Source organism: Phyllopteryx taeniolatus, chromosome 3, assembly GCF_024500385.1.
Source record: "Phyllopteryx taeniolatus isolate TA_2022b chromosome 3, UOR_Ptae_1.2, whole genome shotgun sequence".
NCBI classification, from domain to species: Eukaryota; Metazoa; Chordata; class Actinopteri; order Syngnathiformes; family Syngnathidae; genus Phyllopteryx; species Phyllopteryx taeniolatus.
This window is the reverse complement of record NC_084504.1, coordinates 31,416,969-31,533,317: the sequence shown is the minus strand read 5'-3', so window position 1 is coordinate 31,533,317 and position 116,349 is coordinate 31,416,969. Positions and strand designations below refer to the sequence as shown.

Sequence of the window (116,349 nt, the reverse complement as noted above, 5' to 3'; positions counted from 1 at the left end):
GCGCCAACGGGTCTCCCATGGTCTATACACCACAGATCTACATAGTTTTGAGTCATCGAAAATCAAATATATAATATCCATCCATCCATTTTCTTTACCGCTTATCCTCACGCGGGTCGCGGGCCGCTGGAGCAGACCCCAGCTATCTTCGGGCGGGAGGCCGGCCAATCGCAGGGCACATAGAAACAAACAACCATTCGCACTCACATTCACACCTACGGGCAATTTAGAGTCTTCCATCAACCTACCACGCATGTTTTTGGGATGTGGGAGGAAACCGGAGTGCCTGGAGAAAACCCACCCAGGCACGGGGAGAACATGCAAACGCCACACAGGCGGGAATATATAATATATATACAGTAAATATCAAAACTTAATCATAACCAGAAGGTGCTGTATAGCTTGATGGAAATGCGGGTAAAGTGGGCAAAAGTTTCCCACAGCCCAAGTTGGACTTTGGCTGTCCTGATGTTTAGTGTGGAGATGAAATTGAAATCTTGTGTATCAGCACAGAGGGTGTTTGTCTTGAGCGCTGCATGCACGAAGACTCTTCATCTCCAGGCTGAGGTGCGAGTAGCGGGGATTAGGATTTTGGTTATAGCCCGCGGCCTGGATCGCCTTGCAAAAATATTGCAGGTCTATTCTGGATTGTGAGTCACAAGGGCTGATTGTTAAATAATGATATTAATTCAATTATATGCACATAAGTGCACATTTCATAAGCGCTTTTTAAATCACTCTTCCCAAATGTGAAATAGGCTTCGTATGCCCTCTAAATGCAAGCAGTGATCCTTTACGTTGGCCCACCGGTATTGTGGTTGATAGAAGGATTAGACTGGAGCGCTACAACTACATTAATGTGGGAGCGTAAATCCCACAAACTGCCTTTTTATCCGAATGTTATGAATTCATCACACATTGTGGTGTATTGTGTCAACATTTTAAAACCCTTATACATACAATGTTATATTAAACGGCACATTAAGCACGTTTATATTGTAAGTGGACGTGGACATTCCAGATGGCTTTTCAGTCTTAATGGTTGATGCTTTTGACCTTTTTTTGACATACATTGTGAAAATAAACAGCTTCTTCATAGGACGCTAACCACGTAAATCAAGCCAGAGCTTGCGTTACTAGCTAGCGTTACTCCCGTTCTTTCTACCCTGGTCGGCTTCGATCTGTTTGGCATTTTCTCCTAGGAAATAATGAAATTAGAAATACAGCGGACCTCCCGCATACTCGCGGTTCTGCACCCGTGGATTCAACTACTCACATATTTTTGGTCAATTTTTTCATATATATATATTTTTCCCTTTTTTCTTTTTTTTGGGTGGAACCAATCCTGAAAACGCTTACTGGTGGTTTATCCCTGCTTATTCAATATTGTTTGGGGTTGAAAAAAAAAATGTTGAAAAAAAAGAGGTGTATATTTCCATAAGAGTACATTGCCGATGTAGAGTCAATGGATGCAGAGACTTATACGGGACATTTACAGAGATCCTTTTGTGTTTGGTCTCACATCCAGCACAAGAGTGACAATGACTCAGATGGTCCCTGTCCCTCTCCTGGTGATATTCACTATTGTCTTCTTGTTCCGCTTGTGAAAGATGAGCTCATGTGTTGTGCAGCTTCAGCCCATGCAGATGTCGCAGGTGCTCCCAAAACGGGATGCTCCGAGCTGCGGTGCATAGAAGAAAGTTTGTTTGCCTCTGTTGTGTTGGCAAGCTGTTGGTTCCAGCTGAAAGAAAAAGAACAGTCCAGATGACTTTTAGTCACACTCATGCTTGCTCATTTGGTTGCAGGCCTGTAATTAGATGACAATGGGCCCCCACATATTGACGGCTGTAGGCTTAGCATGGAATTATTGATCAAAGAAGTAGAACCAGGAAGGGGGAGTGCGGTGCACTAGCTCCGGTAGCGATGCGTGGCGTGCCAACAACAGGTGGCAGACATCATGCAGCCTCAACTGGAGCTTCTGTGAGTAATTAGACCGTAAAAGAAAAGATACCACCCAAGAAATGTGCCGTGGGCTGTTAAAGTTGCTTCGGGAGTGAATAAAATGATTTCCCCATAGAAGTGGTGGCACACAGTGAATAAAGATTACAGAAAATAGGAGGTCATTTAACAAGTAAAGCACATTCAAGAGACTTTGTCGCCAGATGGTGTCAATATGCAGTATAAACCAATCTCGTAGCCTTTAGTGAGCTGCAACTCCCACACGAGCTTTAGAAACCGCATGCTCACATGCATTCTTCCACAACGGCATTGTTGTCGTGTTATAATGACCATATATAATTATTTCTCCGTCTCTACACTCGTAGAGACTACACTCGTCAATCTATGTTCATTTTCTGTACTTATTATGGTCGCGGGTGAGCCAATATCGCAGCTGACATTGGATGAGAGGCGGGGTACATCCGCTCTCCAGCCAAATGCAGATTTAACTACTGCACATTATTTTCTAGAATTATGGCCCCAAAAAAAAAAATACAAAGACCAAAAAACAACTGAACAGCATATTGCATTTGCAAATTACAGGAAGCTGCCTCTGTAAAACCCAAATGGGATGGAACCCAAATGATCGTCCTTTAAGTCAAATGGATTGTAGTGAAAAAGGTATAGAACATGTCTACTATGCTGTGTTCAGCTTGGCTGTGGGATCCCCAGCTGACGTAAAAGAGCATAACGCCAACAGTACAGAATGTTCTTCTCTAGTGTGTGGAAGCAACTTCAACCTTTTTCAATTTGGTAAATAAAGACATTTTCTCATGTAGACACTTTTTACTGCCGTAGCATCTGGGGCCTTATTGAGAGATTGCAGTAAATTACAGAAGCTAATGAAGCCGAAACCAAGTCAAAGGTCACGACATGCTCTCTGTGACTATCAGTGTCATGTTCCCTTCTTGCAAAACATTTGTTCCAGACTTGCAAGGGCAAGGGGACAAGTGAATAGAATCGTTATTCTAAAGGTGCCCAGTGTAGTATCCGGAATTCAAGAAATAAATTGACAATTTGGGTGTTGTTTATCCAAATCTTGGAGAATGTTGTTGGTGCCTGATGGATTTTTATTATTTTTTTTAATGTATTCACAGTTCCTTCTTGTCAAGACACGTTTCAAATAACTGTTATACCCCAAAGCATCCACTTTTATTAAGTGTTTTACCATCATTAGTTGGACTTCATCAACGTGTTGCATTAAATTTGGTTTAACTGTGCGGAAAATAAAAGGTTCCATCAGCACTTAATTGATGTGTGGGTTACAGTAGTCGGTTGACTAATAGTATGACTAATCCAGTGTTGGTTGCATAGATGTGGGCGCGTCTGCAGCACACATGCCGGTGTTTTGGAAGGCGGCCTGGACCCAAATGGTGGAGCGAAGGTGATCCTGCTGGGGGTCTCATCTTCTTTAGATTTCCCTCGAATCTGGAGGTGAACGGGCAAAGTAATTTAAATTATATATTTTTGTTAACCATTCTTAACTGTCAATACAAGTATAAAAATAGTTTAAAAAAATAAAATAAAAAGAGAAACACACTATTTGTTGATTGCCGTGATGTGTTTTCAGGATTATTCCTTGGCAATTTAGCTCAGTCACACCATCTGTCAGCATGTACATGCTATTTCTGAGAGCATGGCTATACCGTTCCATATGAGTTATTTATGTATATGCTATGAAAATGCCACATGATCTAAACGCCGATATGTAATTAGCAGGCATGCTTCAATCCAGAGCCGCTGTTTCCCAACATCCCACGGAGAAAACGGTAGTCATAGTTCACATGGATATTTTGTGAGACACTTGTGATGCTGCAACAGTAATTGGTTATCTGACTCTGCACGCCTGATGCCCGCCCGTAGATGAAAGCTTGTCGGTTCTTCATCGCCTCCCGCTTTCAAGTGGGTGAACCGTGTGTGTTGAGCGTCACACATTTGTCGCTTCATGACGTCACTCATTACTACTAATGTTTAACAGATTCCTTGTGTTTCCTCCATGGTTACGCAGAATCCAGCGAAGTATGTCAAATGTCAATTGTGCATTGTCTAATGCAGCTAAAATCACTGCCGTATTGTGTATTTTTCAGTTTGTCTGCTTAAAAATGACTGAATGTGTCACGCATCCTTATCACATGATTCGTAGGGGAGTTAATAGCGGACTTCTGTTAGATCTTATTGTGAGAGTCTTATTTAGGGTCTCGTTTTTGTTGTTGGCATGAACTTTGAAAAGTACACTGCATGCTTTCTGGTTTTTGTACCGAATTGCTACCGACTGGAGAGAGAAAATAAATATTTTATATTTAACATGTGGAAGCAAAAGCAGGTAGTAGATATTTCACTCACAAGTGGACACTCGTTCATATCGATGGCTGTTGCTCTCGAACAGCTTCAGATGTGAAGCATCTGTCGGCCAACTGTTTGCTCACCACGTCAACAATAAAGCGACAACAGCACTTTTCCACCAAGCAGTACAGTTGAATTTAGCCCTCGACAGCACACTTTGGAGCAGTAAACACTGATCATTACACCAGCACAACACCAATGAATTCAACATCAAGAGGGGGGGGGGGAAAAAAAAACCATTATTCTTGTTAAGTTGCTGTTTATTACAAGAAGAAGACAAGCTTGAGAAAACATGTTTTGTGTCTTTTTTAGAAGTAGCTAGTCTCCTTCCTGAGCGCTGTCCAGGCAAACTTCAGCGACTATATATATATTATGCAATTCCAATTGCTCCCTTCTGGAATTAAAAACTTGTAGGATAAAATATTTGCTTCTCCCAAGAGGCCCAGCCGTCATTCCAGTGCTAATATCTAAGAGCATTCCTAGGAATGAAGTGGCCAAACATGCCTAATGCACCTTGCAGCGCTTGTGACACTGCAGCCTCACCTTCTTCTTCTTCTCCTCCATTGCTGCTCCCATTTTCCCCTAGCGAAAACAGGAAGAGGGAGTGTTTGGAGAAGCCGGCCACCATTCACTGAGCGTGTATGTGTGTGTGTGGGGGGGGGGGGGGGGGGGTGGATGTGCGTGCCAATGTAATTGCTTTCAGGGCACGCTGCAACCCTCGATCTGCATCACCCGCTGCATGTGGGCATTGATAGTGACATTGAGACAACATCTTGATCCTAATGTGTTTGGCGTGTTACCTGCACCGTGCTCAGGCATGTGGGCCTTGCACAAATTAATTTGCACGCGAGGTGTGAGCAGAGCTTCCGAGTGCTCACGTTTAGGTTTTTCCTTGAGCTCGTTTACCACACTATCATTTCTTGCACAGGGGGCCTTGCTCTCGTCTGCGCTGCTGCGTTTTGCAGGAATGTGCAGCAACTTTAGGCTGCTACCGGCACGGTGAGGCCCATTCTCCTCACGGCGGGCGCTGTCAAGTCGACCGTGACGTCTTGCAGCTGAGCTCGCGTCCCATTCGGGGGCCTCGGTCGGGTCACGCCGCTTGCCCGCTGCTGCAAATTGCACCCAGCTTGCGCCACAGCCGGGATACGCACATGTGATGTGACAAGCCACGCCTGTGCGACAATAGAAAGGAGGACAGCTGCAAAACGGGCACATTCTCTATGGTCACCGCTGTTGAGTCGTATTTGTCTGGCGCATTAATGAGAATCGAGATGCTCATCTTTTGGGATTCCAACAGTGGTGAGCAGTCAGGGACAGCAACTATCAAAAGCATAGTCCTACATTTACAACCCAAAGTCTAATATTTGCTCGATGAAATGATGTTACCTTCATCCCAACAGTCTATTCTATTCATTTGCTAGCGTTTCTCTGGGCTCCGCTGCTTTCAGGACGTTTGAATGCGGGATTTTTTTAAATTACATTTTTTATCCAATCAGATTTCAGCTTCTACGTGCTGTCATGTCAATCTAATCTGCCCAAGGCCTTCAGAATCAGCAGTGCTGGAGCCGCTGCTCCTCCTCCGCATCGAGAGGAGCCCGATGAGGTGGCTGGGGTATCTGATTCGGATGCCTCCCGGACGCCTGCCTGGTGAGGTGTTCCGGGCACGTCCCACCGGGAGGAGACCCCGGGGACGACCCGGGACACACCGGAGAGACTACGTCTCTCGGCTGGCCTGGGATGGCATATCTGCATGGCTGCAGATATGCCATCAAAATTGCACAAGATTCCCGTGAGGATTGGAATGTGCGTAAATCGTTTTAGCTCAGCAAATTAACTTTGTACTACTGCATTTTTTTGTGATTAAATGACCAAGCTTGCGAGCTAATCGCATGCTGTTAGGATTTTGTGTGATAAGATGTTCCTCTGTGAAAACTCAGTGGGCGTACCTCCTTTTCTGCCCCATGGTGCTTGTTAGCTGTGGAATTTGGTGGGACTGTGGGTGCAAAATGGAGGTCAGATAGAGGCTAAAATGGAATGAGAGTTATGTGGACACTTTCTAACAGGCAGTGGGCTGCTGTGGAGCTGTTTTGTACATATGATACTCCCATGAGTTATTCCTCCAACGCTGGGTACGACTGTCTCTAGTTGTAGAGACAGCTATACTGTATGGGAATATACGGCGTTGCTCTGCCGCAACAGCTGCTTGAAACTTCAGTGGCCCTCATTAATGGCAGACAACAGCTGGATGGAAGAAAGGAAATCTCAACATCTGCTTTAGTGGATGGGATCTGAAGGCACGTCTGCCTGCCGTCGCATGGTTTGAACAATACCAGCAGCAGTGGCCAAGCTATTAGCAGAACCTCCTGCACTGTGGCATACTGTAATCCTTCCTGTGAAATTTATTATGAAGACTATGAATCCTCCCAAACTGACCTCTTATTTCCCTTCTGCAGTGCAGCTGGGAAGGACACATCATTTCTTTGGTCTCTTTGTTTGATGACATTCCCCCCTCTGATGCCAAATGTGATTGCTGACACTTTTGCCACTGAATAACTCGGAGCCAAGTCGCCAGAGTTGTTTGCTGGGTTCAACTGTCAACTCACTCCCGTATTTCTCCCAATCTGTAGTTAGTTTCAGCTGTATGCAGGAGAGGAGGAAGCCAGAGATTGTTGTACAGTAAGCGGGCATTTGTACTTTTTAACAAAAAAAAAAACAGATTTCTTTTTCGGATATACGTATAGTGTATGGAACGCATATGGCAGTGTTTTCAGTAGCGTCTGTAAATGTGTGTAAACACGGATTGTACTAACAAAACTGTTGTCTGTACCTGGAAGTTTAATGAAAAAGGAAAAGTTTATCTGCCTAGATCAAACATAGCCCAGCCTTATCGCCCCAATTTATCGACATATCATTATCCCACTTCCCCCAAACTCTTTTTCATATGACTGATGTTTTGACACTTTTGACCTTTTCTGATTGGGCTCATTTAGACATTCCCTAAAAGGCGGGAGGTCACAACTAAGGAATGGAAACACAATTGTGATGGCGCCCCATTGACCCGAGCATTGTCTTCAGTCGGCCTCGGGTTCAGTAGGCTGACTCGGGCTTGAGGTGAATGTCCAGTGGTGCTCCGTGACTTTAGTGCTGCTCCGTAAAAACAGCATGCCCGGAAGCCACGCTTAAATCATCGCAATCGAGAGTCAACATCGAGCTGATAGCTATTGCCACGTTAGTAATAATACTTATTAAAGTAACTACATAAAATAATAATAATAATATACTTCCTTCATTTTACAATACAGTACACAGTACAGGCTTCATGCATGACATACATTTCCCAACACGCATGAACGAGGGAATCCAGGGCACTCAATGCAACGTTGTCGAGAAATAAACCCGGCACAGCATTACAAAAAGGTTTCAACTTGTGTTGTTACACAAATTAGTGTAACTTTTTTGTATAAAGTCAAACTCTTATACACGGATGGGCAACTTAAATGACGGTCGTCCGTGGCCACAGAGGACCGCATGCTCCCTAACCAGATGTATGACAAAAATGCCATTTTAAATATGGACAAAAACACCGTATGTGTTTTTCTATTGAACTGATACACATCACATTATCTTAAAATATTTCATGCTCAAAAGATCTCAAGCATGATCTGCTGAATAATTTGCCCAATTGTATTACATTTGTCAATGGAGAGAGGAGGACGATTTTGATGCCCGCCCCCAAACCTATTTGGAAGCCCGGGAAGCCCAACCCCCCCCCCCCCCCCACCTTTTTTTTTTTTTTTTTTTTCTCTTGCTGTCAATTACACTTGTATCTCTTCCAGTGGACCGTAGTGCTGCCCGGCATGTCGCAGCACAACGTGGTACGACACTGAAGGCGTGCAACTAAATTCGGACTTGCCTGAATACTGTAAATACCAATAAAACACGATGGCTTGAAAATCTGCAATATAACAGGGTTCGCTGTCATCGGTTTGAAAATAGCAAGCAGAATGTCCTTCTCTACACGGTAGCGCAATTTATCACCTCTGACGTTTCACTGTAAGCGAAACTTCTCTTGTCCTGAGACAAAAGTAAGATGACTATTATAGCAAGAGCAGCTTTGTTATGCAATTAGCTGTATCCTGTTTATGTCTTGATGCCCAAAACCGATACCCACTGGGGTCTTTCCATTTTTATTTTGAATGGAACATCACCGGTGCCAGCAGAAGAGCAAAGTTTAATGCTAATGTAGGTCGCGCCCTTTTTTAGCGTCCATTCACAAACAACATCCAAGCAGCACAATAAACCCAGGAGGCCGTGACATACTTTCTCAGAGGCCGTCGTCGTTCACAGTTTGGCCTTCACGTTGACACTGTTGAGTTCAGGCTCCAGACCTTGTGTGATTTCCGCCGCCCGCTCAAGGAGGATGCCTCACTACTTCCTGTTGACACTAGAGCCCAAGAAAGGTTTGGGGGGACCAAGGAGAAAGTACTCCAGCACAAAACCTCAGCAATCGGTGGGCAGTCTGTTTGTAGGCAGCGGTCATTTGGGTGCCGCGCCATTCGAGGTCGCAGGTTACCTGGTGGAGGACCATGACATGTCTGGTGAAAACCCTCTGACCTTGGTAAGGCTCAGGAGGCTCTCAGTAAAACACATTCAAAGTCAGCGTGTGAGTCTGGTCAGAGTAACAACGAACTTCAAATGTGACTACTCTGCCTTCATTGTCACTGTACACAGCTACAGTTTTCTTTTCGGGTCACAGATTGTACAGAACTTCAAGACCTGAATTCACAAATGCTAGATCTAACTTGTCTACACAAATTATGGATACAAATATTCTTCAAAACCTGTTGAAAAGACAAAAAGTCAAATCAAGGAAAGGGAGAAACGCGGCATCATATGTATGTATGTATTTGGTTCCGTCTGAATAGCACACATGAAATAAAACAAGGGAACATTATAAAGGAGAAAAGCAACAACTAACATGATGCACACTGAGATATCTTACAAGATCAACTCTACATGCAAATATTGAAAACAAAGCTTGTGGCCCACCCCAAAAAAAATATTTTTTTGTTAAAATACAATTTCAATAGAATTTAATTAGGATAGTGAAATGGTATATTGCAACACAGTTTTCTCTCCAAATGGGATTTGTAATCACTACTGCTCTATTTTATTTAGTACTATTAGATTGTATTTTATATCAGTGTAATATAGTTTTCTTTTATCATATTTAATCATAACTGCATAAATATCAAAGCTTTCTTCACTGATTGGCTGGGAGAAATCCCAGGATTCCACTGTTTGATAGTCAGGTTTGTGGTGTCCATTTTGATTATTATTACGCTACCAAAAGCGGGTTTGAGTTTGTGCAGATGTTCACATTTGCGGGGACATCCGCAAATGTTCGAACTGCTGAGGCCATGTTGTCCAGTTCAAGCGGCAGGGTGCAGACTTTGTTTCTGTGGGCAGAGAGCACAACTGAGCAATGCTCACGCCCGTGCTCCGAGGAGGTCTTGCTGATGGATGGCCTCTAATCAGCAGCAGACAGACCTGCCACAGGAAACATCTCCCCATCACGTTTACGGAAACCAGCCCTTCTCCAGAGACATGCTGATAGCCGCGGACGCTAAGGGGGAGTGGGAGCAAAAACACTTGGATTCTCGCTCTCATTTTCGACATTGAAAATCAACAAACTAAAATGTGTTGCTCGATTCACACGTAGAACATTTAACAATGCAGTAGTTGAAAGACACAAAGCAAATGTCCAAACTATATTTTGACATAGAATATGTTGAGTCCCCAATTGCGAACATTTGTTGTTGACATTTTGTAAAAGATGCAAAGATTGATAACCTTTGCACATGAAATATGATTTATGACCTTTTATTCATATGGATCATTTTAGTAACAGAGCAAGACGCTCACTTCCCACAGCAAAGGCAAACTAATCAGGCCACAATATCAATAATGAGAGCCAATACAAGAGCTGCATCAGCAAGTCTCACTAAGTCTTACTTATGACTGTATATGCGATTTTTTTATTTTTTATTTTTTTTTCCCCAACAGGAGGTACAAAATATCAAGATTTCTAGCCATTGTGTATATTTATTGTAGTTTTTCTGTATTTATGTATTTATTTCCCTCTCAACTTTGCTTCACGTCTTGGCCCCCCGTGGCTTTTTTCCCCTGACAGGTGAGGCTCCATTTCGGACCCCTCCCCCACAAATGTCAGGACGAGCGAGGCGACGCGTCGCCAGCCGCTCTGCTTCTGAACGGACGGGCCTGCCTGTCATCTTGGAATGTTGAAAGCTGTTTGCCTTTTTGGGCCCGTGAAAGCATGTCGCTCCATCGTGTGGAAGCTGGAGATTATCCCCGAAAAGAGGCGAGGTGTCATCCTTTCTTCCCCTAACATCACCGGCCCACCTTGTCAACCTTTGTGGCCTTGATCTTGCTTCTCTCGTCGTCCGCACTCTAGGTTTCATGTGTCGGTGAGAAGAGAATCAATTACTGAGGTCACATGGTGTCGTAAAACAACTCTCGTCAAATCATTTTCAGTTCACAATTTCATGACTTTCTGCAGCTTTGTGTGTTTGTGTCCGTGTGTTTTTTTTTTTTTGCGGGCTCGTGAACAGGAGGCAAGGGATCAGGTTTAGACTTGCCCCCTAAGCCCGAATGCTAAAAAGCCCTCAGGGTTATAACCACCTCAACCTTCTGTTGAGAAAGCTGTCAGTTTCCATGGTACTCAAGAAAATAAGCTCTTCCAGGTTCTGCTCAATTTACAATTGAATTTAGCTGACGTTACAAGGTATTGTGAAGGCTGAACTTTCTGGACGAACCTGCGGAGCAGGGGTCACGCGCGAGGTGGACGAAGATGTACCACCCTAAACAAAGTCTAACAAAGACAGGAAGGGCTGAGCCACTGAACCTTATACCCAGGCCAAGTCCTCCTTACCACAGTTAGCGGGTGTCAGTAATGTGTGTGATGGGCAAAGGAAGATTGTTTTTCCTGTTTGGGAATTTATTCTCGGAGGATTAGCCATGTGAAAGCGGAGGCTCCCTGAGAGTCTGCACTGCAACGTAAACAACCGGACTCAACTCTCGGGTCAAAATGGACACACACTTTAATGCTTCTTGGGTGAAGGAGGCCATTGTCCGATGTTTTACAGTTCCTGAGAGATAACTTGGGAGAAATAGTTAACATGGGAGAGGTTCACTTTTATTGATGTTTGATTGAGTGTCAGCAGCAGATCGTTTTATGTTGTCGAACACTTCAGTGCATTCGTCTCAGTGGACCTTTGTGGTCTGCAAAGAATTTCATGTTGGTGTTGAATGCAACTGCAAAAGCAACTATGGATAATCTCACTTTCTAAACTACATCATTCAGGTCAACATTCCTGACGAGAACCTTTGCAAAATTTGCACTTTGCCGGCCCGGCTAACAAGAGTAAGAGCGCATGTCAGCTTTAACAGCTATGAACATCACACATGCAGATATTTTCTCCAAGCGCTGCCGTTTCTAAAGATTATTTTACTATTCAATAAGTAAAGTTTGGTTTCTTCTACTATGCATGCAAACATGCACACATACTGTACAAAAAGTTTGAGAGTTCATTGAAAGCGCAGCGAGAATGGCTGAAGGCGGAACAGCTCAGACAGACTAAATCCGGGTCTTAGTATTCATTTCAAACCATGTGCGATTTGTTGCAGATAAAAGCAAAAGGTGGAATTGAATTGCTTGACTGGAGTGAATGTGCCTGCTCACAGATGGGATTTTGAGATCGCCTTTCAAAATAGTTCTTCCGGATAGTTTCACAGTTAACTGGCCATCTGGACGGCATATTATGAGTGAGACATGAGTCACAAGATTTCATATCCAGGGTAGCCAGAGATATAACAGTATGCCCTTTGCGCAGTGTGATACTCTTAGTGCTTCCAGTATAAATTGGAATTAGGGCATTATGTCATCCGTCCAAACATATTAGCCCAAACGAATTAGGATGCCTGACCTACAGATGAAGTGAAAATAGAAGAAAATAAGACGTTCGTCATGCAACTCCTAAGAGCTTTTGAGATGTTGCAGTGTCTTTCATCCATAAGAACATTTGTGAGGTCAGATGACCCTGATGTTAACTCGGAGACAGGGTCGGCATCTCTGTTCTGCTTGATTCCAAAGGTGTTTTCTGGGGTTCAGGTCAGGGTTCTGTGCTCGTTCTTCCACACCAAACTGAGTCATGCCGGAACCAAAAAGGAACTTTTCCAGATGATCTTGTGTTATTGGGATCCTTGCACACAATTCACTTTCCAGGTGCCTCTACTCTTGCTCCGCTTTGTGAGTCAATTTTTTTTCATGTATCATGGCGCTACATGCCTTCAGATTAGTTCTTCTCTGTCTGGTCTGGTTCATGTTTTGTTTTCTCTACTATGCTGTCTTCTTCAGCCAAATCATGTCTGGATTTGGGAATGTAGGGATTTGGCTTAATAGGAGATAGTGAAAGAAGGTCAGCACATGCTGGAGACGTCGTGCACGGCCAACAAACATCTCTGCTAGAAGTCATTCAACATCCCAGTAGCTGAAGGATTAGACTCGATGCAGAATTAGTGTGTGGTCACACTCAAGGCTTCTCATAAGGTTAAAAATGCTGTCTGTATTTATTATTGATGTAAGACTTCTTGCTAAATCCTCCAGCTGTGTTTCGAAGCCCTCAGCCCCAAAAAGAGAGAGTGCAACAACATGTGCTGAGCGCCGATGATGTGGATCAACCCATTTCAAGGGCTGAAATAGCACCGGGCTCTTTCTAAATATTTTCTCAGAGTCCCGGCTTCGTTCTGGAGGCAGTTAGCTTTCCCGAACGAGGCGCACAAGAGTGACACATGGCTTTGACGTTGACTCCGAGCCTGTTTTGGGATCGTTAAAAGCCAATTTGTCGGCATTCGCCACAAGGGAGACGGTGAGAAGTGTTTCAAGGGGCCTCGCATCTGAAACATTTTCTGTTTTAACAGGGTCCCGCTTCCTCTCTTAGAAGCCTGAAGTGCTCGTCTAATGGGAAGGCCGCGTTCCTCACCCACTTGCTCTAATTAGATCAACATGACATGACTGGGGACCTTTAGGCAATCCTACCCTGCGTGCGAGCTTCATCTTCAGAGTCACCTGGTCACATCTTTATCGTTAATATTCCCGAGTTGGAATGTCAACATCAGCTGCCTGTTGATGACCTTTAAAGGGCCACTCCTGTAAGTTGCTCAACATGAGTTGTACAGCAAGAAGACAAAAGTGACATGAGCCAAAGATCGTATGGCAGTTAATCACCGAAAGGGCAGATTGATTAGAGGAAATGGACCGCGTGGAGACTTTTTCCCGTTTTCAGTCTGGGTGATCGCAACAGCAAAACAACTGCCAAAACAATTAGAGGGAGTCAGAGGATGTTTTCGCCTCCACGCTGCACCCCCAAAACACCACACACACACACACATACATACACACACACACGCACACGTGCACACACACACGCCTTGTGATTGCACATCAAAGTTGTCAACAGAGTGTAAAAGTTGATTTTATTGTTTGCGTCCTTAAAGCAGTTGTCAGGTCCCGGCGTTCTTCGCCTCTCCTCAGACAAGTTGACAGCCTCAGAATAGTTCCACTGTTAAAATGGATGTTAAAATATGAGAAATAACCTTTTAGATTTTAGCGTGTGCAACTGTTTGCTATCTAAAAAAAAAATGATGTTACTGTTCTTGGCCATGCTGCAATCTGGCCCCATGTGTGGCAGCACCAGCGCCACTGACGCAGGTAAAAGGAAGTGGACAACACACTGTCAGGGAGAATACACAAACACACAGTTTGTTTGTTGGAGCAGGGAGAGGGCCTGTCTGGGGTCAGAGGTGACCGATTTACAGTTTGTTGGTGTCTGTCCAACAGCTGACGGATGGGAAGCAGCGCAGACTTTGACACAGCGTCGCCACTCTCAGATGCTTTCAGAAGTTGTCAGATGTTGGAGTGCGTGTTTTTGGCCATTCATCCAGTTGAACAATCTGGGTTCCAGTAAAGCCAAGCGCTTAAGGTTGGGTTCAGAGCTCTCAAATTCTTCCACACCAAACTCCTCCAAGCAAGCCTTTATGGACCTCTGCTTTGTGCACTGGGGCAATTCCTAAACTTTTCCCACAAAGTTGAAAGCATAGAATTGTCCAACAGGTCCCGGGAAGATGAAGAATTCATCTTCTGGAAGGTCTAAAACTTTTGGTTTTATTCTTGGGCTGTGATTCCTTTCCCCTGACCAGTACATTCATTAAGATACGCGTCTCCATGTTTTATCCATTCTTGACCTAAACTAGGGGATGTCAATTGGTCTCATAACGAACAGTTCACGCCACTGTCAAGAGGGTCAGGCTTTGAAGATAGGGAATTTTTCTTTTGCCAAAGTGATGGAATGTTCCATAATCCATAGATAGCATCTGAGGAAATGCTCAGATTTCACTGTTGTCTTAATCCACGATTCACAAGAGCAGAAACGGAGAAACTCACAAATTTCATCAGGCGTGGACGGAAAGTGAATTGGATTCACGGGGTTAGCGACGTTGCGTGTTGCACGGCTGACTGTCGGACGCTCTGACACTGATGGTATCATAAATAATGAAGAGGGGGTGTAGCATTGTGGTTAGTTGAACATGATTGGCTGTTTGTCATGACAGAAATGGCAGACTGTGACAAAATGGCTTTCTGATCCTATTTTGTCATCAACAGGCAAAAATCCACACTTAAAAAAAACGAAAAAAACAACCTCTGAGTGTGTTTACACTTCACCGTCTCGCCTCCCAATTGCAGCTCAAACTCAAATGTCCACCAGTAACGCTTGACGTTTGCATGTTGCCTTTCAAAACCTTTATTTTTTTCTAAATAAACACCTAATATTAGATAAGTATATAATCGTTTTAAGTTTATTTTTGACCCATGATGGATTGTTATCCAGCAGATGAGAATCACAGCCCTAGAATAAAAAAACAAGAGTCCACATCACTTCTTATCAGTGCGTGTATCTTGGGCTAATATAAATAGTCTGCAGTATTCCCGGCGGGCTCATATTGGGGGGCACAACTAATTCCTCATTTTAGCAGCTTTTTGAGAAGGGGTCTTTTTGGGTTTTCCTTGGCAGAGGTCCAAAATCCATCTGTGCTTTATAGCTTGCTGCAATATTAAAATGTCATTTGGGAGTGAAAGGTTTGCAAGTTTGCTTCAAATTCACATTTGTGGTTTGGCTCACTGATTCTTTTGTTCAGGTGTTGGCTTCTGGTGTTTCTCGCTGCCAGCTAGCCGGATGACAACGCCTCCATTCTTGCCCCGGATGAATTTTTTTTTGCATTTACAGAGGAAAGCTGCGGTTAGACGTTGTGCGAGGACTTTGGAAAGTCTGGTTTTCACGTGGCCTGCTGGTTCACCTTGACTTTTGCCTAACAGGGGACGGGTGCATTTTTTTATCAAAAGCAGAAGGAATCACACCTGGGGCACTCAGTTCTTGCTTCAATCATGAGATCCAGATGCTTTCTTTGCCAGCAGAAAAAGCATCCACCTTTACAAAATATAAAGTAGCCCGTTTTTGAGAGAATGTGATATTAAAGTTTTCAAGGAACTTGAGACCAAATTCCCCCTAATTGAGCCAGAGGTTTTTTGTTTTGTCAGGGGATTTAAGCGCAAACGGAGCCATATTCTCGCAGGTCTCCTGGGGTGGGAGCTCCCGGCCAGAGCGGAGCAGAGCCTTGAGATCCCGGCAGTCCCCGGCCTCTAATCCCTGTCATTAACTGGGCCGCCCTGGCAGCCGCTGCCCTCTCATCAACGTCACCGCTGTCCCTTTGTCCCTGTATTTCTTCCCTGACATCCTCTCTGTCATTTGACTCATCTCCCGCTTCTTTATTTGCTCCCGTGTTATTGTTTCCTGCCCCGTTTCCTTCCCGCTCTTCGCCTTGACCCCGAACATCTCCTGTGCGGCACCTCATCCAAATTGTGCCCCGCTGGTATTATTTATCTGAATGTGCAATATTATGTGTCTAGTCGGTCTACAACAACGATGAAAGAATGGGCTTCACTGTTCCAATACATATTTTAGTGGCGTGTCGCCTATACTGTGGCGCTTACTTTTATAACGTATTGAATCTCACGCGCACACACTTGAACTGAGGAAAGGATGGATGCGACGGTGGTCTGGGCCAAGGGAAACACCTTGTGACCCGCTCGCTCCTGACCGAGCTACTATGGGTGCGGAACAACAAAAGTGGGCGAGCGCTGCAGGGTTGAGCACAGGAGAGAGAGTGCTTTAAACTTTGAACTGATCAGAGTTGAAAAGTCGCAAGGGAAACAATGCGTGGATCTTTTGGCAAGTAAACATGAAAGAAACACAAGCATTGGAGAAACCGTCAAGATTTTGGTTTTGCATGGCAACAAAAACAATCAACCCGCAAACGCTGCCGTAGTTTTCATTCTGGCCAGGCCAAGTCGCGGTCTGCATGTGGATGTGACGCAGGAATTTAGCTGAGACGTTGCTCGAGATCTCGTTCAATGAAAGGGAAGTCCAATATCTCGTAATCAGTCATTGGGCGAACACAAGCGAAACTCCCAACAGTCTGCACATTCTTGTTTTTTAAATTGAGATTACTTGCAGCCTCTGTCTGGAAAGCCTTCCAGTACAGATAAAGTTCAACTCTGTAGCCCGGCACAAATAAATGGTGTGGAACATAACTCGGGAGTTAAGTTATTGAAAATTGCAATACCATGCGCACGGGATAAAGGTTTGAATGGTACTGAGCTAAGCGACTGCGATACCTTTTTCCAACGTTTAAACGACAATAAAAGCCATTTACAAAAGATACATGAATTGTGTTAAATCTTGATGATGCGTTAAAATGCGTGAGCCAATAAGTAGGAACAATGGAGCAGCCTTATCAAATCCAACATGATTCTGATTGGGTGGAGTTCTGTGTGGATGAAGGTCAAGCATTGTCAGATGTGAGGAAATATATCGTGTCCGTTGTCCTCAGAGACTCACGTGACAAAAGCCGCTCTGAGTTCTGTTACGAGATGGTGCCTAATTGTTATTTTCCCAGGCGCGTGGACACACAACAAGACAGCGAAGCGGCACGCTAATAGGCTGCCAATCAGCCAACTCCTCAGCGGGAGTTGCGCCCTCGCACATTCGGGGGTGTGCCGCTGGCTCCGCGGCACAAGCGTGTGACTTGGTCTGACACGGACGACTTGGCGCTTAGCAGGCCCGTGCGAAAGCTCTCCCATCCAAACCGAACGCACGTCAGCGAGCAGCAGGAGTTATTGTTATTTCCGTGCGATATCAAGTGTCCAGCAGGGATGACACGCTTGGTGTCCGACTTTGTTACCCGCTTGTTTCGAGTGACATCTCACCGTGACCCTGTGGAGCCCCACACAACCGTTGACCTTTGCAAATGCCGCCGCGTGATTTGTGGGGTCTCCCTGGTCACAAATCATGTAAAGGGGAGTGTGCGCCCCAGCAACAGTTTTCACTTCAAACAATCCTCGCAGCTTCGCTCATTTTATCAGCTCCTCTGATCCCGCCGGGGCTGACATGCAACTATTATAAACGATCCCCGTGCCTCCTTTTTGCTCATTAAATATTGTCGGATATCCCAAACCTTCTGCCTTTGTGTTGAAAAAGATCATAACCTTGTCAGATTCCATGCAGATGTAGGAAAGACCTTTCTTTCAAACTTTTTCATTTCGAAACCAAAGTGAGTCAATCTTCCACACTCCCACTGCCGTAAAACTGACTTGAGGATCAGCATCAGGTCTTTATCTGGCCGCCTATCAAGGCTATGATTAACACGTGAGGAGGTCTTCAGAAGATATCCAAGACAAGGCTCTCATCTGACCATCTGTTTCTTATCTTCTTGCTTTTAGTTTTGAAATCTACACGTTTGTTTGTCCAAGGGATGCAAGCGGCAGGCCGCCAATCGTCTCCCTGGGGAGGGAGGTGGAGGTGGGCCCCACCTGCTGTGAGTTTGGCTGCTCGCGACAGTTGTTGCAGGGTGGCTGAGGAGCAAGCGGAGGTGCAAACGTTCAGTTTCGCTGCGATCGCTTTCAAGAGAAAATTGTTTCGTGTATGAATGGCCAGTGTGTACAGTCATGTGGAGCGGGGAAAGACCAAATAAAAGAAGAGGATCTTGACTGCTACAAGTACAGTTCCAGTTTGTGGATCCGGGGGGCGGGGTAGTCACATCTGGATCTGCAACTCTGGTAATCACCACTAGGGGGAGCCGTTTTAATAGCTTCAATCCAAATTTTGATTCCCAAAAAATGATTTTCAAATTGCTGAAACATACAAGCTAAATTATTTGAGCTAGCTTCTTTTTTTAATGCTTGGTCAAACTAACCATTTTTGTTGGTGTTCATCGTAGATAATATTCAGATAATATTTAGTTGGTACCAGGCAGTGAAGAATCTAAGGTGGTCTCATGATTTATTTGGAACATTTTTAATCCTCAAACCACGTACAAAAATCCGATCCAAAAAATGTCTCTTTAGCTAGTGTACCTCACCTCAACATTTTTCAATGGAACGAGCAGCAGCTCAAATGAACACAAATAAAGCATTAGAATAAATACAAATCAAACAAAAGGATGTACTTGTTTTTAAATGGCATCAGCAAACACTGTGCCAATGGGAAGTTTCCTCTCGCTTTTTGTTTGAAAGCGGCGTGTTTGCGTTCTCTTTCTCATGGAAATTAATCCCCAGACTCGAGAATTCAATTCGCACATCACCTGCCGTCATTTAATCTAATCTTCAAACACTTTGACATTCAGAGTCTTCATAATTACGATGACACGACTTTATATTTCTTTGAATGGAGGTTTGGTCGATCTGGGTATTTTGGGGCGGGGGGCTACTACACATCCGGCAATGAACCCTTTTAACAAGCGTCTAATTAGACTAATTGTAATGTAAAACATGGTGACTCAAGTCAGGACGTGTCCAGCTAAGGTGCAGAATTCTCGAAAATGTCAAATAAATAAAAGTGTCCAAGGTGCCGTGTTTGCTTGAAACTCTTTCAAATGTTCTGTTCCAGATATTTTGTATCCTTCAAAAAGTGACCTATTAAACGTCTACGCACACATCCAATGAAGGTTAATTCAAATCCAGATCGCCCGTTACAGCAATTTGGGACCCAAAACAAATCCAAATCGGGTTTGACCTGCCTGAACAAGAATAACATATTCTTGAGCGGAGGGGGAGGGCTGAGAGATGTTTGTGGGAGGGGGGAGGAGAGGAGTGGGAAAGGTGGGGTCATCCTGGGGCTGGGGGTGGGGGGTGCCGAGCTTAAAAAGGCAGTCAGCCGGCAACAGTCGCTCACACACTTGGCGTCCTCCTCCTCCAGTTGCCAGCAGCAGGACGTCCGTCCGGCTCCCGTCGCCTTCGCTTCATCTCGGAGGCCTTTTGGACCCGTGCAGGACTTTTTGTTTTCCGGGAGGATTTTTGCCTGCCCCCGCCAGCATGGAGGCCACCACTGGGGAATACGCGGACAACTACGAGTACTACGACGACAACGAGACTTTGTGCGACTTCTCCGAGTGGGAGCCCTCCTACTCCCTCATCCCGGTCCTCTACATGCTCATCTTCATCCTCGGCCTGTCAGGGAACGGCGTGGTCATCTTCACCGTCTGGAGGTCCAAATCCAAGCGTCGGGCGGCGGACGTCTACATCGGCAACCTGGCGCTGGCCGACCTGACCTTCGTGGTGACCCTCCCGCTGTGGGCCGTGTACACGGCTCTGGGCTACCACTGGCCCTTCGGCGTGGCTCTGTGCAAGATCAGCAGCTACGTGGTTCTGGTCAACATGTACGCCAGCGTCTTCTGCCTCACCTGCCTCAGCTTCGACCGCTACCTGGCCATCGTGCACTCGCTGTCCAGCAGCAGGCTGAGGTCGAGGGCCACCATGCTGGCGTCGCTGGGCGCCATCTGGCTGCTGTCCGGCCTGCTGGCTCTGCCCACGCTGCTGTTCCGCACCACGGTCAGCGACCAGAACAGCAACCGGACCACTTGCGCCATGGACTTCAGCCTGGTGACCCTCAACCAGAGACACGAGTTCCTCTGGATCGCCGGGCTCAGCTTGTCCTCCTCGGCGCTGGGCTTTCTCCTTCCGTTCCTGGCCATGACCATCTTCTACTGCTTCATCGGCTGTACGGTCACGCGCCACTTCAACAACGTGCGCAAGGAGGACCAGAAGAAGAAACGGCTGCTGAAGATCATCACCACGCTGGTGGTGGTGTTCGCCATCTGCTGGACGCCCTTCCACGTCCTGAAGAGCATGGACGCCCTGTCCTACCTCAACCTGGCCCCCAGCTCCTGCGGCTTCCTGCGCTTCCTGCTTCTGGCTCACCCGTACGCGACGTGCTTGGCCTACGTCAACAGCTGCCTCAACCCCTTCCTTTACGCTTTCTTCGACCTGCGCTTTCGCTCGCAGTGCCTGTGCCTGCTCAACCTGAAGAAGGCCATGCACGGCCACATGAGCTCCATGTCGTCCACGCTGAGCGCCCAGACTCAGAAGTCGGAGATTCAGTCTCTGGCCACCAAGGTGTAGAGAGGAGGAAGGCCCAATGTGGAGCGGAGGGCGGGCTGTGGGACAGTCCCAGCTCCGACCACTGGAACACTTGTAAAAAGAAGAAGACAGACTTGACGTGTCCGTTTTGCGGCGGTAAGATGAACTTTGACGTGCTCCCGCTCATTGTTCTCCATCATTTCAAGTGGACTCGGAAGGCAGGAGCCAGCTGGCTGAGCTCCTTTGCTGCTTTGGTCCTCCTCCTTTTGTTGCAATTGTAAATCCCCCCCCCCCAAAAAAAAAAAATTTAAAACATTTAAAAAAAAAAAGAATGACACTGGATGAAACTTAAAGGTGTACAGTATTTTCATACCGTAGAGTTTTGTTTTTAGAAGCACTTGTACTGAACGTGTATATGTCCTCCTAAAAAAAAAAAAAAAAAAAAGAAAAATCAAGCTACAGCAGAGATGAGGGCACGAAAGAGGAGCAAAGGTGTCGCAGCTTAATGATATTGATTTTGCGGAGGAGACGAGCAGATGGCAGTTGACAAATGTTGTAGTTGGGGGACAGCAATCGGGTGGAGGGGTGCAGTGTGACCTCCAGGGGCTCAACATAACTGATGAATTTGTATGTTTTATTTTTGACATCACTGTAACTAACTACTGTATTAAAGATGTTCTCCGAAAGCAAAAAATGTCTGCGCTTCATTGAGTGTGAGAGCTCATTTCGCACCAACAGAAACTCGCAATGAAAAAAAAAGTTTTGCATGGGTTTCATTACACCCGCCTGCTATTTGGGTGATCAGCATAGCCAGAGGCTTGAAGCTTTGTTATGAATGCCTTCCACTTGCTTTACACCTTCAGACTAATAGATCTGTAATCTCTATTGATTCACAGTCAGTATCCAGACTGTAACCAGATTATGCAAAGTGGCGGCCGTCCTCCAAGTGTGTATTCGGTACTCACCTGTGACAGATGGGGTTCTGTCTTGTGGCGCAATACATTCAAATGCACTGAGTACTCTATGTCGTCTATGTCGTCGTATTTGCACAGCGGCCAATATGGGAAGCAGGTGCAAAAATTCCGAGCAAGTCAAATAAAACAATCTTCAATGGGGTCATTCTCGAACGATACGTTTTCTCAAGCGTGCGACTCTTCAGAGGAGTGCTTTGATTTGCTGAGACATAATGACTGTTTAGAGATGGCGGAGGGAGGAAGCGGGGCTCTAATCCTGGCAGAGGCCGAGCCGCCGAACAAGTCAATATTTGTCTGTGGCGACAAGAGATTGCAGTTAGAGCCCTTGTGGGGCTGCAGGGGTGGGGCGGGGCAAAAGAGTCTGCGGGCCAGCAAAGGAGAATTTGGGAGCAATTACAACATCACGCTTGTGTCTTTTGCAACCGTGGGATGTGCGGAAGCCAACGTCGATCTGGTCTTTGTTGCGTGACCGCTCGCACGTGACATAGTTGTGCTTTTGGTCAAAGTGGCGGTGGAGATTGAAATCTATCAGCTGAGAGAAGGCGGAGCCAACGACGCACGCGGACCCGGCCAAACTTGACGTTGTTATTGTCGAGATGAGCCGTGCTCACGATGCTGTTAGCGCCGTGACTTCAATGCAGAATAAGTCACCCGGAAGACCAGCTGACACAAGCGCTGCATAGGGAAGAGGTGGGAGGCGAGTGGGTGGGGGTCTATAGGAAATGGCCCTGCTCGGAAAAACAACAGTTGTATGCTCCAGAAAACACTCAAACGTCGTCTGTGCTCGTGTGTGGCCTGCACACGTGTGTGTGTGTGTGTGAGAGGCACAATCCCAAAAAGAGTTCATCTGGTTACGATGATTCGTTATTATCGATGTCAATGACTCCAAACAGTTCATGTGTTTGACAAATTTACATTTGGATTATCGCCTCCACCGAGGTGTTTATGTTTTCATATCTGTTTATTTGTTTTGGACTTGGCAAGATTGCCCGCGGCGCTAAACGTATTTCCGGGAGACTTTTTGCGTCGTCTGGTGTGAAATTCAAATTAAATGGATGAAGGTGCAATTTGAAGATTTAAGAAAAATCTGTTTGTTCATATTTCAAATGAGTATTTTTCACCTTTTTCCCCAATTTATCTGTGAGGCTGATCCAATTGAATAATCACATTGTTTACGCCACATCTTACTCATGTTGCTAAAGACATTCTGAGAATGACAATTCAATCTATATCATCGATTTCTGACCTGTTGACTGAAAAATGCGAAGTTAGACGAGTGCTGTATAAAGACACTTTTCCATGAAACATAAGCATACGTAAACATAATGGCATCATATGGCATGTAAATGGCAAGAAAATCTATTCCAACATGTCCTTTCGCATGCAAAAGGAAAATGAACGGCACTGTATGAACATGTCCAATGGTGCTCACGTTGACTTCATCTGTTTTTTTTGGTTTGGTTTTTTTGCAATGCAATTCAATGTAGCCGTTGTGCTGCATGCATGTCTCCCTTTGGATGAGTTGCGCCAGGAACCTTGTCACTCAAAGTCACGTGCCCGTTGTGAGCTTTCCATTTGTCGTTCACCGTTTTTGGGGAATGAGGTGGTGCCTGTTCCTGCGTGTAATCGTCATGTGAGCTGTCGCACACGCACTCACACACACACACACACACACACACACGCATGCAAATGTCCCTCTTGAACAGTGGCACCAAAACGCCAAAAGGGTTGTTTGCCGCTCCTCAGATCTGCTGCTCCATCCCACCCAAGCAGCACCAAATGCACTCTGCGCACGTGTGTGTGTGTGTGTGTGTGTGTGTGTTTAATATGCACATGGTCACCAAGATCTGACACATTCCGTAGGCTGTCAACGCTAACCCGACTTTCTCTGGAGCGTCCGTCCACCTGTTGCCAGAGCGCACATGCACACGCACGTGCACAATCAGCACCTCATTCCTATAACACGTGCGCTTCAGAATTCACACAATTAACCGCAAACAGGCATCTAATACAAGTTTCATACATACAAGTGATACAACAATTAGTTTTCTTCTCTTTTGTCACGTGAGCGCATTATAAAGGCTGTTGCTGCTCAGCGAGGGATCGGCGCCTCGTGACGAGGAACCGTCCGAGGGATTAAGGTTCACAACGGACAGTTAATAACATGAAGTGTCTGAGTTTGGGTGGGGGGCAGTGCCAGTCTAGACAGCATAGGCTCCGATGCACCAAAACACATGCTCCCATACTGACGCGGACCCAAAAGTCACCTTTTGACCTCCGTCATGTATCCGACGCCTCTCCTCTTCAGGCCTGTCACGTTTGCTCGTCTCGATTTTCTGCCTTCATCGTGTTGTATGAACATTCGATGTGTTCAGGTGCCTGCAGAGACCTTTGGAGGCGCAGGTGTTAAAAGTTAAAAGGTTCAACATGGGACAACGGTTTGAACCCCTGCACAGAAACATCTATGGTACGTTGCAATATGTACTATACTATAAACTTTATTGACTCTCAAACTGTCTTGAGTTGTAGCAGGTGATATTCAAGACGATTGTTCCACGGGACCACAATGTACCGTGTCGTTGTAATCGGCTGATCTACGATAGGCGCCACGCATCACAATTGATGTGCAATCGCGGCACGGAGAAGAATGGGAATGGGAATGGCCTCCCTCTGGCTTCAGTCTCCACTTGGCTTCCTGCTCCACAACATTTTGTGACATTTCATACCTTTTGCAGAACTACAACATAATCACGAGTTTGCTCCATGGAGCCGTTCCGCCCTTAATCATTATTCATAGTGGTAATGAGAAATAACTACATCCAAGTACTTGAATAAAAGAGCAAAACAGCCATTTCAACTCCTCTCACTGCATTTCTGTTCACGCTAGCTCTCACTGCAACTCAAACGGTGATACAAGAGTGGTTTCCCACATGAGTTTTGCATGAAAGGATGATTTCCTCACATCTGCAAACAATATTACATACTGTATGATCTGTGCTACTGGAGCTCGAATGCTCTCTTACTTTGATAGTACATGTGCAAATATTAGAATGCATTCGTCGGATTGTTGGAGGTGACGCTAATTTGAACGAGAGATGCGGGAGAGCCTCCGCATGCATAGTCATGAGCAGCGCCGCCGGTGATAATTTAAGCTGGAGATGCTGCTTCCGAAGACGCCGATGCCTTGGCCAGACCTGAATGTGCTGGCCCCGCGTCGCCTCCGGATGCGGTTTGCTCTGGGCTCATCATCCCTGGGGACACAAAGGTCCTCTTCACGCGCTTCTCTATCCAGTCCATTGTGAGGCCCTCTCGCTCCAGGCCTAAATGCAGCTTCTGTCGCTGCGGCTGGCCCCAGAGTAAGTTCAGCTGCTGGGGGCCCTCAGGTGCTCAGGTCTCCGTGCTAAAGCCGCAGCGTTGATAAGGCCGGATGAACGTTTCTGCAGCCCGAGCCTTAACGGGGTCGTCACGATGCGATGTATTTTCGGATAAACGGAGATCTGAGAGCAGCCGTATGTATGTACAATGTACAAAACGGACATTAACAGCTTCAAAATGGCACAATACGTATTTGCACAATAGGATGACCGTGTTCATGAGTTCACCGAAGTAAGAAAGCAGCAGAGATATTTTCTACATCCACGTTAAACTGTTCATGGGGAAACCTACTTGGATGGGAAGTCATGCCAGTGATCTGCTGCCACCTGTTGGTCAAGTGGCACAACTACAATAAAGTCACCCAAAAAGAAAACGGTCTTCCCCAAACTGTTCCCTCCAATGTGGAATCATAGAATTGTCCAAAGGAAGTTTGCATTTCACACGACATTTTGGACAATTGAACCATTTCTGCTCGATGTGTGGAGTCAATGGCAACCACTTCATACTGGGACTTGATACAAATGCCGGTTTCTACTCACCCTGCTATGTTTTCGACATAATTCTTCTGACCATTTTGATCGGCACCACAGAAATGGTCCGAACGATTTGGGGGCTTTTTTGCACTTTGACAGGTGTGGTTAGTTTCTTCTGGCTAAGTCCCCGAGTTTCTTATTATGATTTTCTTCATCATAATAAAAACTCCAATATAGGCTTAAAGCATTAAAGACCATTTTATAGTGGTGCCTTTGTGAATGTTGAACTTTGGGGTCCCAACATAAAAAAAAAAAAAAAAAATGTTGTTTTAGGATTTGTAGCTATATCTACAGCGCCACCACTGTTTCATTGTTGCCTCTGTCTTTTGTTTGTTTGTTGAAAGACTTTTTTCTTTTTCATTTTTCTGAAATGAAAAAGGCTGCAAAAAAAAGGATGGATCAGGTTTAATAAGCCTGCAAACACTTTCCAAAAAAATTCCCACAGGAGAAAAGGTCGATAAATGGTTTAGTTCTTGCGCTTGTCATTTCTGAAAAGGATTTCACCAAGTCACATGACAGTGCAAAGCCATTTTACATTCATTTAATTCACTTGACTTTTGATTGTCACGACAGCTCCAGCAAAATAATCTCGACATTATTATCAGCTGCAAGACCGACAGTTTCATGCTTACAAGAATAACTTTCAGCTCAATACACGGACAGTCATCCAGTATCTTCCAGTTGACTCGCTTTCCTGCTTGACAGTCTTTTTGCCCTGGTGCAACGGGGGCCAAACCGGGGGGAGGGGCCGGCGACTCCGGTGGGTTGACGAGACCCCCGGATCTCTCGGCACAACCCGCGAGTGTTCCGCCTTGGAGGAGGTCAGAGTCTGTGATTTGGCACGTGGGCCCACAATGACGGACGGGGAAGTCTTGGGAACGATGGCGGTCACGGTCCGGGTCAAGGCCCGCCCTCTCTTGGACAAGGCGGCCGGCGGAGGCTTCCGCTTCTCGTCTTGTCCTTTGCCTTGTCGTTGTTCTTTGCGAGGCGTCCTTTGAATCTTCCCCTCCAAGTCTTTCAGGGCCTGCTCAGTGTAGGCCTGCATCTCACTCCGCACCTTTGAAAGACGCTCTTCAAACTCCACCCTGAGAACCTTTTTGGTGTCCTCAAGCTTCTTCTCAAAAAGAGCACACCAGGCTTCGTCGCCCAGATCGTCTTCGCCCGTGAGCTGCTCTCCCTTCTCGCCTCGCATGCTCTGCTCCAAAGCCTGTTTGTCTTTGAGTTGGTTCACCAGCTGGGTGATGGCGCCCTTTGAGGCCTTCACGCCCACTTGCGATCTGATCTGGCTGCGCACCTGCTGGAAAACAGACCGCACCTTTGCCTGCGTCTCCGTGTCGGCGGCGTCACATTTGTCCACGCTTTCGCCGTTGAGCCGCCCCTCGTGTTCTTCGCCGCTGATCTTTATCCGCGGGTTCATCTCTGCTGATGGTTGACTCGTGTGTTGCTGCTCTTTTGTTGGCACTTTCTCTATTACGATGATGTGAGTCGCGCCGGCCGGGGAGGGGTCCGAGTGTCTCCGTTTGTCCCTGGAGAGGCTAAACACTCTGGGGTGTAAGCGCTGCAGTTTTGTCTAAAGCAGTATGAAGACAGATCAAAAAGACAATGAGTACGACCTGGGTCAGCACTTTCCTTCAATAAAATATTGTTCTTCTGCCATTAAAGAATTGATCAACATGTCATAATTGCATCTTTCATGTGTCGTGTTGCATCCCCTGACAGCAGATGGCCTCCTGGTAACAACGGGAAAAACAAAGATCCCGGGGGCGCTGAGGAAGGGAACACTGGGCTTGATGTGTGCTGCTTGTATTAGTGGTGTGGGTTTCGTCAGAGGAATCAACAACAACGCGCAAATATTGGTTTGTTCTAAATGGACATGAGTGAGGGAATGTTATGTGAAGTGAGTCAAAAACAGCGTTTAAATGCATGAGGGTGATGCAAGAGTCAGAATGGAGTTTCGTCCCATGTGATGGTCACCTTGCATAATTCAGCAGGATTTAGTCAGTCTCATAAACTTCACTGTCACATTCTACGTGCACAACATATTATCCAATCAAGTTCGTTTCCAAGAGTGTGTGACACAAACAGATTTTTGATTGTGCATTTGTGTTTCTGTGAGGGTAGTATGGAATTAAATTGGTGCCATGATGAAATTAATAGAGACCAAAAATAAAGTTGCGACACAAATCGTGGACAGATCGTGCAGTATATCGACAGGAAGTGGAGCGGCCGACACAGCCCCGAGCTGAACACGCTTGGAGACTGCAGAGCTCATCGTGGACTTCGGGCGGCATCCTTCGCCACAGCTGCCCCTCACGTTGTCCAACTGCCCCGCGTCAATTCTTGGGAATTAAAGTCTCTCGGGACCTGAAGCGGGAGACCAACATCAAGTCCGTCCTGAAAAAGGCCCAGCGGAGGATGTACCTCCTGCGGCTTGTGAGGAAGCACGGCCTGCCACCGGAGGCGGTCATCGAATCGGTCTTGTGTTCTGCCGTCACAGTCTGGTTTGGTGTTGCTACAAAAAAGGACAAACTCCGACTGCAACGGACAATCAAAACTGCTGAAAAGGTTGTCGGTTTGTAGGTAGCCCCCTACATTTCTTACAGACTCTGCACCATTTGCACAATGGTCACTGTACCAGATTATCGCTCTATGAGCTATTTCAAACTCTCTGCAGGCTGTTTTTATGTCTCAAAAGTATTTTTCTGTTGTCATACTAGAGCAGCTCCAACTACCGGAGACAAATTCCTTCCGAATCAGGTGATTGTGATTCTGATTGTGATGAGACATTAGTTCGTTGAAAGTGGGAATTTGGAGTTGTAACTGACAAAGAAAGAGCATTTTGAGGTTTGAAGTTTGAAATAGACAATTTGGATCGGGAGCACTGCGGCCTTTTCCCCTGGAGGCGTGAGCTGCCAGCCAGCCAATCAGAGCCCTGAAGGAGTGAGCCTCCTCTTGCCGCTAAACACAAACATATGGGCTTACATTTTGAGAAAACGTTTTACTATAATTTAAGCCTGTGTGCACAACCCTTTTTTTTCCCCCCCCTGTCAACTCTGCAGGCAGGCGGTTGCATGTTTGTTAGTACCTTGGGTCTTATTTATTAAATGTTAATCCGAGTTTGGAATGAAACAAGCAAAACAAGTTTTGAATTAGCTGGCATTGCCATATTTACTTGTAATAATTGTAAGAAAATGCTGAGTTGCGTCTATTTGGTAGCTAGTGTGTGTTGAACGCAGTGTTTTTGTTGACATGATTTGCATTGTCATCATTTTCTAATAAAGACAAACACATCTGCACTCTCCCTCCTCTCCTCCTCCTCCTCCTCCTCCTCCTCCTCCCTCATCTCCTCCTCCTCCTCGCCCTTTTGGGAATGGCTTTAGAACGTTCCTGTCAGCTTTTCAATTCAGAGGTTCATCCTGGCAACCAGGAGAAGTCAGCAGGGGCAACATGGTGAGTTCACTTAGATACCTCATTTCAAACAAAACAAATGTGACTTTGCAGCTTGGCTATTGTTTTTCTTTAAGAGAGAAATTTCTCTCTGTGCTTTTTTGTTTGCAGACAACATACAGTGACAAAGGCGAGAAGGTAGGAAAACGGATTTCTCTGTGCATTTCCAAGTCACCCTTGACCACTTTCTGTTTTCTTGTCTCCAGCACGAGCGAGGACAATTCCTCTCCTTCGACCACTTGACATTCTGGGTTGGGAATGCAAAACAGGTATGCTACGTTGCCGCAGCTTTTCTCCGACGGGCATGAATAACATTTAGAAGAAGCTCCGACTTCACTCAATACTTTCTTGTAAACGGGTTCCAAAGCAGTGTGTCAGGTCCAGTGTGGCCACCTTAACGAAATTACTTTATTTCAAAAGTAACTCATTTAGACTACAAGTCAATTTTTGTAGCTACTTTCAGCCGCTGCCAAGTGGCAGGACTAGCACTTTATCCACAATACAAAAAGAGAATTTGCTCAACGGTAATCTACGCCACACAAGTTACAGAATGACGTGTGTGTGTGTGTGTGTGTGTGTGTGCGTGTGTGTGTGCGTGTGTGTACGTAAACGTGAGAGAGTGGCGGTTAGATGTTGAATAGACAGGACTGCACTTAACGTTGTTTTAAAAACGTGATTACGGCCGACAGTACTCATTTTATTTGCATGATAGAGTTGTTGGTCGCTTTTCCTGATTCTGTCCCCCAACAACACACACGGACACACACACACACACACAGAAAATTGGCAAAATGCTTTTGGACAGGTGGAGTGATGCTTCTTCAAATTATCCGTCACAAATGATCACTTGGCAAGAATCAGTATTGATTCAATAGTGACTATTAGTGATTTAAGTAGTAAAGTAAAGTAGCAGGTTACAATGCCCGTTACTCAAAATGGCAGCCAGTTTTGGAGTAACGCATTACTTTGGCATCACTGATTGGATCAATACAAATACCAGTTGACACGGAAACACTTCATTTTGTGTGTCCTGGGTTTTTGGGTTTGTTTGTTTGTTTGTTTGTTTGTTTGGGGGGGGGGGGGGCATATTTTGACTATGATTATCAAAGTAAAACGCAGCAGGCACACATTGGTGCACACTCCGTTAACGTGTACGTTTATGTCGACATTGAACTGATGTGAATTCAGTTTTGAGCACGAAGTTTGCGTAACCTCAATTTGGGGGCAATTTCTCCCTCCGTTTGTGGACCGCAACACTATTGGTTGTCTTAAGGGGTGGGGACTGGGGGGCACCCGACATGTCAAGTCAAAGGTCACACTCGCTCCTTCACGTGGCCTCACCTACCACCAGCAGTTTCGAATCCGACAGCTGCCCTCGAATGATGTCTCCAAACGAAAATCCTCTTTTCTGTAGGCAGCATCGTATTACTGCAACAAACTGGGATTCGAATCGTTCGCTTACCGAGGCTTGGAGACGGGCAGTCGAGATGTCGTGTCGCATGCGGTCAAGCAAGGAAAGGTGAGGAGACGTTCGAGGCCGCATCGTCGAATGCAACGGACGACATTTGGTTCATCTTGGTTACGCTTCGACAGCATTTCTGCCATTGGTAGTTCCTCACAAGAGCTACTCATACAAAAGAATTACCAAAAAAAAAGTAATCACGTACACTATTGTTGAGTGAAGTAGGAGTTGTTTGTGCCCTGATGATTGCTTTGTTTCTCTCGCAGATTATATATGTGTTCTCATCTGCCCTCAATCCTGGAAACAAAGGTACACCAACTGGCTTTGCATTCAATCACAAAGGCAGATTTCTTTATTTCTTGACGTATTTATTTTCTAATGAAACAACTTTACAACCTCTAATATCTAATTGATTTGGTATGACATTATTGTCCGTTGCGGTTTGCGCATATCGTTTCAACGGCATATTTCCATCAAAACAAATGAAGTACTGTACACAATGAAATGATATTATTTAAAGCCTGCAACTTTAGATTTAGCAAAAGTCCATTTTCACCATGTTGACTCGAGACAAAGTTGAGGGTGTCTTTATTTTGTATTTTTTCTTTCTGTTCCTATTTCTCAGAGATGGGAGCTCATTTAGTCGAGCACGGTGACGGAGTGAAAGATGTCGCGTTTGCGGTGGAGAACTGCGACTCCTTAGTGCAGGTAGTACAAATCGTCTTCGCCGGGGTCCGACTTGACTTTCATCGGAATGAAAATCCGCCCAACAGAAAGCCAAAGAGCGAGGAGCTGCGATTGTAAAAGAGCCCTTCACCCTGGAGGACAAGCACGGCAAAGTGAGACTTGCTGTGCTGCAGACAGTAAGAGAACAACCGCTCGCGAAGCGAAATATTCCAAAGTCGCCAGCCGCCCCGATAACTTTGCTTTTTAACGCAACAGTATGGCGACACCACGCACACATTGGTGGAGAGGGCGGGATATTGTGGCCTGTTTCTGCCCGGCTTCCAGCCGCCTCTATTCAAAGACCCCTTGCTCGCCGCGTTGTGAGTGTCCCTCATTTAAGCTGCCGGTGGATGCAGAGATAAAATATTCATTCCAAAAAAAAAAAAAAGTGTGCTGAAAAGTTTCAAATGACCTCGCTTTGGACCTTTTTCGACAGGCCAGAGGGAAAACTGAACTTCATTGATCACGTTGTGGGAAACCAACCAGAGGAGGAAATGGTTCCGGTCGTGGAATGGTGATTGTTGTTTATTTGAAAGAATGCTGTGTTTCCATGTTTAGTTATGCTAGAGCAATTGTACGTTCACAATTCTGATGGTTCCAACGGTCTGTGTAAAACGTAGGCAATGGTTCCTTGTGCTGCACATCAGGGACCAGCGTGACTTTGCGGTTTTCTGTCCACATCTGGACCGCGTTTTAGACTGTGACGAGCGAGGCCGTTCTCGAGATGGAGCTTGTGATTGGTCGATTGCTTCTAGGGAGGCAAGGCGGCTGCAGATTTTCAGGCGTGAGCCTCTTTAAATGACCGCTGTCATTTTGGTCATTCACGTTGCAGCGGGGGGAATAATTCGCAGTGTACATTTGAGTTAACAGGCCAGAAAGACAAAGTCGTGCATACAATATGTTTTGCCTGACCTCCCCGTGTTCTTCTCCGCCACTGATTCAACATGCAAAAGGTACCAGAAGAACCTTCTTTTTCACCGCTTTTGGTCGGTGGATGACAAACAGATGGAGACGGACTTCAGTTCTCTGCGCTCCACGGTGGTGGCCAACTACGAAGAGACTGTAAAGATGCCCATCAATGAGCCTGCCGTGGGCAAGAGGAAGTCTCAAATCCAGGTTTGCTGTGTCATTCCAACCAGTCCAATTAATTACATCAATGCATTGTCTTCTGTAGGTTAGCCTACTTAAAAAAAAATAAATAATGTAAAATTAAAAAAAAAAAGCACACTATCTGTTGACTTACAGGAGTATGTGGAGTATTACGGAGGTCCAGGAGTGCAGCACATTGCCATGAACACGTCAGATATTATCACAGCTGTGAGTCTCTAAAAGCATAAAAGCGTGCCCTTCCACATTTGGAGGACATTTTGCTCCTGTTTTTCCTAAATATTACATAAATTGTCCTCCACTTCTGGAATGACTCAGCCCTTTTCAGCTGTTAAAAATAAAAAATAATAATCAATTGCACTGTATATGTTTGCCATATTTGCAGATTCGCAACCTAAAACAGCGCGGGACAGATTTTTTGTCAGTGCCCGACACGTACTACCAGCAACTGAGGGAGAAGTTGAAAGACTCCAAGGTGAAAATAGCAGAAGACCTGGATGTCCTGCAGGTGGGATGCAGCAACGTATTGGACAAAGTTGTCAAACTTTAACAACATGTTTTCCTTCTTTTCAGGAGCTGAAGATCCTGGTGGACTATGACGACACCGGCTACTTACTTCAGATCTTTACCAAACCGGTTCAGGACCGCCCCACGGTCTTCTTGGAAGTCATTCAGAGACATAATCACCAGGTGAGGACACTTATGGTTCTATAACTTTTATTTTCTAACCACCGTTGGCTCACATTTGTTGTCAATGTTCATTCCACAGGGATTTGGTGCAGGAAACTTCAAATCTCTTTTTGAAGCCATTGAAGCAGACCAACATGCTAGAGGAAATCTGACTGTCCTTATGCCCAACGGTGCGTCCAAGAGTTTGTGAGCGCAGCTTTACACTTGTGGGCTGTCTCAATGTTATCAATCAATGTAGTGTGCCATCAGTTTAGGGTTTTTACTTTTGAGTGTTTTGGACGGGTAAGGTGGAGAAGCTTAATAAAAACGCACGTGCATACCATAATTTCCCGTGTATAATGCGCATTTTTCCCCCCAAAATTTTTTAAAAAGTCAATAGTGCGCATTATGCATAGGGGCAAATGGAAGAAAAAAAACGTTCACATTTTAGAAATGTATGCCGCCATCTAGTGGTTATGAAAAAGCGGTCCACTTTCCTTCCAAAATGCCACCACCACCTAGTGGTTATAAAAAACATTGTAGCCTACAATTTCATTCCAATATGACATGGGTACGTACGTATGACTGCATATATGCATATACAGTTGTGCTCATGTTTACATGCCCTGACAGAATTTGTGAAATATTGTTGTTGTTTTTTGTTTTAATATGACTGATGACTGAACAACAACAATCATTAGTTTCTTTATGGTTATGTTTTGTTTAATTATAATCCTTCTCTGAAATGCTTGACCGTTTAATTTGAATCCCATTAAAATAAAATTAAATGTGTTTTGCCTGGTCCTTCATGTTTTCTTGAAAGAATTGTACACATCTTACAAATTCTGCCTGGGAAATCAAACATATGAGCACAACTCCGTGTTTTCTCATTTACTAAATAAAAGTTGGGCTGTGAATTTCAAAATAAGAGCAAGTCAATTTAAAAAAAGGATAATTCTTTGGGGAAAAAAAACTAACAAAATACAGCTAATACTTCATGTTTTGATCATATGGGTAGAAGCAAAATCATGCATTGTGAAAATGCATTATACATAGGTAAAAGGGTTTTCCAGAATTTTGAAGTCAACTTTGGGGGGGGGGGTGCGTATTATACATGAGAAACGACGGTCCTTGAATATTACTGAGTCAAGCTTAACTCAAGGAAAACACAATTGAAGTTCTCATCACCAAAAAGGTGTGTCATCATTTGCATAGTAAGGCCAAAAGATATTTCAATGTACAATAAGATGTTGATATTTGTAGGGCTGCATCAAATTTTCCAAAAAGGCTGCCGTATACTATCCATACTGTGATGTACAACCCCAGAGAACATGCCTTTTATAATGTTTTGCCAGTAAGCTTGTATGTACATTGATGAAACCAAAGCCAAGAGTCTTCTTCCTTCAATCATTTCATACTTCACACAATAGCTTACGTGCTGGTTAGGAAAGTTCGCTCGGTGCATTTTTCGGGTGATTTTTAACCTTCAGGAGAGCAGTTGCAAATGTTTGAGATGGTCTTTCAAAGGCACATCTTCTTCAGTGTCTGTTGATACAGCAGCGAAGACAACGTGGGCTCAGTTCAAAGAGCCCCGACAGCTTTCAGCTCCGCACAAACAAGGAATCTTTGCGTCCTCAATTGGAAACTTGTAGTCGTACGTGAGTTCTTCGTGGATGCCTACCGGCTGCCGCGAGTAAATCACGATCTTCTTTCGAGACTCCACCGTGATTATCTTTGCGTAGCAGTTCGGCTGGAAGACAAATGGGCACTTTGATTTTGGAATTCAGGGAGGAACGCAGCAGTAGCAAGTCGTACTCACGTTGCAGCTGTGGTTGATGAACCTGGATAAATTCCCGCATTTTGTGGCATCGATGATGGTGTTCCGATCCACTCGGAACAAATAGCTGCTTCCGATGCCCGCCTGCTCATATCTGCGCTCTCTCATGTCAGCAATGTTCTGAGGAGAACGCAGCATATCCAAATGAATTGATGGAGTGACATTAATGCCCGCGATCACTCTGAGCGCCCTTCCCTCGAGATGCTTTGGCATGCCTTCACTGCAGCCACTGCAGACTCCGGGACACCAAAATATCGCCAGGACGACGCCTCCAGACAACATGACGACCAACGGTCCTCTATAATGACGAAAGCGCTTTATCGTCCACGAATTCCAAAATATTGGGGTGATTGTTCTGATATTTTCAGAGGTGGAAGTGGGCAGTGGTAGAAACGTCCACATACATTTTGGTGACGATCGATTGCAGTTTTGGTCACATTTAGCCGCAGTATGTTCAGCTTTTTCACTATACGGTAGCGAGCGTAAAAAGAGGAGTCTCCGAAGGGTCGCCAATGAAATCGAAAATGAAATCAACCCAGCTCGTCTCCAGTCGCCAACTATTCTCCAGGCCGGCGAGACGGTGGTCTACAGTACGTGAAACGTAAGCGGTCACGAGAACACACATCGTCTTTCAAAACATGGTTATTTATAGTGAGGACATGTTTTACCTGTCTGATAATTTGGCCTACATACTCAGTCACCATCTCGTTTGTTGCTATGGCCTCCATGGCAAACAGACCCCAATCGTGGATGTGGCTTCTGCTGAAACAAATCCTCTTCTTTCGGAACTGAAGGATGAAAATATCACTTTTAGTAAATACTCCGAGTAGTAAACAAAAATGCTCAATATTTTGTTGCATCACTACTAACGGAAAAACATCTACACAAATGCAAGCTTTTTATAACATAACAAAAATATCCATCCATCCATTTTCTGTACCGCTTCCCCTCACAAGGGTCGCGGGCGTGCTGAAGCCTAGGCCAGCTATCTTCGGGCGAGAGGCGGGGTACACCCTGAACCGGTCGCCAGCCAATCGCAGGGCACATAGAAACAAACAACCGTCCCTGCACACATTCACACCTACGGGCAATTTAGAGTTGTCAATCAACCTAGCACGCATGTTTTTGGGATGTGGGAGGAAAGCGGAGTGCCCGGAGAAAACCCACGCAGGCACGGGGAGAACATGCAAACTCCACACGGCGGGGTCGGGATTTGAACCCCGGCCCTCAGAACTGTGAGGCAGAGGTGTTAACCGGTCGTCCACCGTGCCGCTATAAACAAATAGACCAAGATAAATCATTTCAAACCTGTTTCCACCATTGGTGTGACCTATAACCTGTAAAACTAAATTAGCTTTTTCGAGAGAAGTAAAAACAAACAACTGAAAGACTGTGGTTGCACAAATGTGCACACCCTCTTATAAGTGGGATGTGATAGTGATAGATGTATAGTTCACCTGCACTGCTACCGTTCATGCTTCATTTCAAGTTGTCAGTGTTTCGTGTGTGTGTGTGAGACCTTGAGTTGGTTAAACTTGAGCAGGTCACTATCGCAGCTGAAAGACGACAGCAGACGGCGCTGTTCTGACCTGAAGTCTGACCCTGCACGAAGTGCAGTGGACTGCGTCAGAGGTCCCTGTTTGGACACAACGCGCGCTTCTGTAACATTTTGCGGCACACAAAAGACACATCACACTTTGCGCTGTTAAATACCCGAGCGCTTGTCGACGGAAGCTCGGTGGTTCTCGCTCGGTTGAGGTACTCGACTTTATCCCGCCGGCTGATTTTGTAGAAGCCCTCGCTGCGAGCTGAGCCCGTAACGTGGTTCTGCTGCCACGATCGGTGTCCTTCGTTCTTCTCTGCAACTTTAGTCAGTAGGCAGCAGTTAAGCACGGAAAACACTAACTGCACGATTACAATTACAGAAAAAAAATACAGATACATTTATTTCAATGTCGATTCTTCTGAAGGCTTGTTTTTTTGAACGAGGGCCAAGCGAGATTGATTTGAGCCCTCGCCCACTTTCAACCGACTGCATTGGAAAACACTTTTTGAAGGGGAATTCAACCTGAGAATGTTCTTTTCATTCATCTATTCTACACGCCCCCCCCCCCCCCCCAACGTGTGTAAACATGGTCTTGTGATTAATGTTGTGTTTGTGGAACAAGAACTCTTCACTATTTTCAAAGTAAGCCTCCCGACCCTGGTCGACCGCCACGCAACCTTTCTATAATATTACTTATTGCTCATAACGAAGTGCAAAAGATAGGATGTGCAAAAGGATATGAGGATGTGGCATCCAGAGGGTGTCACTCAGCCAACCGCGGCCTTCGTCCTGCTCTTGCAGCCTTTCGTAAGCGCACCGCAGCAGCCTCCCATCCTCTTCATCCAGACCGTCCGTCCATATACTGTGCAGTATCCTCCTCTCCTCCCGCACCGAACGCCACTCGGGGGGACGACGACCGCGACAGAAGCGGCGCCTCCTCCGACCCCTTTTTATTCTCTTGTACCCTTTACGCCTCATTTTTGTCGCTCGCCCCCCGCTTGCCTCGTAGAGCAGAGCCGGCGTGTTCTCCAGCCCTTGAAGAGGTGTCGCTCTCGTGCCTGACCAAGTTCTCACTCCTCCGCCGTCAGATGTTTCGGTTTCAGAGAGGTCACACGGAGATGACCTTCCAAGGGATTGGGCACATAAAAGAGCTTGTGAGCTGTTCACCGTTTCAGTCTTTGGTCTGCGGACTGAGGCTCTTTGTGTTCGACGGATGTCTCTTCCAGGCGTCTTTGGTGCTAACATACTAAACGGATTGCTGAAGAGTGATGAATGAGGCGATGCCTTTGTAAAATGCGAGTGTGTTACCCTCGCATTCTCCGGTGTGACGCTCTCATGTCCCGGAGTTGTTGAGACGCCGACCTCTCTGTTAGGACTCCGTGCACTTGTTTCTTCGCTGCCTGGAGTTTTGGGCGCTTCCGGGAATAACGAAGATGACGGCAGATGGAACTCGCTGAGCGGTGGCGACAGATTGTCATCTCCTGATTCGTCACTTCCTAATTGAGATGCTATCCCCTTGCCCGGAGTCTGAGGTCGTTCGAGCTCCTCCATCACAACCGGAGAAGTCGGTTTGCTTGTGATCAAAAGGTCCGGGTCGCTGTCAGTCAAGCAGCCGGCAGGGGTGAGAGGCCTCAAGGTGTAATCTGGAGATCCCAAGGGCAAAACACGGCGCTCCATCTTCACCTCAACTTCGAGAGCCGCTGGTAGAGAGATGGCTGACAAGAGCATAACACACAACTTGACGTTTTTCCTACAGATCATTATTTCGGTCCGCCGAACAATTACCTGGAAGTCCAGTATGCGACGATGGCGCACGTTCCTGCGGCTTGACGGTATGAAGCGCCATCATGACGTGTTCTTGGCGGTTCTCCTCTGCTTTCTCACTATTCCGCGGCTCTGACAAGTCGCGGAGGACCAGATCCAGCTGAGCGCCGGGAGTGAGGGGGGCTGAGGGCGTCACAGGGGGCTCAACCTCCGTGAACTCCTCATCTGATGATATTACGATAAACTCCCAACCTTCGCCGTCCTTCACACTATCTTCCAAATCATCATCGTCATCTTCAGAGCTGAAGTCAGAGTACGAGGGGTCGTTGTAGCTCTCTGAAGAAAAAGAGTCAGAGGAGTCTGCGTGGGATGAGCAGTCCTCCGAGGTTCTCCACTCGGAATATGCTTCTACGAAGGCACAACAACATTTGGTCAACGCACTGAAAGGTAGCAGTGGCGCGCAACTTTTCAACATAGCACTGCCAGAGGCGAGAACTTCACCAGGAACTGGACATGTGTCTTCAGCCTCGATGTGTTTGTCAGTCTCCTCCTCTTTTTTCTGACGATTGCCATCGCGATGGTTTCCGTCGCACTGACACACACAAACGCCATCGTCATCAACACACTCGGACGAAAACTCAAACTTCTGCACAACCTTTCGGTTTGTGATTAGTTTTTCTTTTTTTTTTTTTTTCTCCAGAATTGCTGTTCCAAACCATGTGAAGCTTTTTTTTTTTTTTTTTTTTTTCATACAATATATGGACACAAGTCTTGGGACACACCTCTTCATCAAATTAATGAGTATTGGCTTGACTCATTTATTTCACATCCACATCCATTATGGCGGTCTATAAAGGCAAAATGATGCATTTAAAATATCTAAATACCCACAACATTTTAAAACGTTATCTTTTTATTCCTATGTATAGCACTTTGGGGGTTCTACTAAATCAAAACTTTGCTCCGTAGCTTAAGTTGTTCTTTTGGAAATGCACCCGAAATACAAATAACCAACGATAGGATTCGTCCGTAGGACTTTTCATGCAACTTGTTATTCAGCATCTCGCGTACTTGATGGTCTGTGGGCCCAGCCTGTTGCTCTTGCTCCGTTTGCTCTGCTCGACGCGTCTTGTATTCTTCATTTCTCTCATCATCATCATCATCATCATCATCATCATCGCTATCAAGCTCAAGCGGTCTCGCGTGTCTGCGTTTACGCCTCCCAAATGTCGTTTCCAACATATCGCCCCCTTTGCTTGCATCTAAAAACAACGTAAAGAAGAGTATTCGTCCTCAAAGAGCAGTTGAAGGAATTCGTTTTCAATCATTAAACTTACCATAGCCGTTATTTCCCACGACTTCTAACATTGCAGGATTGTCGTCTCTTTTCTTCTTCTTAATCTGCATTGCGAAACATGTTCTTCATTTCAGTCGTGTAGTTTTACGACAAATCGAACGATGCCTACCTTGAAGGAGGGCAGTGGCGGTTTCTCGCTCTGGCCGTTGATGTGATTCCGAAGATTTACACATTTGTTTTTCTTATCGATCAGAGGCAAAACTGGTACCTTGGTTTGACATAATATTATTATTTTTGAGTCAAAAGGAGGAGTAGAGCATATGGCGAATGGTGGAAAGGAAGGATTACCTTTGCTTTCTTCTCTTGATCGTCCCACCAGTCTTCAAACGCCTTGAACGCCACTCCCTCAATCATTCTCCGCGCGATGTCCCTCTTGATAATTGACTTCAGTTCGCCCATCAGCACCCGGAAGACTTTTTCAAGTGTGACTTCGTCAGGGTTTTCCGCCACGACTGGGTTGTGCGGCGCCGGCGCTAAAGGGTCGATGCAAGGAGAAGGTGCAGCGGACCGGTGCGGTAGACTTCCAAGTCTCGCTGGGTTGCCCCGGTCCGATGCGGGGTACGTGTGCACAGAGCGCGGCGTCAAAGGAGGTCGAGGGACCGGGAAATGAGGAGGCGGTGGAATCGGGATGCCGCCGCGACGGCCCGGAGGCGGAATGGGAACGGTGCCGTTTGGGACGAATGAAGGAGCGGGGAAACGCAAAGCGGTGCAGGGTGGCTGGCGAGCTGCAGATGTGGTGGCACGCGGACTGTGTTTGGACTGTTGAGCGCTGCGGGGAGGCTGAGGAAAAGATGGCGACGACGCCTCAGGGTTTGCTTCGTCCACATTTGAGGAGTGAAGCCCCTGAAAGACAAGAAGAGAGCGAGCTGAACTGACAAATGAGAGAAAGCAGCAATACTAAGTCAGAGAAATATCATCACTCCTAATGTAGATGCTTTTGTCATGAATGGAATTGTTACCTTCGGACATGGCGCCTGGGACCGTTCTGCATCTGTCTTACTGCTTCCATCTCGGCGTCCTTCAGACTTTGTGAAATCAAATGCAGAAGGACACTCGACATCTCGACGGGATGCGAGAAAAAAAAGAGCTCGGGAAGTTTCATCCTCCTGTGGGAGCGGTGTTGGACTGGCATCTTTCAAATTGTCGGAGAGAGGCAAGTTCCGGAGCGACGGCGCTGACGTCGGGCTGTCCTGGGAGAAGACATCGGCCTTCGCGGCGCTTCCAAGGAAAGTGCCGCAACGTCGGATGTTTGTCAGCAAACTTTGTATGCGGGCGTCTAAAGTCTCTGCCTTTGGTCGGGGGCTTCTGGGGACCACGTTGACCGGTGACTGAGGTAAGTCTGCTCTGGCGTCAGAAGGGAAGCTCACGTCCGCCTGCTCGTTGGCTGCCGAGTTGAAGCCGAAGATGCTCAAAGAGTTTCTAGGGAAGGCGTCTGAGGTAGGCGGGAGCACGTTCCCAAACTCTGGACCAGGTGATACAAGTTCAAAGGAGTGTTTTGCGGGATTGTCAGCAAATGTGTTTTCAGTCTTCCACCATTGTGCACGTTTCTGCCTGTCACTCTGGCGAAACAGCGGGAGGCAAGCTGGAGGTCGGCGGTCCTTTAAATCTAACTTGACCTCCGAGACTTCAGCGACTCGCCCGAAGCTACGAGGCGTATCCTGACCAACACCGGAGTACGCCGTGTCCGGAGAGAGGCTGCCGGGGCTCGAATTGCTCTGAAAACAAAACAAAACAAAATTTCAAATATTAGGAATCGTATTTACGTAGCGACATTTATCCAAGAGGAAGCACTTATTTTCTTATCTGTAAAGGAAACTGAAATATTTCTGTGGAAGTTGAAGGTAGAAAAAAAAAAAGAAGAAGAAAAAAGCAGCAAAACTTGGTTTTCAATACTATCATTTTCACGTGCTTTTTGGTTTTGTGAAAAAACATTAAAGTGGAGAATTAATTCAAACGTTCGTCCACGACGATCTCACAAAAACGAGCGAAGCCCCCATTTTTCACTGGAAACTCTCAGACGTGTTCATATAAGACAGTCGTGCGTTTTTGAATGAACATCGTCACGTATCGTAAAAGCAAACGGTACTTGCACCGGAGGCGAGCAAAATACCGCACATACCGGTAAATTGTCGATTGCGCCCGGGAGACTTCGGTCACCGCTTCCCACCGGTAGACTCCATGGGGTGCACAGACCGTTGCAGAGCAGTTGCAGGTAGCGAAGCCTGTTTTCACCTGTTGAATCGATCAAGCGGTGGGGGGGGGGAAATCACCATTTGATCCTTACAACGCGGGGGGGGGGGGGGGGGGGGGGGAAGGCTGCTGACCTTTTGGGTCAATTTCCACGCGGATGACGTTGCCCATCACCGACGTTCGGTCGAGGTGGCGAACGGTGTCCCTCGCGGCCCTGGCAGTGTCAAAAACAACTTTTGCCACGCCTAAGTGCTTGTTGTTCTTCGGGTTGTAGAAAATCTCCACGTGTTCGGCGCGGCCGTGTTTCCTGCACACGTCGGTCAGGAAGGCCTCGTTGACGTTGTCGTTCAACCCGCAAAACGTCACTTCTTTGCGAGGAAGAGGGCCGACGTAAAACTCGTCGATCTGAAAGGACGCAGGCAAACGACACGCGTCACATCGTCGTCGACCGCGCTCGAGCGGCATGAAGTTCTGCAACCTTAAACCTGGGGAGCGAAAGGTCATCGTCGGCGCCGTTGCGCCTCCGCGTGCGGCGGCGGCAGATGCGCGGATCTGCCGCCGCGTCGTCGAGCTGAAGTTGCCAAACGACGCGCCTGTTAGGCGGTCGCTCGCCGTCGCGCGGCCCTCGTGCCGCAGCGGGGTCGCGCACCAACTTGCGACTTCGCGGTGATTCTCGTCTCTCCGAAACGTCTTTTTCGCTTTCCATCACATTCGTCCAAACCTGCGAATAGAAGAAAGCCACACGCGTCTGCATAATTGTCGCTTCGAGCGCCTGATTTTGTTTTTGTTTTGGATGGAGGTAAACACGCCCCAACAGGTGATGCGCTGATGCAGACGGCATCGTCACCTAGGAACTCTTCTCTCCTCACACGATTATAAAACAACAACAACAACAACAAGCCCTTCACACCTACTAACAGGCTTACCTAGACCGACATTCTATATTCGCTTTGTATTTTGGACGTTGTTGGGGGTTTTTTTTGTTTTTGTTTTCCTCCGCCAGGTTGCGTACGTCGTCCAGGTCGGTTGACGGATCCATCCGCTGAGAGTAAAATAGTTCCGTCATCCAAGGCGGAGGAGCACACTCGAATGCATGTGATTGGCTGGGCCGCAGACCACTTGAGTCATAATACTCCTTACCTTTACTCGTTTGTAAATGGGTGAAAAAGAAAATGGATCGCATGCACATCCATACTTGTAATGACATCCGACAATGTTGTGTCATATTTGTAGTTTGCAGTGATATACAGTACAACTGCAGTACTGCATCATACTGAGATGCACAAGGTCAGCGAGAAGGAACTCCATCCATCCAGCCATCTTCTACCGCTTATCCGAGGTCGGGTCACGGGGGGCAGTAGCTTTAGCAGGGACGCCCAGACTTCCCTTTCCCCAGCCACTTCATCCATCTCTTTCCGGGGGGATCCCGAGGCGTTCCCGGGATTCAACTTCCAGACGGACCCTCCTCTCCAGCACCCCTGAATAAACCTTACCAGGGAGGCTAAGGTGTGTGATCCCCCTGTAGTTGGAACACACCCTGCGGTCCGCCTTCTTAAAAAGGGGGACCACCACCCCAGTCTGCCGATCCAGAGGCACTGTCCCCGATGTCCGCGCGATGTTGCAGAGGCGTGTCAACCAGGATCTGTAACCGGGGACCGGATCGCCAAGGTCCCCGCGTTCGGCCACCGCCCAGCTCGCACTGCACCTGACCACTATGGCCCCTCCCACAGGTGGTGAGCCCATGGGAAGCAGAAGGAACTCCTCATTTGAAAATACTTTTCAGTTGTGTGAACGGCAACGCACATTTGTTATACCTCCCAAATATAGGCTGTTGGCATAGAGAGACAAAAATAGATTTAGACTTAAATTAAAACACTTTGGGACAAATGAGTGCAATTGAATCGTTTCCCACTTTTGAAAGTGGTGGCTCTTCAACCGGTCTTCCTGCCAGGTGAAAAAATATATATAATCATTAATTATTTCCATTGATCAGTTGTATGGTTGGGGGATGAGCCCATTAAGAGATGCCAAAAAAAAAAGTTCTTCTGCAAAGGAACCTTCAAGATGGTGAACGCTAGACTGAATCAGAATCAGAATAACGACACCCGGCAAGAAGACCTCGAGGTTGTTTTCGTACCACCGGCCCACTCGATCTCAGGTCTCCCAAGTCTTGAAAGCACACAGCTGACAAATATTCGGAGTGGTTTCAGCCGTACTATTTGAAGGCTATCTTCCAAAAAAGGGAACTCGGTGTAGCACAAATGGTGCTACCGCAGTATGGAACCGAAACGTCGTCGTGACAATCCGTAAGATTAGCAGTTATGTTTTGACAGGGCATAACATGAATCCAAGGACATATTCCTCTCCTTCAATTGTAATACCATATAAGGAATTAGCGGTACTATAAAGAGGGAGGTAAAAACGTGGTTCAGCATCACACAAATTGTGTTTTATTTGTAAATTGGCAACAAACAAAAAAAAAACACCCTGGTAAAGCTCACCAGATACGCTGCATTTGTCACCATACATTCATGCAGCCTCTGCATATACAATAAATAACGCACACAATTCCACAGCGCAATTATCTGTTCGAAGCGAAACACCGTAGGTGGGCTGAGAGGCTCTTTGCCCAAGATGGTCACATGAACCGATAAGTGCCATTTATCTTTGCGTAGCCTGCACGTCTGTGCCGTACCTTCCGTTCCCGCGTAACCGCAGACGCTGTGCGCACACAAAAAGAAAACGAGAGAAAAAACGCAGTAAACGCTCGATTGTGCCACGGGCCAATCGTACAAACCACGTCAACGCGCGAGCACGCTCGAGCGTGTAAACCATCAACAAAGACGTGTTCTCCGGACATTTGCAACAAACAAACATGCATAACTTCAGCTGAGTGGGGGAAAAACGAATAGCGAGTTACGTTGCTGTTTTGACAAACGCCGCAAGAAGCTTTTCCTCATCGCTACCACGTGAATATCGTTGCGCAGCTGCGGCTGAAGGAATTCAATTCCGATGATTCTGTTAACCGCTGAACGACTTCGTATACGGCGCTCCACATAAACCAGCAGCTTTCAAAAGTACACTTTTAATCTAGTTCTCGTAAATCACGAGAATACATTTCCAGCCATTAAGATTTGTTTTTGTCTTCAATGTTGGCCATTCTCCATGTGAAGCACTTTGTAAATTTGTTACTTTGTGGTTGACTTCTTGCGAACGAAATCGTTTGTGCAAAATCTCTTTTTCTGACAAACTTCAAATAATACGGCAAAGATTTTTGTACGTAGCTGTGCCCTCACTTCGATTTATAGCCAATTTGAAAATGGTGCTTGTCATAAAACTTCCATTCAAATCATCTCTACTGACAATTGACTACCGATATTTGAATTTTAAAATAACACAAATTCCACCCAGCGCGAGAAACAAAACGACGTACCGATACATCAGCAACAGTCGCGTATAATAATGATGACTAGCAAGACTAAAAATAACACATGCAGTATAAGAGACCGCTCCAGTGAGGTCAAGGGAAACGGGCGCATTTTCTCCCCTGTTGGTTGCTCCGCATGAGAGCAGAACGACGCAAAAACTACATCAGCAATTTCCAGCAAACGTTGTGACGCGGTGGCACGTACGCATCGGCGATTTGACGCGAATGTGAACACCCAGATTTGTTCTGCCAGGGATCATTTGCGTCCGTGCTGGCAGCCCAACAACAACAAATTCTCGCTGTGAATTTTTGGTAACGTCAAATTGACCATATTTCCTTCATTTAACAAAATGTCGCGTTGACCGTAATGACCGTGTGAATCGCTCCACGTGAACATTCTCGCACTAAATGACACGCAAAAGAGCGTCAACGGGATATCGCTAACGCTCGCATAAGCGCTGCTGAATGCGAGCGAGCAAATGAATCAAGCGAAATGGTCCACGGTCTTCAGGTCATCGGTTTCCATCCTGTGGTCCAGTTGGTTCTGCAGCCGAATGGCTTGCTTCAGCTCTCGGATCTGCCGGTCCGTTTTGTGGCTGACGAGCGTGCGGTAAAAGTGAACGGCGAAGACGATAAAAACCAGGCCGAAAGGCACCATGATGCAAGTGGAAGCGATGGCCGCGGCTTCGCCAGAACTTATGGTGGCGTTGCTTTCCGTGTTGCTTTTCAGGGGCAGAAACTTGACCCAGCAGAGGAGCATGACCTCTGTGAGGAAGAGGAGGGTGCCAATGACGGTGGAAAAAGCCCAGGCCAGTTCAATGTGGCGGTGCATGCGCTCATGGGGGGACTCGTTGACGGAGTTGAGGTTGTGAACGTTGCTGACCGCCTCCAGGTTAGGGAGGATGCAGGTGCTGATCATCAGCGCGAACAGGTGCACCGCCACCAGCACGGTGGTGCAAGCGCTGAAGGCTATCAGCAACCCCGGAGGATACGGGTAATTCCTTTCCAGCTGGACCTCCACCATGGCAACCTGGTCAAAAAATAAGGTCCAAATTCAATTGATAACCACAATGTACGACTATAGCCATAATTATCCATGATTATTTTCCCTTGCGTCGTCCTTAAATCACATTCCATCCATTACATGAGAGATCATTAGAAGGAAGGCGTGAAAGGGTCATTCTACCTCAAACCCACCAAGAACTGTCCTTTCGCCTTTCAGACTTCCTCAAAAGGTTTGTTTGTTTTTGACTTACTTCCTAAGTTTTGCGCTGGGGAAATTGAAATGTCGCTCGAAAAAAAAACGAGAGAACAACATTTGTAACAGTTTCGAAGGACGATGAACAGGTTTTGAAATGTTACTAAATCTCCTTGCGACGTGGCGCATATTTGAGATCTTTACAATGTTGGGAGCTCGCTCTAATTAGCAGCAAGATTGTTAGCGCCTCTCTCTCTCTCTCTCTCTCATAAGTCGAACATCGGGGCATTTTTCCAGCAGAGCGTCAAGGTTTCAGTCACGAATTTGCAAACGATTCGCATTGATGTGTGGGCAAGTCAATTTGGGCTGATTTGCCACTTGAAAAGTGGCATCAAATCCTTGATCCTTGTCCTATTTTTACAAACTATAGTTTATTCGTTTATCACTCCTCTATGCAACGATATCGTCTATTTTTCAACATACGGGTATTTTGGAAATGTGCGTCACATATTTATTTGCATATCACAAGAACCTGGCATGTGGGTGTGTGGACTTTTGCCATCCACTGTACTGTATGCATCGACACAGTGCAAATGCACATCTTTATGACCACCTTGCTACATTCCTTTACGCTAATGTATAATTCCGAAAAGCATACACAAACTTCCTCTACATGAAAACAAAAACGGCAATTGGGTGCGAAAGGGGTGGGGCTTGTTATGTTTACGAAGCCGGAACCTCTGTTGACGGTCTACTGGCTTCGTCTTACTTGTGAAACGAAGCAACGAGACGACTCCAGGTGGACTGTTTCATAATTGTGACTCGTCGCAGCACTGAACGAGGTCACGGAGGGGTCAAGGCCGCAAGACCTCGCAAACCAGTTTTGTCGCGCTTCCACGTAGCCCCCCCCCCCCCCCACCCCAAAAAAAATAAAAAATAAAAAATAAAAACTCTCCAAGAACTTCCTTACCATCGCGAATCCCGACAGCAGAGCAGAAGTGCGGCTGGTGGCTTTCAGCTTGGCCCGGCTCAAGTACAACTTTCTCCACGACAGGGCCTGCATGGAATGCTCGTTCAAACTCATTCCGAGTTCGAGTCTGCGGGAAGATTGGACGCGAGCGGCACTCTGGTCGCGTTCACGAAACAGCAGAAACACAAAAAAAGACGGAAGCAAAGCGAGCGGTGGCGCACAAAAGATCGAGAGAGGGGGGGAAAGAAAAAAAAAAAAAACACACCAAAACTTTACTGCAACAGCTGACTCTCAGAAACATGAGCTACTGTACCCACAATTCAGTACTGCAGTGCGCAGCTGCACGAGAGCGACCCCTGGCGTCCGCGGTGGGTACATGCGCACGATAAAGCTGCTTGGGGAAGTCCATCCATCCATCCATTTTCTGAGCCGCTCCTCCTCACTAGGGTCGCGGGCGTGCTGGAGCCTATCCCAGCTGTCATCGGGCAGGAGGCGGGGTACACCCTGAACTGGTTGCCAGCCAATCGCAGGGCACATCGAAACAAACAACCATTCGCACTCACAGTCATGCCTACGGGCAATTTAGAGTCTCCAATTAATGCATGTTTTTGGGATGTGGGAGGAAACCGGAGTGCCCGGAGAAAACCCACGCAGGCACGGGGAGAACATGCAAACTCCACACAGGCGGGGACGGGGATTGAACCCCGCACCTCAGAACTGTGAGGCTGACGCTCTAACCAGTCGGCCACCGTGCCGCCTGCTTGGGGAAGTTCAACGGCAAAACCTTGTTGGTAAGGTCCCATACAAAAGTCAAGTTGCGTCCAAACACATTCGTGCTCATTTTCATTGACACTGGAAAAGTGCCATTCATCCAACAACATGTTTTGTATTTTGCCTTCACATTATACTATGTAAAAAAAAAAAAAAGTATAAAAGTGTTCCTTTCCTGTCAATTTGCTACTTGGGCCTTCAGTAGGGACTGAGCTGACTTAATCCACCTCACAATTAGAGAAACCATCAAGAATCTACAAAAACGCAATGTAACAGCAGGCAAGTGCTCCAGAGAGCAACCCGTACTGATCTCATAACAAAACATTTCAACCAAATGCATCAAATTGATCAGGGATGCTGATTGTTTTCAAATCCATTCACTGCCAGACTTCCCAGTCAACATGGATATTTGACTTCTAAAGCCGTCAATGGCAGTGAACGCGTTTAATGTCTGCAGATTGCTACGACGCGTTTTGCTCGTCGAAGTTGACTGTAACATGTTTCAGGACAGAAAAATGCTGACGTCATCGAGGGCTAGCACGCTGGCCTTGCGAGGGCGAATTTGAAATACGGCTGTTTAAAGAGACAGTCCCATTGCTAATATAGTCCAAGTTAGACCGGCGAGGCCCTCGGCAGGTTAAAATGACGTAGCAGCACATCCGTTCGTTCGGTCATTCATCTTCCGTTCCGCTTATCCTCACACGGGTCGCGGGCGTGCCGGAACCTATCCCGGCTAACTTCGGGCGAGAGGCGGGGTACACCCTGAACTGGTTTCCAGCCAATCGCAGGGCACCGTGGCAGCACATTGATGCTGGAATCTGACTGGACAAAAATTCATCTAAATGGTACGAGATGAAGAGAATAGCCTGTTGGGAATAAAATAATACACCTTCATGGAACAAATATTGGGTTGTAAATGGAGCTCACTTAAAATATGATTATATATTGTGCACGTTCAATTAAAAAGGTTCGGTTAGTCTTTCATTCGCTCCCTTGAGAACTTGGAAAGGAACAAAAGTTGTCCAAGATTTCACAATTACTGTAAAGCTACATTATTCCTCTTCTGAGTTCCCCTTTTTCTGTTTTCTCATGAAATGATGAAGACATCTATTCTTCTGGTGGGCAAAAAAAATTAAGTTGTCTTTTTGCAGCACTATTATTTATTGAGGTAGCCAGAAATCAGCGATCAAGCCATAATGTGAAAATGTATAATAAGACAGCACAGTCGTCAGCATGTCGGCCTCACAGTCGAGAGACTCCGAGTTCAAATTTGCGCCCCGGCCCTTCTGTGTTGACCTTTCGCCTTTTCTGGATCCTCCGGCTTCCTCCCGCATTTGAAAAACATGCATGTGAGGTTCACTGAAGACTCCAAATTGTCCATAGGTGTGAATGGAAGTGCGAATGGCTGTCTCGTGCCTGGTGAGTGACTTGCGAACGGGTGTCGCCCAAAGTCAGCTGCGAAACACTCCAACTTATCAGGGCGATAACTCGGAATCAAATGGTCAAATTTACAACAGTATTCTGATACTCAGCACACACAGTTGGGCATTCATTCATTCAAAAGCCACGGGCGACAGTGTGGGCAGCGAACTGACGAAAATCGATCAACAGTTTCAGCAAAACAAGCGCCGAACTTGCAACTTTGATGGAATTTCATCTTCATCTCACTCTGACGAACAAAAATAACTCTTGAAGACAACTTGAAGGTGATTGGTTACGTCATGAAAGACGGTGACCGTTTTGACCTCAGCCACATTATTATTATTATTATATATTATATTCTTCAAAAGAATATCAATAATAATTCCTAGTGTCAATAATTTTAGCTGTGGGTATTTGCAGTCATCTAAATGTTCATTTAGGTTTTTTTTGGGACATACTTGGCAAATAAAGATGATTCTGATTCTGATTTATTTGATGTAAAACATGATAACGTAAAACAGGCGCACATAATTGTTACCTCGAAAGTGCTTCAAATAATGATCGGGCGGTGACTCGTTTAACTGATACGTCAAAGGCTGCTGTTACATAACTACAAACTGCAAATCGAAGGCAAAAAAAAGGCGTGTTTGTTTATAATCAACTATCTTTTGTGAACGTCTTATCTTCATTTCCGGCTTCTTTAATGCTGCATTCAGGGTCATCAGTAACAACAAAGACGCTTCCGGTACCATTGGACCATTGGACACCACACCATTGGTGTGGGGTCCTGGGTCAGACTTGTACAAAGATACTTTGGTTTGCGAATACATTTGAACAAAAAAACAATTTAAACACACATATAACACGTGTAATTTGGTGTTTTAATGACGTATTATATATTTTTTTTAAGTGTTGAGTTTCTTCTAAGGGGTGTTTCCTACGTTTTGCTTGTGTGTTGAACTCAACCTAGTGCACTGTGCCAGCTGGCTGCACGTCGGTGCGGAGGGGAGGGGGGGGGGGGGCTCGGGGTGAGGAAGGGGGAGGGGTTAAGTGAGGAGGGGGAGGGCGCTGTGTTCTCTCGCTCGTCTTGTTCAGCCATGTTAGATTTTCGCTGCTTTTCACCAACGATGAGCGCGGAGCCATGGCCTTGTCATTGAGTGGAGACGATGAGGAATATGATTCAGAGTCAGAACAGGTCAGAGCAACTGGATTAACCCAAGTTAGCACAACTGGATATGCGATTTCCATGTCAATTGAAGCGCAAAATTCAAAGCGCGTTATTGCGAGAGAGCTGTGTTGTTTTTTTTTTTTTCTTCCTCCCAATTACCTGAGCAGACTGTTGTGTCCACGAGCGTTACCTCGCCGTCCCGGTGGATCGAGAAGGGAAATATGCGTCGGAAACCTTTATTGGAGGCTTGTATGTATTCGTACGCGCAATAGCAGGCATTTACGTTGATTTTTTTTTTTTTTTTTTTTTTTTTTTTTGGGTGGGTAAACCAACTCGTTGTGTTGATCCGACTGGCAACTCCGAGTTGTCCTCCCCCCCCCCCCCCCCCGGTCACCGTCTATCAACTGACCCATTTTGCACTGCCCACCTCTCAAAGCAACTTGTGACATTTCGACTCTCGTGTCAGTGGAAGCACAACTGCTTGCTGCTACTATTCCGTGGCTTTTCGAAAACCAGATTGCTTACTGCTGGCTGGTTCTCCTTCTGCAAAAAAAAAAAAAAAAAAAGAAAGAAAGAAAAAAGAAAAAGGGATGAATTTCACCCACTTCCTTAAGTTACACTGTCTTTAAGAAGGCTCCAGGCCAAATCTTCTCTTAGCAGGGGCCGTGGAGGGGGGATGGGGAGAGTGAACAATGAAGTGTGTCTCCTTCTGTTGCATGGAGAACGCTGGTCCAAACAGAACCAAGTGACCCCTTGACAAGTTGTAACGCTGCAGCCCCCTTTCGGGCTGTTCAGGTGGTCCCACTTTGGAAAATGTGGCAAAAAGAGTGCATCCATGGCTTTGATGTGGCTTTCCTCGTCTGTCGTGGAGCAGGTGAAGTGCGTTTCACTGCTCATCGGAGTTGTTGTGCCTTATCACGCGTGTCCCTAAGGCAGGGATGGGATGCTTATTTGCAGACTCCATACGACGCGTTGATGTGTTGAGACATAAATATAGATACGTCACTCTTGGATTTGAAACGAACACCATTGAGTACAATCTGTAACCTTGTCTATTTCTAAATACTGTATTTACTCATTCAAGTTGTGGGGGGAAATGATAACTTTAAGAGTGATAAGTGACTGTGCAAAAAAAAAAAAAGGTCTTATAGGGGATTAAGAATCATTCACAGCCTATTAATGTATAGTTAAGTAGTCATGTATAATGGTCAGATATGCTTTTGCTCAGCTAAACTGGTTATTATTGTATCTTAACATATCGGAGCAATAATCAGATATGCAAACAGTATGTCCAAAACATCAGCTCAGTCTGATTGGACATTTAGTGAGTGATATAATGGCAGTAACATTGCATCATAGCCACATCATAAAGTGTCTGAACCAAGAAAAACTATAGTTCACATTTTTTTGGGGGGGTTGCAGAATAGCATGACTGTTGATGCTCGACTCGCAATAATGAGCAGCGCTAAAAATAACGCAATCCTCTTCTAAGTATATCCAGGTAAGATTCCTAATATTTTGGGTGAAATTTCTCCCGCTTCCTACACAACACCCGCTAATAGTTTTATTATTTCACCTTCTCTGCCGTGCAATGATGTTGTACATGTGAAGAATAATCCTGCGGAACTTCTATAAAGACCGCTGAATCTGTTGAATACGCTAATCACGGTATAAGAAATCAGCCAAAAAATGTGGCGGGCAACCTTGCTGAACCGTCATCCATTCATTCAGTGGAGTCAGGCGAAAGTTTATTTCGTATGTACTATAGACAAAAGTATATACGCTCCCGACCGCGAGGTCGTCAACAATAATGCCGAGCAACAATTGACTACACGAGAGAGAAAAACCATCTTCATCTTGGACCCACTTCTCATATTTACCCTGTGGTATTGACAGGTGTCACATATGTGTCGGATATTAAAGATGGTTTTGGTATTCCATTTGAACATTACAAAGCATCAGAAAGCATTTCATTATGATTCACTCCAGTGTACCACCACACCCACTATGACCTCACCCTTATTACTTAAACTAGAACGATTACCTTCTCAAGTATGTAAAGACAGATACATCATTGTAAAAAGTAGCTGTGTTGACCTTTTTTTGTGCAGGTGTAAACAGGTGTCAACTGTCCATCATACAAAATGCTCCTGAGGGCAAGTGAGAATGAAGTGCTTCTGTTCAACAGGAAGGTGTTTTCATCTCAGCTAATCAGGGCAGCATAAACGATCTGGGTTCCCGTCTTTGCTACGGTCAACCGAAAGGTCTTTGCGCTTGTTTTCCAAATTGCCAGCTAAACGCAGTGCTCGGTTGTCTTTAACCTGGAATATCTTGACAGTCGGCCGGGTCAGCCGACGAGACATTCGACTGCTTTTTTCCCCCAGCGTTGGGAAGCTGGCGCACTTTTGCCCACAGATCAAACGCTTTGAAGGGAACACATGCACGGCTAACCTGCTGAAGCAGTTTGTCTCCTTTTTAGACAAGAGCCTTCAACAAGTTCAGTTCAGCTAGCTGACAAATAGTCATCTGTAGAGGACAGTCGTAGATATAATTAGACGCTTTCCCAGGCTTTACAAATAGCTATAATTATATTCATAATTGTAATAATGACAGGCATAGAACAATTGAATTCCTCCTCTAAAACATAAACCTCTGCAATATCATTTTTCACGCATCCCCTGCAGTCCTTAAAAATCATATCCACCAGCAGAAAGACGAGCGTGTTGCCTAGGTAACGTCTCTAGTTGGAAAGGGAGTCTGTGTAATGGCGTGTGATTTGTCTTCCCCCCCCCCCCCCCCCCCCTCTCAGTGATTTACCATCCTTCCATAGCAACCAAAGAAGTATTAAAAGAGATGAGAGAAATCCACATGGGAATGATATTTGACTGCTGTATGTCACATGTTTTAGTTACAGCTCTGCTTTTTTCCTCTTATTTGTTTTGTTGAGTCACTCAATCTGTATGTAATTTATCATCCTGTTCAGAGGATCTCAGCGGGATCCTCTGTTGATGAAAATACCGAATTGTGGTAAAAAATTGTATTGCGTGCTTGTCATTTTAAATTAGATTGTAATATTGGCCAGTGGCATTTAGAATCCTAAACGTTGTTTTTCACTCTTGCAGCAGCGTGCAGCCAATCGTCCGAAGCCCAAGATGGCGACAGCGTCGGCTGTTAAACTGCCATCGAGTCGTAGCTCGTCAGGAGCCAGACGGAGGAGAACGCGTTGCCGAAAGTGCGAAGCGTGCATGCGGACAGAGTGTGGGGAGTGTCACTTCTGCAAGGACATGAAGAAGTTCGGCGGTCCGGGCCGCATGAAACAGTCCTGCATTATGAGACAGTGCATAGCAGTGAGTCAGCTGTTTTATTATTCAAATTATTTTACTTCATTCGAATGGCAGAGATAACACGGGCATGGGTTGAAGTCCATTTTATTTGGAGCTGTCGCCGCACACCTCCATTAATAAGTCACAAAGACATAATAATGCATGCAAATAATGCACGCAAGACGTACAGAGTTCTGAATCACGAATCACAAAGTCGGCATTTCCGACTCCTAACAAGATTCTGTGCTCCTTCTTTTCCGCTGCAGCCTGTTCTGCCTCACACAGCGGTATGCGTGGTGTGTAAGGAGGCTGGGAAGGAGGATACACTGGAGGAAGAGGAGGACAAGTTCAACTTCATGTTAATGGAATGTTCTATCTGCAACGAAATTGTCCATCCCAACTGCCTCAAGGTACGCCGAGGCAGCCTGTGAACGCCAACTCCCTCGCAGTCAAATCACTCATCTGGTGATTCATGAGTTGAATCTTGTGCCGAGAATGCCGGGTCATCATAAACTCACACGAGTGACTCAGTGGTTTTAACTACAGGCGCTTGACCTTCGACATGTTTCCACCTGATGTCTTGTGGGTGTGACATCATCAATCAAGAGAAACCCGCACAGCAGTCTGTAACAATAACGCTGACATAGTGTGAGAAAAAGTCACATCATAGTTGTTTAGTGACATTCAATCCAAAGCACGTCAAGCGAGGTATGCCGCTTGCACTTCGTAAGTCGAACGCAACAGTTGGCTGCAAGCATATCCTTGCTCAAACAAGTTAAACAGACCGTGCCGTCTTTTCACAGCATGCTCCCGCTGTGGTGGTGTGTATCACAGGCAATTGTTTCCAATTGTAACACTTTGGACCACACCCACCTCTCATTTACAAAATCCTGACAGTCAAATCCTGCATTTTTAAGTGTGGCTGAGGTTTAACTGTCAAACGGACCCACACCACTCTCACTTTCACTTCCTTCGTGACCTTTGTGTCAGAGCAAACTGAATCCAGGACACTATTATGACTATTCTTGTCTTAATGTTTCTGTTTTTCTCGCTGACCTGTTAGGTGAGCGATGCTTCTGGTGTGGTGAATGACGAGCTCCCCAACTGCTGGGAATGCCCGAAGTGCAACCATGCCGGAAAGAGCGGAAAAGTGAGTTCAAAGATGTGCGAGGAGGCTTTAGATTGAGCCACAAGTGTTGGAGGAGTCTTAGGTCAGGAGGTACTTTTACTCTGAAATATAGTTACACACTCACAGAGGAGTTGCTTTGTGATCTCGCTTGAGTTGTATTTATAGTAACATAATAGTCATCTGTCTTTTTAAGTACTGTATAATAACTTCAGTCAACTTGAATTTATGAGGAGCAATAGGCTAAAGGTATAAAGTTGTCTTGCACTTTTCGCCCCTTTTGGTATTAAAGCAAAAAAGGGGTCCAGGGTTCAAGTACGCCTCCAACCTCCCTGGCTCTCTGCTGAGGGAGCAGAAGCCTGTGAAGGAGGAGGGGGACATGTCTTCATCAGTCAAGAGAAGGCCCGACAGGGAGGAGACACCCAGGCACCGACCCGACGAGCCTCTCCACCGGCAGCCGCCCCTGCTGTCCCCCGGCGGCGTTCCCCGACCCCGCCTCGAGGATAAGCTGAGGAAGAAGAGGAAGCTCTTTGATGAAGAGGAGGAAGACGATTTCAGAGGAAGAAAGAAGGTCGGTTGTCATGTAGCAATGGTTCTTTGTACTCTTGTTAGAATTTAGTAGCGGATGGATTTCAGATGTCGTGTTCACAGAGAGAATTTCACACCCGTGACGTCAAAGTAACTTCCGTTTTCTTCTTTGTAGGAAAGGTCAGACGAACCTAGTTTTTCAAAACTCCTTCAGCAAATCAAGATGGAAGAGGAAGATGCATACGAGGACGATGACGAAGACGGAAGGGAGCTTCACTTCCGGAGTTTCGTGGAGAGAAATGGGCGTTTGGGTGCTGCTGAGGACTTGGCAGATGATAGAGACTATAGGAGCGATCTTTTAAATTCTTCCCTCAAAATGCCCGTCGTGGATAGCGACCACTCCCACTGCAGCTCTCCGCAAGCCGGCCCCAGCAGCGAAGGCGGAAGCGAGACCCAGGAGAAAGGCCCTCGACCCAAAGCTCGCCGCAAACGCCGTTTACCCAACAGGGAGCTGAGCAGAGAGCTGAGTAAAGCGCTGAACCAGGAAATACAGAAGACCGAAGACTGCCTGGCCAACGAGAACCGGCAGCCTCTGAAGGTGGAGCCCGAGTCTGAAAACGAGGAACCCAACAGGTTGTTCCGGAACAGCAATGACATGGGCGAGCAGAGGCCCCACCTGAAGACCAAGGAGATGAACGGCACCCCCTGGGAGCTGCGCCACTTCTACCCGAGTCAGATCACTCCGCTGGGCTTCAACAGGAGCACGCCGACCACCCGGCCGGTGCCTCCGCGCTCGCCGCCCAAGTGTGTCCAAATGGAGCGGCACGTCATTCGGCCCCCCCCGATAAGCCCGCCTCCCGACAGGCTGCCTCTCAAAGACGGGAAAATGCATGTCCTCCAGCGTGAGGTCTGGATGAAGATCTTCAACCACCTCACACATCAGGAGCTCTGCTGCTGCATGAGAGTGTCCAAGACCTGGAACAGATGGTAAATGCAACGCACAGACAGCTAAGCTTGCAAAAAAAAAAAAAAAAAAAAAAAAGCGCCAATCGAACTATTGTATTTGTTTTTCAATCTAACACACACACACACACACACACAAAAGAAGCATATTTCACTTTTTGGCTCAGATCTAAAGTATGAAAATGAAAAACGGGTGTCAGGACTGGGTTTGATTTGAATATTTACAGTAATCTGTCGCGTTAACATGAAGTTGGGTAACGAGCATCAGTAAAGATAGGTCTAGACCGCAATTCCTCAAATTACCCGGCAGCTGTTATTCTAACATCGAGAATGATGTATTTAAAGGAACAAAAGGCCTAATGCTACCTTTACATCAGAAAACGTTGAAAACGATCATCTCACACCTGCTCACATCTTAAGACAAGTTTTACTCACAACCGAGTCTCAGACTGAGGTTGAAGCCCAGCCCCTTTGATTGTTTCCGTTTTTTTTGAGCTCATCTATTGGTTGTTGATTGTGTCACATCACCGCAAAGATTGAAAGACTTGTGATTATATCAAACACGTTTGATATTGTCTTAAGGCCCAAGACTGATCTAAAACAGCTGACCTTATACTAAAGGATCGAAGAAGAAAACGGAACGATTGCTTTCGCTGCTGCTTGTCCGATCGCATTGTTTTCAAGTCATTCGCGTCCACACCGAGAACCAAATGTGGACTACTCGACTTGGTCCAAATAACTTCGACCGCAACAACGTTATTTGCATTCTTCTTTCAACCATTGTGCAAAAATGCGTGAGGAGCTGTGGGCATATGTCTCGGTTAGGGCGGCGGGTGTCCACAGGAAGTCTGGCGCAAAGAGAAGGAAAACCTTCACAAACTGCTTGTGACTGCAGCAAAAGCCAAAAAAAAAAAATAATGATCATGATAATGTTTCAAACGTGTTTGTCCTTGATGTATACCTGATGGATTGTTCAATGGTTCGTGGCCGTAGTCCGGACGGATCGTGGCGCCGGCGACAAAGCTAACATCGCTGTACTAATGCTCGTTAACAAACTTCCAGGTAATGTAAATGTGACTAATTAAACTGAAATCAAACTCAATCCTTTTTTGATTGTTAATCCGAGCCCGAAATCAGGCAATGTTTCCTCGTTGTCAGATTTCCAAGTAACAAAATAATGACTCTTTATCATCTTTGATTGCCAATCCATCTGAAAGGACCAAATCGGCATTTGTTTCTGCTCCAAACGTTCACCGTTTGGTAGAAGCGTTTCTGTCACTGCCAATTGCGCAGACACGTCACAAAGAAGTCCTGATGGTTCAGAATCACGCTTTCTCATCATTGCACTGCTCCAGAAGTGTCACGACAAGCAATAGAAGCCAAGTTTAGCTTTTAACCTGTTCCAGTTGAACCAGTTTACTAGAGGTGAAACAATTAATAAAAGACTTATCACGATTCACGGTTGCCTATTCGACGATATTGGTTGATTTCGCAAACGGTACGATCTGAGACAATTTACTGGCTTGAAATCAATTCAGTCGCTTCTTAGCCAAACATTCCCCACCAGTGTGACTGTGAAATAAATACTCAGCTATTGGACTGTGCAGGTGAAATTTGCGAGATTCCTGATGTTTCTTGTAAGGGAATCAGCTGAAATTAATTCTGGATATAATAAACACTAAACAACAATTATTGGCAAATGCTTTCACACTTCCTTTGTCTTCAAGTTGGATTAACAGTAGGTTTACCTGCTACTGCTGATGTTGTTTTTCAAGATCAGTATCAAAACTAAACTAAAAACCACATCTCCTCAGGTTGACTGAGTCGTGGTTGAACTGGCAACTACTCTCATTTTAGCAAACAAACAGAAGTGAACTGATAATTACCAACATATCAAGTGTAACCAACTATTCTTCAGTGACGACAGATTATTTCTTTCTTTCTTAAAATATCAGCTGATCACGATCTGGCCGCAAAACGCATCGGCTGTGTCGCCAGCAGTACTGAAACCTCTCTTTGCTGGCACACTTGTGCGGTGATGCCTCTAGTAAGGGCCAGGGACTGTAGGGTCATTTTTGGTTTCAACCAGTCGTGGAGGATAAGATGCTATTGGTTTGTGTTGACCTGGAGCCCGAAGCACGCTACTTGAGTGTAAAGTGACCGAGAGTACTCAATTATGCTCTGCTGCGTTTGTTCTTAAATTCTTAATGTGCTCCCACACGTGCTGGAACGGGTGGCGAGAAATGCGAAAATTCCACGACGCCTCGGTAGGTGGTTGGAGAAACGGCGAGCGACTTCTTTAGAACATTTCCGTCTTTGCAAAAGGGAAAGTGTTTCCACACACTGGGCCACCATGGTGGCCTTATGGCTTGATCATTTTTCGCTCGCCGCAGCTTCTCATCTGCCGTCCATTATGCTGTTTTGTTGTGTATTGGCATGATGTCACAGACAGACCACCAACTTAGAGTAATGTTGAACGTCTTTTATCATTGAAAGTGCTAAAACGCGCGCGTATAAAGTCGGCCGTGCTTAAATCCAATGCATTATTTTTTCGATGGCGAAACGTCGTCCGCAAGGGCAACTTGCCGAGCACAGATCGACGTAGTTGGACTATAACCCGATCCGTCGACGTAGCAGATAAATCGGTCCGCCCCTGATTGCAAACCGACTGTCTGTTCCTGACGTCCAGGTGCTGCGATAAAAGACTTTGGACCAAGATCGATCTGAACCGCTGCACTTCCATCACGCCACTCATGCTGAGCGGGATCATTCGGCGACAGCCGCTCTCCCTGGACCTCAGCTGGACCAACATTTCCAAGAAACAACTCAGCTGGCTGATTAACAGATTGCCAGGTACCACATCGAGGGGGATCGTGGCTCCCCTTTAGCTTTTACTCGGCCTCGATGTGCTGAAGTGCCGCTGTGTCTGGTCTGTCAGGTCTGCGAGTGTTAAAGTTATCTGGGTGTTCGTGGGCGGCCGTATCTGCACTCTGCACGTCCAGCTGCCCGCTGCTACGAACGCTGGACGTCCAGTGGGTGGAGGGACTCAAGGACGCACAGATGAGGGATCTCCTGTCACCTCCCACAGACAACAGGCCAGGTAACTAAACTAAGTGGATCAAATTAGCTCAATCGCAGGTGTGTTTTTAATGGGTTAAGTTTTATGGTACGTTTTATACGAAGCTGCAAACGATCTGTTAATGACAGACTGAAGCATGGATTTGTCTTTATGACTATTAAGGGCTAACTTGCAAGAGGGTTGCTGGGAGTACTCGAGTCACGTGACTTGACTCGGCTCAGACTCAGGTCGCCAATTTTGGGCAACTTGGACTGACTGACGTGGTGGTCGTGAGATTCGACTTCACTGAGACTTGAACTACATTACTTAGCAAGTCTTGCCTGATAACATTTGAAAATTGTCTGGATAATGGTGGCTTTGATTATTATAAATCTGTCTGGGTCGGTTATGGAAATATTATGGGTAAAATGTGAGGTTTTTTTTAAAAATCAGGATTGATATGCCTCCTGGCCTACGATTAGAAATGGATGAAAAGATTTTGTTAGTGATGTGAGTTATAATAAGACAATATCAGCCTTCAACATTGTCAGGCGGTTAATGATTTTGCTGCTTTTAGTTTGCGTGCGAAACATTATCTGTGATTATATTGCGCACATGCATGGTGTTTGTCTTGATTTGGCAGAGGAAGGGGATGAAAGCAGATTCAGTTCAAGAGGAAGACGGTTGAGTTGACTTTTAAGTGCTCTGGACTGGCCGAGTGCAGTTGACAGTAGAGAGTTGAGGGAAAGTGTTGTTAGCGGTTCACGTTGCCTCCCAGTGTTGAATTCACAAGCCGCACGTCGTGGGGAAGGAAGGATTTCTCCCAGGGCAGTGACAGCAGCAAATAAATCACTGTAGCCGCTGCTCCGCTTGGAGATGGTGCTGTGCAGTGGATGCTGTGGATTGTGCAAACGATGCCATTGCGAATGTCCAGATACCGAGTGCAAACTGGCTAATATGTGAATATATGTTGTGACTGTGCAAGATTATATGACTTGCTTTATTTACCCAAGTCATAACTTGTCTGGACCTGCTTGACCTTAATCGGAGACTCAACTCGACTTGCTCGATTTTTGCCGCAGTAATTTGGGTTTTGCTTCAAGCTTGAAGGTTGAGACTTGAGACCTACTTCCACCTCTGCTAGCCTGTAATGTTAGCATACAATTAGAGCTTAATCAACACGTCGTGTGTGCGGATGTCACCGACGGACAGGTCAGCTGGATAACCGCTGCAAATTGCGGAATGTGGAGGATCTGCGTCTGGCGGGTCTGGACATCACCGACACGTCCCTACGCCTCATCATTCGCCAGATGCCTCTGCTGTCCCGGCTGGACCTGAGCTACTGCAACCACGTCAACGACCAGTCAGTCAACCTGTTGACGGCGGCGGGAACCACCACTCGAGACTCGCTCACAGAAATCAACCTGTCAGGTAAAGGACGGCGGCCGAGGGTGTCTTAACTCAAACCTGTCTGGGTTGTTACCTAACTAGTTAGACCACTAGCTGGACCACACCTCGTGGTCACGGAATCAAGTTTCAGTCATGTTGCAATAGCCAGAAGGCCTGGGGGTGAATTCTTTGTCGGGCCCGTTTGGTTTGGAAGATTCAGCCAACAAATGACAGAAAACATTAATCACCGAAGCTTCAGGCATACAGGTGCATCACCATGAATTCGATTATCGTAGAAACGTTCATTTATTTCAGTCGACCTACTCTAAAAGTAAAACTCACAAAACTGATTAAACGCGTAGAGAAATACTTTTCAGAATGCCAATTCCCATCTCATTTCTAAATTGCAAATCTCTTTTGATTGTTTCTTAACGTAATGTTCTAATTTATTGAGATGGTGAAGTTTGGGTTTCAATTAACTACAATATCACAATTATAACAAATGAAATCATGAAATATTTCTCCCTCTCTAATCTTTTCACTTTTTTAAATTGAACTACTGAAATAAATTAAGGTCACTGATACTCTAAATGTATTGCTAGGCACCTGTTGGTAAACTTTGAATCATTATATTAGTACATTTGTGTCTATTTAACAAGCTACATCTGGTTGAAGGGCATTTCTTCAAGGTTATCATGTCTGCTTTCGGTTGGAGCCTTTACACATTGGAAATATGTAATTAGTTTCCTGTAGACTTTTTTTTTTATGCGTAAACAATATTAAACACAAAACCAGATGAAAAAGGTAATGCAATACAGAAAGATTAGTATAGCAAGTGTAAAAATGAATAACATAAGCAATATAATGAATGATGTGAATCAAATCTTCCCATTACAAGATGTAGCAATACTTAAGTTTGTGCAGTTGAGCAAGATTAGTGCACATCTACCAGTCAAATATCCGATTTTGCTTTTCGTGACTACAAATTCACTCATGCGTTCTTTTCTTCCTTGCCTAGTTTGTAACCGGGTCACAGATCACTCCCTGAACTTTTTCAAGCGTTGCGGGAGCATCTGCCAGATTGACCTTCGCTTCTGCAAGCAGGTGACCAAGGCGGGCTGCGAGAGGTTCATCGCCGAAATGTCTGTGAGCGTCCCGTTTAGACTGAAGGAGGACAAACTGCTGCAGAAGACGAGCTAGTTCACAATGATCAAATGGAGCGAAAGACAATTTGCACTTATTGGGACGTTTTTGCTTTTCATACCGGGCCTGCAGTAGCTCTCGGAGTTGATGTCACAATTAAAGGAATCAACGGACTGACGAGATGGACCAGAGTGAGAAAGAACGAGCATGTGTTTGTGTTGAGATTGTATTTCTATATAAAAAAAAAATGTGCTTGTACCGAACTCTTCCGTTGTTTTGATTTCGTTCCTCAGATATTTGAAAGCAGTATTTTTCTAGAAACGCGAGTTTACAGTAAGTCCACTTGCTCGGGAGCTAATTATCTTCTGGAGGCAATTCAGTGTATCAGCCGAGCGTTGTGCCATTCTCCAGCTTCTCTTCCTTACTAGGGCCCAAAATTCTGTTGGACTTGGGCACAATTAAAAATCACATAACATGCACTGTACATACCTACATACAAACAATCCATTAAGTTATGAAGAAAGTTCCTGGACACCCGGGATGTATTTCAGTAACAACTCCTAAAGCCTCATTGTATCTTCAGTTACTTTATTTTATTTTTTTTAACAGTTTGTGTTGTGGTTTATGGGATTCCTGGACATTTAAGCATTTATTTATTTTTTACTACAGTTTGTATTTATTCGTGGGCTTAGCAACGAGTCTTTGGCAGAGCTATCAGACAGAGCTGGGTCAAATAACATTTGCAAATATTTTATACAAAGTTGTTTAATTAATAGTGGGTCTGGTTTAACAGTCAAGCCAGTAGCACGAAGCTGACGAACACGTTTAGCACTGATTTCACTAATGCAATGAAAGCTACACATCTGGTTCTGCACACCGGTTCAAATGATCAACTATCTACATTACTGTGTATATACTTCACTTTTGAATAACTCCATGCAGTCGGTGTTGTGTGTACAGTATTTTGGGATGTATTGTGCTGTGATTAACCTGCTATCGCCTCAGGTGAATGTGATAATGTTTATATTTATAAATTTAAAATCTCAGTGCTAATATGCATTAAAATACTTCCATTTGTACCATAAAGTTGTCTATTCTCTGCCACAGGGTTTGCATTTATGAATGTATGGTTTTTTTTTTTGTATCATGAACTAATAGTTGGTACTTTAACGAAACTGCAAGTACACATACATACACACACTTTCTTTATTAAAATAAAATGTTCAAGTCCCAAAGACAAAACATTTCCCACAATACTTGCGCTGTAAAGGAAAAGTGTGTCCTGCTTTGCAATGTTTAAAGGAAAGGTCTTTACTGTAATAGCAGCAATCTTGCCATTTGTGCAGGTAAGGTTCAGAGACTGATATGATATGCAGATTTGCAAATGAGCAGCATTGGGAGAAAATAAACCAAAATGTTTGAGGAGCTACAGCTAGGTAGGATGTCAGATAAAAAAAATATATATATATATGCAAGAGGGACAAACCCAATTAACTCAACTTAAGAAAAAAAAACAATAGTAAACAATTTCAATCCAAGGGAAATTTGAAATATTTTACTTTAAACCAAATGGAAAATATATATATGCATAATTATATGCAAATGTACATGAGCAAGTCATTTCTATATACTCATCTATTAACAAGTAGAATTACTTTGAATAGTTGAGTTCATTGATCCTACTTGAGAAAAAAAAAGACACTTCATTTCACTTGTGACAGTAAACAACAAAACCAAAATGAACATCCAGCGTTATAGCCACAGTTTGACTCGAATATAGTGAAGATGCCAAGATGACTAGCACCGATTTTTGTCTCAAGTGCTGAGACACAGGCGACGGCAGACCTTATGTTAATCTCAATGTTATGCATTTTGACAAAAGTGTGTACTAAAATACCTTTCTAAAACAAATCCTCATTGTCCATCACCAACATCTAATGTGACGTCTAATCGCCCTACTCGACGTGCATTCATCCGGTTAGTGGCCTACACGACGACACGAAGTGTTGAAGAATTAGTAAACATCCCGCCTCGGCCATCTCCAATGCTCACGAACTGATGAGCGAGTGCATCTGCCCGCTCAATAGTCACAAACCCGTCCACTAGGACTGAAAGAATGCGAAGGGCGAGGAGCATGAAGTGTCACCCGTCGTTTGGCACCATCTGCGCACCTTCTTGTCAAGTGTGTGCATCCTTGGTGCTACTACGATAGCGTATGTAGTCACTTGCAGCAGTTGTGTGAGGAGGTGCTCGATCTACACAAGGCTGGCTACAATTTATAGGCAGATTTGAGGGAGTTGAGTGCACCCACATTCAACATTCTTTTGGTTGTAAAACAGATACAGCAGGAGATATGTTCATATCAGGAATGATTCAAGTGAGAATTCTGCTTACTGGAAGAACCAAAACATATTTCCGAATGTGCAACTCATGTAAAAATGGGGAAGCACAAACTACAAACATGCACAAAAGGGGATTCAGTGGATGTGATTTGCATGATTGAATTAAAGTACCGTCTGAGTCTAAGCTGCGGTGTCGAAGGTGAGGTTGCATTAGGACTTGAAGACGTGCACAGCCCTCACGACGTACTGCCTGCAGATGGGGCACTCGCTCATCCTCTTGCCGCACTTGGTGCACGTCACCATGTGGCCGCACTCCAGCAGAACGCAGTCGATCACGGCGTCCATGCAGATCCTGCACAGGTTCTCGTCAAGGAACATCGGCGGACCTTTCTCACAATCTGCAAACAAAACAGGAAGACAATGAATAAATGCTTTCTTTAGCTTTTGAAACAGGAATTGGTTTTGTAAATTGGTTGGTGGTAACAAATTGGAAATGACAAGAACATTAGACAAAACACGTTACAAAGAAGGAGCAGATTACAAGAGTGGAGTTGCCCTCTGCTGGCTATGTTAAACAATGCAGTTGGAATTGCAACCCTCATTGAGTTGATCTGTCAAGACTTGATAAATGTTGCTGTTTCTGTGACAACTGTGCAGCAAAGACTGTAGCTAGGCAATAGACACACACTACACAATGAGTCTTGTTAAAATTAACAAGTTGACAAATGTTTCATTGTGGATTCAATGTGGTAGGACAAATAAGATTTGCCTTCTTGTGCAACAAAACAAAACCCAAAAAATGCTGTATCCAAGAAAAGCAAACACGGTCACAGTAAATGACATTCTACTAGGAGGAACCACATGCGGGAATTTCATGAAGCGGGATGCTGTGAGAATACGCAACAGTGGGTTCGATCATGACGACGATGAACACAATAGATGCTGCTTACAGGATGTTTCCGAGACGACCTTACCTCCAATGGCCCCATTGCAGATAGGAGCGGGGAAGGCCACCGCTTTAGTGTGGGAGAAATTTGAGGATCATTTAGAAAAACACCCGTGATAGGTGTACAGGGTGTAAACATACAATACTGTATCTGTGGTTAAAAGCAGAGTGCACGCATCGACAAGACAAAATACACATTACGTGCTTACCTTTGGTTACAGTACTGCTCACATTTTCCACTGCAAGAAATAAAGAAAGAAAACGAGTCAGACGCATCTACCACCAAGAGAAGAGCAACCGCGACAGCCCAGAAAACAAATTTAATAAAATACTGTTGGCTACTAGTTAAGTATTTGATTCATGCGGCCATATGTGGAACATGGGATGGGAGATAGTATAAACAGAAGCTACATTATGATCACAAAGTGATTGTGTAATTATTATTATTATTATTCAGCTTTCAAAAAATGCATTTAAAAAAACTTCCCCCTATTTAAGGTACCTTTGTTACCTCACTAAGTCTTTGCTTGACATTTTGTTATCTAATACCAGGTTTTTATCAATTGAAAGTTATCCTTATCGAAGCAATTTCATTGTTGTTCTTGCAATACAAAGTATTTTAGCACGTTGCTGATTTTTCAAAGCAAAAATCATAAACCAGATGACACTTTTCCAGTAAATGCGTTGTCCATTGTCGTTATCCCACTTTGTTTTTTTTTTTTTTTTAAACACTAGACATCATGTCAGGCTGATAACAGGATAACCGAAAACAACACCGACAGACCGGCACGGTGTTGAGTTGCAATGACTTTATAACAGGTTTACAAACGATCAATGCTTAGGGCCCCATGGAGCCGTGGGGCGGCGTTAGAAAAAAAGCGTCCCCTTTTGCATTCCATTCTCAGCCAAATCTAATTACAGTACATGTTTGGAGAAAACGAGTTTTATTCTGAGCAGCCGAATGAATACCCACATGATTTCCTGTTCTCCTCGGTCTCTCGGTAGAGTCTGCTGACTCGCTCCACCAGCTCCCACTTCTCGCAGCACCCGGAATAGTTGACAAAGTTCCTGGCCAGGATCTCCTTCAACTGTCGGACAGAGAGGCCCTCGATGTCGCTCACGCCGGAGATGTCCGAGAGAGACGCTCGGAGCAGGCGCTGCGTCTGAGGGCTCGTCTATAGCAGCGCGACGCGCATTAGTCGACCGGTAAAAATCCTCCATTGCCAAGTTCTATCTTTTCTATTTACAGCGAACCATTCCTCTCTTGCGAACTGCACTTATCGAGATGTTTACAAAGAGAGTAGCACTCGGATTACCTCAGGTGTATTTTCACTGGGGTCTAGGTGGAGGAGCGACACTGATGTGGCATCACCAAAGTCCTGCATCAGATGACAAAAAAGATGACATTCCTCTTCAGTACGTGCAAGAAAGCAGCCAGCCTCCTGACGAGCTGGATTCGTCATTCTCAACCAGTACAAGCAAGGGCTCCCTCCCTCCTTTTATAGAAAGACTTAGTGGTCCCAAAGCACTTCACAGATTTTAATGGATCCTGTCAGCTCACAGCTTCTTATCGTCACACCTTTTTAGCTGTCTCGCACCAGGGGGAACAATAAGGTTGTAACTTCAATTCGATATTTAGAACTTCTGTCAAGGAGGGTTTCTTTTATTAGCAGGAGTTACAACCTGTGGCAACCACTTGAGGGTATACCCCGCCTCCTGCCCGGCGATAGCTGGGATAGGCTCCAGCACGCCCGCGACCCTTGTGAGGAGAAGCGGCTCAGAAAACGGATGGATGCATGGAGTTTGCTCCAGTGCAACGTCCGGGCTACAATTATGACATTTTGACAAAAGATTTAAATTTCCTCTAAATCACATCTGTGTTGAATGACTAGATGTGTACGCAGTTGTGATTGTTAGTACACAAATACTACACAAAGTAAAGTTGAGCGCTGGCATACAGGATGTGTCTAGCAAGAACCCATTAAACTTTAGAACAAATACAGATGCGGATAAGAAGTTCAGAGAGTCCTCTGCCACACAGTGGAAATGGCATAGGTGCCCAGACACATGATTATTGGGTTTTACAATAATATTTAACTATATTTATAATTTCATATATATACCTGTGGCTAAAAAGCAAAGTGTCTGTCGCCAAAATGCAGAAGTGCATTCAATGAATGGGGCTATCGTTGCGACCGACGCCATTCATTGCCCATTGCAATTCAAATATCTACAGTACTGTACATGTGGAGCCTCAAAAACGCCGTTTCTCGATAAGTTATGGAGCGTCGCTCGGTGTGAGGCGGGCATTTACAAAGGTTTTTGGCCGTGTTCAGAATTACTAGCCACTATACAGCGAGTTCACCATTTGTGAAGTAGTGCTGTAAAAATGTGTTGTGGATATAAGTTATCCCCTATTTGGCGCCCTCAAGCTATCCCACTATGCATCTTGAAAAGTAGTTAGCAACCAATGGTCACTCGGAAAGAAATACAGAAATATGATTTTCCATTTCCGAGGTATTGTTGGATTTTCGGCACGAGGCAATTCATTCAAGTTCTGGCATGAAAATATCTTCTTTCATAAGTAGATGGACAAAGTGTTTTCTTTGTTTGTATCAATTTCGCAAAATACAATCATCCATCCATCGACTTGCGCTTATCCTCGTGTATTTATCTCTTTGAAATGGTCAACCGGCTGGTGCTGATTCTGTGTGTTGTAACTGTGTGATAGCAAGGACACAACGGTGCGCCTGAGCAGTCCTCAAAAAATATTTTTCATTTAACTGATGATTGAACCATATAGTCCCCTGCAGTGTATAAAGATGCGTATACAGTACAGTGATTCGGGAAAGGGAATGAGCGAATGATTCCGAAGCGAAGATAACAAAAAGGGATTCGCGCACTGACCTGGTTGCTATCAGAACTATCACTGGTGCTGAGAGGTTCCCCCTGAGAGGCAGCGAGTTGGGACAGCTGTGAGGCAGACTGTGTGGTCGAAGGTGCTAGAGTATACATGGAACGTGAGTGGAGGCTACTCGTGTCAGGCTCCTCCTCTTCTTCCTCCTCCTCCTCGCTGCCCTGGTGACAGAGCACCAGGTCCACCAGGTCTTCTTTTTCCCTGCAAGTGTCGGTAGGGACGTTGTGGAGCAACAAGTACTGCCGGAGGTCCCTGACCCTTAGATGCATGAGGCGCGGACGATGGAAGGCTGTTGCCTTCAGCAGATGGCACGTGGCACATATGCGCACATTCTCCAGAGGCACGGAACACAGAGAGCAGAAGCTCTTCTTGCAGTCGCTGCAAATGTACTGAAGGGCAAATAGAGAAGGGAAAACAATGCGTTGGGAATTAGACATGCGAGGTATTTAGTCACGTTTACAAGTTGCCGCACAAAAAGGACTGAATTTGGAGAAAAGAACAACAATGGCAGTGGAAAGAGGGATTTAATGAGCCCCGGAGAAAGCAGATCGTCTGCTCGAGCTCTCTATGCACGGACACAGCAGGATGCACGTTGCTTTTAAGTGACAAAGATCAAAAAGTAATACATGCTTGCAACAGGAACTGCGAGTGAGACGAGCTCGAGGATCCTGACAGAACGACACCCTCTGCCATTCACGGACGGGAGCACTGAGATGATGGGGGGGGCGCATAGAAAGGGAGCAAATTTCAGCATCTGTTTCACTAATCCACTGGGACCGCACAGTGCTTCCAATTTGAAATAAATCCGTCTGCTTTCTGGTGTAAATGAAATAGATTTTTTTTAGCCCATTTCCAACCCCGGCTTGAAAAAAAACCCACTTTGAATTGTCATAATGATTTTGTCTTATTAAAACCAAAGGCAGTGGTTCTCATAAAGTGTGATACGAGTGCCACTAGTGGCGCAAGGGCTCCCCGTAGCGGTACTGAAAAATATCACTGAATTCATGTTCAAATTGTGCATAATGTTACAGCGGCTCAATTTGTTGGGTAAAGTTCAGTTGTATTCAACTTTTAAGCACAACACATTGCCATGTGATCTGTTAGAACTGTTAGTGTCCAAACATTTATTTGGCTACAATTTTTAACTTTAATGTGCAATACATTTGAACTGAATCATTAAAGTGCAGTTAAGTGAGTGGTAAATGCAGTTTTTTTCATTTGCTGCTTGAGCACAGTGTTAATGTATAAAAACTGCATATAACATCACAGTGGCTTATAATAATATGAAAGATACTTTTTAGGAATATGCTAATGTGTTGTCATTACGGTGGCAGCCTACTTGGAGCGCTAAAGGTGGTACTTGTTGTAAAAAATGGCAAACACTGAGCTACGGCTTAAAGACTGACACAATTATGAGCATGATCGTTTATTCTGATTAACACCCCAGGCTAAAAATTATTTGAAAAATAAAGGCTTAGTGGACATTATACAAATTTGCGTTACACCTATCCCTTATGGTCAGTCATTTGCTTGATCAACAACTTAAAATGGAGTTGGGCATGCAAAGAATGACAAAGTGTCACGGAAATACTGCCTTTTACCGCGTGTCATGTATGCTTTGCATACTTTGCCCTTCACACCCGAACAACCAATAACCAAGCAAGCACCGAGCGTAGCACGTTCTGTACCTTCCTCCTGAAGACCGAGAAGGCCAGACCGCAGGACTTGCACACAAGGCTGGGACACCCTGAGCTAGCGGGCGGGTATGTGGAGTATCCGGCACTGGGGGCGAACCTGAAGGGCCCAGCACCGGCCCCAAAAGCTGGCTGCTGACCTCTGACGGCTCCTGTACCCATCACTTCATTCAGCAGACCGCAGCATGAAGCCCACACCGACGAAGCCCCTGCCTGACATTCAACAGGAACAACTTTCAGTTCAGCTATGCCTCTCTACATCTATGTCCATCCATCCATCCATCCATTCATCCATTTTCTGAGCCGCTTATCCTCATAAGGGTCGCGGTAGTGCTGGAGCCTACCATTTGCACACACATTCACACCTACGGGCAATTTAGACTTTTCAATTAACCTAGCATGCATGTTTTTGGGATGTGGCAGGAAACCGGAGTGCCCGGAGAAAACCCACCCAGGCACGGGGAGAACATGCAAACTCCACACAGGCGGGGCCGGGGATTGAACCCTGGTCCTCAGAACTGTGAGGCAGACGCTCTAACCAGTCGGCCACATCTATGTGTCCCTATTAATATTAAGCGTTTGCTCAAAGAACAGAACAACACAGGAACAAATATGCAGTGCGCGTACAAGCAAATCAACATAATTTCAATATTTAACATTCACATCAAAAAAACAAAACAAGTGACGTTAATGACAGTGACAAGACACGCTTTAGTGTCACTGACAAGATAATACCGTGTAAGCAACACTACATTCGCAAAGGTTAACATTAGGATAACGCTGCCACCGACACCAGAAGCTCGGCTTCCATTGCTAATGTTAGCTGCATGCTAGCAACCATCTACAAAGCAAACCCAGCTGACAATTCAACGAGGCTTGTGTGAAAAGGCACCTTCATTGCAGCTCTGGTATGTCTACAGACAATGGGCAAGTTGACAGTGTATTCATGGCAAGGTGGACGTTTCGTGGCAAGCTGCACAACCGGCCAATTAATAACAACAACAACAACAACAACAACGGCGGCGGCTCGCTGTGATGATTCCGATGCAGAACCTTCACCATTCTTCTTCGGGGTCGTGACTTGCGCGCTCGCGCGCACCACACACCTCTTTATCGCCACCAATTGGCGGGTGGTTAAAATGCGTCGGACACTTGTGGAGGTAAGAACCACGCAATCGATCAATAGACCCTCTGGAATGTGATGAAGAGAAAGATAAGTATAGAATCAGTATGTCTGCGCCATCAGGTTCTGAATTCGAATTGCTAACACATACTTTTTTTTAAACCATGAAAATATTCAATGTACACTTTTCAGCTTCAAAGTTTCAACATTTGCAGCTGCAAATTGTTAAGACGTCACTTTCCGTAATTTGCACAAAAACACCCCCCCCCCCAGAGTTGTAAATCACTTATTTGGATTTTGAATCTGTCGAAAACATGGCAATGGTATAATACACAGAGACCCTGACCAAGATGTTTGACATTGACAAAGTTTGAATCGTGGTTTTATTGCAAAGAACATTTTTTTATAATGTCAGGTAAATAAAAATATGCATTTTTCATTTTTTGTAGTAATGGTTGAACACATCACCATGACCTATTGTTCTATCTATTTCTTTATTTTGAACTAAACTTAAAGTTATACAATGACTAGAAGTAGTGATCGTTAGCTCCCCAACAGTCTCACACGTTCGTTGTAATTCAAAACAAAAAAAGATTTGGAACAGTGAAGTCTCTGAAAGTATCGATACCTTTGTGGTGATTTTAATAGTTGTAAGTGAGGGTGTCGTTCATTCCATTTTTTTGTGTGTGTCAACGCTGTCAAAAGCAGAAGGTGTGGGCGTCCACTTCTGATGACGTCACGCGCAGCTTCTGTTTTGACTTTGTGCGCGTGAACTCAACGGAGGAGTGTTTTTGCGTTAACGATGGCCGCCTCGATGATGATGATAATGTACGAGGACGAATCTGTGGATATTCCCTACGAAAACGGCACGCAGCTCCAACTTTCGCCGTGTGGTAGCGAGTTCGTGCTGGTGAAAGCCGCGCTCCCCACTGGACATCCGTTCCAGACTCCCGTGAGAGTGCGACAGAGGACACGGTTCACCATCAGCGCTTATAAAGTACGCAACGCATACGGCGTCCATTTCAAAATGTTAACTGTTGTATGTAGCGTGTGGTTTTGGCCGTTAAAGCGATGTCATTCTTGCAGGAGTTGATCATCGCTGCACTGGCATTCAGGAATAAGTACGCCAGTCGACCATATCTGCCAGAGGAACTCACTTCTCCTGGTCACAAACAGGTACCAGTTGCTCGTGTCTTCTCGTGCATTCTATGAATCCAATCCAACAGATTTCCCCCCTCACAGCCTTTGTTTAGTATTCACTTGGAAGTGCAGTGGCCCAGATGGTCCTCCTGTGATGCAGAGTTCGGACCTGGAGGTGAGACCATCATCCGATCAGAGGACAAACGCGCTATTGTGACGCTGTCACCCTCGGGCCAAGAGTTCTTTGTGGAGTATGGCTGCAGGTTCAGCCAAAATCTCCATCAGCAGCCACAAGATTGGAACAGAGACCCTGAACGCATCCCAGACAGTCAAGAGCAGCATGCGAGCAGCTCGACACTATTGACTGTCGTTGAGCTTCATCAGGTGCGAGGGAAAAAGTCATCTTCTGCTCCAGTCATCGCTGATGAGGCGAAGGTAAGGTTTATTACCGCTGCCAAAGAGCTCCTTTATGTGTGAGTAACCTCATGTCTTTCAACATTTATTTTTTTTATGTCCTTGACAATTGTCCCTTTGCATAATGGTCATTGCACTGGACTATTGCGAGATTAGTCATTCCAACTCATTCCAAGTCATTCTCTAAGTGCTAGAGTACTCTGCATCTTTTTGCACAATTGTCAAAAAAATAATAATAATTGTACCGGCATTAACAGATTACTAGCAACCCTTTATTCCTCAGTAACTGTTTTTCTCAATGTCTTTATGTCTCAAAAGTGTTCTCTGTCAATTGACTGTCTGTTGTCATACTAGAGTGGCTCCGACTACCGGAGACAAATTCCTTGTGTGTTTTTTTTTTTTTTTTTTTTTTGACATACTTGGCAAATAAAGATGATTCTGAACATTACATTGTCAAGAAAAGCCATTTGTTAGCCTAATAACATAATTGCCCAAGTCTTCCTTTTTTTTTTTTTTTTTTAACGACATTTTCATAAACCAAAAAAAAAAAACGCAAAACCCCCCACAACAAATTCAACAAACATGAAGAGTCCATTTACCTCAATTCAACCTGTGCAGATTACCATGACCTGGATGACTGAAAATCTACACACATAAAGAAATAGGAACATTGTTTTGAAATGACATTGTACATGTAAAAAAAATCACTTGGACGCAACCACTTCCAAGCATTTTCTCTGGCCCCTGTTAGGCACAGGTTCTTCGAATCATCTCCACTTTTCTTACGACGCCCCTGCTTGGAAGTCAAGCCGCAAATCAAAATGGATTGTGCTCAACTTTGGAGGCTCCACTGTGACGTCTCTTATTCAGTTTGTTTCATTAACACATTCACTGCCATTTACGGCTTTAGAAGTCAAATATCCATGTTAACTGGGAAGACTGGCAGTGAATGAGTTCAAGCCAAATGGAATTGTGAACACCTCCTTTTTGCTATTAGGATCCCACATTTGTATCCATTTATACCTTGATTTCACAATTCATAAATGTCAAAGGCTCGGTGTCGGTCTGCACTTGATGAATTTTCATGTTTTTGTGATGTTGCAGTGCATCATTGGACCGTGAATGGTATTTTACTGGGCTTGTCTTTTCAGCCGGAGGAGAAGTACCAGTCTACCACACTAGTCCAGCATCACTCCTGCCTTGCAGTCGCAGCACCTTGGTGCTACCCTGTCTCCTTGGCTCGCCGTCACTGGGCAGCTCGTCTCTCCAACCCTGGTGATGGAGAAGAGCCAACCAGACATCCAAAGGCTGACCAAATTCTAAATCCATCAGACTTGGGTATCGAAGAGAGAAAGTTTCTCCTTCCTCAAGCGCTGCCTCTCATCTGCCCATCCCCTCACTTTCACAGGTTCATTTCAAAGCTCACTTGAATTTGACATATTCAGTACACTTCTGTTGTTGTTTTACCTCTTTTTTTTTTTTTTTTTGCTTTAAAGCTGGAAGTTTCAAGACCTTGTCGCCAAAAGCCACCCAGATCAAGTCTCTCCAACAGAACTGGTGAAAGTGATGTGGCACCAAGGGGTGACATACAGGTGTGCAGAAAACCAACGTTAAAGTGCATGAAAATGCACACTGACTGGACTCCTCAGTTATTGTTTTATTTGTTCTAGTTTATTTAATTCTGTTCTGATCCTGGAAAAACGATACTCTTCGGCTTTACATTCAGATCTGACATTCTCAAATTCAATTTCACCAAAGTGTTTAATGTGTAGTTTCAGATGGACTAATGACTAATATTAACAAACAAGCCAATTCTCTGTTGTGTCATGTAAATGCATTGATCAAAGTTAAAGGCAGTAATACTTGATCGCTCAACATGTAATATTTGTTTATGAATGCTGTTTGGCAATTCCGGGCTGTGCAGAATTGTCCGCTGTCAGTGATAGTTTTCAGTCTCTCAACCTTACGCATTACAATCACATTCTTGTTACTCAGTGTATTGAGATGTAAACACCTACTCAACAGTTGGATTTTAACTGAATTTTATTTATAGGATGACCTAAAGACATTCTCGTGTCAGCTATAACAACTGCTGGAATGTCTCTTGCGTAGGATACTGGATCAAGATGTCTCGGTCATCGAGGTTTCTCCAGGGGATGGGTCTGTCATCCGATCTAATGGAGTTCTCAACACGTACTTTACTCATTATAAGCCCGAGTGCCAATCGTTGCAGCCAAATGTCAGCCTTTCATCTTTTTATCCATCTCAAATTTCCATTATTGACTTGCATGGGATCTCAAACCAAATTCATATTTCATCACCACAGGTCAGAGAGATAACATATCATGTAAGTGGCCTTCCACCAGACATACCTGGGCAGTTGTACTCTATTTGCTCAGTTGTGACTTGTGCAAGCAGGTAAGCCGCAATAGTCCAATACACCCGTTGACTTGTTTCTACATCTCACCTACCATCTCGACACTGTTTTATTTTAAAGGCTTCTCGCCAGATACGACCAGGCCAAAAAACTGAGGCTCCCCACTGCTACCAGCTGCTTGCTACAGGTGGAGATTGACTTTTACATGGATATGTATATGCATAGTCAGAACACATTTTTATTTGTTTATAGCAAAATATATTCTTCAAACCAACAATGGTTGAGGGAAACCTGTCCAATCCTTCTCCTCTGGGACAGCATGAGATTGATGGACAGACAGTAGAAAGTCGGTGAGTTCAATTTTGATGTATTTTCTGAATGCACTTGATGATTTGTTGACGTTTCTTCACATAAATCTCAGGTCAGATGTGGTTGCTGCAGAGCTTGCAGAGATACAGCGATACAACTGTATCCTTCAGCAATTCAAAGTTATTATATACATAAACATGACCATAAGCTGCATAATATCAGCTACATGGGCTTCAACTTTACATGAGGTCAAATGTGTTCTTTAACATTGTGTGCGCAGTTGTTTTAGAAAACAGTAACGTGTTAAGGGAGAAAGGATGTGCACAAAATGGTTTGGCTGGAGTCACTTATGAGAAAGTGAGTGAAGGCAGCATTGCAGAAGCTCTTCAGAGGACGTCCAAAGCCATACGGGATATCGATGCGTTCCTAACTGCAGCCAAGCAGACGTGAAGAACGATGGCATATTTTGAAGAAGGCTGACATATTTTGATTGCTGGGAATTTTGGGAAGATATTTTGTGCATGTGACTCAAATAAATACAATAAAGTATTATATGTATTATAGCACTGTTTACTTACCCGTCATACCAGAATTATAACGTTACTGTATCTGAGCATTTTTCAGTCACCAGGTGCATGGTTAGCAAACTTTCTAAGATGGGACAGGGGTGCCATTGAGATAATGTGAGGCTGCCCACAAGATGATAAATCAAAACCCGCTCTCATGGCTTCTTTGTTTTTACTCAACACCGCCCCGTTCAGCGGAGTTATTTAAAGTGAATAACTTTTATTTGAACTGCTCATTCAAGAAAGTGCAACGAAGATATCTTCCTTGGCTGTTTTTGTTCGCGTTTCGCAACCATAAACTGGCACTAGGTCAGATTCGCTTTTGCCGTTTCCGTGATGTTTCAATTGGAAACAAGCCGGGTCTTCTGATCTCAAGTCTGTGATATGTTGTTCTGTCGTGACAACCACCCCCGTTGTTTGTTTTCTCGCGAGAAACCACGAAGTTTCCGGTGTTGTGGATGTTCTTGGAAACATGGCGGCCAGCTTCCGCGGCCGTCCTATCCGGAGTCTTCGGATGCGAGGTAAGCATGAAAAACACGACTCAATGCTGTGTTCATTGTTGGTGTTTTGCGAATGTAGAGTTTCCGAGGCAGCTGAGGGTCTGGGCGTCTCCACCCTCAATGTTCGCTGTGTGCGTTTTTGACAGGTCGGAATGACAGCGGGGAAGAGAACGTACCGCTGGATCTAACCAGAGGTGAGCAAAGGCTGCTTCACATCACACTGAAAGCGATTATTGTTCAGTATGGATGGCTCCATTTATTTGTAAACACTAGCCACGAAAGGCGCAGGCCAACAGATGGCACTTGGTATTTCCTTGTTGATGCCACTTGCTTTGTGTTTCGGTCTTTTTAGGGTAATATCATTTCAAGTCACATCTTAATACCAGACGTTCGCGAGCTAACTAACTAGCTGAGTTCGCGGCAGCTAGCTGCCACAGCTAACCACCCATGACGACACTCTGTTGTTTGGATTGGCGAGTGGGCAGGACAGCCTGTTATTAGGCTAAACAGTCAGAATTGTTGCCGCCATGTGAAATCGGGCTTGAAGCTTGACAGTTTTGTAGCCTGCAAACATCACATAGCGTGCAGGGATGATCTGTTGCTGCGCTATGACCGAGATCATCCACAGGCTCTTTGGATGGATTCCCATCGTTGCTGCATTCACTCTGGTCGGTCACACTACACAGGAGATCACGGTTGTATTCTAATTTTGAATTAGCGAGCTTGCAATGGCATTGAAGCTTTTTTTTATTTTTTTGGATGTCGCCAGAAAAGTCTCAATTATTTGCCTTACTCATTTAAATATGAGGTAGTTTACACATTTTAGTGAGTGTTTTAAATTTGACACTGAATTATTGATATTGTCATTAATTGATATTGTCATAAACAAAACAAATGGTCTGTTGCACTATGTATGACCTCTCTAATGGCGTTTAATAACTTATTTAAACCGTTCCTTTACATATAACATGCATACATCAATGTTTTTTAAGAACTAGAATTGGGTGCACTTGTGTCAATTAATGATTTTCTTTAATCCAGAGGGTCAACACTACACATACAGTGTCAAATATGTACAGTACATACCTAATCTTTTTGACATTTCTAAAAAGTGTTTTAACTTGCCAAGGCCCATTAATTTTTTGTTAGTGATCATGAATGGTTGATCCAGCTGGAGTGAAGTGTCTTTCATTTAAGGCCTTCTCTTTTCAAATAAGTTATTTTATAATATTACTCACAGAGGAGATTGCCATTGTTTGGCATAGTTGTTCTTGTGTGGGTTTTCTCTGGGTACTCTCGTCTTACTGCCAGGGAGGATATTTATTATTTTAATGTTGGGATACCAGTATGAGGTATCCATGTACAGTATTGTTATTTTGTAAAAATTTTCAGATACTGGATGCGGCGATACCACATCACCAGCCTGAATATACCTTACGACAGGGGTGTCAAACTCTTTATTTATTTATTTATTTATTTTTTAAATTTTTTTTTTATTTTATTTTATTTTATTTTTTTGTCTCGGGCCGCATTGTAATTATGATTTCCCTCAGGGGGCCGTTAGAACAGTGAACCATTCCACAACAAATACTAAACTTGTTTTGAAATCAGAAGACAAGGATAATAGTGAGTTCAAGTATTGTTTAAGTTACTGTAGAAGAAGGGTTTGGGTTTACAGAAAATTGCAATATCTCAACATTATTGTTTATTATTATGACAATTTGGAATTTGGGTACAGACTTTAGCAAAAATCACGGAAGTTGACGAGCATGATTTGCTTTCGCGGGCCACATAAAATGATGCGGCGGGCCTTGAGTTTGACACCTATGCCTTAAGCTTAGGATCCATGTCAGTTTTTTTGTGTATGGAGACAAAGTACCTTAAGGCCAAGGATTACAACTGACAGCAGAGCAAATTATTCTTGCAAAATGGATGAAAAAACTCGTCGGAGTTTTGCAAGTGTCGTTGCCCGCTCTGCTCCACATGCACATTGTGATGTGCCACATTTATTTATTTATTTTTGATCGTCCGAAATACTTGATAATTTGGTATTTATGTGCTCATAACAGCTTCCGTTGATTGTTATGAGCCCAAATTGTGATCTGTGTGGCCTTTAAAGTGACATTTTGCAGAAGTCAACACATTTTCCGCTGAACTAAGAAGAAGCAGAATCACCTTTATTGTCATAAACATGCATGCAGTTGTTTGTGTGTTGTGCAGGTGAAACTGTGTTGTAGATAACTCCATGCATTGTTGTGTCAGTTTTGCAGTATTTAGTTGAGTAATTAATGGTGGCTTGTTGTTCAGTGCAGCTCCCATACATGTTTACATTAACAGTCACCTAATGCTAGTGTGAGCTGTGTTAAGGTACACTTTGTAAATGAAAGGGATTTTCTTTATTTCCTTCTGTACAGTATTATAAATTGGAATACAAGGCGGATTACCATTCGTATTGGAATGCTTTAGTTAGGAGAACACTATACGATCACAGTTGGGATAATTCATACTTGTTTTGTAAAATGGGATTTATTCTGTTTAGTGTTGTGATGACAAATCGTAATGACTTGTTCAAAAAAGTTCATGTTTTTGTACAATGTTTGATGAAAATGAAACATTTTCATCACAATTGCAAGACGTAATAACATGAAGTATAGTATATGTCCTCTGTATCGGCGAATACGCTAATTTAAGTACTCTGAAAAAAGTGGGATTGGTGCATCTCTAGTTTAATGGAAGACTTACTCGGAGGAGTGAATGTGAGTATGAATAGTTTCTGATTCTGTGTCAGCCTTGTGATTGACTGCTGATGAGATGGGAACATGGTGTACCCCAAGTCAGCTGGAAAAGGTTGTAGCTCTGTGACCCTGAACAAGATATGCAGTTTAGAAAGGACAACACATTTTGTCTCTCTTACTGGAGAATATTTTTTTGACATATACAGTAACTAAACAACTACCAGTAGCTAATCAACATTACACTAAGAATGGAGTCGTTAACTGAACTGAAAACAAAAACACTTCCCCTATCAAGTTTACATTTTCCTGTCTAGACTTTGTGTTTACTGTACACCTAATATTAGTTTGACCAGATAAACCAACTTCCTTCCTGCAATGTATTTAACGCTGTATGTATTGTAGTTAATTGTATTTTCCTTTCTTTTCTTTCCTGCAGAACCCCCAGAAAACTTCAGGGAAATTCTTCAAAATGTGGCCAAACCACATGGCGTCAGTAACATGCGGAAACTTGGCCACCTGAACAACTTTGTCAAGGTAATATTGTTAAATTGTACAGTTTTCACCATTTCTATGAGCAGTGTGCACACCACAGGGGATGTGTTGTTATTAAAAACCACTGACCAACCAACCAGCCAGCCACGCTTAGACTGTGGGCATCTGCAAAGATCCTGTACTTCCACTTAGCCAGTTATTACAGCTAACTAGCAACATTGTAATGCTTTGGTATTGTTTGAAAACATCTTTACATCTACAAATAAAGCAAGTCATGTACCACGATGCATTTTATTGTGAAATAGTGTAGACCTACTGGTTGATCCTTTTTTTTAGTTTGTTTTTAGTTGTTGGATGTCTAATCGGAAGAAGTTAGTTTAGCTCACTTCTTAAAATGGAGGCTTAGCGATGCACCGACTTATTGATATCGTTCTTGGTGTTGCTCCGTTTTTTATTGTTTTAATATTTCAGTTTCTTGTCAAACATATCCTCAAGCATTTCTGTTACTCTTAAGATAAACACATTAGCAGTAATAGGAGGGCCAAGTTAAAGAAGACAGTGTGGAATGTCTTGTTGAATTGCTAGAACAGACCAATTGATCAATCCATGAAAATATTTGCTTTAAAACATTTTCTGATATGTGTTGATTGAGTGAGTCGCTTCTTTTAAAGGCTCAGTGGGTGTCTGTTGAAGGCATATTGTGACTAATATCACACAGTGACACGGTAATGGGTTGAATTAATTCTCCTATTTACTACAAGACGGGGACATCCTCAATATCCGTGCAAGTGTTTCTGTTGCTTCTGATTCCTTAAAAGGGTTGGAGGATGGTGAGGGTGACCAAATCCCCCAGGAGAATGTCTTTTGCGGTCTCTTCTCCCCTCCTCCTGCTTGCTTGGGTTCTGAGATCAGAGCTACTTCAAAACAAACTCCTCCTCATCACTTCTCAATGCCTCATCTGATGCCGCTACATCTTTCTTCCTGTTTCTCTTGTCGACTGTGGTGCTTCTTCTGCTTTATGAGATTCGTGCTGAGATCCAAAGAGCAATTTCACTATCTGTCTTACTCACTCACCACCTACCTTGTTAGTTAGTGCTACCCCATGACGGAGACCTGACATTGCTGGATGCCTCGTGGTCCAGTATGCCTGGTTGCCTTCTTTATCTAATGCAGGCAGTAAATTAGAATTTATAGTTGTTGAACTGATGAAAGTGGCAAATTATGACTGTTCGGCCTGCGGAACACCGAGCGACGTGGCCGAAATTTATAATCCCCCATTTCCTCTGTTTGATATGCCGCTTCTTCCTTGACAATTGTGCCATGTTTTTGTGGTTCAATAAAAAAAAAAAAAAAAAAACACAGTACACTATATTGTATGTGAAGCCTTAAAACCTGATACAGGGTTGCGGTGCTCCATGTGTTGGTTTGCGGTGAAGTCGGCTACCGCAATTTTTTCGCGGTGGTTCAGTTCAGCCGTGTCAGCTGCCTTGCTCAGTGTGCGGCAGAACGTAGGCGTGGCTTGGAACAGGAGGCGTATCAGTTCTGGGCACATAATTTATAAAATGTGAATGGATGAAATGATAACATTTGGTGTGAACTTGAAGCAACATTCAGAAAATAGCTGTCGCTCCATTTTAGGATTTTTTTGGTTTAGCCAAAGCTCTGCACTATCCTGAGTGGCATCTTAGTTCTGCCAGGTTTCATATTTCCAATTAACCAAGTACATTTGAAACACAGTGGTATACACTAACATTACTATTGCGACATGTTGCCTCTTCACCTTTGTAATTAGAAATTTCAGTCATCAACAGTGAACGCAAATTGTTGCAAAGAAATGCTACTACCTTGGAAAAGGTGTTTAGGTCAGTCTGTTTAGTGTTCATTACTTTCTTGTGGAATGCACTTAAGCAGTGAATTTGGCTTGTGAATGCCAAATGGATAGTGGTACCATGGTATTAACAAACTTTTGTGTTGTAGCTGCTATGCAGTGTTGGACATCATGAGGAAATCTTTGGGTTTACATACGAAGAAATCATTGTTTGGTAAGTGCTGTTTCTGTATATTCAATGAATGAGAATTACTGCATCAAAGACATCACACAGACGCTCTAAATTACGGTACTACATTGGATGGATTAATTTAGAATTGTGATGAAATTTGACATTTTTCAGTACTTATGAAACATTTGAAATTGTTAAATTGTATGAATTTGTTTTTCTACTGTTTATCTCCTGTTTTGAACTAATTTGAATGCATTGTAACCCCTAGTCTGCGACTGGCATTACTGAACGAGGCAAAGGAAGTGCGTGCTGCTGGGTTGCGGGCACTCCGCTACCTCATTCGCGACACCATTGTGCTGCAGAAAGTCCTCCAACTACAGGTGGACTATTTGATAGCCAGGTAAAACTGCTGGGGGAAAAAAACCCCAAACAAAACATGATGCTCTTCTACCATAAATGTTTTCTCCTACTGTTTGTCTGTGCTGAAAGATATCATGTTCATTTAGGTGCATTGACATCCAGCAAAGCAACGAAGGGGAAAGGACTCAGGCTCTGAGACTAGTCCGAAAGGTAGATACACTTTTCTTCTTATCTTATTAATCATGTTGTTGGATGAATGTGCCTCTTGCAGCCACTATAAATTCCTCTGCCATATTACTATCACAAAGATCATTGGGTTCGCAGCAATGTCAGTCAGTGTGTGGATGGTCTGCGCAACGCTGCAGTCAAGGCTATTTATAGCTTTTTTCAGTCCTTTACTGTAAACCTTGTCCACACAATACACACTTGCACACAAACACACAGAGGGAGGCTCTGTTCTGAAGAAACAGCTATCGACCCAAGGCGAAGACTTTGGTTCATGGTGTACAATCCCCTCCAAAAGTATTAGAACAGTGAGGCCAATTCCTTTATATTTGCTATAGATTGAAACCATTTGGGTTGCAGCAAAGGATGAATATGAAACGAGACAATGACTGAAAGGCAAAAAAAAGCATCAGAAGAGAATACACAAGTTCAGAGATGTCAGTGGGTCACAGCCTTAAAGGTCAACTAAAGCCCTTTTTTTTTTCAAGAATATGTATATGGCCCTACAAGTCTAAACACGATATGCTGATTAATATTGAATTCGTGGAATAAGAATAAAAGAGATTAGGTCATCAATTTTCATCAATATCAGGGAGCCGGCACTTTGGGCAATACCCCCCTCTGCTGTCGGACGAAATTAACATCACAACTATGTCACATGACCAAACCTGGAAAACAGTTTAGCCGAATCCCCGTTATGTTGTGATAGACTAGCTAGCATAATTTTGCTCAAACCATCATGTTATTAAGCCTTAGTTATGTATTACCCTAAATTGTGTATTAGCTACAGATGCAGAAATGTCTCATATTAATTTTTTGCTGTCAAACCCAAATGTTTTCAGTGTACAGCACAAATGAATAAATTGTTTCACTCTTCTAATAATTTTGGAGGGGAGTATATACCTTGACTTCTGCCGAAAACACAAACCTAATTTTGCTATTACTGCCTTGAAATACTAGACAGCACATCAAACAATTGTTATTCTTGTATACAGTTGTGCTAAAAAATATTGGCACCCCTGGGGGGCCAATAATTTTTAGCATGACTGTAGTCTATTATATTTGTTTAAAAAAGGATTCTCTCACTATTCTGGCATTTAGCAAAAACAAATTATTTTGGTAACCCTAATTGACCTAAGACAAGAATGGTTTAGTCTGATTTCATGTTAGACAATAAAAAAAGGTATTATGTGTCATTTTTTTACAGTTATTGCTAAATATTTTAGCACCCCGGGGGTGCCAGTATTTTTTAGCACGACTGTCTTATATAGCTATACTATTTTGTAAAAATGTTTAAAAAGCTACCATGCACGATAATTTTGGTCCGACTTATAGGATTCACCGCCATCCTTTTCTTGTCATCTGTAGATCATCACTGTCAATGCAATGCTTTTCCCCACCTCTGTTGCAAACTCCATTATCGCTGTGGGGACCGATGGACTACAAGAGAGGGACCGAATGGTCCGTGCAGCCATCGCAATTGTCTGCGAGCTTGGTGAGAAGCTGTTCTTGTACAACCCCAACTCCAATGAAGTTGGGACATTGTGTTAAACCTAAATAAAAACAGAATACAATGATTTGCAAATCATGTTCAACCTATATTTAATTGAATACACTACAAAGACAAGCTATTTAATGTTCAAACTGATAAACTTGATTGTGTTTAGCAAATAATCATTAACTTTTATTAATTTTATAGCTGCAACACGTTCCAAAAAAGCTGGGACAGGTGGCAAAAAAGACTGAGAAAGTTGAGGGATGTTCCAAACATCTGTTTGGAACATCCCACAGGTGAACAGGCTAATTGGGAACAGCTGGTTGCCATGATTGGCTATAAAAGGAGCTTCCCTGAATTGCTCAGTCATTCACAAGCAAAGATGGGGCGTAAGAAAATAGTCGGAACAGTTTAAGGACAATGTTCCTCAATGTACAATTGCAAGGAATTTAGGGATTTCATCATCTACGGTCCATAATATCATCAAAAGGTTCAGAGAATCTGGAGAAATCACTGCATGTAATTGGCTAGGCTGAAAACCAACTTTGAATGCCCGTGACCTTCGATCCCTCGGGTGGCACTGCATCAAAAACCGACATCAATGTGTAAAGGATAATACCAGGTGGGCTCAGCAACACTTCAGAAACCAATGTCAGTAAATACAGTTCGGCGCTACATCCGTAAGTGCAACTTGAAACTCTACTGTGCAAAGCAAAAGCCATTTATCAACAACACCCAGAAACGCCGCCGGCTTCTCTGGGCCCGAGCTCATCTAAGATGGACCGATGCAAAGTGGAAAAGTGTTCTGTGGTCCGACGAGTCCACATTTCAAATTGTTTTTGGAAATTGTGGACGTCGTGTCCTCTGGGCCAAAGAGGAAAAGAACCATCTGGACTATTATGGACGCAAAGTTCAAAAGCCAGCATCTGTGATGGAATGGGGCTCTGTTAGTGCCAATGGGATGGGTAACTTACACATCTGTGAAGGCACCATTCATGCTGAAAGGTACATACAGGTTTTGGAGAAACATATGCTGCCATCCAAGCAACGTCTTTTTCATGGACGCCCCTGCTTATTTCAGCAAGACAATGCCAAACCACATTCTGCACGTGTTACAACAGCATGGCTTCGGAGTAAAAGAGTCTGGGTACTAGATTAGTCTGCCTGCAGTCCAGACCTGTCTCCCATTGAAAATGTGTGGCGCATTATGAAGCGTAAACTACGACAAGGGAGACCCCGGACTGTTGAAGAGCTGAAGCTGTACATCTAGCGAGAATGGGAAAGAATTCCGCCTACAAAGCTTCAACAATTAGTGTCCTCAGTTCCCAAACGTTTATATTGAATGTTGTTCAAAGAAAAGGTGATGTAACACAGTGGTAAACATGACCCTGTCCCAGCTTTTTTGGAACGTGTTGCAGCCATCAAATTCTAAGTTAATGATTATTTGCTAAAAACAATCAAGTTTATTAATTTGAACATTAAATATCTTGTCTTTGTAGTGTATTCAATTAAATATAGGTTGAACATGATTTGCAAATCATTGTATTCTGTTTATATTTATGTTTAACACAATGTCCCAACTTCATTGGAATTGGGGTTGTATTATGAACTCACCTAATCATAATATATTCAAAGGTGCCTCCTGAAAATTGTTAGCAGACAAACCATAAATGACAGCTATTTATGTCAGAAATGTGTGTTAAATGTGCGGGCTGGCAGCGATTAAAGGACCTGTCCAATGTTTGCCCTCTTTTTCTTTGTTGTTCCCTGTAGCCCTGAAAAACCCGGAGGTGGTTGCTAAACGGGGAGGCCTAAGCACTATCTTGAAGAGTGTCATTGACTGTCAGCTGAGCCGCATCAATGAAGCTCTAATCACCACCATCCTCCATCTTCTCAACCACCCACGTACCCGTCAGTACGTGCGCATCGATGTAGAGTTAGAGGTACACGCTCGCACACACACCCGCATGCACACGCTTTAGAGTAAGTGAATGAGCCCAGATAGTGGGTGTCATTATTAGCCGTCGAAGCTTGGCCCTTTCTTTCCTATGCTACTCCCAGTGTTTCCCTATAGCCTCATTGTTTAAACAGGCAACTTGGATAAAAGCATCCCACCACCACTGTCACACCAGCCACATGGATGTCATATGACCTGAGTCAAAGGTTAATTAAACTGCCAGAGGATTAATAGGAATTTTTGAGTGAGATTCCACAAGTCAACAATTATGAAGTTGGTCGAGTCTAAGCAAGTGTGCATGGTCTTTTACACTTGTTTTGTGTCTGTATGTGTTCTCTCCTCCAGCAAATCCTCGCGCCTTTCACAGATTTTCACTATCGTCACAATGCAGACATGGCTGAAGGGCAACTCAAGTGAGTGAGCGTGTGATTGGTTTGAAAAGGAAACAAAAAGTTACTATTGTGACATTTGGTAACCACCGTAAACATTGAAGGCGCTGTCTAGTGTCTTTGTGATCTGGCGTGTTGACTCCTTAATGACTGACCTGAGGATGTCAGTTGCGCTTAATTATGAGAGATTATCTTTTTGAGAGAAACAAATAATTCCCAATGACTCTCGGGTCTGTATTGGTGCAAGTTTGCGCTTGTATGAAAATGAAAAGTTTTCTTTACACACTTTGAAAAGCCCATAATAATGATGTGCGGAACACGTGTTCTGTTTTTAATGGGTGTGTTTTCATTTTCACAGAGAGGACAAAGAGGCACGCTTCTTATCAAGTAGAATGGCCATAGTGGCAGCTTTCCGCTCTTGGTCTGGTAAGGCCTTAGTTGGAGTTAAAATTCAGTTTGTCCGTTTTAAACTTGTTGTTTATAAATTCATTTGTCTTTTTTACCCAATAGGGATTATCAACCTATGCAAGGTTGGAAATTCTGGAATCCAATCTTTAATTGGTTTACTTTGCATACCAAATATGCAAGTTAGGGTGAGTGTTATTATCGCAAACATTACGATTTGTTGAAAATGAAATGAAAAAAAACGAGCGCAAAAGATTTTAGTGCAATGTATGACATTCCTGTATAGTGTACACAGTGAGGTTTTATGCTGGAAGGCAACCATTACATTTGGAGACCAAAGAAGATTAGCAAATGTTTGCTTATGGAAATTGATACACCATTTCCTGTCTCATTGACTGAAATGAACTTTACATTCTTTGGCTGTCTCTCGTCTCTGGAGCAATTCATTAAACAGTGTAACGTTGCTGTGCATATTTTAAGCATTAACATGATGATGGCTAAGCTGTCAACCATAATAGTTTATTGAAGATTAAGGCCCATCCCCTCCAGTACACATTGACAGCGCTGCACAGCTCCTTCAACACTGGAAGATTTTTTATTTTCAGGTTTTTATTTTGTTCAGTGTGCTTCTTGCGTGAATGTGTTTTCTGATGAAAATTGAACAATAAGAAGCACTGCGTCAACTCTGCCTTCTGCACTGTGTACATGCGAATGTATGTTGTGTTAATGGGCTTGAGAATATACAATGGGTACATATCCTGTTGTCCTCCTTGCATGCATGTTCTTTATTTACCTTATCCGTTATTGCTACCCAAACAATACAAGTTTCCCCATCGGGACTAATAAAGGTTATCTTATTTGTCTTACCGTTTTAAATGTTTTTCTTAAATCTATAATCAACATTTTCTATACAGAAAGGCTTGTTGGAGGTGTTATATGAGATCTTCAGACTCCCTGTGCCCATCATGACCCAAGACTTCACTGAGGCTCTTTTAAGTGTTGGTAAGTAATAACTTTTAACTTCCTTAGAGGTTTTATACTTACTTTTTGTAGGGGGTGAGGATGGGTGTGGGGAGACAAGGCTTTCCCCCCTAAAGATAAAATAAATCCATATTCTGCTCATAGTACCATTCATTATGTGCTATCAGACCCAGCTAGGTTCCAGGACACATGGAGACTCTCTGATGGGTTTGTTGCTGCTGAGGCCAAAGTTATCCTTCCGCATAGGGCGCGCTCACGGTGAGGAATGATATAAGACCGCAGAAATATAAAAAGCTGACATGTTACTCATGAAGTTTGTTTTTCTCTATTTGGTTGAGCAGACCTGATTTGATGGATAATTACTTAGCATTTGTGCTCTCTGCCTTCATCACCAGTGGGCTGCTTGAGGTGAGTGTCTTGGGAGTAGTATGAATGTGTCCCACCAAGGAACAATTGACTTGTAGTGTTCTGCTGGCCCACCCATTTTTTATGCACAGAAGACAGAAATTGATCATGATCAATTTTGTTTTTAACAGCGCTGGAGATCTTTCTTCAATGTTGCTAAAGTTATTACTTTTTTTGCTCATAGATTCAATGCCATTTGAAAGACAGTTAGCCATTTTAGTTGAGCTGGCCTTATTAGTCAATCCATATTTTTGGTTTGTTGTCACATACATTAGCATCAGAAATTGCAGGGTGCCGGATGGAATACATTGTAGTTATCCACAACCATGCCGTTCTAGATTGTGGTCAAACTCATTCATGCTTTTGGTTTATTTTTATTCTGGGTATTGGGTTCAAATATTACATTATCAAATATTTATCATGGCCATTATCGCTTAATCTCTTTTCAGGGTCTTGTAGAAGTGGTGACGAGCAACGATGATCAGCTTGCTGTCAGGGCTACCATCATCTTGGGCGAGCTTTTACATATGGTAAAGCAGTGTCTGTGACTCATTCTAAAGCTAACAAAAGCTGTTTAAGAATGTCCTTTCTATAATAAACACTATTGCATAGCATATTTGATCAAGGCTTTTCCCTCTACCTGCGTCTCCCGTGTTTAGGCAAACACCATCCTTCCCCATACCCACAGTCACCACCTGCACTGCCTTCCCACTCTTATCAACATGGCAGCCTCCTTTGACATCCCACAGGAAAAACGACTGTGAGTACATTCACACTTTGATTCTCTCTTGTAACAGTGAGCTCATCTCAAACCATGATCCTAATATATAGATTGATGTTCAATTTTGTTTCAGTCGGGCAAGTGCAGCTGTCAACAATCTGAAGCGTTTCCATGAGAGAAAGAAGAAAGGTTTTAAACCGCACAGCCTCTATCTGGACCACATCATCCGCAAGTCTGTGTCCTCACATAGCCGCAGAGAGTCACACTCACGGGTCCAAAGGGACATCTATGTCATTAAGGTAACCTGTTCATAGATGTTCTAGGTCTGCACATGTTCCTCTTTAAAACATGATCAGATTACCTTAAGGAAGTTCTAACAAACAGAACTAATAGTTTATTGAAGATTAAGGCCAAAACCTCCGCATTGTTGCAACCATCTGTTCAGCTGTTTTATTTTTAAGCGGTTAAGAGAATGGATGGATAGCTGAATAAAGCTTATGATAGGCTTTTTACAATTTCACATGAAGGACAAACCAACATTAAAGTGTTGTCTTTAATTCTGTGTTCAGGATACAGAGGAAGCGTTGATGATGAACTTGAAAGACAGTCACATTCTCAACCATAAGCAAAACCTAGAGTGGAACTGGTTGCTCATTGGCACTATCCTTAAGGTCAGGCACCTATCATGTTGCAACACCATCTTTCTTGCTTTTTCAACACACACACACACACACACGCTTGCCTTTTGGGGTCTTTATAGTATTGAAATCACCTTCTTTTCGTCCTAGTGGCCAAATGTAAATCTCAGGAACAACAAAGATGAACAGATGCACAAGTGAGACCCACTGACAAACTCTAAAACAGCATGTCCTTGATATATATGTCTGCGTGGTTCGGATTATTGCACTTCTGTTTTTGCATGTGTTGCAGGTTTGTTCGGCGGCTGCTGTACTTCTACAAGCCCAGCAGTAAATTGTACGCAGGGCTGGCTTTAGACCACGTTAAGGCGAGACAACTCACTGTGGTTGGCTGTCAGTTTGTTGAGTTCCTCATGGATTCGGATGAGGTGAGAACAACTTTGAGACTCATTCTTTTCTCATTATGAATCTAGAAACTCATTTTTTTCCATTTTTGTATTTTTCTCTCTCGCTTGTCCTGTTGGGTCTTTATCTGCTCCCATTATTTACTAGGATGGCCAGGGCTACCTGGAGGACCTGGTGAGGGATATGGTATCATGGCTGTCTTCATCTGCAGGCCTCAAGCCCGAGCGCTGCCTGCAAAGTAACGGCCTGCTCACCACACTTAGCCAACACTACTTTCTCTTCTTGGGGACACTCTCTGCACACCCTCAAGGAGTCAAACTTCTGGAGAAATGTGGCCTGTTTCAGTGGTGAGTGTACAGGAACAAACTAACAGATTTCTTGTGCATTCCCATCTACACACATTTACACAATTCAGTTGAACATTTGATCTGTGGTTTGTTTCTGCAGCCTGCTGAATCTGTGCTCTGTGAAGAACCAGGACGCTGTGCTGAAGCTTGCTGTAGCCACATTGGACTACAGCAGGGATGGTCTGGCAAGAGTGATCCTCTCCAAGATCCTCACTGCTGCTACTGATGTAGGGCAACAACAGAAACACACAAATATATCTTATCAGGTTGTGATTAGGAAGCTCAATTAGACACATTCAAATTATTATTTGTTGAATTGTGACTGAAAGTGCTACGGTGCAACATTAAAAGAGGTAATACTTAGAAATTAGGTACATCTAAAAGAAACTAAGCAACATTAAACGCAACAATACTAAAAAAAAGATGTCTACACAAAAGAAACATTCTAGCCAAAAGCTTTTCGAAAAAAGGTGTGTTTTTAAGCTTTTTTAAAAAGCATCTACAGTCACTGTTGGTAATGCTGTATTATTCTTGTCCCCCTTCTCTCCAACAATGCGTCTTGTGAGCAGACCTGCAGACTGTACGCCACCAAGCACCTCCGTGTGTTGCTGCGAGCAGGTGTGGAGTTCTTTAGCAGCTGGGGCATGGAGCTGCTGGTCACACAGCTTCACGACCATAGCAAGGCTGTGTCCATGGAGGCCCTCGACATTCTGGACGAAGCCTGTGAGGACAAGGTGATGATGGAAAGACACACACTTCATACTTCACAGTCACCGGGGCCCCCCTCTGGAGCCAGACCTGGAGGTGGGGCTCAAAGACGTGCGCCTGGTGGCCGGGCCTGCACCCGTGGGGCCCGGCCGGGCGCAGCCCAAAAGGGTAACGTGGGTCCCCCTTCCCATGAGGTCACCACCTGTGGGAGGGGCCATAGGGGTTGGGTGCAGTGTGAGCTGGCCGGTGGCCGAAAGCGGGGACCTTGGCGATCCGATCCCCGGTTACAGAAGCTGGCTCTAGTGACGTGGAATGTCACCTCTCTGGCAGGGAAGGAGCCCGAGCTGGTGTGCGAGTTCGAGAAGTTCTGACTAGATATAGTCGGGCTCGCCTCCAAACACAGCTTGGGCTCTTGTACCAGTCCTCTCGAGAGGGGTTGGGCTCTCTTCCACTCTGGAGTTGCCCACGGTGAGAGGCCCGAGCAGGTGTGGGTATACTTATTGCCCCCTGGCTCGGCGCCTGTGTGTTGGGGTTCACCCGGGTGGACGAGAGGGTAGCCTCCCTCCGCCTTCGGGTGGGGGGACGAGTCCTGACTGTTGTTTGTGCCTATGCACCAAACAGCAGTTCAGAGTACCCACCCTTCTTGGAGTCCTTGGAGGGGGTGGTGGAGAGCGCTCCCGCTGGGACTCCATCGTTCTGCTGGGGGACTTCAATACTCACGTGGGCAATGACAGTGAGCCCTGAGTGGTGTTCTGTTATTGGACTTCTGTGCTCATCACGGATTGTCCATAACGAACACCATGTCCAAGCATAAGGGTTTCCTCACGTGCACTTGGCACCAGGACACCCTAGGTCGCAGTTCGATGATCAACTTTGTGGTCGTGTTATCGGACTTGCGGCTGCATGTCTTGGACACTCGGCTGAAGAGAGGGGCGGAGCTGTCAACTGATCTCCACCTGGTGGTGAGTTAGCTCCGATCGTGAAGGAAGATGCCGGTCCGACGTGGCAGGCCCAAACGTATTGTGAGGGTCTGCTGGGAACCTCTGGCAGAATCTCCTGTCAGAAGGAGTTTCAACTCACACCTCCGACAGAACTTTGCTCACGTTCCGGGAGAGGCGAGGGACATCAAGTCCGAGTGGACCATGTTCTGCGCCTCCATTGCTGAGGCGGCCGACCGGAGCTGTGGATGTAAGATGGTCAGTGCCTGTCGTGGCGGCAATCCCCGAACCCGTTGGTGGACACAAACAGTGAGGGATGACGTCAAGCTGAAGAAGGAGTCCTATCGGGCCTTTTTGGCCTGTGGGACTCCTGAGGCAGCTGATGGGTACCGGCTGGCCAAGCGGAATGCAGCTTTGGTGGTCGTCGAGGCAAAAACACGGATGTGGGAGGAGTTCGGTGAGGCCATGGAAAAATACTTCCGGGTGGGGAGAATACTTCGAAGACCTCCTCAATGCCACCGACACGCCTTCCCATGAGGAAGAAGAGTCTGCGTTCTCTGAGGCGGGCTCTCCTTTCTCTGGGGTTGGGGTCACGGTGGTGTTTAAAAAGCTCCTCTGTGGCAAGGCCCCAGGGGTGGATAAGATTCGGTGGATGTTGTGGGGCTGTCCTGGTTGACATGCCTCTGCAACATCGGATAGACATCGGGGACAGTGCCTCTGAATTGGCAGACTGGGGTGGTGGTCCCCCTTTTTAAGAAAGGGGACCGGAGGGTGTGTTCCAACTACAAGGGGATCACACTCCTCAGCCTCCTTGGTAAGGTCTATCCAGGGGTGCTGGAGAGGAGGGTCCGTCGGGGAGTCAAATCTCAGATTCAGGAGGAGCAGTGTGGTTTTCGTCATGGCCGTGGAACAGTGGACCAGCTCTACACCCTCGGCAGGGTCCTGAGGGTGCATGGGAGTTCGCCCAACCAGTCTACATGTGTTTTGTGGACTTGGAGAAGGCGTTCGACCGTGTCACTCCGGGAGTCAGCGGGGGTGCTTCGGGAGTACGGGGTACCGAACCCCCTGATACGGGCTGTTCGGTCCCTGTACGACCGGTGTCAGAGTTTGGTCTGCATATCCGTCAGTAAGTCGGACTCGTTTCCGGTGTGGGTTGGACTCCGCCAATGCTGCCCTTTGTGACCGATTCTGTTCATAACGTTTATGGACAGAATTTCTAGGCGCAGCCGAGGCGTAGAGAGGGTGCGGTATGGTGGCCTCAGTATTGCATCTCTGCTTTTTGCAGAGGATGTGGTTCTGTTTGTTCATCAAGCCGTGATCTCCAACTCTCACTGGAGCGGTTCGCAGTCGAGTGTGAAGCGGCTGGGATGAGAATCAGCACCTCCAAATTTGAGACCGTAGTCGGTAAAGGGTGGCGTGTCCTCTCCAGGTCGGGGATGAGATCCTGCCCCAAGTGGAGGAGTTCAAGTATCTTGGGGTCTTGTTCACGAGTGAGGGAAGAATGGAACGGGAGATCAACAGGCGGATCGGTGCTTTGATGCAGACTTTGTATCAGTCCGTTGTGGTGAAGAAGGAGCTAAGCCGAAAGGCGAAGCTCTCAATTTACCGGTCGATCTACGTTCCTACCCTCACCTATGGTCACGAGCTGTGGGTCGTGACCGAAAGAACGAGATCCCGGATACAAGCGGCCGAAATTAGTTTCCTCCGCAGGGTGTCCGGGCCCTCCCTTAGAGATAGCGTGAGAAGCTTGGTCATCAGGGAGGAGCTCAGAGTAGAGCCGCTGCTCCTCCGCATTGAGAGGAGCCAGATGAGGTGGCTGGGGCATCTGATTCGGACGCCTCCCCGGTGAGGTGTTCTGGGCACGTCCCATGATTTTATAAAGTGTAATTACCTAAGCGGAACACAAGTATTTGTGTGTTGACGTGTGGCTTTAAGGGGCGTGACCGAGTGAGTGAAGTCAGGAGCTTTGATTCCAGCTCAGGTTGGCCGTTTATCACATGGTTAGTTATCTCAGCATCTTGTCCGTGCTCCTTGACAGTTTTTACATTTTGTATTTGGGTGTTTGACTGTTTGTCCAGTTCAATAAATGTCTCTGTTTTTATTTTTTTTCCCCCCCACTTCACTTGAGCGTATCTGAAGCTCACTCGTAATTCATCTTTCAGCTCGAAACGCAAAGCAAAAAATCGACCAAGTGATAGCTAGTAACTCGAAAAACTAAACTAACTAGACTGGGGCACTCGTATTTGAAGGTACCACTGTACTATAATGGTCGTAGAAAAAAGTTGATATATCTAACCCCAGAGATTTTTGCCAATTCTGTTGTCTGATGAGATATTTTTGAACATTTTCCAGGCCAACCTTCATGCCCTCATCCAGCTGAAACCAGCTTTGTCCCACCTGGGAGACAAAGGCCTCCTACTGCTCCTCAGGTAATTTGTTCTAGATGTTCCATTGAGTTATACACAGTGGGTACGGAAAGTTTTCAGACCACCTTCAATTTTTCACTCTTTGTTTTATTGCAGCCTTTTGTTAAAATCATTTAAGTTCATTTTTCCCTCATTAATGTACACACAGCACCCCATATTGACAGGAAAAAGGTGTAATTGTTGAAATTTTTGCTGATATATTCAAAAAGATAAACTGAAATATCACACAGCCATAAGTATTCAGTCCCTTTGCTGTGACACTCATATATTTAACTCGGGTGCTGTCCATTTCTCCTGATCATCCTTAAAATGGTTCTACACCTTCATTGGAGTCCAGCTGTGTTTGATTATTCTGATTGGACTTGATTAGTAAAGCCATACACCTGTCTATATATGACCTTACAGCTCACAGTGCATGTCAGAGCAAATGAGAATCATGAGTTCAAAGGAACTGCCTGAAGAGCTCAGAGACTGGATTGTGGCAGGGCACAGATCTGGCCACGGTTACAAAAACATTTCTGCTGCACTTAAGGTTCCTAAGAGCACAGTGGCCTCCATAATCCTGAAATGGAAGACGTTTGGGACGACCAGTACCCATCCTAGAGCTGGCCGTCCAGCCAAACTGAGTAATCGAGGGAGAAGAAGAGCCTTGGTGAGAGAGGTAAAGAAGAACCCAAAGATCACTGTGGCTGAGCTCCAGAGATGCAGTCGGGAGATGGGAGAAAGTTCTAGAAAGTCAACCATCACTACAGCCCTCCACCAGTCGGGGCTTTACGGCAGAGTAGGTCGACGGAAGCCTCTCCTCAGTGCAAGACACATGAAAGCCAGCATGGAGTTTGCTAAAAAACACCTGAAGGACTCCCAAGATGGTGAGAAATGAGATCCTCTGGTCTGATGAGACCAAGATAGAAATTGTTGGCTTTAATTCTAGGTGGCATGTGTGGAGAAAACCAGGCACTGCTCATCACCTGTCCAATACAGCCCCAACAGTGAAGCATGGTGGTGGCAGCAGGATCCTGTGGGGGTGTTTTTCAGCTGCAGGGACAGGGAGACTGGTTGCAATCAAAGAAAAGATGAATGCGGCCAAGTACCAGGGATATTCTGGACGAAAACCTTGTCCAGAGTGCTCAGAATCTCAGACTGGGCCGAATTTCAAATTCAAAAAAGACAATGACCCTAAGCACACAGCTAAAATACCGAAAGAGTGGCTTCAGAACAACTCCGTGACAGTTTTTGAATGGCCCAGACAGAGCCCTGACTTAAACCCAATTGAGCATCTCTGGAGAGACCTGAAAATGGCTGTCTACCAACTTTCACCATCCAACCTGACAGAACTGGAGAGGATCTGCAAGAATGAATGGCAGATGATCCCCAAATCCAGGTGTGAAAAACCTGTTGCATCAATCCCAAAAAGACTATGGCTGTATTAGCTCAAAATGGTGCTTCTATTAAATACTGAGCAAAGAGTCTGAATACTTATGGCTGTGTGATATTTCAGTTTTTCTTTTTTAATAAATCTGCAGAAATTTCAACATGGCTGTTTTTTTCTGTCAATATGGGGTGCTGTGTGTACATTAATGAGGGAAGAAATGAACTGAAATGATTATAACAAAGAGTGAAACATCTGAAAACTTTCCATACCCTCTGTACATCATTCATTGAGTTTAGTCACAGACATACTACATACATTCTGTTTCGACTGTAGGTTCCTGTCCATACCTAAAGGTTTTTCTTACCTCAATGAGAGAGGTTATGTCAGCAAACAGCTCGACAAATGGCAGAAGGTACAACACAGGGGCTTCTTAGACGGATTTATTTTCCCAGTGTACCATTTTACCAACCAGAACCTTTCATTTAAAAAAAAGTGTTTAATTTCATTTCACGATGAAATTGCCTTTTAAATTGCAGGAATACAACTTAAAATATGTAGACCTGATAGAGGAGCAACTCAACGAAGCACTAACAACCTATCGCAAACCGGTTGATGGCGATAACTATGTCAGACGCAGCAACCAAAGGTAAGAAGCTGATTTCACTGTTTTACATTTTGATTACCAGCCAAAATGACTTCTGTCTTCATTTCATTGATGTTCTTCTTCAGGTTACAAAGACCAAATGTCTATCTCCCTGTGCACTTGTACGGTCAGCTAGTCCACGATAAGACAGGCTGCCATCTATTGGAGACTCAGGTAATTACGTTATAGTGTAACTTGCAACATTTTTGTCTTCTCTGTAAAGTCATGCGTATTTATTTGGAACCCTTCTCTGTCTGTCTCCAGAGTATAGTTCCTGACCTCAGCTACACGGTTCGCTCCCCGATGCTGGACACCTGGGAGGGCATCAAGCAGCTGAAGGCAGCTCTCTGGGCTCTGGTCAGCAACACTTTATATCACTGCATGTCTTTAAGGAATGATTTCTACGCTTATTGATCATAATACTAAAAGGTCTGAATACAAAATGTAAACAGTTTCTGGTGATTACACATAGAAAAAAAAGTACAAGGCCTACTTTTATTTTTCTAATCCATCATCTGTGGGGTGGAAGGGCATATCAGGCGCTGTCAATTTTGGTTTGTACCTCAATGCTTGTTTACTTAATGATAATTGCATTGAGGTAATAACATCTCTGATGGATTGTTGTTGTTTCATTTGCATCCAGGGCAACATTGGCTCTTCAAACTGGGGCCTGAATCTCCTCCATGAGGAGAACGTCATCCCTGACATCCTTACATTAGCGCAGCACTGCGAGGTGTTGTCAGTACGAGGGTGAGGCCTTCTTTGTGCTTCTTCATTTGTATTCTTCAGTTGGAATGCATTTATTCAAGACCTCACGTCTCTAAGCATGAGGCACTAACAAGGAAAATGAGAAATGATTGTTTTTGATTACGTTACACATCATTTAGTTCTGTATAGTAAAGAAACTCTACTGTTAATTATTGAAAGTTGACCAGAATTCCGTTATGATATATTTACTTATTAACAATAACATTGAATTAAATAAATATTACGTTGCATGGTGTATTCACTAACTCTCTGTTAGTCCTCTGCCTATTAACTAATGAAGTAATTTGTTTCTATGCACAGTACGTGCGTTTATGTGCTGGGAGTGATCTCCAAGACGAGGCAGGGGTGTGAGATGTTGAAGCAGTACGGTTGGGATGCAGTCAGGCACAGTCGCAGGACGCTGTGGCCAGTCACTCCAGATGAAGTCGAAACCCAGTTGACCTCTGAACTGTCGTCCGTGCCAAGCACGCTGAGTCTCAACTCTGAATCCACCAGCTCCCGTCACAACAGTGAAAGCGAGTCTCAACCAAGTATGTAGGACGGATGTATTAGTGTTTGCACTGTTCAATGTTGGAGAACATGATACTTATCTTTTCACTTTGTGCTTTCAGACATGTACATCCTGGATGATGACAAGTGTGATGTTCTGGACCAGTCAGATGAGACTCCTTTCTATATACACTCCAAACCAGTCAAGGACCGCAGCCCCTTCACTATCCTGGCCTCCACACGCTTTGTTCGGGCACGCTTCCTCAACTCCCTGTCCCTGCCCAGCAAGAAGCTGCGCTCCACAAGTGACCACAAGACCCCGATGGGGTCCCGCACGCCGACTGAGTTTAAGATGAGGCGGAACCGGACAGTGACAGAGCCTTCTGTCTACAGCCCGAACCAGGGTGATGTCTTCACCACTGTGTTAAATGGCAGGGGAATGCCGAAGAGTCCCACGGTCAGCCTGGAGACGTCATTTGTCGGGACCAGAGGGGGATCTGAGGAGCACCTCGTAGATGGAAAGCTGGCCCGGGGAGGAGGCTCAGGTCTGGCACTCAGTGGTCTGGGAGGGCACGCGGAGCAGCCATGTCGAGAACGGGAGCAGAGCAGCCGAGAGCGTCTGGCAGGAGGAGATGGAGGTTCCTCATCTAGCGGGGGTAACGTGGGAGGGGTGGGGAGCGCGGGAGGTACCCAGTTCAAGAGCCGCAGTCAGAGCTTTAACACGGACACCACGACCAGCGGCATCAGCTCCATGAGCTCCAGCCCATCAAGGGAAACCGTCGGAAACCCTGAGCATTCCGAACCCGAACCGGACTCTTCTGACTGTGTTAGCCTCAACACGGTTGTCTCAGCGAAGACTGTCAAAACGCTGTCCCCTCTCACCCCCCAGGCGCAGACAAACCACGTATCTGCATCCAAGTCCTCCGCCGTCTCTCTGGTACCACCCGGCTCCTCGCACACACTCCCCCGTCGAGCTCAATCTCTCAAGTCCCCCTCAGTGACCACCATCAAGAGCCTGGCTGACTGCAGCTTCATGTACACTAGCCCGAGAGACGCGCTGGGCTATGCGACGCTGAAGCGGCTGCAGCAACAAAGGATCCACCCGTCTCTGTCCCACAGCGAAGCGCTGGCTTCGCCTGCAAAAGATGTGCTCTTCACAGACACCATCACTATGAAGACTGGCAGCTTGGACTCTCGACTTACACCCCGCAGGTAAGGCCTGGCTATGGAAACTATGCAGCAAAAGCGCCCTTAATTATTGTTTATTTCTCTTTATTAATAATTCGTCAGTGTCATCATTTTCGCTGTTTTCTAGGAATAGAAAAAGCTAGGAGCAAAGCATACGATGTCATGCTTCACAATTGAAGTGCTATGGACCAAAGAATTAAGTCACACCTCTGAATCAGTAAAGGACCTTTGGGACGAGCTAGAACAGATATTGTGAGCCAGGCCCTCTCGTCCAACATCAATCAGCGAGCTCTGACCTCACAAATGATCTCTGAATGAATAGACAAACAAGATGAGTTGAAGCTGTTTAGGGGCGGGGGGGGGGGGGAAGGGGAAGGGCGAGCAGCCTCATATTTTCTTCCATTTTCCCTTTTTTCAGCAATATAGTGATGCCCACGTTTCCTTATACTGTTGACATGCAGGATCTACCTTTTAAGGGGAGGGTCTGGGTTTCTGTCTACATCAGCAGTCACAGGTTTGTTGTTTGTGTTTCGTGCACATTCTGCTGTGTTTGTCAGGATATTAGATAGGAGAAGTACCTGCCCAGAGTCCGACATCTTAAGTCCATACCGCAGACTCTCAAGAACCCTGGTGCCACGGTGGGTGGACCTTGCCAGTGTCCTTGTTAGTTAGATTCTTGTGCAGTTCTGCCTTTACTCCCCTGTGTTGCCTCTTTGCCCACAGGTGTCGTTAACAGTGTTTTGACCCCTTTAGAACTTGACAGCGAGTCCCTTGTAGATTGGTTGTTAGTATTAGTTGAAACACATCTGAACTGTAACCACGGATCATATTCACACAAGCATATTCATGTCCGATGAACCGACGCGACCTCTGTCGTGACCATCCACATGGGCGCCCATAACAGGTGGTGGTGGTGGCGGCAAAGTTGGGAGATGGGTGGATTCACACTCCTGTCTCGCAGTGTGTGGTGTCTTCATCTGCGGGATGGACCCCTTTGTTTCTACATTGCCCGGATGCAAGCAAAACATGTGCAATCAGCTCCTCGGAGATGAGTTGAAGAAGTGTGGCGCGGTGCATCCAACACTGGCCATATGCAGGCCTCTTTGGCCACGGGGCGTACCGGTGGCCTCTTACATTGTGAGAAAACGTGTGGTTACTCACGTAACCTCAATTCTCTTCAATCCGAGTGATGTATCGCATATCACCCGGTGCCCTCTTTTCACTACAGCCTACACCCTGGACTGGTTGCCAGCCAGTCACGGGGTAAATATAGACCAGAAGCTGGAGGAAACCTTACGTACAGTATGCATTTAAGTGGACATATGGCACTCTGTGCTGTTAAGGAAGTAAACGTCCAGGCCACTATATAAAAAAAAATCTGATTATCACTTTTGTTGTCGCGAATTGAGAGTGTTGCATTTGATATGAAATAATTTTCCTTGTCCATTTGAAACTTCAGTCAGGTTTTACATTTTGACACTGTTTCATGACTCAACACTTGAACGGACTGCAAGCTTCTGATGTGTCCTCGCCCTTTTGTCCAACATCCTTCTCGCTCTCTCCTCACCAAATCTCTCTCTCTCTGCTTCGTCCACCGTTTTTTGCTGTTACTCCCTGTCTTTCCGTCCCAGTCTCTCCCCCCGGATCCTCTCACGTACCTCTCCTCTTGGCCTCCCTAGGTTTTTGAAGGCTCTGAGCTTTGCCTCCCTGGACAAAGAGGAGCTTCTCAGCCCAATCAACCAGAGCACCTTGCAACGTTGCTCCTCTGTGCGCTCCATGGTCTCTAGCGCCACCTATGGGTGCAGCGATGACTACATTGGTCTTGTGCTGCCTGTGGACATTAATGACATGTTTCACATCAGAGACACGCCGTACTTTCAACAGAGGATAAGCCCACCGTCAGAGGAGAGGAAACGCTTTCTCTTTGGTGATGAAAATGGTAAAGTTCTTTTATTGCCTGAAATAAAAGACATGTTTTTTGAATCCACAGTATCTGCAAAGGGACCAAGATTTTTAGCAGATACTTTGAGATTGTGCTCATTCCTGCATCATTAACCCTGTAGGCGATCGTCCCGCCCTCCCAATACTGAAGCAACAGTTCAGCATCTCCGAGCTGATCGTGAACCGAGGCGACTGCCCGAACCACATTGTGGACTCGGACGAGACGGGACTGCAAGATCACAACGAGGAGAACTGCCTCTACTGCGTAGGAGCCATTGTCCTCGGATATCCCGCACAGCCACCTGTCAACAGTGCACGGTCTCGGACAGGTGAGTTCGCGAGCACACACGCACGCACGCACACACACACACACACACACAGACACACGCACTCAATCACTAGTCAAAGGTTTCAATTTGTTATTTGAGTGCAACGCTGTTAGGATTCCTTTTTGTGATGTAAAAATGAGACTGACAAAGTATTTATGAATAATATGGTAAGAATCAATGTGAGACGGCACCAGTACAGTTTTGCAAATCTGTTAAAAATGAATAATAAGCTGGTTGCATAAGTGTCCACACCCTGCACCTTTTGCTTTGCAGGCTGTCCTTGGTTTACAAGATCCTGACATACGGTGTTTTAAGGTTACAACAAACTAGTTGTGTAGCACAAGAAGACACGCTTACTTGCGTCAGTCAGTCGTGCTTACGCTTTTTCATTTGATTGGTTTATATTTATGGCCTAGAAATGTTTTTCACGCAAATATTTACTGTAAGTAGTGTAGGTTAGTGATAGATAATGGTGTGTTCAGACTTGTGTGCAAATTCGGATGTCTTTGCCACAGTAGGAACGGAGTGAAAGCACCTGTAATTACATCACTCAAGCCGAGCCCCACCGCGAATAGTGAAAAATCTGTATCTGACACGCACATAAAAAAATGTTTGGAATTGCCTATACATACCACAAGATGGCAGCAAATCACTTTTTTTCTATTAGACAAGGCTATGGCCTGGCTAAATGAACCTCCTCTCCTCACTTCAGCATAGTTCCTTGGCACCAAAATGCCACAAGCTGGTGTCAAAGTAATTTTTTATAGTAGTCATGGCTATGGTTTGAGCACAAAAACAGCAAACCGGTTAGTATTGTTTTTCATCAAATTATGGAGGATAGATTTGCCAAAATATCCGCCAAGCGACAAATTTGTGAATTCTGAATTGCGACTAGGTGGGGGTTCACTGTTTAGTGAGTTTGCCATTTTGTAATGCAGTTCGAATGTGAGGTACTATAAAGGACCTTTAATGTTTCCACAATGCATTTTGAAAAGTAGTGAACAACTGATGGCCACTAGAATAGATAGATGACAATATATCCCATGATGCATTGCTCTGATACAAACAAAGTATTTTGGGGGAGGAGTCTATCAGCATGGCACATCGTCCACTCTTGCAAAATCACATCAAATCCGTCACATTGTGAAATGGCTTGTTTTTCTTTGCTTTGTTGATTTGCTGTGTGTGACCTTGTTCTTCCAGACTATGTGGACTTCCCGTCCTGGGGGGGGCAGAGCGGCCATCGTTTGGAGGTGATGCCTCAGTCCAAGTTCTCCGGCGTGTCAGGCTGCAGCGATGCCGCCGTGTCACAAGGCTCCATCTGTGGCACGCCCACGCCGAGCGACATTGTCATTGGTGAAAATAAGAAAAATGCTGACTCAATATTGTATACAGTTATCCCTCACGGTGTCTGTATCGTGGTTCACTTATTGCGGATTTATAGACCAGTGTAGTGCATGCAGTTAGTCACCTGCATATCTTTGGTACAGTTAGCTTTATTAGCTATATGATTTGAATGTGGCAGCAATGACTCACATAATAATTAGTAATAATTGAGCTCTTATTCCTACGAGAAAATGGAACCTTAACAAGTAATCTCAACTTTTACATTTGGTGAGTCACCAAATTGCTTGAGGATACAAAGAACGTGACCACAGTCAGAGTTTTATGAAATTAAATGACCAATACCAGCCTTAGCCCTAGGAATAGCTCATTTATACACTCATAACAATATCGACAGGAACAAATGCAAGTAAAGAGCAACGGTTAGCTTGATTTTCTACAACTACTGTACTGTAGATTAAAACATTCCCACGACGAATTCTGGGTTCCCGTCATGCTTTTTGCTGGACCGTACGTGTGAGGAAGAGTGCCAGTGCTTGGAGCAAGATATCAGCTGTTCACACCATTTTCGCATGGGCGGTTGTCGCCGTCATTCAACAGAGCATATCCGCCTTTAATAGCCGTGCTTGAGAATAGAGATAGTGTGTGGATGGAGACCTCTAGTGGACAAATAAAATACTTGCACCTCTCTAGTATCACATATTGGCTTTGAATTGCATATACAGTATGAAACTTGTAAATGTAATGAATAATGATCCCTTCATATTTCATTTATTGCAGGGGGTTTCTGGAAGGTAACCCCCGCAATAAACGAGGTTACGTGACCAGAGGCATGTTTTGAATCCTGTGGTATGTCATACTCTGTATGTAGGCGGCAAGGCAATATCAGAGGACAGCCCTGCCCCTCGAGTGCTGCTAAGAAAAGAGGTGCTTCGCCTCATCATCAACCTCAGCTCGTCTGTAGGGACCAAAGGACACGAAACAGGACTTCTCACGTAATTGTCGTGTTCTTTCCTGATATTTTTTTTCCAATGGATCCTAGATTGTTACATTTACACGCGTCTTTCCTTGATTTCTCTTCAGGATAAAAGAGAAGTTTCCATATGCGTTTGATGACATCTGCCTGTACTCAGAGGTGTCTCACCTCCTAGCGCACTGTATGTTTCGTCTGACCTCCAGACGTTTCATACAGGAGCTCTTCCAGGATGTGCAGTTCATGCCAGTAAGTCTTGTTTCTCTTTCCCCGCTCCCACCCAAGTCGACGTAAATGTTATGTTTTTTCTTGCTTATTTCAGATGTACGAAGAGGCTGAGGCGATCCTGACAAAGCTGACAAAACCCGTTGAAAAGGAAGAGGACCCTCCTGCAGAATCCTGATCCTCCTCCTCCTCCTCCCTGCCTGTGTCTTGCCTACCAGCCCCTGAACGCACCACCCAACCATGACCCATGAAAGACTGAGAGACAGATATGGCTCGAAGGGTGGGAGCGGCTTTGGCGTGTCTCTGTTGCTCAAATCGGAGTACAAGTAGCCAAGGAGGCGAAGTGATAGAGGAGGGGAACGTCACGTCGCGTCGCGTCGCGTCACTCGCTGTTCTTCAAGCAAACCAGCTGGAAATGAAGAACATCGGTATCTGTAAACAAGGTTTTGCCGCCTAATGCTGTTTCTGGATTATTACTTTATTTTATTTTTTTTAACGGGCGAAAAAGAGGAGCAGCTTAACCAAATACTGTCTTCAGAGCGTTGGCAAACTTGAGCAACACTCAATAATACGTGACAAAAACAAACTGGATCAAAAGGACAAAGGACTCAAGCTGTTTCAAAAAACAGAATAATAATTCTATTGACTGTGTCTCCTTCCAGAGGTTGTTTTCTGTTATCACAGACATTTTGTTCATCCAGTGAGTCCTCAGATCCTGCGTACTTTTTCTCCCTTTGAAACAAAACACTAAAAAAAAGGGTCCTGCTGTTCTGTTTATTTGTTTTTTGTAAAGAATCTGGAGCTTTTGTGCTTCACATTCACCGGCCTGTGATCTTTACAAGCCACGCGTTTGAGCTTCTTTTCCTCACTTTGCGCAACTTGTAGCCTCCTGTCAGCACAGACGACCAATTCCTTTCCTATTTCTCGTTTCTCAGACAATCAAACATCTGTAGTATGTCATCTTGAGCACTATACAGTATATGCTGCCCTTACGATGTACATGAGGAGAATAGCATGTAGTTCTATGCCAGTTATTGCCATCCTTTTTTGCTTCATGTCCTCCTTCAGCTGTTGCATTCTTACTGAGCTTGTTTTTTAGTCAGGAAGTACGATGATCTTTGGCTACTTGCGCTGACTCTGCTTTTCATTGTGTAGAATGACTTCTTACCAATTTAGCACCAAAACCTGCATAACCCAGCAGCTACCCTACACTATGCCTTCTTACCTCTGTGCTTCACTTCCTCTGCATGTGTAACACGCATGGGCCAAGTTGTCACCTTAACTTGTAAAACATGTTTTTTTTTTTTTATATAAATAAGGTTGCCATTACATTGTAGGAGTATAAATACCCCAGATTCTTGTTTCCACAATGCAATATCACAGTGAGTGGCTGAGATGGAAGGGGAGGGGGTGACTAAACGATCTGTACAAGGTTGCCAGGGAAACGGGATGGGACTGATCTCGGTTTCCATTGGCTTATTTTTTTGCTCTAATGCTGCTACACAAATGGACTCATAGAGAGATGATTTATAGATCAGCTGAGTGACGTCAGATCTGATCTATTTATTATATGTCTGTACCATAGTGAGCTCAACCAGAGAAGAAAAAAGTTATTTATATTTTCCTCAAAACTGTATTATAATTTAAAAAGTTTTTTTTTTGTTGTGTTTTTTTTTTTTTTTTTTTTTTTTTGCCTGAATCGTGGTTTCCCTTGTATATTGTGTACAGTGTGTTTTGGGGGCATTGATGACCTAAAGAAACACAATCCTATCAAAGGGATGCATTGTTCATTAAAAAAAAATGGAAATACCCTTCTTATTAGGTTCCGTTTTGTGTAACCTGTCTCAAGGATAAAGCAAACTAAACTTAACACTGTTTTAGATCAGTCTTTTTTAAGAGAATAGAAGTAACATTTATTCATTATTTTGACTACCAACATTCAGGTTGTATCTGGACCAGGAAAACAAGTTACCTTTGCAAATGTTGCCTCTTGAAGGCAGAACAAAACGTTGCCAGTGTGGAATAATTTGGGTGTAAAAGTATATTTATTTTCTGCCTCACAAAGTACATACATTAAAGTCTGTAAGTGACAATGCATACCATAATTAAAAAGCTCCTGCAACACAGGAACAAAAAGTGCAAAGTCCAACTTATGCTTTCAAATTGCAGTTTGAGAAAATGCTGGAGTGTGTTCATTTAATGCCAAACAGTGCACTATTAAGTATAGAGACAAAATAATTACATTCCATAAAAGTAAAAAACTGAAGAACGTGTCGTGTCCACTTCTTGTCCTGACGCACGTTAAAAAGTGAAAAAACAACACTGCATTGCTAGTGGGGAGATGCTGCAAGTATTAACTCTCTTCGCAAAAGTCTTATTGGTGTAAAGCTAGTCCATGACACAACTGTGTAGTTGTGTTCGGCTTACTTGTCCACCTATAATGGAGGCACTCAGTCAGGTTAATGATTTCCATATGGAGCTAAATACACCCTCCCTCCCTTGCCATCTATTTGCTATTGCTGGTCCATCTCCAGTTTGGGGTATTTATTTACTCTTCGGAGCTTGATAATAAATAGTTTTGTTGTTGTTGGAGCTCAAAAAAAGTCAATTTTCTCCTCTTCCTGTTTGTGTTGCCTATTGGGTGCTTGGCCTTTATTGTATTCTGGAGCCTCCGCGGCGTCGGAGTGCGGCTCCTCCGTCACCTCGTAGCACATGTTATCATAGAATTGTCTCATGTGGTCTGTCAGCTCCAGTTCCGGGTGGGTCTTGGCTTGCGCCTGCTGGATCTGCAGCAGCACGGCTTTATTCACACCAGGCCCTGTGTCGAACACAAATGGAGATGACACCTGTTCTTGGTGCAATTTGGGATATTCAGCTTTTTGGTGCCGTTTCAGGATGAACCTAAAATGCATTATAACCTTTACAGGTGAGCCAAAAGCGCTGAAACAGTGACCAGTTGGACATATGCATTCCACATTTTAGAAAAGGTCCAATTAAATTGACCTGTAAAACTTTTTGTGCATTTTAGGTTCATTTTGAAATTTCAGCCAAAAGCTGAATATCCCCAACTTTTTCTGAGTAGTATAGAAGAAGAAAATTGGGGGGGGGGGGGGGGAACAAGACACGTACCAAAGTAGCTAAGCACCACGGGGAGGAAGATGAGTCCGTGAGCCATTCCCAAAAGTGTAATGACCAGGTTGAGGCGGAAGAAGAAGATTTGGATGAGTTGGGCTTTGGCAAAGGCCAACACAAGGATGCCGGGCAGGTTGGTCATAGCAACGCCAGCAAACACCTTCAAGGTTCAACGCAAATCCTCTTAGACTGCGGCGGGCGGATACTCACTCGGGAATGTCGAGCGCCAGACGACTATTCAACTTACTGCACTGCCCATGTTGGCGGTGGCCTCCTTCGCTCGCTCCACACGAGAGGGCTTCATGCTGAGCGCGAACGATCTCGTCATGTGCGACACGAATTCCACGGAGATGCCCACTGCCTGAAAACAAACGCGATCAAGAGATCACTAACAGAAATGGAGAGAAATACCACAGAAAGAAAGCGATTGTTGTCTATAATGCAGTTGTATCAGACTGTTAGTGCGGTGCGATTGATTCGCTGACATTTTATTGGCCGCACCCCTTTAATTCCCCATCAAATCTGTGCACTTACTGTAACCAGGTTGATCAGGGCCACTGCGTTGTAATGGATTTCCCAGAGTGTCATGACCCCAACGGTGTCCACGGTGATCATGACGATGGTGATGAGGTTGAGCAGGCCGGAGCGCAGGTCCAAGCCCAGGAGCAGACAGCACACGATGAATGTTGGCAGCAGACACAGTGAGATGTTGAGGAGGCCCTCCGGCACGATGGTCAGGTACTGCTCGTAGAAAACGTTGGTCACCCTGGGAGGAGGACACGGGGGAACAGGCGCGAGGCAACCTCATTGGTGGGTTTGTGTGCCATTTTGCCACTATTCGAGCTCAAGACACAGCAGATAGATGAATGGATGACGTCAAGAACGTCATTCGGGGTTCTCACGTGTATGGGAAGACTTCAAAGTCCGGAGAGGTTCCATTTATCCTCTTCATGCCCTCAGTGATGTCGGAGGCCAGCTCTCTGGCCCTCAGGAGTGCTGCCGTGAACTCCTGAGAGTTGCTCAGAGGTGTGTGGTAGGCCATGAAGCGAGAGGCTGCGTGCGCACGGAGAAAAGCGTCGACTCGTCACTCGTCTCTTTAGTCCAACGTTTTGAACTGTAATGTCTCACCGATAATTTCTCCCCTGTCGTCTTTCACCACAGCCGTGTCATATGCTCCCAGTCCGCTTTACGGAGAAATCGCAGGCAAGTGAGTATGCGGTTCAGCCGTTGTGATGCGTTTGTGTGGATATGGGCAATACACACCCTTTGGGACACTGCAGGTCAGGCCTATTACCCAAAAACTTCGGGAGAAAGCGATTGAACTGTTCCACGGTGGGTCGGAGGACGCTGTTCGGGGGCTTCGGCACACACTTACGTCCACAGATCAAAGAAGCTACGAGGACACGAGGAAAAATATAACATCGCATTTGGTAGACCAGGAGAGAATTGTCATCAGCGACGCTTACATTTGTCTGCAGGACAGAACTTTCCAGCATTCGGACCAAAGCTATAAAGTCGACAACATCTGGATCCCGGGTTCAGCCAGTCGATGAAATCGTCCACCCAGGAGTTTGCAGAGATGCCAATATATGATCTACAGAGCACAGAATCACATAATGATATTGATGAACTTAAATTCATTAACTAAAAGCGCATCTCTCCAAGTGTTGTGAAGAAATAAGTTTTTTTGTTGTTGTTGTTGTTTTCCCGATTAAAAATAAATTCTGTATTATGCTACTTTAAGGACAAGGGTGTTTACTTTTGCGTTCTGTCAAATTTGCGTTGTCATGTTTTTGAAAGCGTTTTTTTTTTTTATCATATAATTGTTTGTAATCTTGGCACAGTCAGTGACAGGTGACCTTTATCAGTCTGAGCAGGTCACGTAACTGACAATCGTACTATCAGATGTGATTGTGAGCATGCAAAAGGTGCTACTACGTTATCAGTGGGTTCAAGGATGTGTCAGGTGAAAGAATATATGTGAAGGCGGACATCTGCTTTTCACGGAATGAAATCTGAGCGGCAACATTTTGAATTCCAACAACTCACAGTTCAGGGTGATTGGCGGCATATTGAATCTTCTGAGTCAGAGAGAACTGGTCGCAGCCCACGCTGGAACACACAGCGTTCATGCCCTCCACCGTGGTAAAATTGAAGCCTGGTTTTGTCACAAAATAAACCGGCACGCCGACTTCCAAATATTTGTATAAATACTGGAAATAATCCAGCATATACGAGCCCTGCAAGAGAAGAAAACACATTTGTGAGGCGTCTTAAAGAGAGTCCTAACAATGGATATAGATGTGCAAAAGCAAATAGTGCCCTCCATTGACCTTGGGCATAGCCAGCTCCTGATCCAGACCTACTGTCACATTGAACATGAGGTACACAGAACCACTGAACATGAAGAGGAACACCACCATCTGGAGAGATTACCGGGGGCAGAACACCGTTTGAACACCATGAATTTACGACGAGAGGAGAAAGTAACTCTCGGCGCTCGTACCACGGTGAATCTCATGTAACGGTTCAGCAGCACGGGGGCGTAATACTTCCTCATGAGGGGCAAGAGGAAGCCCTCGTAGGGCTTGTCGGATTTCTGAGTCGCCACGGTGACGCAGCAGAGCAGCTCGCAGCGGTTGTTGTCTTGCCGTCGAGCATCCAGCGACAGCAACGCCACAAACGCTGTCATCTGGAGGACAAAGTCCATGAGCACAGCCAGAGCGGCGTACAAAGCGAAGGTCTTCACCGCGGGCATGGTGGACAGGGCCCCTTGGGGAGAAAACACAGAAACGGAACGCGCACCCATCAGCCACAAGATTCGGTGCACAACAAAGGTAGCAACTCCACCAAACTGGACAACGTCAGAACAGCCGTTTACTGTCGCACCGAATACGTTTTGCACTGCGAAAACGGTCTCAAATCAAGTTAAGATCGTACAGAATGGAGCAGAATGTTCATAAACCCAATTGTTCGTAAACCACATCGTTTGCAAATCGAGGTTCCACTGTATTTGTAAAAATGTGCAGCCTTACAGCCGTGGCAATGACCCAACAAAACGAGAACAACGAGATGAGTGGCGAGTGCTGTTAGAAAAATATACGCCTTTGCAAAATGTATTCTATGTTAATTATGACCTCATTGTTGCTCTCTCTTTCTCTGAGATCGTATTATCACTTTGGGGGGCAGTTGCATGAGGCAGATGATAACTGCCTGTTCATGTGCGTCTACAGGACTTTGCTTAAGCAGAAATACTTTCTGGTTGTATTTGAACATGCCTCCTTGCATGCAAGTTTGGATGAAATTGTATCGTTTGTTATTCTCCGAGTGCTTGCAAAAATGCATTCACTTGCATCGAGGTTTTAATTCAGTTGTTGGAAACTGCATTGCATCTGAACAAAAAGAAATTGGAACTGTATCGGAAACACGTTTCCAGTGTAGTGCAGTCGCAAAAAGCAACCATAATAATATACTGTACATACCATTAGATAAATACTTCTCAGACATTCAACTTTTTTTTTATACTCACGTGACAAAACTCTTGTTTTTCCAGCAATAGTAGTTTTTGTTGGTGAACTTTGTCAAAGGGTGCTTACCTAGAAAGAAGCAGACGGACTCCGAGAGACTGCACAGGAGCATGCTGGGAGCGACGTTTCCAAGCACACGGCCTATCTGCTGCTCTCTTTTCTCGCCAGGCTTCCGCACATCTCTCTGCCGGATGCGCACACAGACGTTACATCGTATACTGTAGTAATGAGAAACACGCTTGGAAAAATCTGATGCAGAAAAATAAACACCTGGTACTCCAGAACAAAGATGAAGATGTTGTCGGCTCCGACGGCGAGCACCAGGAAGGGCACGACCTGCAGGATGACCAGCGAGGAGGGAATGCCAATCCAAGAGTAGAAGCCCATGGACGCCAGCACCGAGCACGCCACCACCAAGATCCCGCCGAGACCAACCAGAAACTTGGAGTCCACCTGTTGAACGCAACGGGGGGGGGGGGAATTCCATATGTTTCCCTGTATTGTATCACTGAAAGTACGGTTCACTTAATTGCTTGCATGTCATGATTGCTTATCACATTGGGGTGTGACACAAACTTCTTCACGAATGCACGCTACTGTATTCTCTTGGTGGAGGTTTACCTTTTGAAGCCGACTGACTGATCTTTTCAACATCATCACATTAAAGACTTCTCTTCGACCTACAAGAGTCCTACGTGCAGTCCTACAGTCTTAAGAACACTCAATCCTATCCATTTTTTCTCCTCGTCGCAGTCTTAGCAGGGGCTGGCGCCTATCTCAGTTGATCTCGGGTGAAAGGCAGCCCACACGCTGGACTGCTTGGCGGCCAATCACAGGGGTGATTTGCGGACGAGGTCCGGTGGGAATTTACCTCACACCCGCTTCGCCGAAGTCAGTAATGTGAACCGATATAATAGCAGTGGCCCACAACAAGAGCATCAACAACAGTCTCCGGAACATGATGGTCTACAGACAATGCCATCTTAAAGTCTTACCAATATGCGTCTCCATGAAGAATACTCCCCCAGAGCGACAGCGATGTAAACGAAGATTACAGCATAGCTGATCATGAAGATGGGAATGTCCTCCGCTGTCGTCCGATTGATCTCATCCTCCAGAGACCTCTGTGGACATGAACAAGAAGTCACAAACATATGACTATTAATGATTAGCACCCGTCTTGCATACGGACTTTCTGCAAATATGAAACTCACTAGAAATTTAAAAAGAGAGATTAATAAGAGATTATCACACCTCTGCCATGTATGCAAACGTGAAGTTGGCCGTCGGGTCTCTCTGGTAATCTTGGACAATTTTCAGAAATTCATTCTCCCACTGCATGGCCACGTTATACTTGACGTTGGTCCGGGGATAGTTGTTGAGGGAGAAGGTCAAAATGAAGGCCTCCGCCTCGGTGTACTCGTCCCCTTGGAGAGCAAACGTGCTTAAAGACATTGCTGGTGCATCATGAGTCACCAGATGAGACCGTGTACATGCACACCTTACAAATGTCCATTTCTTCAAGATTTGAGGAACAAAAACCTAAGCCTCATTTTCCTTATGAGTGCTAATGCTTACTTAAGTTATCTACAGTCAAATAGGAGTTGGCTTGGCAGTTGTGTTGGTGCCACACACTCAAAGTGTCTTGGAAGCGGAAACCTGGAGAACCTCTTTAGTCCAACTCAATAGCCTACTCCCCATTTTCATACAAATCCTTCTTCAAAGCGGTCACTTGACAAGCACTAGTTCACGCAGGTCGGCGCTCCACTCACCCTGGTAGCCGCCGACAGCCAGGAAAGGGAAGACTGGAGCGCCATAGTCAGCCATGCAGCTCAGTCCCAATTTGGTGCTGTCTTTGAACGACAGAGGCGAGCTTGAGAGGACATAGAAGAGAAGGCAAATGTGTCTGAGTCGCCGCTTTCGCAGTTTGCATGCAATTTCAAGAGTGCTTACTTGAGGCAGTAGATGAGGTGGTCTCTCCAGTCTACCTCTTTGGTCTCCCCCAACTTAGTCATGTTGACCTTGGCATTGATGTTGTCCAGGCTGTTCTGGAAGTATTGTGGCAGACTGTTGACTGCACAGTCCGTCTGGGAGGAGTTGTTGGGGTTCAGCGGTGCAAAACACACGTCCTTCAGGCTTGCTGTGCGATTTAGGTCCTCTGACCAGAACTCAATGTTCTAGAAAAAAACAGAGCGGTAATTAATCGTCAACATTGCGTGGGGATCGGTTATGCTTCTGTGATGTTTACCTGTATTTGTTTCTGGAGAAGCAGCATCTCAATAATGAGCTCTTTGGAGACGAGGCCACTGAAGTTCTGCGCTCCAAAGAGCAAAGAATCATAAATGTGTCCTTTTCTGCCCGGCGCTGTCAAGATCAACTGGTTGGTCCTGAAGAACGGGCCGAAGTGTTTATCGTGGAAATCCTTCTCCCGACGGGCTCGGCTGTCGGGAGCCGACCAGAGCTCCACTGGGTCGGTGGTGAGCTCGATGGACATGAGGCCGGCGGCAAACGCCGCCACGACGACCGCTGATACCAGGAGCACCTTCGATAGGGGAGGGCAGATGAACAAGTCAGACTATTTCGTGTGACAAGCAACTTCTTGATGCGCGTGGAACCAGGAAGTGGCCTGATGAAATATGGTTGGACAGACAAAGTACGACGCTCCTCTTTTTTCCCCCCACTTTTAACAGTTCAAACCTCGTCAGAGATCTGTGCTCGATCGAGTGCCGCTGTAATTGGAATTATCATTAGTTGGTTAGGAGAAATCAAGTGGCTGCTTTATATGATGACGTACAGTACAGAAATCACAATATTAACCTTTTGTCCATATGTTAGTGTTTCAATCAAGTCAGGTAACAGAGAATGATCTGATGAATCGTGACAGCCGTCTTGTCTATACAGTGTATTGGTGTACTGATACAGTATCATACCACACAAGAATAAGGCACATGAGTGTCTGATATTGTTTGGAGATGTTTTGGAAGAAACTAACCGTGAGGGGATAAGTCGCCATGAGTGTTCCCCACGTCTGAAAGACGGAGCTTAGGAAGGCCTGAGCGGCCATGCTGTTCTTGTCGGCGCACGTCACCTCCGACGGACGAATGAGCCGCTGATTGACCTCGTTACAGTTCTGATCTTTGCTTTTCCTCTTCTCTTTTTCTTCATCCTGCTTCTTCTGTGACTCGACATGACAAGAGACCAAGAGAAAGAAGAGGAAAGAAAATACGAGGAGACAGAATAAGATGATAGAAATGACAAGCAAGCCGTCCGTGCCCAAAAGTCGGAAGGGTCCCGGTGGCAGCGGGAGAGGTGGAACGGCAGGGCACGATCCTTTGCAGTCCTGGCACGAGCACACCTGACCTCCGGACGGCGTGGTCTCATTGCACCTAAAGGCTCGCCCCCTGTAGGGAATCACACCTTCGGGCACTCCCTCTGTTTCTCCCTCGTTTATGAGTCTGAAATCAATGTCCAAAGGAGCCAGACCGTTGCTAGAGTCCCCCTGGAAGTCGTACCAGCGCTGGGGGGTGCAGAGCTTGGCGCCGTAGCGGCCGCACATGGTGGCGATGGCGAAGCCTCCCGTGGCGGGGATTCGGACATTTTGGCACGACTGGAAGGCGGTGTCCGCAAAGCTGGTGGTGAGGTACGCCTGGTACTCCACCACGGCCTCTCTGGTTATTCCCAGGTTGTTGGTAACATTCATGACCTTTGTGACTTTGACTGTCTGGCTCTGGTTCGGGCTGCAGGTGTTGATGCAGTGCAGGTGGGCAAAGTTTTCAGCACAAGAAGGGCAGCGCACCAGCAGGGCCTTGGACAAAGTCAAACTTATTTCCAGGGATGACAGCTGCTTCATGGAGCAACAGGCAAATGTGCTGCCGACGCCCTTATCCAACACGGGGCACACCTGCACATTCAGAACATCTTTAATAAGATAAGGCTTTTAGTTGTTGTAGTTATTAGTTTCATTGACTTGCCTGCACTACAGACCTCTTTGAGTTTGCGGTAGTGGTTTCCCGTCAGCTCCCGGGCTCGGCTGTAATTTCGGCAGGGGACGATGGGAGGGATGAGGGCCGCTCCCACCAAAGGGTTGCGGCCGCACTCCTCGTAGAAAGCGCAGTAGCCCGGTTGATGCTCGCTCTGCGACAGCACCTGCACGCTCCGAAACACAATCTGAATGAGAATGACCAACAGCTCCCCCATTTTATTCCTTGATCCATTGGAGTCAACCACACGTATTTTCTTTTGGGCCAAACTGGTTAAGACCAAGACGGTTTTATTCAAACTGAACTGTATGATTGAAATCTGACGTATTGTACACACAAGTCCAGCATCGAACATTTGGAGAACGTCCATCGGGATACATCGGGATCGTCATCTGTATCCGTGCCTTTCTCCTTCAACTACACTTTCTGTCTTGACATTACGCCATTTTTTTTTTAAATTGCCGTCGAAAGATACAGAAAATGTTGATATTTGCACATAGAAACAAGAGTTGGTAATGTTTACGATGATGAATGTATCTTTACACTTCCAAGGACGTCAAAATACAACCCCATAAACATCACGCCTTGGGGCTGTACTGCGTCCCGACATAATCAGCGTCTCAGCAGGAATGATGAATAGCAGAATTTCAAGGTTGATTAGTTTGACCTTTATGATAATAAATGCACACGGCAATATCTAACTACACGCTGACTGCATACAAAAGCACAACACCATTAACAGTACGTATCATTAAATCACACAGGTGAAACTCACTTTCCGCTACCTAAACCGCACATGTCCTTAATGCCTGGCCAAAACTGTATTCATATTTAGTATATTCAATTATAGATGACATCTAATAATAGCGATCACACTTTTGACAATCTATTCAAAAGCTTTTTGGCAAACGGTTACTATAATTTTAGAGAAAACCTTTTAACACACCCAAATCATTCCAATTCCAAAAATAACACGGTGAAATAAATAGATTCATTAAGAAAATAATCCATGTATTCATATTATAAAGTCTACAAATATAATACAAAATCATGTACTCATGTAAATGGTAGTTTATAAACGGTCTGTGTTAGCGAGTCGCAGGCTTCTCGGTACAACGTGAAGTGGAAGCAGAGTCCTGCCATAAAAGTGTCACTTCTCCTGATGAAGACAGCCTCACCGTGCATGTCAGAAAAGTGATCAGGGCTGCCACGCGACGCATGACTTTGCTTGTTTCAGCCACAAAAGAGTCCTGAGGTACAAAACGCAAGCGTGCTAATAATCACTCAGCGTTCGAGGCAGCATTTGAACGTCCGCTTGACGGGAAGTCTGAGTGGTCCTGTCTGTGCCCTGGCCCCTCTGCCCGTCCAACTGCTGGCTGCTGGGAAGGCACACACATCATGACACGTCCGCTGTCCGCACACCTATGATGTCACGCCCGTCTTATCTGGTCTGATGCCAGGCCTGGCCAATGGCAACTGTGGGTGATCAATCATCGTGTCTGATTATTAACTGGGGGAGGGATTTCGATAGGGTTGCCAGGGACCTGCGTGGAAACTGTGAGAAGCTGTAATAACAACCGCACCCTTTCTTCAACCGTGCAAGAGATCAAATAATGTCAACGAATTTCAATCAGATAATTGAGATCAGTGTGCTTCCTGCAGAGAGCTTGTTTCCGTTGCTCAAACTGTCTGTCGGGCCTATAAATGACCCACATGACAAGTTGGTACACTCAGATCTTTACACCAATCATTCCCAACCAGGGTGCCGTGCGTGGCACACGAGTAGTGTGGTGTGAAAAAAATCATCAGGGGTGCTCCGGGAAATCGCCGAATTTGTCTGAAAATCCATCCGTTCATTTTCTGAACCGCCTATCCTCACGCGGGTCGCGGGCGTGCTGGAGCCTATCCCAGCTATCTTCGGGCGAGAGGCGGGGTACACCCTGAACCGGTCCCCAGCCAATCGCATGGCACATAGAAACAAACGACCATTCGCACTCACATGCAGACCTACGGACAATTTAGAGTCTTCAATTAACTTACTACGCATGTTTTTGGGATGTGGGAGGAAACCGGAGTACCCGGAGAAAACCCACCCAGGCACGGGGAGAACATGAAAACTC

General features: G+C 45.1%; 9 protein-coding genes across 26 annotated transcripts; 5 read left to right on the top strand and 4 right to left on the bottom strand.

Annotated features, from left to right (window-relative positions):
• The first annotated feature begins 19,681 nt into the window (after positions 1-19,681).
• Positions 19,682-21,611, top strand: aplnra (apelin receptor a). Its single transcript, XM_061768676.1, has one exon. It carries the CDS (start codon positions 19,847-19,849, stop codon positions 20,930-20,932), a length of 1,086 nt encoding a protein of 361 aa, XP_061624660.1. The 5' UTR covers positions 19,682-19,846; the 3' UTR covers positions 20,933-21,611.
• Positions 21,612-29,111: 7,500 nt separating this feature from the next.
• Positions 29,112-33,985, top strand: hpdb (4-hydroxyphenylpyruvate dioxygenase b). The gene is made up of 14 exons (XM_061768674.1): positions 29,112-29,222; positions 29,331-29,357; positions 29,426-29,488; positions 30,634-30,738; positions 30,948-30,990; positions 31,307-31,389; positions 31,455-31,544; positions 31,624-31,727; positions 31,844-31,921; positions 32,361-32,523; positions 32,653-32,724; positions 32,900-33,022; positions 33,088-33,204; positions 33,284-33,985. Exons 1-14 carry the CDS (start codon positions 29,220-29,222, stop codon positions 33,392-33,394), a joined length of 1,182 nt encoding a protein of 393 aa, XP_061624658.1. The 5' UTR covers positions 29,112-29,219; the 3' UTR covers positions 33,395-33,985.
• Positions 33,986-34,149: 164 nt separating this feature from the next.
• On the bottom strand, positions 34,150-44,154 carry LOC133475600 (histone-lysine N-methyltransferase SETD1B-A-like). 5 transcript variants are annotated; one of them, XM_061768670.1, is made up of 17 exons: positions 42,356-44,154; positions 42,012-42,282; positions 41,807-41,919; positions 40,647-41,402; positions 39,976-40,530; positions 39,797-39,895; positions 39,668-39,731; positions 39,402-39,592; positions 38,832-38,922; positions 38,583-38,738; positions 38,352-38,513; positions 37,308-38,281; positions 36,734-36,895; positions 36,540-36,656; positions 35,689-35,808; positions 35,003-35,140; positions 34,150-34,933 (listed from the first exon to the last, which is right to left on the bottom strand). In XM_061768670.1, exons 1-17 carry the CDS (start codon positions 42,716-42,718, stop codon positions 34,760-34,762), a joined length of 4,506 nt encoding a protein of 1,501 aa, XP_061624654.1. In that variant the 5' UTR covers positions 42,719-44,154; the 3' UTR covers positions 34,150-34,759. The 5 variants fall into 5 exon arrangements, with proteins under 5 accessions (XP_061624654.1, XP_061624655.1, XP_061624653.1 ...); XM_061768671.1 differs by having other exon boundaries at positions 38,352-38,738; positions 42,356-42,598; positions 42,804-44,154; XM_061768669.1 differs by having other exon boundaries at positions 38,352-38,738; positions 42,356-42,919; positions 43,018-44,154.
• A 150-nt stretch (positions 44,155-44,304) lies between these two features.
• LOC133475602 (calcium release-activated calcium channel protein 1-like) lies at positions 44,305-47,754 on the bottom strand. Its single transcript, XM_061768675.1, has 2 exons — positions 47,473-47,754; positions 44,305-46,334 (listed from the first exon to the last, which is right to left on the bottom strand). Exons 1-2 carry the CDS (start codon positions 47,584-47,586, stop codon positions 45,789-45,791), a joined length of 660 nt encoding a protein of 219 aa, XP_061624659.1. The 5' UTR covers positions 47,587-47,754; the 3' UTR covers positions 44,305-45,788.
• A 2,976-nt stretch (positions 47,755-50,730) lies between these two features.
• Positions 50,731-62,626, top strand: kdm2ba (lysine (K)-specific demethylase 2Ba). 6 transcript variants are annotated; one of them, XM_061768655.1, is made up of 10 exons: positions 50,731-50,860; positions 53,956-54,180; positions 54,423-54,566; positions 55,220-55,308; positions 55,568-55,853; positions 55,986-56,797; positions 59,463-59,626; positions 59,712-59,873; positions 61,044-61,262; positions 62,239-62,626. In XM_061768655.1, exons 1-10 carry the CDS (start codon positions 50,807-50,809, stop codon positions 62,418-62,420), a joined length of 2,337 nt encoding a protein of 778 aa, XP_061624639.1. In that variant the 5' UTR covers positions 50,731-50,806; the 3' UTR covers positions 62,421-62,626. The 6 variants fall into 6 exon arrangements, with proteins under 6 accessions (XP_061624639.1, XP_061624640.1, XP_061624641.1 ...); XM_061768656.1 differs by having other exon boundaries at positions 50,735-50,860; positions 53,959-54,180; XM_061768657.1 differs by having other exon boundaries at positions 50,768-50,860; positions 55,220-55,306; positions 55,575-55,853.
• Positions 62,627-63,555: 929 nt separating this feature from the next.
• On the bottom strand, positions 63,556-71,294 carry rnf34a (ring finger protein 34a). 3 transcript variants are annotated; one of them, XM_061768665.1, is made up of 8 exons: positions 71,155-71,294; positions 70,257-70,475; positions 68,559-68,957; positions 66,968-67,030; positions 66,625-66,826; positions 65,861-65,890; positions 65,680-65,721; positions 63,556-65,103 (listed from the first exon to the last, which is right to left on the bottom strand). In XM_061768665.1, exons 1-8 carry the CDS (start codon positions 71,158-71,160, stop codon positions 64,916-64,918), a joined length of 1,149 nt encoding a protein of 382 aa, XP_061624649.1. In that variant the 5' UTR covers positions 71,161-71,294; the 3' UTR covers positions 63,556-64,915. The 3 variants fall into 3 exon arrangements, with proteins under 3 accessions (XP_061624649.1, XP_061624650.1, XP_061624651.1); XM_061768666.1 differs by lacking the exon at positions 65,680-65,721; XM_061768667.1 differs by lacking the exon at positions 70,257-70,475 and having other exon boundaries at positions 71,155-71,287.
• On the top strand, positions 71,288-76,186 carry c3h5orf34 (chromosome 3 C5orf34 homolog). 5 transcript variants are annotated; one of them, XM_061768659.1, is made up of 12 exons: positions 71,288-71,422; positions 72,091-72,382; positions 72,472-72,561; positions 72,628-72,960; positions 74,091-74,347; positions 74,436-74,531; positions 75,052-75,178; positions 75,266-75,357; positions 75,437-75,503; positions 75,569-75,666; positions 75,738-75,784; positions 75,906-76,186. In XM_061768659.1, exons 2-12 carry the CDS (start codon positions 72,188-72,190, stop codon positions 76,073-76,075), a joined length of 1,572 nt encoding a protein of 523 aa, XP_061624643.1. In that variant the 5' UTR covers positions 71,288-71,422; positions 72,091-72,187; the 3' UTR covers positions 76,076-76,186. The 5 variants fall into 5 exon arrangements, with proteins under 5 accessions (XP_061624643.1, XP_061624645.1, XP_061624647.1 ...); XM_061768661.1 differs by having other exon boundaries at positions 71,295-71,422; positions 72,094-72,382; XM_061768663.1 differs by lacking the exon at positions 71,288-71,422 and adding an exon at positions 71,432-71,490 and having other exon boundaries at positions 72,094-72,382.
• Positions 76,187-76,323: 137 nt separating this feature from the next.
• Positions 76,324-105,401, top strand: LOC133475595 (rapamycin-insensitive companion of mTOR-like). 3 transcript variants are annotated; one of them, XM_061768650.1, is made up of 38 exons: positions 76,324-76,712; positions 76,838-76,885; positions 79,863-79,960; positions 81,896-81,960; positions 82,187-82,318; positions 82,425-82,488; positions 83,872-83,998; positions 85,772-85,941; positions 86,301-86,368; positions 86,703-86,770; positions 86,855-86,937; positions 87,664-87,751; positions 87,898-87,988; positions 88,072-88,138; positions 88,585-88,665; positions 88,795-88,895; positions 88,990-89,155; positions 89,426-89,527; positions 89,645-89,691; positions 89,787-89,922; positions 90,047-90,246; positions 90,347-90,473; positions 90,816-90,980; positions 94,245-94,321; positions 96,024-96,102; positions 96,227-96,336; positions 96,420-96,507; positions 96,598-96,690; positions 96,977-97,083; positions 97,402-97,631; positions 97,713-98,802; positions 99,336-99,416; positions 100,458-100,717; positions 100,842-101,048; positions 102,252-102,404; positions 103,264-103,387; positions 103,476-103,614; positions 103,688-105,401. In XM_061768650.1, exons 1-38 carry the CDS (start codon positions 76,664-76,666, stop codon positions 103,766-103,768), a joined length of 5,262 nt encoding a protein of 1,753 aa, XP_061624634.1. In that variant the 5' UTR covers positions 76,324-76,663; the 3' UTR covers positions 103,769-105,401. The 3 variants fall into 3 exon arrangements, with proteins under 3 accessions (XP_061624634.1, XP_061624633.1, XP_061624632.1); XM_061768649.1 differs by lacking the exon at positions 99,336-99,416; XM_061768648.1 differs by lacking the exon at positions 99,336-99,416 and having other exon boundaries at positions 100,410-100,717.
• Positions 105,402-105,545: 144 nt separating this feature from the next.
• On the bottom strand, positions 105,546-115,650 carry npc1l1 (NPC1-like 1). Its single transcript, XM_061768651.1, has 21 exons — positions 115,408-115,650; positions 114,234-114,395; positions 113,242-114,150; positions 112,498-112,791; positions 112,203-112,426; positions 112,022-112,122; positions 111,504-111,676; positions 111,245-111,373; positions 110,520-110,702; positions 110,319-110,433; positions 109,229-109,494; positions 109,056-109,145; positions 108,772-108,962; positions 108,189-108,316; positions 107,986-108,115; positions 107,851-107,906; positions 107,625-107,775; positions 107,257-107,488; positions 106,970-107,083; positions 106,720-106,882; positions 105,546-106,408 (listed from the first exon to the last, which is right to left on the bottom strand). Exons 1-21 carry the CDS (start codon positions 115,447-115,449, stop codon positions 106,185-106,187), a joined length of 4,077 nt encoding a protein of 1,358 aa, XP_061624635.1. The 5' UTR covers positions 115,450-115,650; the 3' UTR covers positions 105,546-106,184.
• Between the last annotated feature and the right edge of the window lie 699 nt (positions 115,651-116,349).

What these genes read in the sequence shown, in the direction of transcription:
- hpdb (XM_061768674.1), top strand. An exon ending in CGTCAGATATTATCACAGCT is followed by an intron (nt 32,725 to 32,899) that starts GTGAGTCTCTAA and finishes CCATATTTGCAG; the next exon opens with ATTCGCAACCTAAAACAGCG. An exon ending in AAGACCTGGATGTCCTGCAG is followed by an intron (nt 33,023 to 33,087) that starts GTGGGATGCAGC and finishes CCTTCTTTTCAG; the next exon opens with GAGCTGAAGATCCTGGTGGA.
- LOC133475600 (XM_061768669.1), bottom strand. Translation starts at nt 42,718, where the DNA reads ATGCCGTCTGCATCAGCGCATCACCTGTTGGGGCGTGTTTACCTCCAT. An exon ending in CCCTCTGGATGCCACATCCT is followed by an intron (nt 36,896 to 37,307) that starts CATATCCTTTTG and finishes AACTGCTGCCTA; the next exon opens with CTGACTAAAGTTGCAGAGAA. An exon ending in TCAAGTTTAACCAACTCAAG is followed by an intron (nt 35,809 to 36,539) that starts GTCTCACACACA and finishes TTCATCCTTCAG; the next exon opens with TTCCGAAAGAAGAGGATTTG.
- kdm2ba (XM_061768653.1), top strand. Translation starts at nt 50,912, where the DNA reads ATGTCAATTGAAGCGCAAAATTCAAAGCGCGTTATTGCGAGAGAGCTG. An exon ending in ATTTCAGAGGAAGAAAGAAG is followed by an intron (nt 55,854 to 55,985) that starts GTCGGTTGTCAT and finishes TCTTCTTTGTAG; the next exon opens with GAAAGGTCAGACGAACCTAG. An exon ending in TCCCACAGACAACAGGCCAG is followed by an intron (nt 59,874 to 61,043) that starts GTAACTAAACTA and finishes ACCGACGGACAG; the next exon opens with GTCAGCTGGATAACCGCTGC.
- npc1l1 (XM_061768651.1), bottom strand. Translation starts at nt 115,449, where the DNA reads ATGCGTCGCGTGGCAGCCCTGATCACTTTTCTGACATGCACG. An exon ending in TCTTTGTTCTGGAGTACCAG is followed by an intron (nt 110,434 to 110,519) that starts GTGTTTATTTTT and finishes CGCATCCGGCAG; the next exon opens with AGAGATGTGCGGAAGCCTGG. An exon ending in GCCGCCAATCACCCTGAACT is followed by an intron (nt 108,317 to 108,771) that starts GTGAGTTGTTGG and finishes TGTGCTCTGTAG; the next exon opens with ATCATATATTGGCATCTCTG.
- c3h5orf34 (XM_061768659.1), top strand. Translation starts at nt 72,188, where the DNA reads ATGGCCGCCTCGATGATGATGATAATGTACGAGGACGAATCTGTGGAT. An exon ending in CTACCAGCTGCTTGCTACAG is followed by an intron (nt 75,504 to 75,568) that starts GTGGAGATTGAC and finishes ATTTGTTTATAG; the next exon opens with CAAAATATATTCTTCAAACC. An exon ending in AGAGATACAGCGATACAACT is followed by an intron (nt 75,785 to 75,905) that starts GTATCCTTCAGC and finishes TTGTGTGCGCAG; the next exon opens with TTGTTTTAGAAAACAGTAAC.
- aplnra (XM_061768676.1), top strand. Translation starts at nt 19,847, where the DNA reads ATGGAGGCCACCACTGGGGAATACGCGGACAACTACGAGTACTACGAC.
- rnf34a (XM_061768665.1), bottom strand. An exon ending in CGAGGAGAACAGGAAATCAT is followed by an intron (nt 65,891 to 66,624) that starts GTGGGTATTCAT and finishes TATTTCTTGCAG; the next exon opens with TGGAAAATGTGAGCAGTACT. An exon ending in GAGCAGTACTGTAACCAAAG is followed by an intron (nt 65,722 to 65,860) that starts GTAAGCACGTAA and finishes CCCACACTAAAG; the next exon opens with CGGTGGCCTTCCCCGCTCCT.
- LOC133475595 (XM_061768650.1), top strand. Translation starts at nt 76,664, where the DNA reads ATGGCGGCCAGCTTCCGCGGCCGTCCTATCCGGAGTCTTCGGATGCGA. An exon ending in CCGGAGTCTTCGGATGCGAG is followed by an intron (nt 76,713 to 76,837) that starts GTAAGCATGAAA and finishes CGTTTTTGACAG; the next exon opens with GTCGGAATGACAGCGGGGAA. An exon ending in GAGGTGTTGTCAGTACGAGG is followed by an intron (nt 97,084 to 97,401) that starts GTGAGGCCTTCT and finishes TTCTATGCACAG; the next exon opens with TACGTGCGTTTATGTGCTGG.
- LOC133475602 (XM_061768675.1), bottom strand. Translation starts at nt 47,586, where the DNA reads ATGAGTTTGAACGAGCATTCCATGCAGGCCCTGTCGTGGAGAAAGTTG. An exon ending in TGCTGTCGGGATTCGCGATG is followed by an intron (nt 46,335 to 47,472) that starts GTAAGGAAGTTC and finishes TTTTTTGACCAG; the next exon opens with GTTGCCATGGTGGAGGTCCA.